Source organism: Mustela nigripes, chromosome 2, assembly GCF_022355385.1.
Source record: "Mustela nigripes isolate SB6536 chromosome 2, MUSNIG.SB6536, whole genome shotgun sequence".
In the NCBI taxonomy this organism is placed as follows: domain Eukaryota; kingdom Metazoa; phylum Chordata; class Mammalia; order Carnivora; family Mustelidae; genus Mustela; species Mustela nigripes.
The window spans coordinates 5,334,422-5,452,501 of NC_081558.1; the positions used below are offsets into that span (position 1 = coordinate 5,334,422).

A 118,080-nucleotide genomic window follows, 5' to 3' on the forward strand; every position below is an offset into this window, starting at 1 on the left:
GATGCGGGACTCGATCCCAGGACTCTGAGATCATGACCTGAGCCGAAGGCAGCGGCTTAACCCACTGAGCCACCCAGGCGCCCCTGAGGTGGGCACTCTTATCTTCTTTCGCAGGCGAGGAAACGGAGACCTTGGGTGCCGGCCCCGGGTCACACAGCGTGCGAGCACCGGAGCCCGGCGAGTCACGGGTGCCTCCGCAAAGCGAGCCGCCCTGCGTGAAGCCTGCCTGGGCTCGGTTCTGGGGAAAAGTGGGAGCCGGAGACCCGCTGGACTCAATCTCCCAAGGCCCGCGGGAGTGCTGGGAGCGGGGCTGACCTGACTCCACCTCCCCGGAACTTTCCTCGCCCCCCACCTCCCCTTCTGAACCTGCTCTAGGCTTGTGCGGGGGCGGGGCAGCGCAGAGTCTTCTGGAAATGGGGGGAGATGGGTGAGGAAATGGGGTAGGACAGGCAAAACCCAGGTAGGGGGCTGGAGACGTGGGGGCTGCTGGGAAAGAAGAGGGGTAGTGTCCATGCTCTGAACCTTTAGGGTCCCTGTCTTGTCCTTCCCCAAGGGGCGGGGCGGGGGGGAGGGCGCACAACCTTCTGGCCGAGATCTGGGCTTTCTCAGTTCTACCCAGCCCAGTGATCCCTGGGTGGCTCAGAGGGTGTGGGGGCTTTCCCTGGAGGAAAGGACCTGGAGGGGTGAGCCAGTAAGCTTTTGCATATTACTCAAAGCCTTCTCTTGTATTTTGCAAAACCCAGGGTGCTTTGGAGCCGAACCTCAGAGGGCAAGAGTGTGTCACGCCAGCCAAGCAATCCGGCAAAGAGGAAAGCAGGTGCCAAGGCCTGGAGGTTTGAAGCAGCTTATTTGGGGCTGAAGGTTAATTTGATGGTGCAAGGAGTAGTGAAGGTACGTACAATGAGAGGACAAAGCAGGACCAGCGCCAAGAAAGTCCTTAAAGACTTGGATCTAACCTTGGGGGCCATAGGGAGCCATGGAAGGGTTTAGAGCAGGGAGGGACACAGTGTCAGCCGTAGAGATCCCTTAGCTGTTCTCCGGAGGTGGCTGGGGAGAGGGGAGAGGGGAGAGGTCAGAGAAGGCACCCAGTGCAGAGCTGAACAGGGCAGAGGGTTCTAAAGCACACATACAGAAAACGTGCACAAGCACACATACAGAAAACGTGCACAAGTCACAATGTTGGGTTCATGTAGCCAGGACGCAGATCCACGACAGAATGCCGCCAGCCCCTCAAAGCCCATGCTGCGTCTCCTTCCCTTCACGCCCACCCAAGGTAACCCCTAACTTGACTTTGAATAACTGTAGGATCCCTTTGCCTGTCCTTTGGATTTCACATTCCCTTTATGCCCGGCAGTGTGCGGTTGGATTTCCCCACGTTGCTCCGGGTTGAGGTCTGTGTTCATTGTCATTGTATAGCAGAGTCTCTCAACCACCACTGACGTCTGGGGCTGAATAATTCTTTGTTGTGCCACACACGGCAGGAAGTTGAACAGCATCCGGCTTCTACCCATGAGATGATGACAACACACCTCTCCGAGCCACGACACCAGAAATGTCCCCAGACATGGCCAAATGTCAAAATCACCCCTGTAGAGAATCACTGTTTTTTGTGGTTTTTTGTTTGAGAATCGCTGTTTTATAATATTCCATTTTGTCAAGTTACCACAATTGATGGACCTATCCTTTGGCTGGACATAGAGGTGGTTTCCAGTGTGGGGTTATCATGAGCAGGAGTGTTATGAACTCGAGTTTGCATTTCTGTTGGGTTTATCCCTACCAATGACAGCGCCGGGGCTTAATCAGTTTTGTGGAGTTTTCCAAAGCAGTGTAGATACAGAGTTGGTGTTGTCTTTCTCATGTTAGCCGTTCTGGTAGATGTGGCATGACATGGTGTTTTGGGTTTAATGTACAGCTGCCTGTTGACTCATGATGTCAAGCATATTTATAACCTATTGGCCATTTGGAGATTACCTTTTGTGAAGGGCCCATTTTTTCCTTTGAAGTTTCTGCCTTCTTCTTATTGGTGTGTAAGAGCTCTTTATATATGGTGGACATATGCTGGCATAAGGGCCACCTTTATTTTTGTCCCTCTTGTCCCTCTGGACCCCTACATCACACTGATACCCCCCAGCTGTGTTGGCCATCAGGTCACACTCCACTCTGATGACCCCACCGGTCCATTTCTCTGGCCACTTCAGGGAGACACACACGAAAGACAAAATCACTGTACTCCCCATAGGGAGAGCCACTTCCATAATCTGTATCTACCTTCCTGGGAAGAGACAGTACTGTAAACAACATATAGAACGATTGTGTGTGCTTTATATGATTTATATAAATAGTATATCACACTGAATTATCATTGCACAACTTTTTTTCACTCACCAGTATGTTTGTGAGATACATTTCTGTCCAGATAGAGATGAGAGGAGAAACTATTTATTCTTTCTTCACTCCTCTGTGATATTCCATCACAGGACCATCCTCCTTTCCATTTCTCTACTCCTCCACGGGTGCACGTTCCAGCAGCTTCTAACTTTTCACTTTTCACAGCACTGCAGTAAAGTCCTCATATCTGGCTCCTTGGCACCTCTCAGAAGTCTTTTTTATTTTTTCTTTTAATTCACCATCCGCTTTTCCTGCTGCCTCTACAGTGAATGGTTCCATTTTGTTGGTCATTTGGAGATGACCTTTTGGGAAGGGCCCATTTTTCCTTTGGGGGTTCTGCCTTTTTTTCTTGTTGATGATTTGCAAGAGCTCTTTATATATGCTGGATACAAGTCATTTGCCAGATGCTTTTACAGCAAGTTATTTTGGAAGAAGTTTTGGGAGGCATTCAGGAGGTAAAGTCAATAGACCTAGGGGGCTCGGTGGAGGAGAAGGAGAGGCAGGAACAGAGAATGCTGCCCCGATCTCTGGGGCCATTGCTGAGGTGGGACCCTAGAAGGAGCCACAGATGAGGCAGGTGCTGGTGGATCGGCAGAGTCCACAGAATTTGTCCTGCAGCTCTGCAGACAATATAGGGTATGATGAAGCAGGCCCTTCCCTATGAGGTCCAGGGTCCACTGCAGACCTTAGAAATCATGTGAGAGATAGGCAGTCTTGTGCATTTTTCTTTTTTTTTTTTTAAGTTTATTTATTTATTTATTTACTTACTTACTTAAGTATTCTCTATACCCACTGTGGGGCTTGAACTCACCACCCCAAGATCAAGAGTCATAGTTCCTCTGAGCCTCCAGCTTACAAAAGGCCCAGACATACCAACTCTTGACGCGGAGCACGAAACAGGAAAGGGTCTTGTGGGCCAGCTGCGGACGGCTGAAGATCTGACATATGATTTTAAAAACAAAACAAACAAACAAACAAAAAAACCCGTTCATTTCCATTTGCACCACAGTCTTAGAAAAGCCCAGACTGTTGTGACCAAGAACAGGTCCAAGGTTGTGGGGAGGGGCTGGGGGAGACGATAAAGGGGCAGAGTGAGGGAATGTGGGAGCCATGGAACATGTTCTGTGTCCTGATCACGGTGATTACACAAATCTCTGCACAGGTTAAAATTCACAGAGCTACATAACAAAGGGGGAAAGTAAAGTTTTCTTTATAATCATTATTTTTTAAATTTTTAAAAAATATTTATTTATTTATTTGACAGGCAGAGATCACAAGTAGGCAGAGAAGCAGGCAGAGAGAGAGGAAGGGAAGCAGGCTACCTGCTGAGCAGAGAGCCCAATGCGGGGCTCGATCCCAGGACCCTGGGATCATGACCTGAGCTGAAGGCAGAGGCTTTAACCCACTGAGCCACCCAGGCACCCCAGAAATGCACGGTTTATAGCCTTTTGAGACTGGCTCCTTTCATTCAGCATAAGGCAAATGGATTTTATACTTTTTTAATAGACTTTATTTATTGGGTTCACGGCAAAACTGAGTGGAAAGTACAGGGAATTTCCATATGCCTCCTGCCCCCAGATGCGTAGACTGTCCCCCTAGCAACATGGCATAAGGGTACCTTTCTCACTGTCGTCGAAACTGCACATGCATCATTACCCCCCAAAGTCCGCGTTTGACATTGGGGTTCAGTCTTGGAGCTGGACATTCTGTGAGTTTGGACAGATGACTGATGAATGTATCTGCCATTTTAATATCATACAGAATAGTTTCACTGCCCTAAAAATCCTATGTGCTCCGTCTGCTCGCGACCCCCTCCTCGCAAGCCCCCGCCACCACTGGTGTTTTTACTCCCTGTGCTTCTGCCTTTTCCAGAATGTCACCGAGTTGGAATTCTACAGCGCATGGCCTTCTCGGACCGGCTTCTCTCACTTGATCATGTGCATTGAAGGGTCCTCCATGTCTTTCTTTTTTTTTTTTAATTTATTTTAACTTTTTATTTTAAAATATTTTTATTTATTTATTTGAAGGAGGGAGAGTGAGAGAGAGCATGAGTGGGGGGAAGGTCAGAGGGAGAAGCAGACTCCCCATGGCGCTGGGAGCCTGATGCAGGACTCGATCCTGGGACTCCGGGATCATGACCTGAGCTGAAGGCAGTTGCCTAACCAACTGAGCCACCCAGGTGCCCCCTCCATGTCTTTCTGTGGCTGGATGGCTCTTTCCTTCTTAGCGCCGAGTAATTTTCCATTGTCTGCCTGTCCCACAGTTTATCTATCCAATCCCTCCTGATGGACATCTTGGTTGCTTCCGAGTTTTGGCACTTCTGAATAAGGCTGTTACTAACATTCGTGTGCGGGTTTCTGTGTGGACATAGCTGTCAACACCTTTGGGTAAATACTGAAGAATACATTTGCTGGGTCTTATGGTAAGGATATGTTTATTTCTGGAACAAAATGCCAAAATGTCTTCCAAAGTGGTCGCACGGTTTTGCAACAGCGAATAAGACTCTTGCTGCTCCACGGGCAACAGAGTTTTTTCCGTTTTGTTTTGTTTTTTTGTAAAGATTTTTTTGTTTTTAAGTGATCTCCACACCCAACGTGGGGCTTGAACTTATGACCGTGAGATCAAGAATCATGGGCTCTTCTGACTGAGCCAGGCGGGCACCCCACCAACAGGGTTTTTAAAAAAAGACTTATTTATTTATTTGACAGAGATTGAGAGAACACAGCAAGGAGAGTGGCAGACAGAAGGAGAGGGAGAAGCAGTCTCCCTGCTGAGCAAGGAGCTGGATTCAGGACTTGATCCCAGGACCGTGGGATCATGACCTGAGCTGAAAGCAGACGCTTAACCAACTGAGCCACCCAGGCACCCTGCAACAGGATTTTTAAATCAGAGAGATCCCAGCCAAAATATTGGGTTCTAGCTACTTGCAACTTTTTCTTAAAATATTATGTGAAGGGGTGCCTGGGTGGCTCAGTGGGTTAAGCCTCTTGCCTTCAGCTTGGGCCATGATCTCTGGGTCCTGGGATCGAGCCCCACATTGGTCTCTCTGCTCAGCGGGGAGCCTCCTCCCCCCCCCAATCTCTCTGACTGTCTCTCTGCCTACTTGTGATCTCTGTCAAATAAATAAATAATAATAAAAATTATGTGAAAACACTTTGTCTTATTAAGAAAAATCTTTCTGGGGGCGCCTGGGTGGCTCAGTGGGTTAAAGACTCTGCCTTCAGCTCAGGTCATGATCTCAGGGTCCTGGGATCGAGCCCCGAATCAGGCTCTCTGCTCAGCAGGGAGCCTGCTTCCCCCCTCTCTCTCTACCTGCTTTTCTGCCTACTTGTGATCTCTGTCTGTCAAACAAGTAAATAAAATCTTTAAAAAAAAATGAAGAAGAAAAATCTTTCTGTGTTGTTAGAAAAACCTTCCCATATTGTTCTTAATTGTTCAAAACATTTTTGATGACTGCATGATAGATTTCATTGTGTTATTTTTTCCTGTCCTTGTTATTATTTATTTACTTATGTCAAAAATATTTATTTTATTATTTTTTGTATGATTTTTTTTTTTTAGACTTTATTTATTTACTTGACAGAGAGACATCGAGAGAGGGAACACAAGCAGGGGGAGTGGGAGATGGAGAAGCAGGCTCCCTGCTACGCAGAGAGCCCAATGCAGGGCTCGATCCCAGGACTCTGGGATCATGACCTGAGCCAAAGGCAGATGCTCAATGACTGAGCCACCCAGGCGCCCCAAAAATATTTATTTTAGGGAGAGAGGGAGTGCACGAGCGGACAGAGGGGGAGAGGGAGAGAATCCCAAGCGGACTCTGCATTCAGGGTAGAGCTCTATGTGGGGCTCTCATCTCACGACCCTGAGATTATGCCTGGAACTGAAACCAAGCCCTGGACGCTTAACTGACGGAGCCCACCCCCCCAACCCGGGTGCCCATTTATTTATTTATTCCCTTTATTATTATTTTTTAAAGATTTTATTCATTTACTTGACAGGCAGAGATCACAAGTAGGCAGAGAGGCAGGCAGAGAGGCAGGGGAAGCAGGCTCTCTGCCGAGCAGAGAGCCTGGTTTGGGGCTCGATCCCAGGATCCTGGGATCATCACCTGAGCCAAAGGCAGAGGCCCCAACCCACTGAGCCCCATCCCTTTATTTTTAAAGTAGGCTCAATGTCCAGCATGGAGCCCAACACGGGGCTTGAACTCACAGCCCTGAGATGGAGACCTGAGCTGAGATCGAATGTCAGAGGGTTAATGACTGAGCCGCCTAGGCACCCCTGTATTTCTTAATGAAGGTTTTATTTTAATTCCAGTCTGGCTATCCTTCAGTGTCATGTTGGTTTGAGGTGTGAACTGTCATGTTATTGTACTCTAGCTGGCTTAACTGTGTACCTCGGGCTTTGCGCTACCTGAGTCTTGAAATAATACTACCACCAGTATTGTTGTGGGTAAATATTTGCCTACTTCTCATATTTCTGCAGAGTGAATTCTCAGAAGTGGAAATACTGGCTTGAAAGAGGCAAACATTTGATGATTCTTGGTACACGTTGCCAAGTGCTCTCCAGAAGGCTGCAATTTATGCTGAAAACAGCAAGCCAAAGCGAGATTCTGTAAATAAAAAAAAAATAGTCACTATTGAAATAGACAACGAGATGTCTCATTTCCTCCCAGCAACGAGTATCTGGGAGAATTCAGGCGTTGAATGTGTTTTGCTCATGTGTCCGCACGGCTGGTCTGCCTGTTTCACCATGGTATTTGTGATTTCTCTGTTCATGGTCTTTTCCTTCTCCGGGCTGGAATATTAACATGAATCGATTCGGGTAAAGCTCTTTAAGTTTTAAAGAGAGACAACCCAGTCCCTTCCTTTCTCATCTCTCCCACTGCTCGTAAGCTTAGAATGAACTCTGAGATCTCAGAGTTTCAAAATCCATTTACTCTTATTCCCTTCTTTTTTCTTCTAGTTACACGGAACTGTGTAGTTCGATTTTTAGGTATTTAATTCTTGAGACCACCTTGTGCTTATCGCTGATTGTTGCGTAACTAATGACCCCAAAACATAGCGGCTGGATATAGCAGCAAACATTTATTTCCTTCCTAATTTTCTGCAGATCAGAAATTGAGAGGATGTCAGAGCCGGATGTCACCCTGGACTGGACTCATTTTGAAGGTGACATGCTCACAGGGCTGGCAAAGTTGGTGCCGGTTGTTGGGGGGAGGTCTCAGCCCCCCATCACCTGGGCCCTTCCACGGTGCTCCTTGAATGGATCAAGCAGTCTGAAAGACTAGAGGTGGTCAAAATACCACCTATGGGTTCAAAACTGGTCCATTGCCTGTTTTTATAAACTTCTGTTGGCATAGCCGCACGCCCATGTGTTTACATGTTGGCTGTGGGTACTTTTTTTTTTTTTGCAAGAACAATTTTAGCAGGTTGAATCGTGACGAGGATCACATGGTTCATGACGCATAAAATATTTACTATCTAGCACCTCATGGGAAAATTTGCCTGGCCCTGCTGCTGACCAAGACAGAAACTGCAACAACGTTTATGACCTGGCCCTGGAACTCATATACTGTCCTTCTAGAGAATTCCGTTGATCACACAGGGCACCCCACCTCTGATTTAATGTGGGAGGGACTCCAATATCAGGAGGTGACATTCGATCACAGGGGGCCATCTTGGGGGTTGACCACTCCATGCCTGGAATTCGTTTGAGGTTATTTTTTCAAAGATGCTTGGTTGCTTGTCTATTTATTTATTTATTAGAGATTCTTATTTATTTTATTTATTTGACAGAGAGAGAGAGAGATCACAAGTAGCAGAGAGGCAGGCAGAGGAGGAGGGGGAAGCAGGCTCCCCGCTGAGCAGAAAGCCCGATGTGGGACTCGATCCCAGGACCCTGGGATCATGACCTGAGCTGAAGGCAGAGGCTTAACCCACTGAGCCACCCAGGCGCCCCTGCTTGCCTATTTATTGTCTATTTTTCGTTACTAAAGAACACTGTTTTGGGGGCACCTGGGTGGCTCAGTGGGTTAAAGCCTCTGCCTTTGGCTCAGGTCATGATCCCAGGGTCCTGGGGTGGAGCCCCGCATCGGGCTCTTTGCTCAGCGGGGAGCCTGCTTCCTCCTCTCTCTGCCTGCCTCTCCGCCTGCTTGTGATCTCTGTCTGTCAAATAAATAAATAAAATCTTAAAAAAAAAAAAAGAACATTGATTATGTCCGGGACAGCAATCTGCTCAGTTTAAAACACAAGTCCCCAGACTCCCTTATAGCTAGAGGGGGGCCTTGACCTGTTTATGGCCAGTGAGATGCACAGGGACATAGATGCTAGGACTTCTGGAAAGCTCTTGTTTTTTATTAGAAGGGAAAACCAACCTCCTTTTTCTTTTCTTTCTTTCCTTTTCTTTCTTTCTTTCTTTCTTGGTCATGCATAGCCACATGCAATTCAAGTGGTTCTGATGTAGTATGAGACCAGGATTTTATTTATTTTTTGTCTCCCAAATACTTAACTGCAAAATCAAACACACACACACACACACACACACACACACACACACCTGTGTGCATCATGCAAGATTTTGGTCCATGAATTTGGTTTCCAATCCTATTGCTAAAGCAACATTGTTTCCATGGTTCCCACTGCCTACTGTGTTTTCATATCTGGCAAGGCTTCCTTCCTCCTTTTCATTTTGCTTTGATTATCTTTACCTCTTTATCCTCCTTGGGACTTATTTATTTATTTATTAAAAGAATTTATTTATTTATTTGAGAGAGAGAGAGTGCACAAGCTGGAGGGAGGGGCTGAGGGAGAGAGAGAGGCAGACTCTCTCTATTGAGCAGAGAGCCCAGTGCAGGGCTCCATCCCAGGACCCTGAGATCACCACTGGAGCCAAAGGCAGATGCCCAACTGACTGAGCCACTCAGGTGCCGTGGGGATTTTTTTTTTTAAGATTTTACTTTTAAGTAATTTTTAAGTAATTTTTTTTTAGTTTTTTTAATTTTAAAATTTATTTTTTTAATTTTTAAAATTTTAAGTAATTTTTAAATAATTTTAAAGTAATTTACTTTTTTTAAAAAAAGATTTTATTTATTTATTTGACAGAGACCACATGTAGGCAGAGAGACAGGCAGAGAGAGAGGAAGAAGCAGGCTCCCCTCTGAGCAGAGAGGCTGATGTGGGACTTGATCCCAGGACCCTGGGATCATGACCTGAGCCGAAGGCAGAGGCTTAACCCACTGAGCCACCCAGGCGCCCCTTAAGTAATTTACTTTTAAGTAATTTCTATACCCAAAGTTGGGGTTTGAACTCACAACCCCAAGATTAAGAGTTATGTGCTCTCCCGACTGAGCCAACCAGATGCCCCTCCTGCTTGGGAATATTTGAGCTGATCTGTCAAGGCCCCCACCAATTTCCCATAGTATTTTAATTCAGGGTCTGGTATTTAAGGACAGCTGCTCAGGTCTGAAGCAGGTCGGCTATCGCTTTGTCTCCCTAGTTTTATTTTCTAGACCATTTATGGGGGCCGCAATGGATCATGCCGGATGTGGTTCTAAGGGTTACCCACCACTATCTGGTTTAGATTACACAATTTCCACGCTGGGCATAGGTACAATTATTTCCTCCATTTCACAGCTGAGAACACAGACGTCCCTAAGCTGCCCAGTACCTTGAGGCTAATAACTTAAACACCCAACTCTGAAGACTGTTGGAGCTCCTGCACAGTCCTGCCTCTCCACTGTGGTGCTGCTGTCCCCAGAGAAGCACTGTTCTCACCTAGAGATGACTCAAGGGATGGCAGATGTCTTGAGCCAGTCTTGGGAGGCAGCCAAATGCCCAGAGAGAATAATTTCTGTGAACCCCCTGCCTGTGTGGCCCTGGCTTCCCGGAGGGAAATAGAAGCAGCTCTGGGAGGGGCCAACTCTCTTGGCTTAGCCACACAAAATGCAGAATTTTTGTTCCCCTGGAACTTTTTCCAACAGCGTGTATGACGGAGGACTCTCTGCCACCGCTATCCTCTCTTAAGCTGGCTGAGTCTCGATCATTCCACCAGTCCATCCATCAGTGGGAGCTTCAGGCGGGACTTGGGATTCCCCAAGGGTGAGACTGTTGCCAGGTTGGCTGACTGTCCATCGAGTCTGGGTCTATGCCCAGCTGTGGCACCATGTGGCTTTCAGTCACCTGGATGGCTTTGAAGGTCTGGCTCATCCTTTAGGCACTGTGCCCAGGGCCCAGGATACTATTGGGGGCTCATGAAAATGTTTTAAATTTTATATTTTTTAAGATCAGAAGAAAAAAAGCGCATAGACAATGATGAATACATAATCATGAACCTGGCCTGGAGTGCATTAATTTTTATACCCATGCAATTCTCATTATAAATGAAGGAAGGGGCCCCTGGGTAAAAGTGCTTATGACCCACAAAAGTCATTCTGAGACCCTGGTACTCTCCTCCCAGGAAAGCCCCAGCCCCACCTGCCTCCTTACCCTGTTAGGGGTTGGGTCTCATCCTATCCCTGCTCGAAATCATCATGCAGCTTCCCAGCACACTCAGAGGGACCACAGCCGACAAGGCCCCCAGAACCTCCCTCTGCTACTCACTCCTTTGCTCTCTCTACTCCAACAGCACTGGCTGCCTTGTTATTCCTCAGACACCCAATATCATTCCTACCTCTGGGCCTTTGCACTTGCTCTTCCCTCGGCCTGGAGCCCTGTTTCCTCGTTCTTATCATAGTTCACTCTTTCTCATCCATCAGGCCTCAGCTCAAAGGTCACCTCCTCTAAGAGGTCCTCCCGGATGCCCCCATCTAAAACAGCCCACTCGGTCCCATCACTCTGCTTTCATGTCCCCATATCCCTGGCTGAAACTCACTTGTTTGTCTCTTTGATAGCTGTCTCTCCTGGTTCTAGAGAATATGATAACAAAACATATTATCTCTCGCAATTTGGGGGGTTGGGTGGGTCTAGCTGGGTGGTTCTTATTTACGGTTTATGGTTCTGTTTACGGGGGACTGGAGTAATTTCCAGGCTTCCTGGCTCACCTCAGTGGCTGTGGATGCTGGCCACCGGCTGGGAACTCAGCTGGGGCTGTGGACAGCACCTGTCTGTGGCCCCTCCCCGTGGCTTGGGCTTCCTCACATCATGGCGGCTGGTTCTAAGAGGGAGCGCCCCAAGAGGGACCCGGGTAGGAGCCGCATCACCTTTTATGACTCAGTCATGGGGTCTAACGTCATTTCCACTGTACTCTAGTGGCTAAGGTAGACACAGTTCTGCCCAGCTTCAAGAGGGGATACCTAGGGGCACCTGGATGGCTCAGTGGGTTAAACCCTCTGTCTTCGACTCAGGTTATGATCCCAGGGTCCTGGGATCGAGCCCTGTATCGGGCTCTCTGCTCAGCAGGGAGCCTGCTTCCCCACCTCTCTCTGCCTGCTGCTCTGCCTACTTGTGATCTCTCTTTCTCTGTGTGTCAAACAAATAAAATCTTAAAAAAAAAAAAAAAGCGGGGGAGACCTAGATCCCCGGCTCTTGTCCAGGGGTGTCAAGTTTGTGCTGAAGAAGAGCAAGTTGCATGGTCAAGATTGTTACAGCTCTTTTTGGAGAATACAGTCTGCCCCATCCCCCACTGGAATGCCACGTGCAGGAGGGTTTGGATGGTTCGCTGTGGTGTCCTCAGCACCTAGAAAGTGTCTCACTCACAGTAGGTGCTTGACACACCAGGTACTTCTACTGAAACATCCTAATGCATTCCTGAAAAATCAGGTGTTCTGAAAACTCACATTTCAAAACTAATGGGACATTATTTATATGTTTATGTAATATACAAATAATACATTACTAATGTTAGAGCAGGATATTCATTACAATATACATTAAATATATATTAAATATTATATTTAATAAAGATAATTGGGGGAAAATGGGGTTGAGGGGAGAGCAATACAACTCATGGCACTTTGTACCCAGAGCACTAAGAAAACCAGCTGGTGTCTTGGTCAAACCCTTACTCCAGGTAACCCTTCCCTGGCATCTGTGCCGGTCCTTCTCCAGGCTCAAAACCCGGCGCCTGCCTGCCTCCTCCTTTGTGGTGATGGCATTTGCTTCTAAGGCCACTTTTAACCCAGTTTAAATCTGATCTGGCCTGTGGTTGTCTTTATTCATTTATTGTTTCAAAGTAGGACAAAATGTCTTTGCAATGTCTTCACCCTGAAAGTTCCCCAGGCAAGAGAGCAGAAGGTGTCAAAGCTACTGAAGCCCTAAGTGAGCCATGGAACCAAGTCACAGAACACAGCTGTGAAATGCAGCCACGAACTCCACAAAACCCAGCCATGTGGGGCGCCTGAGTGGCTCAGTGGGTTAAACCTCTGCCTTTGGCTCAGGTCATGATCCCAGGGTCCTGGGACCCAGGTCGTCAGGCTCTCTGCTCAGCAGGGAGCCTGCTTCCCCCTCCCTCTTTGCCTGCTTCTCTGCCTATTTGTGGTTTCTCTCTCTCTCTGTCAAATAAATAAAATCTTAAAACAAAAACAAAAACAAAAAAACCCAGCCATGAAACCTAGCCACAGAACCCAACACAAAACCCAGTCACAGAACCCCAGCCATGGAACACAGCATGGAACCCAACATGAAACCTAGCCATGGAACCCAACACAATACCCAGCCACAGAATCCGGCCATGCAACCCAACCATGAAACCCAGCCATAGAACCCAACCATGAAATCCAAGGCAAAACCCAGCCGTGAAACCTAGCCACAGAACACAACATGAAAGCCAGCCACGAAACCCAGCCATGGAACGCAACCGTGAAACCCAGCCATGCAACCCAACCATGAATCCCAGCCATGGAACCCAACTGTGAAACCCAGCCATGGAACCCAACCATGAAATCCACAGCAAAACCCAGCCGTGAAACCTAGTCATAGAACCCAACATGAAAGCCAGCCACGAAACCCAACACAAAACCCAGCCACAGAATCCAGCTGGGGAACCCAGCTGTGGAACCCAACACAAAACTCCGCCATAGAACTCAACACAGATTCAACCCCAGAATCCAGCCACGGATTGTAGCCACAAAACCGAGCCACAGAACCCAACAAAAAACTCCGCCACAAAATCCAGCCTCTACTTGCCTGGTGGGAGGGCATTTTATTATTTTTTTTATAGCTCTTCAGATTTTTTTCTTTTTAATAAAAAAGTCTTTTAAAATAATAATTTATTAATTCTCTTAAAATCAGATTTCCCATACGTTGTTCAGACTTCTCTTTAATTGTGAAAAAGCGCTAGAGGAAGAACACATGTGAACCAGCACTTCTCTGTTCTCTTCACCTCTGCCCTTTCTCCACGCATCAATTCTAAGTGTCAATTCAAATTTACAAAAACAACGCGTGCTGAAGGAGAACCAGCTGTTGGTGCTGAGCTGGCCGGTAGGGACTGGAAGCCCAGGTGGAAGTGCAGGACCTCCTTCCCACCTCTCAGAGGCGGCCCAGGTGTGCACGGATGAGACAGGTGTCAGCAGTGCTGTGGCTTCCTAGCTGGGGGCACTCAAGCACATTGTGCCCTGTTTCTATTAAAGGGAGCCCCAAGACCAGCTTCGCATGTGAGATCTGTGTGCCTGCTTAGAGAGAGGGCCCTGCACCGGCTCTGATGCAGGTGTACATAAGGTGTACAATGTGTCAATTTGATACATTGCGAAATGTTTCCCAGCATAACCACGTTAGCTACCATTCTGGTTGTGACACAGACTTACAAACCGTTCCTTTCCTTGCCGCGTGTTAGCAACATTTCAAGTGTATGATACAGTGTTGCTAGCTGTAATCGCAAGGCTGGACCTTAGATCCCCAAGCTTTTAAAATTATAACTAGAAGTTTCTATAATATCTCACCATTTCCCCCACCCCCAGTCTCTGGTTAACTACCACTCTTCCTCTGTTTTGCTTTTTTGTCCTGACTTTGTAAATACTCCATATATAATGGAGATCATACAATCTATTTGTCTTTATCTGACTTTTTCCTCTGAGCTAATGCGTCCATCTGGAAATTTTTTTTTTTTTTTAAGATTTTATTTATTTATCAGAGAGAGAGATGGGGAGAGAGCGAGCATAGGCAGACAGAATGGCAGGCAGAGGCAGAGGGAGAAGCAGGCTCCCCGCTGAACAAGGAGCCCGACGTGGGACTCGATCCCAGGACGCTGGGATCATGACCTGAGCCGAAGGCAGCTGCTTAACCAACTGAGCCACTCAGGCATCCCTGGAAATTTTTTTTTTTTAAAGGTGTATTTATTTGACAGAGAGAGACACAGTGAGAGAGGGAACACAAGCAGGGGGAATGAGAGAGAGAAGCAGGCTTCCTGCTGAGCAGGGAGCCCGAGGCGGGCCTTGATCCAAGCACCCTGGGATCACGACCTGAGCCGAAGGCAGACGCTTAATGACTGAGCCCCCCAGGCGCCCCAAGAGAGAGAATCTTAAGCAGGCTCCACTCCCAGCGTAGAGACCACTGCAGGGCTGCATATCATGACCCTGAGATCATGACCTGAGTCAGAATCAGAGGCCAGAAGGGGATGTGGGGCCCCCAGGCTGGACCTTACCAGGGTCGGTGGGAGTTCAGACGTAGTAGTCGATGATCACTGTTGGACTGGTTGTGATGTGTCTAAGCTCCCCCAGGGGAAGGGACAGGAAGCCCCCAGCTCTAACACGGGGTGCCTTTGGGGAGCCTGGCTGCCTCAGTCTGCAGAGCATGTGACTCTTGATCTTGTGGTTGGTGAGGTCGAGCCCCACGTTGGGCGTGAAGATTACTTCATAAAAATAAGTAAATAACCCTGGGTGGCTTTGTGTAGGCGGCAAAAACCTGTACTTCCTGAAAGGCAGGAGCACACAGGGGTCACAGGTGTGGGCTGTGGGGTCTGTGTGCCAGGCGGGCTGCCTTGAGTAGCTTATTCAACCTCTTTGAGCCTCAAAGTTTGCTTTTGTGCAAAGTTGGGGTGGCAGTGGTACCCGCACATTGTGTAAGGGGCTGGCTGGGAACTGGATAATGTATGTAAAGAGAAAGGCAGTGCCTGGCACAGGAAAACCATATTCTGACTCTTAACATGCCCCACTCGTATGTGACCTCAACTCCGTACGGGGACCTGGGGGCACAGATTATCATTTCCATTTTCCAGATGGGAGATCAGAGCCCAGAGAGCTTGAACCCAAGAGGCTAGAGCTATGGATCAGATGCTGATAGAGCAGAGGCATCCAGCCTGTACACCTCTCCAGACTCAAGGACCCTCTCTTCACCCCAGTTAAAGCCTCAGACACCAAAGGGAAACCAGGCATCCAGTCTATGAGTGGTGTAAGTGGAGAAGAGTTCACGGGAGCAGAGTCCCATCCATGGCTGGGCCTCCTAATTCCAGCCAGAATTCTTTGCTCTTTTTCTGGGTTCTGGGAAGATGGTTCCTTGTGTCCCGCACTGACACATGGATGACCCCAGTAGGACTGCCGCTGCTTCCCAATCCGGGCAGATCTCATCCTTCCTGCGTGGGGCCACACACAGTCTCCAGCAAAGGGCTGTGCTCCCGGCCAGCTTGTCTGCTGCTTGTAGATTGTTAATTTTTTTCCCCAGGATGGTATTTGACTTGCAAGGGGCTGTGGGGTTCACTCGCTGGAGCCCCCACTTGGCCCGTTTAGGGTTGGATGTTTCTGGAATGCAACTGACAACACGTATCCAAAAGTTTAATAAATGGCCTTTCACCCAGAAATTCTACTTTTAGGTCTTCATTCTAAGATAAAAATTAAAGAATTAGAGTTTTAGCAACATATAGAATATATAGAATATATAGTAATATATAACATATATGCATACTACCTACATATAACATATTTATGTATATATATTCTATATATACATAAAATATATATGTAATGTAGTTAAATAACTATATGTAATTATATATAATAATATGTACACAATATAGTTATATATATATAATATAGTTATATCTATTATAACAATGGTAATAAATCAGAAAGCACCTAGTGCCTAATAATAGAGTATTGGTTAAGTATATAATGGTATGGTCAAGTAGTAGAGTACTATATGATCACTAAAAAAAAAAAAAAAAAAGATGGCTGCGTATCTATTTATTGACACGGGAAAAGGTCTATTATCATGAAACAAAAAATGTAGTTGGAAAAGGAACCAGACATAGATGAGGCTAGTTAATGAGAGATGGGAACTATGGAAGGAAAAATTTTAAGGGACATGGAGGTTAAATCCAAGTATTCCAATAAAGAAGTTTCCAGAAGGAACTAGAATGGTCAGTAGAGAAGGTTCCAGAAGGAACCAGAATGGGCACACTCCTGGTGGGAGGAATGACCTGCTTTGCTCAGCGTGTACTGCCGGTGTCTCCGATGGTGCTGGTCAGTGAGTTGGCGTCCAATGAAAGACTACTGAGGAGAAGAACTAGGATTTGAAGAAATGGCAGGGAGGAAGTTGATTCTTTGGTGAAATTAGCTTCCACCTGAGAGGTAACTGGTTGTGAGGAGGCAGGTAGCGGACGTGCCATGTCGAGAACAAGGGATGCTGTGTGCGGGGGTGTCTGTGGCTCAGTCACTTACGGGTCTGACTCTTAGTTTTGGCTCAGGTGATGATCTCAGGGTCATGAGATTGAACCCCACATAGGGCTACACACTTAGTAGGAAGTCGGCTTGAGGTTCTCTCCCGCTCTGCCCCTCCCCCCATAAATAAATAAATAAATACAAAACAAAACAAGGGATGGGGTGAAACTTCTGTATTGGAGGTCTCTAGCCCCTTCCCTGCTGGGTCCCAAGAAAGCCAAGGGTGCTCCCTCCACCCCATCAGCCCAGGAGACTGGAGTCCTCTCTGGGGAAACCTAATGGTCTCAGAGAAAATCTCTAGGGACTGACCCATAAAGAGGAGGGGCTCAGCTTCAGTGAAACCCCCCACCAATATGAACCCCCGCTTCCATCACTGTCAGCCCCTGTGCCTCGCATCCAAATACAAGATTTGGAGACACTGTCAAAACGAAAGGCAGAAACCAGCGTAAACACTGGACAAACAAACAAACAAACAACGTCAGGGGGATAAAATGCAAAAAGTGACAGAAAAAGCAACAGAACCCCACCATGATTATCTTCAGAGAAAGAGCAGAAGATGTACTGATTAGATCAAGAGCGTAAGAACAGAATGCTGGTTTTTAAAATAAAAAAGAGAAACAGCCAAGTTCATTGCATCATTGTTTTTGCTTGGTGGGGGTTTGGAGGGGCTTGGGCTCCCTCGCTGAGGGAGTGGGTGGCGAAGGTGGGGTTGTACAGCCCGGGGTCCTGTGGGGAGCTGGAGGGAACAGACCAGACTCCCCAGAAGCTCTGTGAGAGGATCTTCCTAACCCAGGGCTTCGTAACAGCTAAAACATGGAAACAGTCCACATGCCTGTCAACCGATGAGTGGATGATGTAGTCACATCCTTCCACATCCTGAGTCTCATCCAGCCGTAAAGTCTCATTTCAGCGGGGGGCGAGTCTTGAGGACTGCAGTGAAAGAAGGCAGCCGTGAATCACGGTCACATACTGTAGGATTCCATGGATAGCAAACGTCCACAACCGGCAAATCCGCAGAGACAGAAAGCAGATGAGTGGTTCAGGAGTGATGGCACGGGGGAAATGAGGTTTGTTTTTTTTTCATTAGATGAGAACGTTCTGGAATTAACCATGCAAATCGAGTAAAAACCACCGAATTGTACACTTCAAAGGATAGATTTTATGGTGTGTGAATTGTATCTCAAGAAAATCCATAAATAAACACATACAGATTCTGAGTCAAACAAAAAGCAAAATGCCAATTGAGATAGGAAGAAACAAGAGCTAGAGATAATACAGAACCATGTGGGTCGAGGTAAGACTCGTGCACACAGGACGGTATACATCTGGCAGAATCAGGGACAAAGAAAAAGATACGCCCAGATTCTCTACAAAGGGTGGGATTCTCCAATGGAAGAGATAAAGCGAATGAACAGAGGGAGAAAAACCATGATCCCTGCCCCCACACTCTGGCCACCCTCCCTTCCCCAAACCTGCCCTACAGTGTCTTGAATGACACAGGAAGCCAAGGGGGGAACTTGGGCACTATTTAGTAAACAGTAAAAGGAACTTTTTTCTCCCTAAAGATTTTATTTTGGGGTAATCATTATACTCAATGTGGGGCTCAAACTCACAACCTAGAGCTCAAGAGTCATGTGCTCTTCCAACTGGGCCAGACTGGCGGGCCTGAAGAGAACATTTTATATAGAAATCCCCTGGGATACCTGGGTGGCTCAGTTGGTTAAGCATCTGCTTTCCACTCAGGTCATGATCCCAGGGCTCTGGGATCGAGTCCTGCATTGGGCTCCTTGCTCAGTGGGGAGCCTGCTGCTTCCCCTGCTTGTGCTCTCTCTCTCTCTGACCAATAAATAAATAAATCTTAAAAAGAAAAGAAAAGAAAGGAATCCCTGAAACTGATAAAACTACTCTTGGAGAAATATCCAGAGCCTTAATCACCCCTTTATTAAAGAAAGGGACCATGAAGGAAACACAGACCTGCCTTCACGAATCAGACAAAGAACGAAACAAATATAAGAAGGAGATGTAGGCCAAGTAGTAAGAACGGAATGGATTAGAGATGAAAAAAACCCAAATGAATCAAATAGAGAAAAAAAGGTGAACACATACCTAAGAAAGTAGATTCTTTTGAGGAGACCCAGGAACAGATAACCTCTTACCACCCTTGTTAATTTTAAAAACTCAGAGCAGAAATGTAAACAAGATTAGGAGCTAAGGTCTCAGTCTCCAGGTAAACATGAAATAAGAGATCGCTCCATGCAGGTCCAGGCAACATTCTGAAAAAGCGAGACGAAATGAACAATTCCTTTTTTTTTTTTTTTAAGATTTTATTTATTGATTTGACAGACAGAGATCACAAGTAGGCAGAGAGGCAGGCAGAGAGAGAGAGGGGGGAAACAGGCTCCCTGCTGAGCAGAGAGGCTGATGCAGGGCTCAATCCCAGGGCCCTGAGACCATGACCTGAGCGGAAGGCAGAGGCTTTAACCCACTGAGCCACCCAGGCACCCTGGAAATGAACGATTTCTGAGACAAATGCACATTTTGATCACTGACCCAAGGGGAACATCTGATGAGGTCAGTTGTGCTAGGGGAGAATACAGAAAACTCTTACGATGCATCTGTAACTTCATTTTATGAATTCCATTTCATGACCTCAATTCCAAAGCTTAACAATGACAGGACAGAGGAGTACAGAGCACTTGAGAATGTAGAAAAATTCTAGGGGCACCTGAGTGGCTCAGCTGGTTGACCGTCTACCTTCGGTCGGGTCACCAGGATCTGGGGATAGAGCCCTGTGTAGGGGCCCTTCTCCTGGGGAGTCTGCTTCTCCTTCTCTCTCTGCCCCAACCCCTGCTCATGCTCTCTCTCTCTCTCTCAAAATAAGTAAATAAGTAAATAAAGAAATAAAATCTTTAGAAGAAAGAAGAAGAAAAAGGATGTAAGTCCAGGAACATATCCCAGTCTATATATGAGGAAAGTGGTATTTTAATTCTCAGGAAATAGGGTGATTTATTTTATTTTACTTTATTCTATTTTTAGGGTGATTTATTTTAAAAATGGTGTTGGCCCAATTCTGAACATCCACCTGCAAAAAACAAGTAGACCCTTAGTAAAGCCTTTGTTTATTGTTGAAATGATAAGCAAAAATATAGACCAGATAGGGCCAATACTCAAATACAAAAGGATAAAAGTTCTTCTGGGAAATTTAAGTGACTATGTGTACAATCTGAGGACAAAAGAGAGTTTCCTTAGGAGCAAAGAGAATTCTGGGTGGTAAAAGATACCACAAAATTTTGAAGCAAGTAAATCAGATGACAAAGAGTATAAATTGAGAAAAAGATGATTCAAAAAAAAAAAAAAAGAAGACACAACGTGAATAAGTAGTGTACAGAGAAATGAATCCAAGTCACTCAAAATCATGAAGAAGTGCTCAGTGGGGCTGGGAGTCAGAAAATGCATATTGAGATAACCGTGAGATACTGCTTTCTCAAACTGGGAAAAACTTTTAAAAGTGCAAACCCTCATTGCTGGTGAAGCTGTGGGGAAAAGTGCACTCATACATGGTTGGTGGAAATTTGAATTCTTTACCCTGACAATATCGATTTTGGATACTAATTCTTCCCATTTATGACTTGTCAAGGGCAACTTTTGCAGAGCAAATTGATTTTTCTTTTAGATTTTATTTTATTATTTATTTATTTATTAAAGATTTTATTTATTTATTTGACAGAGAGAAATCACAAGTACACTGAGAGGCAGGCAGAGAGAGAGAGAAGGAAGCAGACTCCCTGCCGGCAGAGAGCCTGATGCGGGACTCGATCCCAGGACCCCGAGATCATGACCTGAGCCAAAGGCAGCAGCTTAACCCACTGAGCCACCCAGGCACCCCTAGATTTTATTTTTAAGTAACCTCTACACCCTGTGTGGAGCTCAAACTCATGACCCTGGAATCAAGAGTCATTTGTTCCAGGCACCCAGATGGCACAGTCACTTAAGCAGCCGACTCTTAGTTTTAGCTCAGGTAGGAATCTCAGGGTCCTGATCTCAGGGTCAGGAGATGGAGCCCCACATCAGGCCCCACATTGGGCTCCACACTGAGCACAGAGTCTGCTGACATTTCTCACTCCCTCTGCCCCTCCCCCACCCCAAGGTTGCTCTCTCACTCTCAAATAAATAAATAAATAAATAATTTTAAAGATTTTGTTTATTTATTTGACAGACAGAGATCACAAGTAGGCAGAAAAGCAGGCAGAGAGAGGAAGGGAACCAGCCTCCCCGCTGAGCAGAGAGCCCAATGTAGGGCTCAATCCCAGGACCCTGGGATCACAACCTGAGCCAAAGGCAGAGACTTTAACCCACTGAGCCACCCAGGTGCCCCAACAAATAAATCTTTAAAAAAAAAAAAAAGAAAGAGTCGTATGCTCTCCTGACTGAGCCAGCTGGCATCCCCCTCCCCCTGCAAAATTTTAATTTTATTAAAGTTCAACATTTTTTTAACTTTAATGGATTATTCTTTTAATGCTGTTATCTAAAAACCTATTGCCAAACCCAAGATCCCCTAGATTTTTTTCCCCATGTTTCCTTCTAGAAGTTTTATAGATTTTCATTTTACATCTAAATCTATGATCCCTATGTGTGTGTGTGCGATAAAATATACATAGTAAACAACTTATCATTTTAGCCATTTGTAAGTGTATAACTCAGGGGCATCCATAACATTCACAAGGCTGGGCAACCACACCACTCTTTATTTCCAGAACTTTACATCATCCCAAATAGCAACGGTGCTCGTTAAATAATAACTCTCCACTCCCCTCCCCCTCAACCCCTGGTAACCCAGATTCAACTTTTTGTCTCTGAACTTGCTAATTCAAGGTACCTCGTTATGATCCATTTTGGGTTCATTGTTGTGAATGGTGTAAGGTGTGTGTCTAGACTCATTTTTGTGCCTATGGACATCCAATTCTCCCAGCACCCTCTGTTGAAAGGGCTGCTTCTGTGTCAAAGATCAGTTGCCTTTATCTGTGTGGCTCTATTTCTGGGCTTTCTGTTCAGCTTCATTGATCTATTTGTCTGTTCTTTTGCCAACACTATAGTCCTTATTACTGAAGCTTTTATAGAAAGTCTTGACATTGGTAGTGTCAATCCTCCGACTCTGTTCTTTAGTATTGTGTTGGCTAGTCTAGGTCTTTTTTTTTTTTTTTAAAGATTTTATTTATTTGACAGAAAGAGAGAGCGAGAGAGGGAACACAAGTGCGGGGAGTGGGGGCGGGAAGAGGGAGAAGCAGGCTTCCCGTTGAGCAGGGAGCCTGATGTGGGGCTTGATCTCAGGACCCCAGGATTATGATCTGAGCAGATCTGGCAGATGTTTAACAACTGAGCCACCCAGGCGCCCCTAGTCTAGGGCTTTGCTTTTCTCTACAAGCTTTGGAATCGATTTGTTGATACCTAGGACCTGACAAAGTCTATTCAAAGTAAAAACACACAAACCCTTCGCTTAACATCTCACTCCTCGAAATCTTTCCCTTAGAATCATTAAGTGCATATAGGCATAGGTATAAAAATATCTATTGCAATGTTTTTTTTACGATTTTATTTATTCATTTGGCAGAGAGAGAGAGAGATCACAAGTAGGCAGAGAGGCAGGCAGAGAGAGAGGGGGAAGCAGGCTTCCGGCTGAGCAGAGAACCCGATGCAGGGTTCGATCCCACAACCCTGAGCCGAAGGCAGAGGCTTAACCCACTAAATCACCCAGGCACCCCTGCTTTGGTTTTTTGTTTGTTTCTTTTTCTTTTTGATCATGGAGAGAATAAAACCTATAAACTGAGTGGAGACCTGTCCATGAGGATGTGGCTGAATAAATTGTTTCATCTACACCATATAGGGAAGATCCTTAAGAAATTAAAAGGAGTGAATTCGGACCTTAGCAGAGGGTCTGAGCAGTTTCCATGGATATCTTGGGTGAAAAAGTGTATCCAGTATGATTACCTATTTATATGACCCTGTCTCTACTTTTGGTCTATGAATATGGACTTTTGCCCAGTGAGTGAGGGGTAGAGCCTGGCCAGAAACACTGTAGATGGTTAACTTGAAGGATGACCAATATAAGAGGAAATGAGAGAAAAAGAGGGTCATTTGCTCCCTTACAACAGCTGAAAATAGTAACTGCTCTCTAAAGCCGGCTTGATTTGGTAGAAACAAACACTCTTGTATTGTCTTACAAGAAATTAAAGGGGTGTCTGCCTGGCTCAGTCAGAAGAGCATGTGACTTTGATCCTGCGGTGGGGAGTTCAAACCCCATGTTAGATGCAGAGATTACTAAAAGAATAAATAAATAAACTTTTTTAAAAAAAGATACCAATGAAATTTTAATAATGTAATTTACTTAGCCCAGTGTGCCCCAAAGATCATCATCTCAACCTGTCACAGTATTTTTTAAAGGGCTTAGCGAAGCGTGTTACATTCTTTTTCTTTTACGAAGTCTTCGGACTCTGGTGTGTATTTTTATGCTTACATTTGGATTCGGACTGGCCACATTTCAAGCGCTCACCCTGTGGCCAGTAGCCACCAATCTGCGCAGAGTAGCTTTGGAGACCATCCATAGGAGGACTCGAGTGCCCCCTAGCGACAGATCCGATCAACACCACCCTCCTGGACAGTCCTCCCAACTTTGAGTGGCTCCTGCCTGAAACCATCGGTAGCTGCTTGCTGCCTTCAGGTTCTGACCTTGGGCTTCATGCCTTTGTCTGGGATTATTGGGGGAACTCAAAGTGATAATAAATGTATATCATCTGGCACACAGATGCCCAATAGGGGTTGACTGAACTAATGGCATCCAGGAAGTTTGGGGGACGGGGCAGGAAGCTGCAAGAAGAGATGCTGAGAGCAGCTGGACGTGAATGGGACACCCGGGAGACAGGCTGGCCAGATCCCAGAACCCCGGAGAGATGGGTGCAGATGGCAGGGCTAAGGGTGGGTGCCCAGGTCCCACCTCCTTAGCAGGACTAACCCACACCTGGCCCAGTGGTCCCAGGTGTTGCAGAACCCACTTGTGATCACCTTCCACAAAAAGCCCTAGATGGATCCCTGCTGACCTTGAAATAGCAAGGATGTCCCCACAGTTCCCCCCTCCCTCCTCTTTCCTTTGTTCCGTGTGCTCTAGCCACACAAACTCACCCAGGGTCTTTGCTGATGCTGTTCTCTCTTGTTAGGATGCTCTACTCTTTGCTCTCAGTTTAACTCCTTGTCTGGCCAATCTCAGAGCGAGGGTCACTGCCTTAGAGAAACCTCTCCTGATGCCCCCCCACCCCGCTTAAGGGTGGGCACTGGGCACCTTCCTTCTGTGGCAATTACCTCGACTAGAATGTTAATTCCAGGAATGTGTGCTATGTTTGATGATGCATCCCACCCCCCGCCAACCCACAGCCCCTAGAACAGTGCCTGGTATGCAGTAGGCACTCAATGAACGTCAGCTGAATGAATGTTCCCCAGGCTCTACAGGAGGTCAAGGTCTATTTCTGCTTGCCTTCCTGTCAGCAGTGCCTAGTACACAGTAAGTGGTCAATAAGTATTTGTGGCAGGAAGAAATGTTGACCCCAGGCCTGGGTCACCGATCGCCTGTGTCTTGGGTTGACCATGTGGACACTGCACATTTCCACCCGCTTGATTTCACCTGATTTTTGCAGCAAAATGAGCAAAAGAGTGATTTTCTTTCCCATTTTGAAGAGGAGGAGCCGAGGTCTGGAGGTCGAGAGGCAGGGCTTGGACACAGAGCTCGGACTCCATGTCTTGCTCATTCCTGGGACCTAGTGCTGAATGGGGAACTCACTGTGGTAGGCTAAGGAACGCACCTCCAGCATCCTGATCCCTGGGACCTGTGAATAGGTTACCTAGGACGAGAACACACTTGCTGATGGGATTCAGTTAAGGACCTGGAGAAGGGCGTACATCCTAGATTACCTGGGGGTCCAATGTCATCACAAGGGTCCTCAGAACCAGGAGGTCGGAAGATTGGAAGGTGCTACGCTGCTGGCTTTGAAGATGGCCACAATTCAAGGAGTGCAGGCAGCTTCTGGAAGGTGCAAAATGCAAGGAAAGGCATTGTTCCTTGGAGCCTTCAGAAGGATTGCATCCCTAAGGACACCTTGGTGCTAGGTAAAACTGTGACCTCCACATTTTTTTTTAAAGATTTTATTTATTTATTTGTAAGAGAGAGAGAGAAAGCGAGCGAGCACAGGCAGACAGAGTGGAAGGCAGAGTCAGAGGGAGAAGCAGGCTCCCTGCGGAGCAAGGAGCCCGATATGGGACTCGATCCGAGGACGCTGGGATCATGACCTGCTTAACCAACTGAGCCACCCAGGCGTCCTGTGACCTCCACATTTTTTAAACATCATGATGGAATAGGTAGAACCTAAAATTTACCATCTTACCCACTTTTTAAATTCTTACAATTCCCCCTGACTTTATTGAGAAAGAATTGGCAAATATAATCATATTTATTTAAAATGGGCCGTGTGATGATTTGATGTACGTATACATTGTGGAATGGTTAGTCAACACTGGGAGGCAACCATCGCCACCATCCATCTCCAGAACTTTCTCAGCTTCCCAAAACGAAGCTCTGTCCTCATGAAACACTGACCCCCCTTCCCCGCTCCCACCATCTACTTCCTGTCTCCATGGATCTGACTCCTCTAGGGACCTCATAGAAGTGGGACCCTATAGGAACTGTCCTTTTGTGTTGGGTTCACTGAGTATAATGTCCTCTAAGTTCACCCTCTAAGTTCACACATGCTATAACATGTGTCAAAATCTCCTTCCCTTTTCGTGCATCATATTCCGTTGTGTGGATGGACCATGTTTTGTTTACCCATTCACCTGGTGACGGTCACTGGGATTGCTTCAACTCTGGCTATTGTGAATCGCGGTGCCAGGACCATGGGTGTCTCCATATACGTTTGAGTCCCTGCCCTCAGTTCTCTTGGTTATAGACCCAGAAATGCAACTGCTGGCTCATGAATGATACTTCATTGCCAACACCGGTTTCCTTGGTTCTCATAACCTCGCTCTGAGTGGGGTTGAGGTAGCATCTTATTGGCATCACCCCAGCTCGCCGCTCAACAGTATGGAGTGGTTGTCCGTTGCCTTCTTCCTTCTGGCAGTTCCCGATGAGAACATTCTCCTGGGACTTCCTCTTCATCTTCCACGTCATGACATTCCAGATGTGGCAGGAGCGTGTCCCTTCTCTGGGCTGTGTCCTGGGTTGGGAGGTATCTGAGAGTCAGGAGCTTTTCCCTTTGGAGACATAGGTCTGTCTTCAGCTCAGGAAATGTTTGCCCATTATTGCTCCATGGCTCTGTCTGCTTTGTCTGTCACGGGGGTGTCGGGAAGTCCTTCCCACTTGGAGGTCCCTGCCTTGCACCTCTGAGTGTCTTTGCAGGGCGACCTTTCTTCCATTGGTCCCCTGGCCAGCGGTCTGGCACCAGCAGTGGCCATCCTTCCTTCCCCTAGGCTGAGTGATGGCTCGACCACCCGAAGGCTAAGTGCTGTCAGCAGCTCTGAGATGACTCCCAATTCTCTCTGCAGAGCTCCTCGTCATGCCCCGTGGATGTGCTATTCCCGCCCTCCCGGTCACTCTGTCTTCATAGCAGTCCCCTGGGACAGTTGTCCCAGGGGCTTCTTGGGCTTCTGCTCCCCGGTGGCTGATCCTGTTGGCAGCTGTCATCTCCCAGGCATCTCTACTCTGTCCATTGTCCCTTCAGCAGACAGGCTGGTTGGGTGGAAGGTGACGATGGTAATTATGGAAGCCGAACCATGAATCCACAGGAGTTCGCCATGCTGTCTACATACTCTCTCTAGTTTTGCATATGTTTGACATTTTCCATAGCGAAAAGATTTGTAAAAAGCCCATGGGATAGCTAGTGTGAGATGACACCTGTACCAGGCTCTTTCCTGAAATGCTGTCCTGAAATGCTGAAATTTACAAAAGGTTCAACGCCGGCAGGTGCGTCAGGAGATGAGTAACCAAATAAAGGACAGTTCAGCTCATCCATGGAGCCCCCCGTAGATGTAAAGAAGGAAGAGCAAGTTCTCTCCAAACTAACACAGAACTAGGACCAAGATGTCTTAAGAAGTGAAAAAGAGTAGGGGGCGCCCCACTGGCTCAGTAGGTGAAGCATGAGACTCTTGATCTCGGGATTGTGAGTTCAAGCCCCATGTTGGGTGTACTGATGACTTAAAAATAAAATCTTAAAAAAAAAAAAAGACATGAAAAGAGCAAGTACATTCGTTGTGGCACTAGTCGCCATTATCAAAAGGTGGAAACAACAGAGACATCTGTCTGCTGGTGAGCAGACACACAGACTAGGATCCATCCCAACAACAGAATACTGTTCAGCCATTAAGAGGAACAAAACACCCACATTTGCTGCGAGGCAGAGGAACCTTGATATCATTCTGGGAAAGAAGCCAGATCAAAAGCTGACATTTTATATGATTCCACTTATTTATTTATTTTTACTGTTTTTTTTTGTTTGTTTTTGTTTGTTTGTTTTGTTTTATGTAGGCTCCATGCCTAGCATGGAGCTCAGTGCAGAGCTTCAACCCAAGACCCTAATATCAAGACCTGAGCTGAGACCGAGTCCAACCCTTAACCCAGTGAGCCATCCAGGCACCTCTAGGATTTTATTTTTAAATCATTGCTACACCCAATGTGGGGTTCGAACCCACAACCCCGAGATCAGGGGGTTGCTCCCTGCTGAGCAGAGAGCCCGATGTGGGGCTCGATCCCAAGACCCTGAGATCATGACCTGAGCCGAAGGCAGAGGCTTTTACCCACTGAGCCACCCAGACACCCCTAAAATGTCTAATTTTATGTTATTTGAATGTTACCTTAATTTTATAAAAACAGTAAAAAAAAGAAAAAAGACAATCATCGAGAGGCACTTATTTAGTTTACGAGTAAAATAAGTTTTTCCAAAGAAGAAACGACAACCAAGGACAGAACAATGTACACAGGCGCTAACATTTGTGTTTACTGTTAAGGAAAAAAGAGTATATGCATATGTATCAGAAAGACACAGCACTCTGCTACCTCCCCTCGCCCAGCAGACTGCGGCTTGGGGCTTTGCAGCCTGGGTTCAAGTCTGCCTGGGTTCTTTACTGGCTGGGAGACTGGGGTGAGTGACTTGGGGACTCTGTGCCTCAGTTTCTCCACCGTGCAATGGGGAAGATAGCAGAGCCACCTCGGGGGTCTGTGATGAGGGTTCAGCCCACACACAGGGAGCACTCCATGAACTGGGGGGTCTTGTGGTGTCCCGAGAGCCAGATGGGGAAGCGCTCAGGGTTCGGCTGCTCTCTTTGCTCCTCCTGGCCTGCTTCTGACCTCCTCTGGGCCTTCCCCTGGCCCTCCAGGACCCACCACCTCCCAGCCTCATGCCCGGGCATCTGGCCAAACTCCCCGCCCATGTGCTCCATCCTCCGGGCTCAGCTGCTTCCTGTGCTCAGACAAAGAGAGCTCTGTCCCCAGGCCACCCGGCACAGTGCCCCACACAGCACAGACTCCAGGCACCCCCTCCTGCCATATGTGTTTGTCTCCTGTCCTGGCCCTGAGCTCCTGCGCATGCTCCGCCCACCCTGTCTCCATCCCTTCCTCAAGCCGGGGTTAATGGACATGGCGGGGGTGGGGCAGGGGGCCGACGGTGGTCTCCTAGCCCAGGACACACGTGGTGGTGTCATGTCTGCCTAAGGGGACTTGAGGACAGCACAGGGGGCGGGAGGGGTACACGTGGGAAGAAAGAGCGGAGCTGGAATGACTCAGACATTCCATCATGACCTCCACAGGGGACAGCAGTGAGGGGGGGTGCTCAGGGTAACAGGGACAGGTGACAATTAGTAGGAGCTGGGAGTGAAGGACAGACAGTGTGACAGCAACAGGTGACAATGAGGACACAGCACGACAGCAACAGGTGGCAAAGAGGACACAGGCTGACTGCGACAGAGGACATTGTAATAGAAGAGCTCCGCCCCGGGACTGGTGTACTGTTGGTGGGGAGGCTCGAATCTGGTGGTAAAGGACAATGAGACAGTGTGTGAACATGACAGGTGGCAGTGGAGAAGCAGTACGGCGATGAGAGATGACCACGTTAAGACAGTTTCTGATGGTGACGGACAGAAGGAAGACGTCGGAAGGTGTGACGGGAACAGGGCTGATGACAAGTTAGGAGCAGCACAGCCTACAGGACCTTTGCCATCGACTTGGTCATCAGGTGACTCAAGGGACCTTTCCTTGGGTCTGGGAAATGCACCCCTCATGAGACAGATCCCACGACAGGACTTCGAGACATCCATTTTCCTGGCCTCCTCACAGCAAGGTGGGGATACGCCCCCTATGTCCCTCCAGCCAGGCACCCCCCTCACCCTCATATTTGACAGATGCTGGCATTGGAAGAGGTGGGAAACCCCTGGACCCCGTTTTGCTGAGGGGGGCACTGATTTCAGGCGTCTGGGACCGTTAAGCTTCATCTGAAACCCGGGGAGCAGAGAAGGATGGAAGGTGTCTTTGTGGGACCAGATCTGTGGGCAACTGGGGAGTCACCCTGCTGGCTGCTTTTCTCCTTTGTGGAGGGATTTGTGTGCAACCAAGAGCCTTTTCTGTGGAGGGTGATTTCTGTCGTTTGTAGTTTAAAAACCCTGGCACTCTGGGGGCCGGTACAGCCATTAACAGGTGACAAAGTCACAGCAACAAGGGTAAGGCGTAAAGATGGCAACACAAATGTGACAGGCAGCAGAGTAGCCAGAGTACAGCAAGGTGTGCTCTGGGTGAAAATAAGCGGGTGACAGCGGCGAGTGACAGGTGACCTTGTATAGGGACTTGGGGATATGGCGCTAGTGAAAGGGAGACTGTGACATGCTCTGCCCTTACAACAGTCTCTGGGTGGCACTGGGATGCTGGGGAGAGTGTGGGTGAGAACCTAAATGCCCCATCAGGACAGTGTGATGTGACGGAGTGACAGCATAGGTCACAGAAAGATCCAGGTGGGGGAGCCACTGGAAAGCAGGACGGTGTGGCAGGGGAGGCGGCACAATGACCGGGTACACTTGCTCTACTGTCACTGAGAACTTCTGTTCAACTCCCCACCTCCTCCAGCTCACCAAACCCTGTGGATTCCTTGTCCTCTGCTTCCAGAGAGCGGATGGGGAGAATTCTAGAACCGAAACACTGATCCACCAAGCTTCCTGGGCTCGTCCCCAGCTTCTGCACAAGTGCTGCACTGCTTCTGGGGCCCGGGGTGCCTATCCCCGTGCCCACGTGAGACACACCTGTTAGGCGAAGCATAGACCAGGGTGGGCCCCAGCAAAGGAGCCTGGGAAGGGGGTGACAGAAGTGTCCCCAGAAGCTGGCTCATCCATGACAGCCCCTGGCTCCTTCCACACTAGAATCCTACCTATCACTGCTTTCTGGTTGATCCTGGGGTTCCTTCCCTGGCTTACCCTCCCCCGGGGAACACCAATCCAGCTGCTCCCAGACCAGCCCCCGTTCTAACCCCCACAGTGCAGCTTCTAGAGTGATTCTCCTTCCTGGGAACCCCGCCATGTAAGGGGAGCCTCCTGAGGGCTCCTGGCGTCTGCTTACCTGGCCAGACTCCTCTTCCCCTCTTTCCCTTTCTCTGCTCCCCCAAAGCTCTAGCCTCATTCGATTCCTGCATTTCCACACCCTCTTGTCTCTGGGCCTTTGTCTGACCTGTTTCTCCTGTTTGCCCTTCCCTCTCTGATCTGCTCCTTTCTACTGAACCCTCAAGCCTCCCATCCCCAAAGAGAATGCTCCTTTCCTCCGCTTCTCCAGCCCAGGAGTGTCGGAGTCCAAGTCTGTCTCCTGACACCCACACTGGGTGATTATGAGCCTCTCCCTCGTAGGGTTTTTAGTTATTTAATGAGATAATGTGTACGACACCCTCAGCACCAAGCCGGGCATATAAGCATGGAATAAATATTAGCTCAAATTATTTTTACTATTTATTTATTACATTCCTGAAGTGCTGTGATGAGGTATGATCAGCCCAATTAGCTTTGGGAATTCAATAGGATAAACCAACAATTTGGGAGTGGGGCACCCAGGGGAGGGGCTTTTAGAACTGGGTTTTGCCGGGAGCATAGGAGTTTGCTGAGCGGGATAACTAAGTTTCAGGTCCAATGAACAGCTCAAATTTGATCGCCACCCTGAGTGGTGGTGTCTGTTCTCAAAGGTAATGAAGTGGCGGGTGAAATGCAGAAATTTTCACTCAGCTTGTCCAGTACAAACTGGCAGCTACAATTCTGGCCCGTGAGAAAAACTGGGGTTCAGAAAGTCTAGACCTTTCGGATTCTTAAACTCTTCGTTTTGAGAATCAGATGAAAAATGTGGACTTTCTCCCCAGGAAAGGCATCTTTGCCCCATGTTTCGAGTACATTCTTAGGGGCCTCCGGATCTTACTCTAGTGAAGAAACCCGGGCTCCAGGAGCCGCCAGGTGAGTTCCCAGCGTCACTCCTGGAATTCTCTCGGCCCGAGGGAAGGGGAGGTGGCTTGAGAGGACGGAGGAGGAACTCCTAGGTGAGTCCCGGGACCTCCCGGCCCTGGCTTTCTTCCCGACCACCCCCAAATTGGAGTCCCACCTCAGGGCTACCTCCAGATCAATTCCTACCCGAAAACGCGGTCCCCGCAGCCCACATGCTCCCTCCGCCAAGCGCCCGGAGCCCCCCCATCCAGCGGCTCAGCCCGGGCCACAGCTCTGGGTCCCCCTCCCGTTTCTCCAGCCCCTCCGAGCCTCACCCGCAGCCCCGGGCCCTCCCCCGGCTCCAGCCCCTCCCCCAGTCCGGATCGGAGCCCCCGGCCCCCGCCCCGGGAGCTTCGAGGTGCAAACGCGCCCTCCCCCGACTCCTCCCGCCCCCAACTCCCCCCGAAGCGGCGGCTCCGGGCTGCGATCGCGGCGGGGTCGGCCTCTCGGTTCGCGTTCCCGCCCCCGGCGCCCCGCGCGGCGCGAGCTACCCCTTGAGCGCGGAGCCCCGCGTCCGCTCGCCGTGCCGGCCTCCACGCGCGCCGGCTCGCAGGTCGGGGGAGCGCCGGGCCCGCGGCGGGGCGCGAGCGGGGACGGCGGGGGCCGGGGAGGCCGGGGCGAGGGAGGGGGAGGGGATTCCTTTGTTCGCGGCGGCAGCCCCGGGCCCACCCGCTCCCCTCCCCGCGCCCGGCCGGGGCGCCCCACCCGCAGGTGAGGGCGGAGCCGAGCGTGGTCGCAGCCCGGGGGGTCCCTCGGTCCTCGGGCCCCGCCGGGTGGCGAGCGTGGTCCGCGGGCCCCTCCTCGTCCGCGGAGCCCGGGACCGCTCGCTTCCCGCCCGCGCCGCGCGCGCCCTCCCCGCTCATTCATTCGAGCACCTCCCGGGCGCGGGGCGCGGAGGCGGGGCGGGGGTGGGGGGTGCCGGGTCAGGCCGGGCCACGGGCCCCGGAGCCTGGGGGAGGCGGGGAGCGAGGCTGCGCAGGCCCTGAGGCTGCCTGGAGAAGGCGTCCTCGGGGCGCAGACTGGCGTGGAATGGCTTGGAAGCAGGAAGGGGGTGTCCCTCCGCAGCCAGGTCGGCTCCTCTCTGCCTCTCCGCCAAAGCGGACAAGGGTCTCTTCCTTCCTCAAGGACCTTGGGACCAGGTCAGGCTCTCTCTGCCCAAGGCCCAGAGAGGGGCATCCAGCTGCCCAATGGCACACAGCACAGTCCTTGCCCGTTCCCTGCCTGAGCCCAGTTCTTCTCCCTGGTCTGGAAAGGAGGGCCCGAAAGGGCTCCCCAGAAGGCCATTTGTTCTACCATCTGCCCCTCCAAATATTCAGCTTCCTTCCTCCTACCCTCCGCTGGTCCTCTCCTAACCAGGAGTGGTCCTGTCCTCATGCCCCGCCTCCCAACCTTCAGGTCCTGGAGAGAACAAGCCACCTCCTGGGAGGCGGTGGGACACCCTCCCCCCTCCACCTCTTCCCCTCCCTCCCTTCTGCCTAGGCTTCAGCACTCGCCCACAGCCAGCCCCTCACTAACTGTGCGATGGCCTTAGTTTGCTTATCCACAAAGTGGGCACAAAAGCTCTTCCTTCCCTGCTGGGTGGAGGGAGTGCCCTACCGAGAAGGTGCACCTGCCACCTCCACCCTCCCAGCCAGGTTTCTGGGAGTTTCCTCCATGTCTCCTGCCTTCTTTGGAAGCAGTCTCCACCTCCTGGTGACTCCACCTCCTCACTTTCCCTGGAATTCTGTCCTCTCCTCTCTCCTCTGAACCCCTGCCCCAGCCTCCTCCACTGCATGCTTCCTCCCAGGTTCCTGAGAGCCTTTCCACGCTCCAAACACCCGTTCTCCTGTGTTCCTCTACGTCAAGCCCTTTAAGGGCTCTCCATCACCCTGGATCTACAGGTAGAAGTTCCACGACACAGTGCACTCCTGCGACACCAGCCCGCCTGTCCCTCTCTCCCTCTGCTCTCACTGTGCACTTGGCCCCAGCACCTTTCTCTTGGCTAACTCCATCTCTGAGACATCACACCTCCTCCAAGAAGCCTGCCTGATTGTTCCCCTGCTTCTGGGTCAGGGCTCTAGTAGCTCCCCCATCACACCCGCACCCCTCACCCCCCATTTCCCATAGCCCTGCCATCATCCCAGCGCTCCTGGTTCTGAGTAGTCTGTGGCCAAGGGCTTCTGCTGGGGTTGACTCTGTTTCCTCTCGACAGCCTGTAAGGGACGACACATCATGGTTCTGAAGGGGCTGGCAAGGAGAGGGGCTGGTGCTTTCACCATGGCCTGGGGCCCCCTGGCTCGACTCCTGCTGGCCTGGATGGCCATGTTGTGCTTGGTGGGAGTCCAGGGCCGTTGGGACAAGGCCTTGGAGTCTGCAGGTTCTGGACACGTGCGGAGGAGAGGCGGCCCAGGCATCTTGCAGGGGTGCGTGGTACCGGGCATGCTGAGAGGGTGTGGGCTGGGCTGGGCTGGGCTGTCCCGTTGTGTTGGGGGGAGCAAGGCCTGGGGAACATCCCACAGGGCGGGGGCTCACCAGCTATGCCACGCTTTCCCGAAGGCCCAATGTGTGCGGCTCCCGTTTCCATGCCTACTGCTGCCCTGGCTGGAGGACATTGCCAGGCGGGAACCAGTGTGTTGTGCGTGAGTGCCACTGCCATCTGGAGGGGGGCGCGGTGCTCGGGCTGGGACGCTGGGGCAGCTCTCTGACCTGCTGGCAAGCCGAACCCCAAGTGGACTTCCAAGCGGACTTGGCCAGGGGCGTCAGGCTGAACCATGGGATTGGCCCTTGCCTGTCCTCAGGCTCCCGGGCCACCTGCCCTGTTCCTGTCCTTTGCGCTACTACCTCCCTGTCTCTCTGCCTGCCTGTCTCCGCTCTCATTCCCTGTCTCTGTCCCGTCTCTGTCTCTATCTCTCTGTCAGTCTGTACCTGCCACCTCGGGATTCTAGAATCTGACTCCAGTCCCAGGAGAGCCCTCCGGCCCAATACCACCGTCACCGACCCAGCATGTCCGGTTTCTGTCCTCGCCGCTCAGCACTTCTGGCCCAAAGAGCCCAGCTCCCGATGGCTCCAGCAGACACCCAGAAGCTGGCCTGGGCACTGATGGGGTGGGGAGGGCACAGGAGTCAGGTCCCGGTCCTGACCGTCATCTGATGCGCCCCTTCCAGCCGTCTGTAGGCACGCCTGCGGCAAGGGCTTCTGCTCCAGACCCAGCCTGTGCGCCTGTGCTGATGGGAAGCTGGCTCCCAGCTGCGGGGTGACCCGAGGTGAGCTGGGGAGAGGGGAAATGTCCCCTAGGGAACCCGAGGAGAAGGGTAGAGGCCTCCAGATGCCACTGGGGCACGGGGTGGTGGTGCTACAGGTTGGCTTTGCCGCAGGCCTGAGAGGACGAGAGCTGGGCCAGGCAAGCCTAGTGCTGCGGCTGTTCACAGGCCTTGCGGGACTTGTCGCTTTACTGTGTGTCCCTCCTCCCCATCCTTAGGGTCAGGGTGCAGCGTGAGCTGCATGAACGGGGGTAGCTGCCAAGGGGAGTCCTGCCTCTGCCAGCGGGGCTACACCGGCACTGTGTGTGCGCAGCGTGAGTATCCCCCAGGAGCACCCGGGCCTGGGATCCCGGTGAGCGGTCTCTGACGTCACCTGCCCACCGCCCATGGGTCCTTTTTCTGTGACCAGGGTTTGGAGGGAGGTGCTCACCGTCCCAGTCTTATTATTGGGTCTGGACCCAATGGTGGGGACTCCTGGGTGAAAATGGGCTTTTCTGGGCCCCGGCTCCCTCTGCCACTAGGGGACATCAGGCTACTGTCCTCTCTTCTTCCGCAGCTGTCTGTGACCATGGTTGCCACAACGGGGGCCGTTGCATCGGACCGAACCACTGCGCCTGTGTGTATGGCTTCATGGGGCCTCAGTGTGAGAGAGGTACCAAGCTGGGCATGGAGGGAGGGGCGCGGGTGGATGGAGGGGGGCTTCCTGGCAGCCTCTGAGAGGTAGCCAGGCCCTGGGAAGCTCCAGCTGGCCTCCTTTCTGGTGTGTCTGATGCTGTGAAGGGCAGAGAAACTGTTGCTCCGGAGAAGGGTGTGAAGGAGGGCTTCCTGGAGGAAGTGATAAGTCAGAGTTCATGGGGGGCGCCAGCCCCCTTTTATTGCAAACCACCCCCGACTGTCATAATCCTCGGCCATCAGTCAGTGTACTGCCAGGGCTGAGGGGGGCGGGATCACCTGTGGGGGCCTTTGGCCAAACTCAGACGATGGAAGCAACGGTGTATTGTGGAAAGTTGGTGCTGGGGAAGGTGGGAACAGCTGGATGCCAGTCCCCGGCTGCCCTATGCGTGGGCCCGAAGCTAAGCGGGGTGGTTGAGGTTCTTGCAGAAGATCCAGGAGGGCGACTCAGGGTGCAGAGAACTCACGGAGCCCATGGGAAGCTGGGAAGGAGAAAGCCAACAAGAGCGGGCAGCGTGGGACATGCCCAGGCCGGGAGGCTGGTGGGGTCTCGACTGTGCGGGCGGTCAGACCGCCCCGTGCGGAGCCCAGAGCCGGGGATGCGGGCAGGGCCTGGGACTGACCCGGGCGTTGGGAGGTGCTCCTGAGAGAGGACGCACATCGGGGGCCGAAGCCCGGGCGGAGAGGGTGTAGCCATGAGCCAGAAGCCGGGGCTGGGAGGGTTACCTCGGCACGAGGGGTGGGGTGATTTTAGAAACTGGAATTTGGGCTGGCTGAGGGGGAGGGAGGATCAGTGCGGAGAGTGAGAGAGGGGAGGCCCAAGTGGGTGGTGGATGGTGCGGGCCCCCAGAGAGGCCAGAGTGAGGGGGAGTCCTGAGTTCTGGGTGAATTAGGTGAGATTCTAGAATTGTTTTGGCTTCGGGGAGTCAGGACCATTGTGGATTTCTGTGCAGCTCCTCCTCCCCCTGGGTCTGGGGGGCTGGCTTTGGCTTCTCCTTCTGGGAGGGGCTTCCCTTGGTCCATTGCCAGCCCCTTGATTGGAACCATCTGGAGGTTGGAGCCAGGAAGCCACATCTGAGCCCGTGTCCCAAGGCGGGGGCACCGATGAGACCCCTTTGGCTGGGTTCAGGGTTCAGGGGTGGAGTGTTGTAGGCCCAGAGCCTTGGGGCAGATGCTGGGGTCCTCCTTGGGTCTGGGAGATTTGGCAGGGCAAGACGCAAGCTCGTGGATGAGACAGGCTCTCCTGCTGGGTGTCTGTGGTCTCTGCCCAGGCCAGAAGGGAGTTGGGGGGCTGGGGGAGTGGTCACATTCTTCCGGTGTGCCCTGGGATTTGCGAGCTTGGCGGTCCTGGCCTCCTTTTTGGAGGCTGGTTGGAGAAGGCTTTGGAGAGGAGGGGAATTGAAGGGTGAAGGGCTGCAGTGATGGAGAGGCTTGGGGTGCGAGGCAGCTGGGGGCCAGCTCCCCAAATCCGTTCGTCTTGCAGACTACCGCACCGGCCCCTGCTTCGGTCAAGTGGGCCCCGAGGGCTGCCAGTACCGGCTCGCAGGTCTCGTGTGCACCAAGGCGCTCTGCTGTGCTACCGTGGGCCGTGCCTGGGGCATCCCCTGTGAGCTCTGCCCTGCGCAGCCGCACCCCTGCCGCCGGGGCTTCATCCCCAATATCCACACAGGGGCCTGCCAAGGTAAGCGAGTCCGCGAGGACGGACAGCTGGAGCTGAGTGGGAGCCCTCGCGGCCTTGCTTCTTCCTTCCGATGGGCCCCTCATTCCCTTGCAGATGTGGACGAGTGCCAGGCTGTCCCTGGCCTGTGCCAGGGCGGCAGCTGCCTCAACACCGTGGGCTCCTTTGAGTGCCGCTGCCCGCCGGGACACCGGCTCAGCGAGAACAGTGCCAAGTGTGAAGGTGGGCCATGGGAGGGCGATGGGAGGGGGGTGAGGAGTAACCTCCCCTGTGCTCAGGCTCCCTGGCAAGGAGTAGGAGGGGGCGGGAGGGCTGCGGGTGGACCCTCTTCTGACAGGTGTCCGTCTACACAGATGTAGATGAGTGTCTCAGCGTGCCAGGCCTCTGCTCTGGGGGCGACTGCACCAACACCGGTGGGAGCTTCGTGTGCACCTGTCCCCGTGGGTTTGCCAGCAGCCTGGACGGCTCCCGCTGCCTGGGTGAGCGGGGGCCTGAGGGGTCTGGAGGAACAGAGCGCAGAGAGGAGAGGGGTCCTTCGCTCATCCGTCCTTGCAACCCTCTGGCCTGGGGGTTCCTCCAGCCCTCGGTTTCCCTCCCGTCTGGCATTCTGGCGCCCTACCCATCAGCCTTTGTGCTCTCTAGACCCCAGTCTGGCCCTCCGTCTCTGTGCACACTGTAGCTCTCTGGTCCTCGGTCTTGATCTCTTGGGCCCACCAGCCCACTGCCCCTCCCTTCCGCCCTTGCCACGCCCACCTCCCCTTGGCCCCGCCCCCAGCCGCGTGGTCCCTTTGTGGCTCTGACTCTAGGGCCCTCCTGCCTCCCGTGGTCCTTCCTCATGCCCTCCTGACCCTCCAACCTCCCTCCATCTCTGTGTCCTTCTTCTGCCCATTGGTTTTTCTGGCTTCCTACCTATATTCCTCTTTTCTCTCCCACACACTTTTTTTTTTTTTTTTTAAAGATTTATTTATTTGAGAGAGACTACATGCTAGTCCGGGCTGGGGGGCATCCCAGAGAGGGAGAGAAGCAGACTCCCTGCTGAGTGTGAGCCCAAGGGGGTTCCATCTCACAACCCTGAGATCATGACCTGAGCTGAAATCAAGAGCCTGACACTTAACCGACTGAGCCACCCAGGGGCCCCTCCCAGATGCTTCCTATCTTGCCCCACACCCTCTGTTTGAGATAGGGAAACAGGCCCAGAGAGGGGAGGTTTGCTTGAGCGAACTCGGTAAGTTTAGAACAGATACATGCCTGTACCCATGCCCTACCCAGACACTCCCCCACTAGCCAGGATGAGGTCCTCTGCGCCATGCCTGCCCCTGGATGCTCACCCCCCACACCCCGCCCCAGTGGCAGGGGACCCTGGGCTCTCACTCCCTGTCCTGCTGTTTGGATGAACTCATCAGTAGACTTTAGACATTGTCAATGGCTAATGGGCCAAGCCAGGATTATGGACCCTTGTGGTGGGGGATGGGCAGAGTTTAGAGAGGAGGGAAGGGGCTTGGCTGTTCCCCAGCATCACCAGGGCCCCTGGCTGGGCCTCCACCAGGCAGGGCTGGGAATATTGTGTTTGGAGTTCTGCCCATGTGTTGTGGCCAACGTTAGACCTTCTATTCCTCCCCCCTTGGGGGCTGTCATCTCCAGCATGGAAGATACCCCTGGGCAAGTTCCCTGGAATAAGGGGTCCTCTCCCAGCTACTAAACAGTGGAGCTTAGACTTGAACCAAGGTCAGGCTGCCTCTGAACATGGGCTTGGGATGCAGTCCTGGGTTCCATCTGCTACCTGAGCTGCTCACAAGCTCTGTGACCTCGGGCAAGTGTGCCCCAACTTCCTCATCTGTCAGATGGGGATCACAGAAGTACCTACCTCTTAAATACAATTTTGGAATGATTTGCCGGGGGAGCTGGGTATAGTCGACACTCAACACATGTTCACAAAGACAAAAGAACAGTGCTGCTGGGGTGCTCAGTGGGGCCTTGATCACAGCGGATGCTTTAGAATCTAAAGCAGCATCATTTTTGTTAAAATTCTTATGTTCTGTTTCTGTCTCCCCTACTTGAGAAGCAGCTGCTTGGTCAGATCCCCTGGGGTTCTGGTATCTGATTTCCTGTCCCCTTTCCCTCTTCAGTAGCCGGTGTGACCTTGAATGAATCTGTTGACCTCCCCCAACCTGGGCAGTCCTTGTCCCGTGGGGGGGCTTCCCACCCCTGTCAAGGGCGTAGGATGGTGCTGGGAGTGCAAAGCCCCAACTCCTCCATGTGCGCCTGGGGGTCCCCATGGGTTGGGGCAGGGGAGGCAGAAATGTTTGCGTGTTGGTGCGCCCGTGTGGCTCGGGTGGTTGAGCGTCCTACTCTTGATTTCTATTTGAGTGGTGGCCTCAGGGTCTTGAGATCAAACCCTGAGTGGGCTCCATGCTGAGTGTGTAGCCTACTTGGGATTTTCCCTCTCCCTCGACCCCTCACCCTGCTTGTGCATGTGCTGGTGTGCGCTCTCTCTCTCTCTCTCTCTCTCTCAAAAAAGAGAAATGTTTGCGTGTTTTCTCAGCCTGGGGCAGGGCAGGGCATGGGGCTGCTGTCAGGGGCCCTCCCAGCTGGTGGAAGAGGTTTCACTGTGGGCCACTGGCCAAGATTTGTGCATTTTTAAGCTAAAAATATACTCTTTGAGCCTGAGAAATCTGATCATGGCATAACACTGTTAGACTCCAGAGCAGAATGGGATGGGGAAGGGTGTCCGTGGTTCTCCAGTCCAGGAAGCCTTTGCCTCAGTCCCCCTGAGGCTGCAGTCGTCAATTGAGCAGTCTGCGCCTGGGCCCCTCCTCAAATTCATAGCCTCTTAGGCTATGAATTAGGTTTCCCGAAATGCCCAGGGCTATCAGGTGGGAGCACATAGCCACAGATCCCTGTGTCTGACCTTCCTGCCAGGGCAGACCCCCAATCCCAGAGGTCTTTCTCAGTGTGGTTGAATGCCTGGGGTGACAGGGAGCTTATTACCAATGCCTGCTGTAGGTGCTGGAAGGCTTTTGCTTGGAATGAGCCCAAATCCATCTCCCGGGATAATTTGGAAATCTTTGTAATAAGGTTCTCATCCAGTGAGAATCGGCTGCGTGCCAGATATGGGTACTTCACTTTTTTATCTCAGCAACACTCTTCCAAGGGGAGGTGAATGCTCTGAGCACCCCTGTTCCAGGGATGGGGAAACCGAGGCACAGAGCTGCAAGGAGTCCTGTCCTGCTGACTGTTTTGGAGCTGGGGTTTGAACCCAGGACTGGTGACCAATCCTTCCCGTCCCCGTCGCAGACTACCGGGCCGGCACCTGCTTCTCCACGCTGATTGGAGGCCGCTGTGCTGGAGACCTCGCTGGCCATTACACTCAGAGGCAGTGCTGCTGTGACAGGGGCAGGTGCTGGGCAGCTGGCCCAGCCCCTGAGCCGTGTCCTCTGCGGGGCTCTGGTGAGTGGCCTGGGGCTGCCCCTACCCTCCTCTGCCCCCAGACCTCCCTGCAGAGGAGGGGCCCTGGGACACGACAGAGGGCCTGACCTTAAACCCTGCTTCTTTGCAGATGAGTTCCAGCGACTGTGTGTGCAGGGGCTCCCACTGCTGCCCTCCTACCCTGGCCCCTTACCCGGTCTCCCTGGCTTTGGGTCCAATGGTGTGCGTCCTGGCTTTGGGCCGGGTCGCCACAGCCCCCATGGCTCCAGTGGGCATGGTGTTCCCAGCCTGGGCCTTGGCAATGCCCACATTGGTGAGGCCTGGGACTTGGGAAGAGGGATCCAAGACCTGGGGGAGTGGGTCCAGGCTTCAGAGGGTGGGTCAGCTCTTTGGGGGTTGGGGGTCCTAACCCAGGTGAAAGTACTTACAGTGGTCTGGACTGGGCCTAGATTTGGGATCTGGGTCTCAAAGGCAGGATCTGGGCCTTGGGTGAGGGTCTGAAGTTAGGGCACCACGCCAGGCCGATGTGGGCAGGGTTCCAGCCTCAGAGTGGGCGTCCCAACGCAGGGGCAAGCCCTCGACTCAGGGGCACCTGTTGTTCTCTCCCTCGGGCACAGCCACCTTGAACCGGACCATTGACATCTGCCGACACTTCACCAATCTGTGTCTCAATGGCCGCTGCCTGCCCACCCCTTCGAGCTACCGCTGCGAGTGTAACGCGGGCTACACGCAGGACGTTCGAGGGGAGTGCATCGGTGAGTCCCGGCTGGGTGGGCGGGGCCGCGCCTGCCGGTGGGCGGGGCCGCGCCTGCCGGTGGGCGGGGCCGCGCCTGCCGGTGGGCGGGGGCTCAGGGTCGTCTGCCCGCAGACGTGGACGAATGCACCAGCAACCCCTGCCACCACGGAGACTGCGTCAACACCCCGGGCTCCTACCACTGCCGGTGCCGCGAGGGCTTCCAGGCGACGCCCGCCAAGCAGGCGTGCGTGGGTATGGCTGTCCACCGGAGAGCGGGGACGCCGGGGCTGCAGGGCGCAGATCTGCGGCCTGAGTCCGGGTCTCACCGCCTGCCGCCTTCCCCCCACCGCAGACGTGGACGAGTGCCTGGTGGGCAGCAGCCTCTGCCGCCACGGCCGCTGCGTCAACACCGACGGCAGCTTCCGGTGTGTCTGCAATGCCGGCTTCGAGCTCGGCCCAGGCGGCAAGAACTGTGTGGGTGAGTTGGGGATGGGCGGGCGGGGAGGGGGCCTGAGGGCCCCGGTGGCTCCCGTGAGGGCCACTTGCGCGTCTCCCCTGCCGCATCACCCACGTCCCTCCCGAAGATGGAGGCTGTGCTCCCCCTTCGGAACCCAGACAACCTGCCTGAGATTCCATCTTGCGCTTTGTTGCCTCACTCACTCTTCATTGCCCCGCTCCCGAGTTCATGCCATGAATCCCAGCAAGGGCTGTCCGACCCGGGACCGAAGCGCGTCCTCGGACCTGCTGGGTGGCAGCGAATCTGGCTGAGAGTATGGGATCAGGACCTTGGTGGTGGTGGTGGGGAGGGGGTGTGCCTGGGTCAGGCTCCCCGCGGTGCTCCTGGTCTTACACCGGCAGGCAGCGTTGTGTTGTGTCGTCGCCTCGCCCCTGTTGGTGGCCAAGTGATGTGTCCGTGTGGGGGTGGAGGGCCACATCTCGCTTCTTCACTCCTCAGCTGACGGACATCGGGGCTGTTTCCACTTTTCACAATTACAGAGAATACTGCGGTGGACATCCATGCACAAATTTTCGTGACATTTCGTTCATATCTTTTCCTTTTCTGGTGCAATCTTTTTTGTGCAAAACTGATGCTTTCATATTTGTTCCTGCACTTACCTCTTCCTTCCCCTAGACCATGTTTTTGTCAGCTGTTTTCCCCTTTTCTTTGTTTTAAACGGAGGTGAGATAAATGCCGTCATTTAGAAGTGAACATTTCAGTGGCATTTAGTACATGCCCAGAGCCGTGCGACTGCCCCCTCATTTATTTAACTCTGAACAAATATTTATGGAGCACCTACCTGGGCCAGGAGGGAGATGCAGACTGAGGAGACAGCCCTGTCGAGCCCCAGGGGAGCTTGCATTCCAGCAGACAGACTGACGTCCAGGCAGACAGAATCACAGACAAACCACGGGGTGCCCAGTCGGGCCCCCAGCTTCTCTGGGTGGGGTCCTGGGGGCTCAGCACTCGCTCTGCTGCATCACCTAGAAGTGAGCGGGAGGTGCTGGTCTGCAGGCAGGGCTAGCCCAGCGAGGGGTCGGGTGTCCCTAGATCACAACGAGTGTGCCACCGCCACCACGTGCACCAACGGAGTGTGCATCAATGAGGACGGCAGCTTCACGTGTCTCTGCAAATCCGGCTTCCTGCTGGCGCCCAGCGGCCACGCCTGTGTGGGTGAGGCCAGGGGCTGGGTAGCATGGGATAGGACGGAAGTGACGGTGATGGGCGGGGAGGGGAGAGATTTGGGGAGGACGTGATGCAGAGCCCCCGGGCCTCCCCCACCCCCACAGACATCGATGAGTGCCAGACTCCAGGCATCTGCATGAACGGCCACTGCACCAACACCGAGGGCTCCTTTCGCTGCCACTGCCCGGGGGGACTGGCCGTGGGCGCGGACGGCCGCCTGTGCGTGGACACGCATGTGCGCAGCACCTGCTATGGAACCCTGGAGCAGGGCTCCTGTGCCCGCCCCTTCCCGGGTGCGGTCACCAAATCCGAGTGCTGCTGTGCTAGCCCAGACCACGGATTTGGGGAGCCCTGCCAGCCGTGTCCTGCCAGGAACTCTGGTGAGTGTCCTGCTGCCTGACCCTACCTGCCTTTTTCGTCCCTGTACGCCTTCTAGTTCATCACCCCGGGGGTGGGAAGGCACAGAGGTCTTGCATGGGTTTGTGGGGAGGACATCTCTCTGCCGGTGCCTCTCCCCAAGTAGAGGCAGCAGAAAATCACTCTCTCCATGAGGGGAGGCATCTTGGTCCCAGACTCTTGTGCGACGCAGCCTTGGGAGTGGCTGCGGCTCAGCACTGACCACTGGCCCCTCTTCTCCCTGTCCCTGCCACTCCAGCCGAGTTCCAGGTTCTGTGCCGCAGCGGTCTGGGCGTCACCACGGATGGTAGAGGTGTGTGGCCGCAGGTGTTGGGAGAGGGCTGGTGGGGGGGGCACCGTGTCAGTTTGCTGTGTCTGTCCTAGCCAAGGACCCCAGGCTGGGGGGCTCAGCAACAGAAACGTATTCTCCCGCAGCTCTGGAGGCTCAAAATCTGAGATCAAGGTGTAGGCCGCTTCGGTTTCTTCTAAGGCTGTGAAGAAGGAGCCCTTCCTTGCTTCTCTGCCAGTTTCTGGTGGTCAATGTCAATCTCTGGTGTTCTTGCCTTGTAGAAGTATCTCTCCGTTTTCTGCCTCCATCTTTACGTGAGGCTCTCCCTGCGTGTGTGTCTGTGTAAATTTCTCCCTTTTGTAAGTAGACAATCATCATATTGGCATGGATTGGGAATCTACCCTCATGACCTTGTTTTAATAGGATTACCTCCGTAGAGACCTGCTCTCCGTGTGAGGCCAGGTGCTGAGGTCCTGGGGGTTAGGACTTTAATGTATGAATTTGCGGAGGACACGATTCAACCCACAGAGCTGGGGATGGTGGATGTGTAAAGCTATGCTTTCTCCCACGGCTCCTTTCCCTCCTGATCTGTGTTTTCTGGCCCGCTCACTCTGCAGCCTCTGTGATTCTTTCGGTTGCCCCCACAACCGGACAGTCCCTACCCTGGGGTCCCGGGCTGATCTCCTGGGGCCGGCAGGTCTCACCCCAAAGTGCCTGATCTGTAGAGTTGAAACTTACAAGGAAAGGAAATTTCCCTTGTGTGTGTCTCTGTGTTAGTTGGCTGAACACACACACACACACACATGCAGAAACGAAAGGATTTAGGATACAGTTGATTTCTCACTGACTGCTGGGCCATCAGGGGAGGACAGATGTCTGGACCACCACGCTCTCATCCACTGAAAGGCATAGGTCTGGAGCCAGATTCCTGGGTTCGAATCCTGGCCCTGCTGTTGACGGATTGTGTAATGGGGGGGAAGCTACTTACCCTCTCTGCTTCTGTTTCCTTGTCTGCAAAGTGGGGATAGTAATAGGACCTGTTTCAGGGATGTCATGAGGGTCTCGTGAGTCAACACGCACAAAATAATACACACTCTGTAATGTCAGCAATTATGATTGCTTTAATTTTTATCACGTTGCTGCTGTACAAGTTTTTGTTCCATGGGTTCCAAACTGAGGACAACCCCCCCCCCCCGGCCCCCGCCCCCCACGGCTGCACAGGTACATTTGGCAAGGTCTGGAGAAATATCAGGAAGGCATGGGGTTGGCATGGGGTGGGTAGAGGCCAAAGCATTCTCCAATGCACAGGACGGACCCCACAGCAAAGAACAGCCCCAAAGGTCCACAGTGTCGGGAAACCGCGGGTTTAGAGGGAAACGGGGCGGAGGAGGGTTCTGGAGACTCCCGTGAGCCCGGCAGCCGCTCCGCCTCCTTCTTGCCGCAGACATCAACGAGTGCGCCCTGGACCCCGACATCTGCGCCCACGGCGCATGTGAGAACCTGCGGGGCAGCTACCGCTGCGTGTGCGGCCCAGGCTACGAGGCCGGCACCGCCGGCAAGGAGTGTGTGGGTGAGCGCGCCCAGCCGATCGCGGGCAGGTGCGCGGGCCGCCCGCGCTGCACCCCCTCACCCCGCTCTCCCACCCCACCCCGCAGACGTGGACGAGTGTGCTCGCAACAGCCTCCTGTGTGACAACGGCTGGTGCCAGAACAACCCCGGCAGCTACAGCTGTTCCTGCCCCCGGGGCTTCAGCTTCAGACGGGACACGGAGACCTGCGAAGGTATCCGGTCCCAGCGCGCTGCCTGAGGCGCGTGCGCACACACGGGTGTGCACACGGACACCTGAGTGTGGTGTGTACACACACACACATGCTGGAAGATGCATGTTTACTCATTCAAACACACTCACGGGCAAATAGTCCCACTTGGTCTCACACAGTTATACACACGCATGGGTGTCGTGCACTCGAACACTCAGACCCACATTCACACACCCACTTACTCTCACACTTGACTCGCTTGTACTCGCAGCCACACAGAGTCACATGCTTATGCGTGCATCCAGACCTTCACACGTTCACATGTGTGCGTGTGCAACCAGGCACTTGTACTGGTACTGACTCAGAACACATACACACACCCATATTCACACTCGTAGACAGGGCCACCCAGTCATGCACACTCTCTAAGAAATGTGTGTGCCCACATTCTCATGCTTTCACATTAGGCTCACGCTTAGATGTGTGTTCACACACCTGTGCCTTGTGCATGCACACGCATGTATACACACACGTGTCCAACCATGCACACACTTTGCAGCAAGGTCCTTGTTCCCCAGCATGTCCCCCAGCATGTCCACCAGCATGTCCCCCGTGTGTCCGTCCTCAGACCCCGCTCCGTTCAGCCCTTGGAGCTGCCTGCTTTCCGGCCACATCCTGGCTTTGTCCTCTCTGGGCTTTCCTCCTGCCTCTCCTCCTCTTGTGTGCTGTGACCCCCTTGAGGGTCACTGAGCCCCACTGTGTCTGTCCCTCCCCATCAGTCGCGTGTGCATGCTCACAGGACCCTCCGTGTCAGCGTGCCTGCATGGGTGTCCCGCACAGCTCAGTGCAAGCACTCGTGCGTTTCTGCGCATTCCATCCCTGGGCACCCTGCCTGCATGCACATGCCGTGTCTGTCAGGTGCACGCGCATGGATATGCATGTGGTGGCCACTGGGGAGGAGGGGGCCCTGGTCAGCTGGGGCCCCCTCTCCAACAGCTCGGGACCCAATGGGGGGCTGTCCTTGCAGACATCAACGAGTGCCTGTCCAACCCATGTGTCAATGGTGTGTGCCGGAACCTGGCCGGTTCCTATGCCTGCGAATGTGCCCCTGGCAGCCGGCTGGGACCCTCTGGCACCATGTGCCTAGGTGAGAGGGCCCCGAGTCCCATGGAGTAGCAGGGACTGCTACTGCTGCCCAGCCCTGCATCCCATCCCGGGGGAGGGTAGGTCTCTGTGGGTCAGCCTGCAGGTGCGGGCTGGCAGGTGAACGGGGTCACCGCCTGCTCCGCAGACATCACCAGGGGCACCTGCTGGCTCAAGGTCCAGGAGGGCCGCTGTGAAGCGAACCTGCGTGGAGCCTCCCTGCGGTCTGAGTGCTGTGCCACCCTCGGCGCTGCCTGGGGGAGCCCCTGCGAACGCTGCGAGCCTGGTAATGCCCTGGGAGCCCCCCACCTGAGCTCTGGGGGACCACCCAGGCATGGCCACTGCGGTTTCCTGGGTGCCCGTTCAGAGAACGGGGCTCTTGATGGAGAGAGTGACTCCTGTGCCCACTCTGGTTCTCCCAACCACAGACCCTGCCTGTGCCCATGGCTTTGCCCGTACAGCGGGGCTCACCTGTGAAGGTAACTCCCAGCCCTTCTGTAGTCCCCCCACCCCCAGGTAAGCGACACACCGACAGGTGCAGGTCATGGGGGGGTGCCTGGGGTCCTGAAGTCTTGAGATCGAGACAGAATTTTCCCCTCCTTGGTACCCAGGTCTGCCCCTGAGGTTCCCCATTCCCCAAGGCTGGCCCTGTTCCTTCCTACCTCCCAAGGGACAACCTGGCTGTCCCAAGTCCCAGGGGAGCAGCTCCAGGCCTTGCCCTCCTCCTGTTCTGTCCCCGCCCAGATGTAAATGAGTGCGAGGTCTTCCCCGGGGTCTGTCCCAACGGGCACTGCCTCAACACTGCTGGCTCCTTCCGCTGCGAGTGCCCCTACGGCTTGACGCTGGATGCCACGGGCCAGCTGTGCGTGGGTGAGTCCGTGCGGGGCCACCTGCCCTCCCTCCACTGTCCCTACCCCTGTGCTTGGAGACCCCTCCTGGGGTCAGAAGGGATTTATGGAGACCTCCGGGACCCTCTGCTCCCTGCTCATTTCTTGCTGACGTGTCTCAAGAGAGGGTCTTGTGTGTTTTGGGGGCTCACCCTTTCCCTTCGCTGCCCTTTAACAAGGCCCGCGGCACCTGCTAAGGTCTTGTGATGTAGCGTCTGCAAATGTATTCATTCTTTCTCATCACCAAAGAATTTTGATTCGGGGTGGGTCTGCTCACTGGGCACCCCTAGTGTGCCCGCAATCTCCCTCAGCATCCCGGGCTCCAACATTCCTTCTGAATGGCTCCCCCTCAGGCGCAGAGATCGGAGCTGTTTAGCGGGAGACCGCATGCCCCATGTGGTGGCAGGTGTGCTGTGGTGTGGTGGCAGGGGACGGGGGACCCGGTGACTGTTGCCCTCTGTGTAGACATGCGCCTGGAGCCGTGTTTCCTGCACTGGGACGAGGATGAGTGTGGGGCTGCCCTGCCTGGCAAACACCGGATGGACGTCTGCTGCTGCTCCGTGGGGGCTGCCTGGGGGGCTGCGTGCGAGGCATGCCCAGAGCCCGAGTCCCCAGCATTTGCCAGCCTGTGTCCCCGGGGCCCGGGCTTCGCCAGTAGGGACTTCCTGTCAGGCCAACCCTTTTATAAAGGTGTGTGCAGCACCAGGAGCCCCGAGGGCAGGGAGAGGGCACAGCCCAGGCGTAGGCCTGGAGGTGGGAAGTGCATGGCCGGGGCGGGGGTCGGGGGGCGGGCGGCACAGAGCGTCTGTGGGGAGAATCCCCACCGCAAAGCCTCTGGAGCAAACCCAGGGAGGTGTTTGACCGACCGCACGTTCTGCTCCCGGACCGCAGACGTGAACGAGTGCAAGGCGTTCCCCAGCCTCTGCGTGCACGGCGCCTGCAGGAACACCGTGGGCAGCTTCCGGTGCTCCTGTGCCGGGGGCTTCGCCCTTGATGCTCAGGGAAGGAACTGCACAGGTATGGGCCTCCCTTGGCCTCCGTGGGGAACGCCGGCCGGAATGGGGGCTTCGAAGCAGATGTGGAGTCGAGACCCCCTTCCATGGGCACCTCTAGTCCTGGCTGCCCGCCGGCGGCATGACCCAGGGCAGGTTGCTGCCCCTCTGGCCCTTAGGGACCCTGACTGTGAAAGGGGGGCTGACAGAGGGGACCTCCAGGGAGGAAACTCCCTGCAGTTGGCCGGTGGGCGCACCCCTGGGCTCAGTTCGGCAGCTCAGGCTCCCACACAGCCCCCGCCAGTGTCTACAGATGTGGAGTCTGTCCCCTGCCCCTTTCTCTGCAGACATTGACGAGTGCCACATCTCCCCTGACCTCTGTGGCCGGGGCACCTGTGTCAACACCCCGGGGAGCTTTGAGTGCGAGTGTTTCCGTGGGTACGAGAGTGGCTTGGTGCTGATGAAGAACTGCGTGGGTAGGTGGCCGCGGGGCTGTTGCGCGGGTGGCCCCGGGCAGGGTGATGTCCGAAGGGTGCTGGGGCTGAGGGGAGGGGTGGTGGGTACGCTGCCGTGATGGACGAGGCAGGGGTTGTGGGGAGAAGCTCAACCCAGCAGAGACCCGGCGAATCTGGGTGACACACGGTGGCGTCCCGAAGGCTGCTGGACCTCGGGTCTGTCATGCAGAATTGAGGCCTAGGGACCGAGGTCTGGGTGAGTTCCCCCAGGGCAGGGATCCTGTGAGAAGAGAAGGCCCTGGAGAGAGGAGCTCCTCTTCCCTTTTTTATGTATTCCGTGAACATTCCATGTGTCTCTACTGAGAAGAACCACTAAGCGCTCAGCAGCAGGCAGCCCGTCTCTCGGAGCTCATGACCTGATGGGGAGACCGATGTTCCTAAAACGAATCCCCAGATACATGCAAAATGGCCACTGTGAGAAGCCCCTGAGGGGGCCACATGGTGGGGTGGGGTCCCCAGGGATGGCCCGTTCTGGGGGGACCTGAGGTTGTGGCTGAGAGAGAGTGGGACTAAATGTGGCGATGAGGGGCTGGAAGATCGGCCTGAAGGGAGAACAGCAGGTGCCAAGGCCCTGGGGTGGGCCCGAGGGGTGGAAGGAGGGACACGAGACTGGAGCTTGAAGAGGCTGGAGCCGCAGCCCGCTCCCCACGCTGATGCCTGGAGACTGTGCTACAGGGTGGCTTCTCAGGGTCTCCTTCAGTGACTCTGGGAATGTCAGCCTCATGGCCCTGACTGTCCTGCAGATTCCAGCTTCCTTCTTGGGCTGACTTGCCCCTGCCCCTTTCAGCTTAAACTCTCTCACCTGAGCTCCAAGCCTCCGGGCTCTCCTGGGCAGGGCTAGGGTGTGTGTGGGGGGAGGAGGGGAGCAGCTTCCATGAGCCCGGCCCCGCCCTGCCCTCGTCCAGGCTTTCACAGCTCCTCTCTCTTCCACATGCCCAGACGTGGACGAGTGTGTGCGGGACCCACTGCTGTGCCGGGGCGGGAGCTGTGTCAACACGGATGGGAGCTTCACATGTCAGTGCCCCCCCGGACATGCGCTGACGGCGCAGGGCCCCGCCTGTGAGGGTGAGCGTGCCCCCAGTGTGCGGGCATCGGTGGGGTGAGTGTCGTAGTGGGAATGCATGTTTGTGCACGTCTGATGACGTACCTGCGTGTGAGTGTGCACGTGTGAGTCCATGAGTCCGTGTACAGGTGAGCGGTCGCACGTGTGAGATGGGAGAGCCTGTGTGTGTCTGGTGGAGGTGTGTATTGGTGTCTATACAAGAGTGAGTGTGTGATTTGCGTCTATTTGTGGGTCTGCATGAGCTTGCAAGAAGTGTGTGTCTCAGTATGGGTATGTGTTTGCTCCTGGGTGAGGGTGTTTGCAGGTGAAGGGGTCCGAGGGTGTGTTTGTGTGGGGGTCTGAGCGTGCAGCTGAATGTGCATTGACACAAAGGCAGTTGTGGGTGACAGGTGTTTGTGAGTCCGTGGGAGTGCACATGGTGTGAATGTGTGTGTCTGTGACTGTGAGTGTGTGTGTGTGTGAGTGTCTGTGAACCAGCACGTGGGTGCCGATGTGCGTCTACAGCGGGCGAGTCTGGACGAGTCTCCCTGTGCATATAGGGAGCGTGTGTGAGCCTTGTGAGTGGGCGGAGTGTGGGCGTGTGTTCGTTCAGGAAGAGTGTGTTCCGTGCGAGGGTGTTTGCACGTGTGTGAGAGCACTGGTGCACACGCGTGTCCGAGTGTCTCAGGGGCCTGTAGATGGCAGAAGTGTCCATGTCGGCCATCCGCTCACACCTGGCCCCACGAGCCACGCGCTCTCCCCCACAGATGTCGACGAATGTTCCCTGAGTGACGGCCTGTGTCCCCACGGCCACTGTGTCAACGTCATTGGGGCCTTCCAGTGCTCCTGCCACGCTGGCTTCCAAAGCACGCCTGACGGCCAGGGGTGCTCGGGTGAGACCACGCCCACCTGCCACGCAGAGGGGCGGGGCGGGGTGGGAGTAGCCCGCCAGCCCCAAGCCTGGCCCCGCCCCATGGCCCCGTCCCTCCACCTCTGCCCTGCCTCCGGCAGACGTAAACGAATGTCTCACTGGGAACGGTGGCTGTGAGGCGCACTGCACCAACACGGAGGGCAGCTACCGCTGTGGCTGCGGACGTGGCTACTCACTGATGCCCGACGGGAAGACGTGTGCAGGTATGTGGGAGGGGGGATCCAACAAGCCGTCCCAGGTGAAACCAGCCAGACCTGGGACAGGCCAGGCCAGAGGCTGTGGCAGGCCCCCTTGGGCTCCCCCTCCATTCCTGCCCAATTACAGCCCAGCCGCCCTCCCTGCTCCCCTAGACGTGGATGAGTGTGCGGAGATCCCGGACATCTGTGATGGGGGCCAGTGCACCAATGTGCCTGGGGGCCACCGCTGCCTGTGCTATGAAGGATTCATGGCGACTCTGGATGCAAGGACATGCGTTGGTGAGGAGCTGGGCCTGGGGGTGCAGAAGACAGCGTCTGAACTCACAGGCCAGGTCTTCCACGGGGAAGCACACAGCCGAGGCCGACGTCGGGCCCCTTCCCTGTCGCATGCCCCTTCCCTGTCACATGTGGGCAAGGGGGATGGGCCAGAGCCTGTGGGATCGGATTCAGAGCAGCAGAGCCCCGAACGCTGTGCCAACCCCTCCCCCGGTACCTGATACACACAAAGGTTCATACCCTGCTTCCCGGGCTGCATTTTAAGATCACTGCACCCTGAGGCCTCTTAGATGTAACAGTGAGCAAAATGGAAGGACACTCAGAACTGCTCCCTGAGCCCAGCTTGGGGACCCCAGGCTTCTCAGACCGTGGTCATTGTCCTGTCCGAGCTGCCAGGCTCTGGGGAACAGGTGTCTGCCCCGTCAGGGCACGGCTGGGGCCAGAGTGGGGACGCTCCAGGAAGGAAGAGTGTAACTCCCTCCCCAGGAGACGAGTCCAGCCGGGTGCAGCTGGGGGTTCTGATTGCAGGAGTCTTAGGGAGCACTTCTGCGCTTCGGGTCAAATCAAACAGGGAATTCTTTTATGGCTCCGTGGCCTTCTCGCAGATCCACATTGGCATAAAGGCTCGGACAAGGCCTGTAGCAGAAAAACCCAGCTTGCTTCATTTAGCCCCATGTGCTCCAAATGTATTCAGCCACAAAATCCTTTTGAGAACATGTGCCGGATACGTGCCACAGAATACGCCGTGTCACGTGTTGACCTTCCTAGTCGCATGGTGGTAGAACCGGAAGGAGCTCCCCAGTCCTGGAGAAGGACGGGGACAGCCTCAACACGTGGCAGGCCACGCAGCCCCGCTCACGCACCCCCCCCACCCTTACCTGCTTCCTCTCCTGTCATCCCACAGATGTGAATGAGTGTGACCTGATCCCTCACATTTGCCTCCACGGGGACTGTGAGAACACAGAAGGTTCCTTTGTCTGCCACTGCCAGCCCGGTTACATCATCAGCAAGGGAGCCACAGGCTGTTCCGGTGAGCAGGAGGCCAGGGGTCCTGGGGTCTACCCCTCCCCTCAGGGCTGAGTACAGCCAGACCTCATTCTTCTAGATTTGCACAGGTGGTGTTAAAGCAGAAACAGGACCAGGTCAGGTTCCCCCGGGGCTCCCCTTAGCACAAACCTCTGCAGTCCCAGGTGTCCCCGGCAGTGTCCCCAAAGCATGCCAGCCTGATGACTTTAAGCGACACGGGGGCACACATTCCAACATTTCAACAGTCCTTGGTTTGGGCGCCTTGCGCTGCTGTCACAGTTTCATCCCAGCCTGGTGGCTCACAAGTGCAGAAGTGTATTCTCCCTCAAAAATGGTCCCGGGGGCCAGAAATCTGCAATCAGTGTGTGCACAGGGGTGGTTCCTTCCTGGGAGTCTAAGGGGAGGATTTATCCTGTGCCTCTGCAGCCTTCTGGTGGTGGCCACCAGTCCTCCATGTTTCTTGGCTCGTAAATATGTCACTCCACTCTGTCTGTCTTCACCTGGGCTCTGTCTGCGTCTGGGTCCAAATTTCCCTCTTACAAGGATGCCGGTCATTGGATAAGGGTCCCCACAGTCCAGGAGGACCCCATCCTAACTTGCTACATTTCCGAATAAGGGTCCAGTTCATTGGTTCCAGGAGTCAGGACTTGAATGTACCTTTTTGGAGGATACAAATACAAAAACACAGTTACGCAGTTGTCTGAACGCGTGTTAGAGCCCCACATTACGAAACGGCATCACGCCCGTGACTTTGTAGAGACCGTGGTCGATGTAAAATTAGCTTTTAAAATCCATTCGCCCAAGTAACAGCGCAGAGGGTGTAAAGAAATGACCAGTACCCAGTAGCTCACGGAGGTGGTAGGGGGACGCTGCAGAGCGTAGAAGAGCGAGGCAGACTGCAGACTCGGCTGTGGATTGGAGACTGGTTTGGAGGGAAGCCTGCTCTAGAACAAGGACATGCGCGTTAGGACGGTTACTCTTAAGGTCTAGGCTAAGTCTCTCTTGTTGCTATTTCAAACTACTGCAGGGCTGTTGGGAGTCATACCTTTTAGGCTTTAGGGTTTTTCTTCTGGGCTCTGGGTGAAGGTGGAAGCTACTGGAGTGGGGGGGGGGGGCTTTCTGGGCCAGCCCTCCCCCAGGAGGGTCCTTGCTCCCCCCCCGCCCACCGCTGCACTGTCTTCCCGCTCTGCACCTGAGGCCCTAACCCTAAGCCCCGGGCCTGGTGGGGGTGCTGTGCCCTGCTGCCCTGCTTCCACTCCTGACCCTCCCGTGACCTTTTTCCTGTCCTCGCAGACGTGGACGAGTGTGAGCTTGGGGGACACAGCTGTGACAGCCACGCTTCCTGCTTCAACGTCCCTGGGAGTTTCAGCTGCAGGTGTCTGCCAGGCTGGGTGGGGGACGGCTTCGCATGTCACGGTGAGTGCCTGGGGGCAGGCGGTCTGGGCAGAGCAGCAGAGGTAGGTCGGGGGCAGGTGGGGGAAGGGTGCAGGGCAGGGGTGGCTGGACCGGGGGGGGGGGGGGTCGGGGGGGGCTGGTCAGGGCCGAGATCGGAGGGTCTGCCTCCCTGCAGCCCCCCAATGCACACACTTCGGGGCTCCGGGCTCCGGGCTCCGTGTCGTGCAGACCTGGATGAGTGTTCCTTCCGGGAGCACCGGTGCAGCCCCAGAGCCGACTGTCTGAACGCTCCGGGCTCCTACCGCTGCGTCTGCCACCGCGGCTTCAGCGGGGACGGCTTCTCCTGTGAAGGTGAGAGCGGGACGGGGGCCCGAGAGGGGTAGCCATGAGGGCTGGATTCCGAGGGGGTCACGGTGGTCAGCGGGCTTCCCGACCCACCCCGACCCACCGCCCACACCACGCTGGGGTGCTGGAGAGGACGTGCCTTCAGCCCGCGGGGCCACACACCTGGCCCAGCATCACGGGGCGCTGTCTTCTCCCCTGGACTCCGGATGCACGGAGCCTTCGGGGTGTGGGGACAGGAACACTCGCTTCCTTCCCCAGACCCCTCCACCCGGGTCCTATGTCACCACGTCCCCTGTCTCCCTGAGCCGGGGTCCGAGTTCCCAGAGTGGCTTGCCTGCTCCCAGGAGCCCTGGGTGACCACAGAGGGTTTGACTGGGGCCATCTGCCCACCCTGTGCGGGTCCCGGCCCGCTGGCCCCCAGCCCTCTGCCTCTCGGGGTCCCGCAGACAGGGACGAGTGTGCTGAGGACGTGGACCTCTGCGAGAACGGGCAGTGCCTCAATGCCCCGGGCGGGTACCGCTGCGAGTGTGAGATGGGCTTCAGCCCCACGGAGGACCACCGCGCCTGCCGGGGTGAGGCCTGGGGCTGCCGGGCTGGGGGACGCAGCAGGCGGGTCCCGGCGAGCAGGGCACCAGGAGCAGGCTGCCGGGAGAGGCGGGCTGACCTGGGGCCCCCACAGATGTGGACGAGTGCATTCTCGGGAACCTCTGCATGTTCGGGAGCTGCGAGAACCTGCCTGGAATGTTCCGCTGTGCCTGCAGTCGGGGCTATGAGCTGGACCGCAGCGGGGGCAACTGCACAGGTGTGGGGTCAACCGGGCTGCGGGTGTGCGCGGGCGCTGGGCTCACTGACCCCTGCCCTCAGACCTTCTCGAATGTCCTGTTCTGCGGGGGGCTTGTCTCACTGCCCCCACGGATTCCTGTTCCCATCGACCTGTCATCTCTCATCTCCTGGATGAATGCAGGGAAGGAACAAAGCGTGCTCCCTCCACTGCGGTCGTCGGAATGGTCTCTTACTGTTGTGCTTAAAACGGGGCTCAGCAAACTCTTCCAGCAAAGGACTAGCTAGGAAATCCGTGGTTTTCCAGCCATATAGTCCTTGTCACAGCTCCTCAGAGGCCTTGTACCTCGAAGCAGATACAGGCAGTATGTAAATGAGCGGGCATGGATGTGTGCCAATAAAACTTTATTTACATGGGGCTCAGCAAACTCTTCCAGCAAGGGACTAGCTAGGAAATCCGTGGCTTTCCAGCCATACAGTCCTTGTCACAGCTCCTCAGAGGCCTTGTACCTCGAAGCAGATACAGGCAGTATGTAAATGCGTGGGCATGGGTGTGTGCCAATAAAACTTTATTTACATGAACAGGCAGGGGGCTGGATTTGGCCCCCAGATAAGAGTCTGCCAACCCCTGGTTTGAAAACATGTTCTAAATGTTGGCTTTGTATGATAGCGGCACGGAAGCCAGGGCACAGGGAACTTTCTAGGGGCAAACCTCTATGCCAAGTGGAACAGAGCCAGGAGGAGAGGGGGTTGGACAGGGCAGAGCAGCTTCTGCAGGCTGCCGTCCCCTCGGGCTTTCTTCCGAGCGGGGGACATGCCCTCGCCCCACAGCCCCACATCTGACACTGAGGGTTTCAGCTTCCCCGGAGGGAGGCGGGAGGGACGGGCGTCAAGGGAGGGCTCCCCGCTGACGGTGCCCCCCTACTCCACAGATGTCAATGAGTGCGCAGACCCCGTGAACTGCATCAATGGCCTGTGTGTCAACACCCCTGGAAGCTACCTCTGCCACTGCCCCCAGGATTTTGAGCTGAACCCCAGCGGGGTGGGCTGTGTGGGTGAGTAAGCCTCGGCTCCGCCTGGGGCTCTCACGGCAGGTGAGCTGGGCATACCACTCGCTAACTGCCCCTTTCTGCCTGTTCAGACACCCGGGTCGGGAACTGCTTCCTGGACACGCACGACCGGGGCGACGGCGGCATCTCCTGCATGGCGGAGGTTGGGGCCGGCGTCAGTCGCGCGTCCTGCTGCTGCTCCCTGGGGTGGGCCTGGGGCAACCCCTGTGAACTGTGCCCGATGGCCAACACCAGTGAGTCCCTGGGCGGGGGGACACAGGCGAGCACGCCCCAGGACTCGGGGAGTCACCTTTGCTACGGGAGGGACCCTGAGAACCAGAGAGGGAAAGGGGCTGTCCTGGGTCACACAGCACATTCTTGACGGTTCATAGGCTGTGCCTCTCTCGATGCCATCCCTTCCTGCGAATTTTCTGTTTCCCTTCACTTGTTTCCTCCGCCCAGCAGCAAACAATGGGAGTTCCTCTCTGTCCTGTGCAAGGGGCTGGGGACCCAGGGAAGGATGAGCCACAGCCCTGCACACTGCCCCACACCCATCAACCAGTGGTCCCTGGGCTGTGGGAGTAGAGCGATTCTAAGGGTTTGTTTGAGGCTCAGTGATGGCCGTGGAGTGGAAGAGGGTAAGAAAAGCCTTCCCAGGACAAGGGGCTTAAATGAGGTTTTGAAGGATGAGTAGGAGTTTTCCAGGCAGAGCAGGGGGGAGGGTATGTGATGCAGTGGGAATAACATGTGCAAAGGCCTCGGGTTCACACGCCTGTCCACCTGTTCAGGTGTGTGTGTATGTCTCTGTGTGTGTGTCTGTGTGTCCATGATGTCCATGGTCTTTCTTTCAACGGGGAAATTTGCAGTCGCACTGGTCTGCTTTGGGGTCAGAAAACATTTCCTCTCTCCACGCTCAGCCACTAGCACACAGTTCATCGGTTCACATGTTAGATGTGAATATATTTACACACACACACACACACACGCACAGCCCATCCTCCCAGATTGACCAGGGTCTCTCGGCTGCAAAAGGCTGAGGAGGTCAGGGGTTGTAGTTGGTGTCGTAGCGGGGTGCAGGGCCCTCCAGGACCCCAAGTCCCCTGCCCCCTCTGGGCTCTGCCCCTCAGAAGCGCCTGTTTCCCTTGCAGCCGAGTACAGAACCTTGTGCCCGGGGGGCGAGGGCTTCCGGCCCAACCCCATCACCGTCATCCTGGAAGGTGAGTTCCTGGCAGACCGTCCAGCCACGTACCCACTGCTCGACCATCGTCTCACCCCAGCTTCACCCAAGTGCAGCCGTAGGGGCCCCAGCCCTTCCTGCCCGGAGGCCAGGCTGTGATACTAAACTGTTCTAGTTCGTGGTGATTTTTTTTTTAATCCACCCCTTCTTCCAGCTGTTGGTCTGTGGGCCCATCCGCCGTCCATCCGTCCACTCCTCCTTCCCCCACCATCCGTCCATCCGTCCATCCGTCCATCTTGTCATCGACCTACTTGCTTCTTCAGGCACTACTTTTTCTATGCATCCATCCATCTTCCTATCCAGTGGTCCCCTACCCAGTGACCCATCCCTCCACGCACGCAACCATTCTTTTTTTAAAGTAAGCCCGACGTCCAAAGTGGGGCTTGAACTCATGTCCCTGAGATCAAGAGTCCATGCTCTACCAACCAGCCAGCCAGGCGCCCCCCATCCCTCCAGCCTTCTATGTACAGGGGTGATAAGATTGGAGAGGAGGAACCAGGACATGGATGGATGGACGGACGGACTAGGAAATGAAGAGAAAGGGGGTGAATTCAGGGTGACACTGGCCCAAAACAGTCAAAGTGAAACCTCCAAGATCAGCCCTGGCCTGAGCCCTCCAGAGAGCCAATGGCTCTCAGGTATTCTCGAAAAAGCAGGTCGGCTCTCCTTGGGCCCCCCGGAGAGCCCAGGGCAGGGCATCGGCGTCCCCAGAGGCCTCTGCTTGGACTTCGCTTCTAAGCACGGCTCCCTCACTCCCCGACAGACATTGACGAGTGCCAGGAGCTGCCTGGGCTGTGCCAGGGGGGCGACTGTGGCAACACGTTTGGCAGCTTTGGGTGCACATGCCCCCCTGGCTACCACCTCAATGGGGATACCCGCACCTGTGAGGGTGAGTATGCGCCCCACCCCCATTCTTCCTCCCTAGCTGCACATCTGTCCTCAGGTGCTGGGTCCTGAAATGACCCTAGGCGCCAGCTCACCTGCCTTGCTGCTGATGGGGGGGGGGGGGGGGCATCGAAAGGGCAGGGAAGGCTTCCTGGGATCCTTCTAGATGCTCTCTGCTCTGCTGCCTCCCTCTGACTTCCTACCCACTCAGAAACGGCCTGGGTTTGCTATAGCAGCGATGCCCTGCCTCCTTGGGGCAAAAGCTGACGGAGGCCCAGTGCTGGGAGTGGGAAGGGACAGATGCAGAGGGAGTAGCCGCACTGTTCCTTCAAGCAGTGCCTCGCCTGCCTCCTTCCTGCTCTGCTAAGTGCATCCTAGTAACAGCCAGCAGGTACCTGGAGTCTGTGTGTGTCACCCCCACACTGAGCATCTGCCGTTGTCATCTGTTCATTCGCCACAGCAGCCCCATGAGGGCGTGTTCCTTTTATGATCCCATTTTTCAGATGCAGAAACTAAGGCTCAGGGAGATAAGTGACTTGCCCAGACGCACCAGCTAGTAAGTGAGGGAAACCCAAATATCCTGGTCCTTGAGTCTGAGCTCTTCCAATACAGTATACCAAGTCTGTCTATCCATCCACCCATCCGTCCGTCTGCCCATCTACCTGTTCACCCATCCTTCCCTCTGTGTATCTACCCATCAGTCCACCAATTCATTCTGTCTCTCCGTTTCAACAATATCGAGTGGACCCCTACATGCAGCCAGACACCAACACCAGCGCACAAGGACAGGATATGTATCTTCTTTCTCAGAGCAGTGCTCTTTAGAAACTCAAGGAAATGGGGAAGGAAGGGAGAAATCTAAGATCAACGCACCGATTTCCATTGTACATGGAGGTGGAAGCTGTCACACCTTCAAGAATCAGAACCCAGATACTTGAAATACACTTCATTCCTCTCTACCTCCCACGTCCCTTAGGATATCAAGGGAGAAAGAGAAATGCCCCGGGTAGCTTGCCTGGGTCATTCAGTCAGTTAAATGTTTGCCTTTGGCTCGGATTATGATCTCAGGGTCCTGGCATGGAGTCACGCACCAGGCTCCCTGCTCAGCAGGAAGTTTGCTTCTCCCTCTCCCTCTTCCTCTGCCCCTCCCCCTACTCATACTCTCTCTCTCAAATAAATAAATAAAATATATTTTTTTAAAAGTTCTTATCAAAAAATAACGATCACAGGGTCAGCAGACTTGACCCTGAATGTTGACCTTGGATGTGCAGCCTTGCAGGACTAGCAGTGTGCTTGAGGGCTGCAGTCCTCTCAGCCCTTCCCAGCAGTCAGACTCAAGGGATGGGACTTGTGCAGTAGCACAGGAAGCTGTTCTCTGAAGGGCCCACACTTGGCTTAATGCTTTGCTCTTACCATCTTGAAATTCTTCATGAGAATTTCTTGAGAATTCTTCATTCTATCTCCAACAAGGAAGCCCTGGTCTTCATTTTGCCTTGGGCATGTTCTGTAGCTGTAGCTGGTCCTTGTCGAATGTGGGTCTCACTCCTGGAATTGCTGGGTTGTATGGTGATTCTGTTGACTCTTCTGTTTTGGGTGAGGAATTGCCAAACTGTTTTCTGCAGTAGCTAAGCATTTTACGTGCTCACCAGCAATGTGCAAGGGTCCCAGTTTCCTCACATCCTCATCAACACCGGTATTTTCCGTTGCTCAGAGTTATACTGTCTAGGGGGTGTGAAGTGGCATCTCATTGTGGTTTTGATCTGCAGTCCCCTGATGACTAATGACTAATGAGCATCTTTTCATGTGCTTGTTAGTCATTCATATATCTTTGGAGTAGTATCTGTTCACGCCTTCTGCCCATTTTTACATAGGGTTGTTTGTCTTTTTGTTGTTGAATTGTGAGAGCTCTTTATATATTCTGGGACCTGGGTGGCTCTATCTTCAGCTCAGGTCATGATCCCAGACTGGAGGCTGGGCTCAAGTTCTGCAGTGGGCAGGGAGCCTGCTTCTCCCTCTCCCTCTAGCCTTCCCCTCTGCTCATGCTCATGCTCTCTCTCTCTCAAATAAATAAAATCTTAAAAAAAAAAAAAGATCCTTATTAGACCTCTGACTTGCAAATAGTTTCTCCCATTCTGTAGTTGGCTTTTCATTTTCTTGATGGTGTCCTTTGATGCGCAACAGGCTTTCATTATGATGAGGCCCTATTTATCTAGGTTTTTTTCTTTCTTCCACAGCTGTGCATTTGGTGTTATCTAGAATCCATTGCCAAATACAGGCAATGTCTTGCAGTTGCACCTTTTTCTAAGAGTTTTATCATTTTAGCTCTTATATTTAGGACCCCTACTTCTTGGGACTTAACTTTTGCATATGGTGTCAGGGAGGGATCCAGCTTCCTTCTTTTGCATGTGATTTCCAACTGTCCCCACACGCCTTGTGAAAGAGACTCATCTTCCCCCCATTGAATGGTCTTGGCTCTCCTGAGCTCCCCTAAATCACATGACAAATGGTTAATTTCTGAACTCTTCAGTTCTAGTCTATGGATTTATAGGTCTACCCTTGTGCCAGCGCCCCACTGTCCTGATTACAGGAGCTTTGTAAGTTTCAAAATTAGGACATGTGAACCCTCCCAACTTTATTTTTCCTTCTTCAAGATGGTTTTGGGTATCTCCTGCAATTCCATATGAATTCAGGGTAAGCTCTCCCATTTCGGCAGAAGTCATTGGGATTTCGAGGGGCTTGCATTGATACTGGAGATTGCTTCAGCAACTACTCCCCTCTCAACAGTGTCAAATCTTCTGACCCATGAACGCGGGGTCTGTCCATTTCTGTGGGTCTTTTTAAAATTTTTCTTTTCGCGGTGATCTTTTGTAGTTTTCAGTGTTCAACTCGTGCACCTCTCTGGTGAAACTTATTCCTAGGTATTTAATTTTTTGGACGCGATTAGAAGCAGAATTTTCCAGAGTTTCCTCTTCGATTTCTCACTGACAGGATACAGGAATAAGGTTGATACTTGTGTCTTGGTTTTATCTGCCGCAATTATATTGACCTCACGTGTTAATTAGCCCTAACAGGTTTTGTTCTGTGGATGTTTTTTATAAATATTTTTATTTATTTATTTGACAGAGAGAGATCACAAGTAGGCAGAGAGGCAGGCAGAGAGAGAGGAAGAGAAGCAGGCTCCCCGCTGAGCAGAGAGCCCGATGCGGGGCTCAATCCCAGGACCCTGGGATCATGACCTGAGCCGAAGGCAGAGGCTTAACCCACTGAGCCACCCAGGTGCCCCAATTCTCTGGATTTTTTTAAAGACTTTGTTGTTTTTAAGTCATCTCTACACCCCATGTGGGACTCGAACTCACAACCCCAAGATCAGGCATCACCTGCTCTACCCACGGACCCAGCCAGGCGCTCCTTTGTCTTGGGCATCCTTTAGGCTATCTTATACATCACATTCCATGGTTGTGAGTTTTCGCCTGGATTCCAGAGTTCTGCAAAAGTTGACTTCAACAGCTTTTGCCAGCTCAGTAGATTTTGTGGAGGAACGGGGGCTGGCGTTCCTCACTCTGCCCTCTTTGAGGACGCCACTCCTAGCGTGCTGGTATTTCCACCGCCTGTTTTTGCACAGCCTACCAGCTAAGAATGCTTTTTACATTTTTTAAATGGTTGGAGAAAATCAAGAGAAGAATAGTATTTTGCAGTATGTGAAAAGTACATGAAATTCACATGTCAAGTTTCAAAAATCGAGTGTTATTGGAACGCGGGCATGCTGATATCCCTCCTCCCTTTCTTTCCTTTTTTCTTTCGATTTTATTTCTTTATTTGAGAGAGCGCTAGCAGGGGGTCGGAGGGGAAAGCAGGCTCCTCAGTGAGCAGAGAGCCCCATGCAGGGCTCGATTCCAGGACCCTGGATCAGAACCTGAGTCGAGGCAGACATTCAACCAACTGAGCCACCCAGGCACCCCGCCATGCTGATTTCTTTACCTATTATCTGTGCCTCTTCTCATACCGCAGGTGTAGAGTGAATGGGTGTCAGAGACCGCTGTTTGGCTTGCAAAACAAAAAAGTTTACTCTCTGCTTTTTGAAAAATCTGCTGCTCCTGGATTAGAAAACTGATCAGACTGAGAGTCCTTTTTTTCCAAAAACACTTGATGCATGCATGGGGTGCTTGTTTCCTGTCACCTCTCATTAGGAAGCACACGGCTGCCCCATTCTTGGTGATCGTGTAATTGACTCATGGGCTCAGGTGTTATTATTTTCATACTAGCTTAATTGAAGTGAGAGCACAGTAATTTCCCCCTCCTCCACTTACTGCCATATTGGGTCTCCCCTTATCACTAAGATACCTGCACCATTTAAGCTAATCTTGAAACCAAGTTCAAGCCCATGATGAAGTGGCTCCATCAGATCCAGATCCGGGGTGGGGTTATATAAACAGCTCCCAGATGCTCCCCCTCCCTCCCCTGCAGACATCGACGAATGCTCTGAACACTCGGACATCTGTGGCCCCGGTACCTGCTACAACACCCTGGGGAACTATACCTGTGTCTGCCCCGTGGAGTACCTGCAAGTCAATGGTGGCAACAACTGCATGGGTATAAAATGTGATGACTGGGGAGACTAGATAGTTGTGGGAGAAGCACTTGGGTGTGGGAGGGACTTCTTGGAGTCTCCATGCTTTGAAAGAGTGCACAGAGGTGTGTTTAGGGGAATAGAGAGATGGAAGGTGAGTGTATGAGTGGCTGGTCAGCAGCAGAGAAGAAGATGCAGGACTTGGGGGCTCAGGGCTGCCATGTATGGTTGTTCAGGTTGTGCTCTGCCCCCCAAAAACTAGACTATAAATGGCACCTCATGTGTCTTGGGGGAGAGACATCAAGCCAGTTATTTTCAAATGGATCCATGAATGAGTTCTCAGCTCTCTGGCTCTCTCTTCCTCTGGCTTGGTTATCTTTCATCCACACCCCTCTTCCTAACCCAACTGCAGACATGAGGAAGAGCATCTGCTTCCGGCACTATAATGGCACGTGTGGAAATGAGCTGGCCTTTAACGTTACCCGGAAGATGTGCTGCTGCTCGTACAACATTGGCCGGGCCTGGAACAGACCCTGCGAGGCCTGCCCCACTCCTGCCAGCTGTGAGTACCCTCCCCCACCTTCCTTCCAGCTTGGTCCTTGTTAGTGCAATATTTAAGGGGGCACACCCTGCTTAGGGTGCCCAGATTAGCCCTCATCCTACATTACTCTGATGAGGGCTGAAGAGTTTCAGTTATGTCCTAGTTGGTGTATGGATATCCTCACTCTTAGGGTGAGCAAAGCATCCTTCCTTCTGTTTTGCACATTTGGGGAATTCAAAATGGGTCAGTGAAGCCTATATTTGTGGTAAAGATCCTTGAGCAGGGGAAGGGGCAGACTCAGGGAAGCTCTGGTGAGGACTGCTAAAATGTTGGTTGCAATGAAGAAGGGGGTTCCGCGCGGGGAACAGCATGAGCAAAGGCCCGGAGCCCCCGACCACACGAGCAGCTGGAGCGAGAGCTAACAGAATGATCTGGCAGCTGGCCCAGGTATCAGAAAGAGCCGAAAGAGGAGGGCAGTGAAAGTGAGCAATGAGGAGGTTAAAGCATTAGTTCTGGGGGCTGAATGTGTCCCCCAGATTCATATGTTCCAGCCCAGATCTCCAGTCGGTGGTGTTAGGAGGTGAGGCCTGGGGGAGGGGATTAGGTCCTGCAGGGGGAGTCCTCCTGAATGGGGTGAGCAGACAGGGAAAGCAGATGATCTCCACCACATGAGGACAGAGTGGGAAAACAGCCAGTGTGAACCAGGAGGTGGCTCTCACCAGACTCCGAATTCTTGGACTCCCGGCCTCCGGAACTGTCCGAAATACATGTCTGCTGCTTTGGCAAACCCCCACCCCCAACCGCCGCCACCAGCACCACGCAGCCCACGCTGGCTAAGACAGGTGGTTTCCTAGGGCTGCAGCAACCAATGACCACAGACTTTGTGGCTTAAAAAACCCAGAAATTCATTTTCTCCCAGTTCTGAAGACTGGAAGTCAGAAGCCAAGGTGTCAGGTGTCGGAGGCGGCCATGTCCCCTCCAGACGCCCTAGGTTCGAATCTGTCTTTGCTTCTTCCAGCTTCTGGGGGGCTCTGGGCATCCTTCGTGTCTGTCCCCAATCTCTGCTTTCACCCTCACATGGCTTCTTAGCTCCGAGGCTCTGCGTGTCTCTTCTTATAAGGCCACCAGGCTTTGCATTCTGGGCCCACTGTGATCCAGGATGACGACATATTTTTAAATTAAATTAAATTTATTTATTTGACAGAGAGAGAGAGAGATCATAAGCAGGCAGAGAGAGAAAGGGGGAAGCAGGCTCCCCACTGAGCAGAGAGCCTGATGCGGGCCTCGATCCCAGGACCTTGAGATCATGACCTGAGCCGAAGGCAGAGGCTTAACCACTGAGCCACCCCCAGGATAGCCTCACCTTATCTTGATTCCATCTGCAAGGACCCTGTTTCCCAAACAGTCACACTCAGGGGTTCTGGGTGGACACGAACTTGGGGGACAGTGAGTGTCCGTCCAGGGCAGGGCGATGGAGAGGGATGGTTACAGGGCACTTCTGGGAAGATGCACATGTTCCGGGTTCTAGGAAACAAGATTGGGCAGACCCAGGCTTGTGCAGGCTTTGGGGGAAGAAGCTGCAAATTGCCAGCTCTGGTCAGGAGATTGTCAAGACAGATCAAAAGTCACCCTTAAGTTGGATGCTGGGATCTCACGCACCTGAAACTGAGCTGCAGGTAGATTCTGACAAGGCAGGAGTCCACGCCAGCCAGGGGTCCATTCTTATCACGATGCAGATGGAAGAGTGAGTGGGAGCCAGGGTAGGCCCCCGGCGAAAGGTGACAAGGGGACACGGCGCTGCCCCGGTGGGGGCGGGGGGAGGGGAACCCAAGGACAGTGCCATCAGCTGTCCGGTGCCAGCATGGTGGGTGAGCAGGGAGACCCAGGGAGCCTTCCCTGTGGGCTGCCCTGAGTCCTCAAGGCTTTGCTAGGGAACAGCAAAGGGAACAGCATGTGCGAAGTTCTGATGGCACGGCAGAGTAGGGCATCTCCTGGTGTGTGATGAAAGCAGTGTGATAGGAGGGCAGGAGTTACTGCTGGAGTCGTAGGGCCAGAGGGGAAGGTCTTGAGGTCCAAACTGAAGAGTCTACCTATTCTGGGGAGGACAGCGGGGCATGGGTGGCGGCCCTCGTGCAGGGAAGAGATGAGCGAGGCCACATTCTCTGCGTCTCTGTGTTGGAAGATCACACTGCCAGGTCGACGGCTGCCCGTTGTGCCAGTCAAAGCACAGGGAGGAAGAGGGACTAGTTATCGGGAGGCCAGCTGTGGGCTGGGCTGCAGGGGTTGGAGGAGGCAATGCAGGGGATCAGGAAGAGGAGGTGTCCTCCCTGGGAACCCGCAGCTCCAGCATCCTCTGCCCCGTTCTCCTTTGCCCAGTGGACTACCAGCTCCTGTGCGGACACCAGGCCCCCGGCTTCGTCATTGACATCCACACAGGGAAGCCCCTCGGTGAGTGACGGTGGCTCCCCGCCCAGAGCCCCAGTTTCCTCTGTCCCCAGAGCCCCGACCTCTCCCTTCCACGCACGCTCACCCCATGCTCCCGCACTTCCAACTCCCCAGACCAGGCCAGGAGTCCTGTCGCCAAACACCACCCTTTATTTGAGAGGGGAAAAAAAAGTATTTTTATCAAGTTGTTACTCATTTTTTAAAATTCTGATAAAACACAACACGATATTTACCATCTTAACCATTGTTTAGTGCACAGCTCAGGGATGTGAAGCACACATTGTCATGAAACCACCCCCACTCTGTGTCTCCAGAACTTTCCATTTGCCCAAACAGAGACTCTGTCCCCATGAAGCACGGACTCCCCAGCCCCTGCCCCAGCCCCAGCTCCCACCATCTCCTCTCTGTCTCTGGGGACAGGACGACTCCGGGGACTTCCTGGGAGTGGAGTCCTACAGGATGCGTCCTTCTGGGTCTGGCTTCTGTCCCTAAGGTTCCACAATGTCCCTAAGGTTCATCCATGTTGTCACAGGGTCAGAACACTTCTGTTCTGACTACACAAGGTTCTGTACAGTCTAATCCCCATGTGCGACATTTTAGCCGTGCAGAGTCGAACCCCATGGAGGTATCCTCCTTATCTGAAACAATCAGAACACGGCAGGTGCAGTGACTGTTGTCAAACCAAAGTCCCCTTCACACTCCCACAGTTCCCATGCCGTATAGCCCCCGGGGGTTTCTAGATCCTTCTTCTTGCTTTTCAGTATACATAGTGGTCCCCACTGAAAACGTATGGCAATGTTTCCTGGGGAGTGAGAGATGTTATAATTCTAGAATGCCCTACATAGTGGTCAGCCACTCACCTTTTGTCAGCCAGCCACGAGTAGTGGAGCCCTGGGCAGGTTACTGCCTGCTGTGCGGCTCCTCTGGACCTGCTTCACGAGCCCGTACCCCTGGATGGGCACTGGGTTCCCTTTTCCTACAGTTGACCCTTGAGCAGCACGAGGGGGAGGGGCATCAAAGCCAGTGCAGTCAAAACTCCATATGTAACGCTTGACTCCCCCATCACCCAGCTAATAGTCTGCCTGACCGGAAGCCTTTCCAATAGGGTAAATAGCAGATTAATGCTTATTTCGCACGTTGTGTGTTTAATACGCTGCATTTCTATAATAAAGTAAGCCAGGGTCCAGAAAACCTTATTAAGAAAAGCAGGAGGAAAGTACTGCGTTTCTATAAAAACTAAACACTCCTGCATCAGTGGCCCCTTGTGGTTTGAACCTGCACTGTTTAAGCGACAACTGTATACGTAACAGCTTCAGTGGGATTTAACTCACATATCTCACACTTGGCCCAGCTCAAGTACAGTTCTGGGGTTCCCCGTGTCTTCACAGAGGGGTGCAGCCAGCACCAGGATCTAGGTTCAAGTATCTTCATCATGCCAAAACAAACAAACAAACAAAAAACCCTCCCCATGAGTGGTCACTCCCCGTTCTGTCCTCCCCCAGCCCCTGGCATCCGCGGTTCTCTCTGTGCCTGTGGATTCCCTCTTGTGGGCATTTCACAGCCCTGGGGTTGTATGGTACAGGTTCTCGCATCAGCTTCCCTCACTGAGCTGCGTGCCCTCGAGGCATGCCATGTTGTGATCCCCCAGGAGGGACAGGCAGCCTTGCTGGGCCACAGCAGGTGGGTTTTCAGTCGGGAGACACACGCACCTCCTGCTCTTGGTCCCGCATCCTGCTCTCTCTCTGGTGGCAGAGGGATTTTGGCCACTGCAGAATCCTTGGTTCCGGGCTGAGGGGTGGGAGGAGGTGGCCAGACTGTGCGGGGTAGGGGGTGGGGGGCGCGAGCGGGGAGGGGCCTGGCTCAGGGCCCCTCCGGATGCTCCCGGGGGCTGGGCTGCCCCTGACAGCTGGCGCCCTCCCCAGACATCGACGAGTGTGGGGAGATCCCCGCCCTCTGCGCCGGGGGCATCTGCATCAACCAGATCGGGAGCTTCCGGTGCGAGTGCCCCGCCGGCTTCCGCTACAACGGCGTGCTGCTGGTCTGCGAAGGTGCCACCTGCCAGACCTCCCCGGCCCTGGGTGGGAGGCTGCTTCCCCACCGCGTGCGCTCCGGACGTGTCATTTAAGTGCCATAAGCCTCAGTTTCCCTTTCTGTAGAATGGGGCTCGTGCCTGTCCAGGGGCCTCCATCCCACATCACCGCTCTCCTTCGGGTTCCTGCCCCTCCCAGAGGGAGTCCCCGCTCTGAAGCCTGGGGCAGGGTGCGGGGCTGGATTCCAGCAGGCAGGCCTCCTCCTGCACTCCTCCCCGTTGGCTGTGTTCCGCAGACAGGAACGAGTGTGCCGTCGGGGCGGGCCCCTGCCAGCAGAACGCCGACTGCGTCAATATCCCCGGCAGCTACCGCTGCGTGTGTGCCCGAGGGTACAAGCTGTCACCCGGCGGGGCTTGCGTGGGTGAGCGGGGACCCCAGCAGGGTGCAGGATGTGGGCTGAGGGTATAGGGTATGGGACAAAGTGACCTGAGTAGGGCATGGTTCTACAGGCTGTGCCACGGGGTGGCAGGGATGCCGAGCACCTGTTAATGGGGTGGGGGGTGGGAGGTGGAACCGGAACCTGGTGCTGGCAGCAGCTTGAATGGGGGCTTCCCCGTCATGGTGCATGAGGGCTCAGCAAACTCTGTGTGTGTGTGTGTGTGTGTGTGTGTGTGTACACATGCACGCATGCAGAGGAGGGGTTCTGGGGACCCCACACTGCCTGCCCTCCCCCAGGACGGAACGAGTGTCAGGAGATCCCAGACGTCTGTAGCCATGGTGACTGCATAGACACAGAGGGCAGCTACATGTGCCTCTGCCACCGCGGCTTCCGGGCCTCGGCGGACCAGACCCTGTGCACAGGTGAGAGTCCGTTCCCACTTCCTCCTGGAGAGCGAGGCTGCCAGGTGAGGCTGGGGTGGCGGCCACAAGTCTGCACCTCCCCTGGGGTGAGGTCGGCACCATCATCCACCTGGTTCACAGACAAACCCAGCTTTGAGTCCCGGCACCTGAGAGCTTGGGTAAATGACTTATTCATGCCCTTGGGCCTCAGTCTGCAAAACGAGATTGATAAATAGGTCCAGGGGCACCTTTGGCCATTACCCTCCAGGTGTCCCTTGCCCATCCACCTGGACGGGACTGGGTGCAGGGGAGGCGGGCTGGGTCCGGCCAGGCCCTCCCTCCCTGCGCTGCCCGATGCTGTGGTGAGCTGGATAGGGCTTGGGGGCTTTGCTCCGGCAGACGTCGACGAGTGTGACCGGCAGCCATGTGGAAACGGGACCTGCAAGAACATCGTCGGCTCCTACAGCTGCCTCTGTTTCCCTGGCTTCGTGGCAACACACAGCGGAGATTGCGTGGGTGAGCCACCTGGGCTGGGGGGCAGCCCTCATTGCTCCCCCCCCCCCGAAAAGTGGGTCCTTGGCTTCAGGGTCCCCCTCCGAAATAAAGGATCTGGCCCCAGGGATCCCGCCAGGAAAACTACAAAATTTCCTCACAACTTCAAGATTTCCCGCACCTCTTCAACCATCGGGTCAGGGGGTCTCCCGCTATAGTGTACACTCAGCTTCGTGGAGGCAGGTAGACAGGACAGGGAGAACAGCGAAGACCCGGGTGATGGCTTATGGCTGAGTGCAGTGGTTAAAAGCATGCATTCCAGGGCCAAGCAGCATGAATCCAAATCCCAGCTTTGCTACCTGCCTGCTGTGTGACCCCAGACAAGTCAACTACCTTTCTGGGCTCCTGTTTCCTCCTATGCAAAAAGGAGATTAATAGTAGTCCCTACCTATATTAATTGTAGACCAAATGGACTGTAATAACAACTATTACCAGAAATGAAGAGAGAACTCATATATCTGGGGGCAATTCTCTGAGAAGACATGACAACCGTAAAATCATATGCATCTAACAATAGAGCTTTAAAACATATGATGTAAAAATGGACAGAACCGAAAAAGAAATAGGTAAGCCCACAGTTATAGTTGTAGACTTCAACACTCCTCCCTGAGGAAGATGGGGGGACAAGGAAAAAAATCAGTAAGGTTAGGGAAGATCTGAACAACAATGTGAATCACCTAGACCTGCTCAGTATTTATAGAAAATTCCAGAACACACATCCTTCTAAGTGCACATGGACATTTACCAGGACAGCCCATATTCTGGGCCATAAAACAAACCTTAACTAATTTAAAAGAATTAGGGTGCCTGAGTGGCTCAGTTGGTTAAGTGTTGGACACTCGTTTTTGGCTCAGGTCATAATCTCAGAGTCTTGAGATCGAGCCCTACATTAGGCTCCCCACTCCATGGGAAGTCTGCTTCTCTCCCTCTGCCCCTCCCCCAAACTCGTGTTCTATGCCTATCTTTCTCTCTCTCAGAATTAATAAATAAATTTTTTTTAAACACTCAAATTTAAAAGAATTGAAGTCATACAAAGTAGGTCCTCAGAATATAAGTGAATTAAAGTAGAAATCAGTCACAGAAAGACATCCAGAGAAATCCCCAACTATTTGGAAATGAAACAGCATACTGCTAAAGGATCCTGAGATCAAGGGAGAAAGCATAAGGGGAATCAAAAAATATTTTGAATTAAATGAAAATGGAAACAAACAAAATTTGTGGGGTTCAGCTACTGGAGTACCCAGAGGCAAATTCATAGCATAGTGCTACGATATTGGTATCTGCTTCACCGGCTAGTGGGAGACTAATATACAGAGCCTCACACATAAGTACAGGATCAACTAAAGTCACTACCCTCCATGTAACTGCCGTGTGGACAAAAGCACAAGGGAAGCTCAGGGTCCCTAGACTGTGGGTGACCCCTGCCTGCCCGTACCCCTTCTGCAGACACGGATGAGTGCACCACTCTGGTGGGGCAGGTGTGCCGATCTGGCCAGTGTGTTAACACAGCCGGCTCCTTCCACTGCCTCTGCCAGGATGGCTTCGAGCTCACAGCCGACGGGAGGAATTGCATGGGTGAGTCTGTCAGCCCCCCGCTCCCAGCTTACCTGCAGTTGGTACTTCCAAGCGATCATGGTTCCATTTCGTAATCAGGCATTTATCTCAAGTTATAAGAAGAGGGGTGCCTGGGTGGCTCAGTTGGTTAGGCGACTGCCTTCGGCTCACGTCATGATCCCAGGGTTCTGGGATTGAACCCTACATGGGGCTCTCTGCTCGGTTTACAGTGAGGCTGACTTAAACAAGGTTCTAGATGGGCGCCACAGAAATCACAAAAGGGTCTGTATGTAGCTTAAGATCAGGACTTGCTTCTCCTTCCCCTGGATGCCATGTGGCTTCATGGGTATATAACCCTCACTTGAGGGCCGGGAGGGTCCTTCCCTGGCTGTGCCTGTCTTCCTGAGTCTTAGCCCTTCCCCTGGATCCAGAACTTGTTCTGGGGCCCTTGGCCATCATGCAGTGACCGTAGGAGCTGCTCCCTGTCCCCTGTCATGGGCTGGTGCTGGGACCCCTCCTCTTCCTCTCCACAGACACCAATGAGTGTTTCAGCCTCTCGGGAACCTGCCTGCCAGGCACTTGCCAGAACCTTGAGGGCTCGTTCCGCTGCATCTGTCCACCTGGCTTCCAGGTGCAGAGTGACCGCTGTGTTGGTGAGTCCAGCCCCGCCTTCCACTCTGGGGCCAAGGAGGCATGTCCGGGCCTCTGTTTTGCCATCTGTAAAATGGGAATGCCAGCTGGGGTCATGGTGAGGGTGGAGGTGTACTTAGCACAGCACCCAACAGAGCTCCATACACAATTACTGTTACTAGGATCATTTGGCCGCTTGGTCTAGGTTCTCTATCTGGGGCCCATAGGCTTCCTCATGAATCCTGTCAAACAGGCATGGGTGTGGGGTCACACTGCACATAGAACACCTTACTCGATGAGTGATGGTTGGTCTGGCCTGTCTGACCTGAGCTCCCCTGGTGTAATTGGCCAACTGGGTGAGTTTGTGCCACATTGGCTAATCTGGACCAGTCTAGCCTAAGCAGATGGGCTAGCCTGGCACAGGGTGGGCTAACCTCGATCGGGCTACCCTAGCAGTTACCCTGAGCAAACTTCCTCCAGTGTAAGTTAAGTTTATCCAACCTTGATTAGCTTTGTGCAGAGTTAGTCTCTAAAGACGAACTTCTCCTGACTGTGATTCCTATCCTGGAGACACCTTCTAGGAAAGACACCCACCCCCACCCCAAAACAGCCCAGCTGGTGTTCTGGCTCATGCTGAGTTCTGAGGGCCCCTGGCCTGCATTGGTCCCTGGACCCTCCCCAGCTGGGCCCCCACTCTGTCTGCCCCTTCTGGCAGCCAAGGCTGTCCTATGCTGGCAGAAGTCCTGCCTGCCCCCACTCAGCTTGTGTCCCGCCCCTCTAGACATTGACGAGTGCTTGGAGGAGCCCAACCTCTGCCTCTTTGGCACCTGTACCAACAGCCCCGGGAGCTTCCAGTGCCTCTGCCCACCTGGCTTTGTCCTCTCTGACAATGGGCATCGTTGCTTTGGTGAGTCTGTGGCCTGAAAAGCATGCAGGGCTTGGAGAAGAGCTGGAAAGGAGGGAGAGAGGGGCCGGTCAGCCAGAAAAGGGGGCTGCAGTTTCTGTGTGGATTTCGGATCTCCCGGAGCCCTACCTGGACAGAGGTGCTCTCTGTATGGGTGAGGTTATTCGAGTCCAGACAACCTGTTGGCCAGACAAGTCGCTTCTGCGAACGGCTATCCTGGTGCAGGCTGGGCTAACCTGGTCTCCTGGGGTTTGGTCGTCCTGTGGTGGCTGCGGTTGCCCTACCTGGGAGGGCTTCATCTCAGCTAGCCCAGCCCTGTCCCATGGGGGCTAGCCTCAGCCAGTCCGAGCCAGCCTCTTCTTCTCTCCCAGGTTAGGGGCAACAAGGGGGTGGGCCGGGCAACTCGACCCGTGTTTGTTGTTCAGAGCCCAACGTGGCCTGGAGGATTCTCGAGTTGAGGAGAATCTAGGGCTGAGGACTGGGGGGAGGGGCGGTCCACGACAAGGATTTGGGGTCTCCAGTCCCAGGTCCTCTGGCTCGCCAGAATCACTTTGTCTCTCCAAGAAGGGGCCTCTGAGCCAAGAACAAGTGTGGCTGAGTTTGCTCTCCTTGGCAAGGGGGCACCCCTACAGCTGTGGAGGTGGGGTGTGCCTGGAAGGAATCCCCAGTGGTCCAGGGTCCGGCCCTCATTGGCCCAGGGTGGGTCACGTGTCCATCTCCGAGCCACTCACCACGGTCAGGGGTCTGTGGGGTCCTGATTGGCCGCTGGCAGGGTCCGGTAGGCGGTTCTCTGGATCCGGCTCCGAGCCGGGCATCGCCGATGACCCTTCCAATGCTTGCCTGGGCATCACCCCACAGACACGCGGCGGAGCTTCTGCTTCACCCATTTTGAGGCTGGGACGTGTTCTGTGGCCAAAGCTTTCAACACCACCAAGGCCCGGTGCTGTTGCAGCCAGAGGCCTGGCGAGGGCTGGAACGACCCCTGCGAGCTGTGTCCTCAGGAGGGCAGCGGTGAGCGCCCCGCCCTGTCCAGTGTCCCCGCGGCTCCGTCTGCCTGCCCACCCGCAGCCGCTCAGGGGGCTCCTGGGGGCGGCACCGGCCCCCGACCCTCACCCCCTTCCCCTCTTGGTGTCCAGCTGCCTTTCAGGAGCTCTGCCCCTTTGGCCACGGGGCGGTCCCAGGCCCGGATGACTCTCGGGAAGGTGAGCCCCTCGCCCACGTGCTAAGGGCCCCTCCTCCGCCGCCCGCCTCTGTCTGAGCTCTGCCCCTGTTCCCAAGTCTCAGGCTCCCTCCTCGACCAGTGGGTGGCCCCGGGGGCGAGGGAGAGCGCTGGGAAGTGACAGACGCCGTGCGGGCACCCCCTGCCGCCCGCAGACGTGAACGAGTGTGCGGAGAGCCCCGGAGTCTGCACCAACGGCGTCTGCGTCAACACCGACGGCTCGTTCCGCTGCGAGTGCCCCTTTGGCTACAGCCTGGACTTCACAGGCATCCGCTGTGTGGGTGCGTGACCAGCCCCCAACCCCTGGGAGGAAGGAATAGGGTGGGCAGGGCAGGCGCCACCCAAGGCAGGATCCTGTCCCTCAACCCCTGTCACTCTCTCCACCCGCTGGACCCTCCTCCCTGTGGTTCACTCCCTCATCCCCTCACGCACTCTGGCCAGCACCCTGCGCTTGCCTGACCTGCATCCCGCCCAGAGACCAAACCTGGCCCTGTGTAGCCTGCAGAGGTCGGTTGCGGGGGGATGGGCCCTGACCGCCCCCTTCCGCACCCCCAGACACAGACGAGTGCTCCGTGGGGTACCCCTGTGGTGAAGGCACCTGCACTAACGTCATCGGAGGCTTTGAATGTGCCTGCGCTGAGGGCTTTGAGCCTGGCCCCATGATGACCTGCGAGGGTACGACCCTGTCAGTCCAGGAGCTGGGCTGTGTGACGGAGGGCGCCCCTGGGGGCGGGGGCGTGGACTCCACAAGCCTACCCTGCCCAGCCGGCACCTGCACTGGCCTCCGCAGACGTGGACGAGTGCTCCCTGAACCCCCTGCTCTGCGCCTTCCGCTGCCGCAACACCGAGGGCTCCTACGTGTGCACCTGCCCGGCTGGCTACGCCCTGCGGGAGGACGGAGCCATGTGCCGAGGTGGAACCGGCTGGGGTGGTGGTGGGGGCTCGCTGGGTCACGGTCCTGGAGAAGACAGGGAGTTGAGAGCTTGGGCCTCCCCAAGGTGACACGAAGAGAGGGGAGCCCTGGGGCACGTGGGGTGCTATGGGGGCTCTTCTGTGAGTGGCACCTCTGTTGTGGAAATGGGGTCCCGAGTCCCACAGGTCAGTGGCTGTGGTGGTCTGTCTAGAGCTGAGTAGGACAGTGAGGACAGCAGCTGTGCCCCCCAGGGAAGGCGTGGCAATGTTTGGAGACAGTTTCTGTTGTCCCAGTTGGGTGTTGGGCAACAGGCATGGAGTGGCCAGGGACACTGGTCAGTAGACCACAGACCTTGGAATGGCTGTCCATCACAAGGGGCTCTCCTGTCCCCAGTGTCCTCAGTGTCAGAGCCGAGAAGCTCTGGGCTGGGACTTGGGGCCTCCAGGCCTCCTTCAGGGTTAGGGCTCCACGGGCTGTGGTGAAGGCCAGAGAGACTCCCAGACTCAGATATGGGCATGGGGTGCAGGCAGGGGTCCGCTCTTGACCCCTCGGCTTCTCCAGAGGCCTGGGCACAGGGCAGTGCTGCATGAACTTCACTCTTGCCCTGCCTGGGGCTCCCAGAGCGCGGTGGGATCCAGGCCCCCACAGCCTGGGGCCAGGCCACGGTGCACCTGACCTTGGCCGCTCTCTGTCCCTGGTTACTGGCAGATGTGGACGAGTGTGCGGATGGCCAGCAGGCCTGCCACGAGCGGGGCATGCTGTGTAAAAACCTCATTGGCACCTTCACCTGCGTCTGCCCCCCAGGTCTGCGGCCTCAGCCCAGCTCCGGGGAGGGCTGCACAGGTATGGGGGCGCTTTGGGGGTGCAGGGACACCCCTGGGGGGAGAGAAATCAAAGCAAGAGAATGTGGCAGGAGGAGACTCTCCAGGGTGAGGGGAGGCTGGCCTGGGGGGCTCTGGCCTCCCCGGAGGCCTGCCTCATGCCCCCCACCGCAGATGAGGACGAATGTCGTGCTCAGCCCAGCCTGTGCGCCAATGGCCGCTGTGTCAACACCGAGGGCAGCTTCCGGTGTGACTGCGACCAGGGTTTCCGCCTCAGCCCTGCTGGCACCGAATGTCATGGTGAGTGTGGTCCGGCACAATGGACATGGCCACCCCCACGTGGCGCTGCTGCCTGGGGTCTCCCCAAGCCTATGCCCTCAACACAGATCACCCCAGAGCCAGCTCGGCCCTCTTGCCTCCCAGACTCCAACTCAGAGATGCTCTGGCACCGGGCTGGGCCGCACGCCAGGTGCGTCAACACATTGTGCAGTCACCAGCAGCCTCCTCTTCCTCACCCACTCCAGTCCCCAGTCTGTCCCTTCCACGTCATTCATCTGCTCTGTCCCCACTGTCTGTCCCGCATACTTATGCAGGCCTCCTCCCCAGTGTTCCCTGGCCTCCGGGCCGCCCTTGACCATCCATGCTCTCCGCGGCTGGGAGATGCCACCCTCTGACCTTGGGAAGCCGCCCTCTCTGCAGCCGCAGGCATCTCTCTGGCCCTGTGGGTCTGCTGCTTCTGCTGTGGTCCTGGCCCACAGAGGGCATCTAATGGGGCTGGAATACGGTGGTTTGAAGGGTTTCACCCTGTGCCCACACACAGCATGCCAGACACATCTGGGATCCTTGCTAGACTCTCAGGGCTGCCGGACGCCCCAGGGAAGGGGCCCCCCGGTGGGCACGGTTCTCCTGCTCACCACCTCCACCTGTTTTCCGCAGACGTCCGGCAGGGGCCCTGCTTCTCCGAGGTGCTGCAGGCCGTGTGCCAGGCTCCATCAAGCAGCGGTGAGGCCGTCACGAGGGCCCAGTGCTGCTGCGGGGGCGGCCGGGGATGGGGGCCCCACTGTGAGCTCTGTCCCCTGCCGGGCACCTCTGCCCACAGGACCCTGTGTCCCCACGGCTCCGGCTACACCGCTGAAGGCCAAGGTGGGTGGCGAGTTTGTTCATGGTCAGGTCTGTGTCCTAGAGGAAGCTGGGGTGTGTGAGTCAGTGTGTACCAGGGCCCGTTCTCACCGTGTGCCTCTCTGTGCTGGCTGGTGTGCAAGCCAGTGTGAACCGGGGCCTGTTCTCACCGTGTGCATCTCTGTGCTGGCTGGTGTACGAGCCAGTGTGCACTGGGGCTTGTTCGTTGCTGTGTGCGTGTGTGAACTGAGGTGAGAGGGTGAGCAGGTGTGTGTTCTTTGTTCTCTGTGGACTCGTGAATGAGCCTGCAGAAGTGTGAGCTGGTGTGCCTTCCCCTTATGAGCAAGCTCGGTCATGAGGGTGTCTCTGTGTGTTCTTGAGTGTGTGAGCGTGTTAATGAGCAGGTAAGTGTGCCAGTGAGGGGAGGAACTGGGTGTGTCTTGTGTGTGCTGGCTGCCTGAGGAGAAGGTACCAGAAGGTGGCTGAGTGGGACCGAGCCCATCCATGTGGTTTGGAGACTAGCAAGCGTCCGCAAGGGTAGGTGCGTGTGTGAGTGTGAGTGTGTCTCTGCACGAGTGTGTCCCTTCCAGTGTGTCAGTGAGGGTGAGACTAGTCATCCCAAGGAAGCAGCCGTGACACCAGGGGCTGAGGAGGAAGTGCCTTTGTGAGGGTATGTCTGGGGGGACAGGGGAGCCCCTGAGGGTGTAGCCTTGTGAGTCTGCAGGAGCGTCAGTGTGTGGCTGGTGTGCAGTGTGTGCGCGTCTGTGCTTCCGTGTTCGCGTGTGGGTGCCCTGGTGAGGCGGTGGGGAGAGTGTGTCCCCGCCAGGTGTTCTCAGTGTGTGGAGGGAGCTTCGTGAGTGTGTCCTGCTGGCAGAGGTACCACTCACAGCCCAAGGGTGGGGTCTCCGGGGTAAGAGAGGGGACACAGAGGCTGGCATGGCCCCAGGGAGAGGGCTGGCGGACACAAGGGCGGAGCTGTGCCCCAGTGACCCCAGACGGCCAGTGCAGCGGAGCCCTGCGTGTCCCCCAGATGTGGACGAGTGCCGCATGCTCGCTCACCTGTGCCCCCACGGCGAGTGCATCAACAGCCTTGGCTCCTTCCGCTGTCGCTGCCAGACTGGCTATGTGCCCGATGCTGCTGCCACGGCCTGTCTGGGTGAGCCTCCCCACCCCCACCCCCACCCCGGCCCCGCCTCCCCACCCCCACCCCGGCCCCGCCCCCTTTGCGCAGCACGTAGCCGGTGCTTCTGGCCTGAACCGGAAGCAGTTCCCTGCCCTGATCACTTTCCTTGTGGTGGTTTGTGCATCCTGAGATTTTAGCAGATGTTCACCTAAGTCAAGGATCAGCAAACTCCAGCTCAAGGGACTAGTCCGGCCCTCCACTTGATTTGTTAATAAATTTTTATTGGCACCCAGCCGCGCCTATTTGTTTTCTTTCGCTCTGTGGCTGCTTTCCCACCGCAAGGGCAGAGTTGAGTAGCTGGAACTGAAACCATGTGGTTTGCAAAGCCAAACATGTCTATTTTCTGGCTTTTTGTGGAAAAAGGGCCAATTCCTTATGTAAGCCCATACAGTCTGGTTGGTTAGAGCCTGAGTGGAGACCCCGGGACCCTGAGTCTCTGGGAACATCTGTCTGACCCCCTGCCGACCCTCTAGATATAGATGAGTGTGGCCAGGCCCCCACACCGTGTGCCTTCCTCTGCAAAAACACGGAGGGCAGCTTCCTGTGCGCCTGCCCCCGCGGCTACCAGCTGGAGGAGGACGGCAGGACCTGCAGAGGTGACGTCCCCCCCCAGGCCCTGTGGGGCTCCATCCCCAGTCCCCCTGGGATGTCCTGGGTGTGTCCCCAGCCACTCATCCCCTCCCCACTGCGTGGCATTGGATGCCAACCCTGGGGTCTTTCCCCTGGGAAGCCCCCAGCCCCAGGGGTCCCTGCTCTGAGCTTGCGGGGACCGTCTGTGCCGCAGACCTGGACGAGTGCTCCTCCAGGCAACACAACTGCCAGTTCTTCTGCGCCAACACTGTCGGCTCCTTCACCTGCCGCTGTCCCCCTGGCTTCACCCAGCACCACCAGGCCTGCCTTGGTGAGTCGTGCCCCCCCCACACCCCCGGCTGATGCAAGGCACCAACCTTCGCTCATTTCCGAAATACATAGCGAGCGCTGAGTGTGTGCCAGACATCACGGACACAGGTGATCGGAACAAAGTCGGCACTCTGCGGGTGCTCAGACCCCGGTGGCAGTCCCCTTCCTCACCCTAGGGACGTGGGAGGCCTGCTCTGAGGAATCCCTCTGACTTTGACCCAGCACACTTACCTTTGCCCTGACCAGTCCCTGCTGGGTCTCTCTCCTAGAGCTCCCCAGGGTGCTCCCAAAACCCAGGGGCTCATGGGACCCAGAGGGGAAGTCGGTTCACAGCTTTGGCTGCGGGGGGGCATCAGCCACTCCCATCACTTTTGAGTGTCTTGTGGCTTGAAAGAATGAGACCCCCTCTGAGCGCCAAGGTCAGCCGTGGGTGGCCCTATTCAGGCTCCCACTAATGCATTCAGCCAGCACCTACTGAGATCTCCCGTGTACCAGGCAGTGGTCTAGCCCAGAGGGATGCCCACTCCAATCCCCTCCGTCAGGCCCAGCCCCCTACTTGATTTTGTTAACAAAGTTTTATGGGCACACAGCCACACCCTTCCATTTACATATGGCTGCTTTGGAGGTCCAACAGCAGAGCCCAAGCCAAGAGGTTGCAACAAAGTCACACAGATTTTTCCCAGCTGTCCCTTTGCAGAAGGGATTTGCCTAGCCCTGGCCTAAACCCTGGGGGCACAGCAGTGAACCCAAGAGACCAGCCCACTGTTGTCACCGACTGTCCCAGCCCTTCAAAAGGGACATTTGTACAAGGGGCTGAAGGAGGTACCAGAGTGAGTCGTGCGCCCACCTGGGGCCGAGCCTTCTGAGACTGGAAACATTCGTTTCTCGTTCTCTGCACAGTTATTTTCCCCGTCTCTGAAGAGCACGTCCAACGTGGCGTTTGTATGTGGGGAGCTCTAGGCAGGTCCGCACGCGGGGACCCCTGGGCCAACACACACGCCCATACACCGGGCAAGCTCATGTGGGACTCCTCTCCCACGGATTGAGGGCTCCAGACCATTCCTCTCCCACACCTGTGTAGCCTGCACTCCTCGTGGGAGGTCTTAGGCTAGCTAGGTCAGGGATTGCCACACTTTTTATTTTCTTTTTTTTAAGATTTTATTTATTTATTTGACAGACAGAGATCACAAGTAAGCAGAAAGGCAGGCGGGTAGGTGGGGGAAGCAGGCTCCCCGCCTAGCAGAGAGCCCGATGCGGGGCTTGATTCCAGGACCCTGGGATCATGACCTGAGCCAAAGGCAGAGGCTTTAACCCACTGAGCCAACCAGGCGCCCCATGCCACACTTTTTCTATCAAAGGCCCAATAGGAGATGTTTTCAGCTCTGTGTTCTATATGGCCTTAGTAGAAAACACTCAGCCTTGCCCTTGTAGATCAAAAGCAGCCACAGACAGTGCATCACAAATGAATGGGTGTGGCCATGTGCGGGTGAAATTCATTTATAAAAACGTTGTGGGGGGCCAGCCTCTGTTTGCTGATGCCTGAACTAGAGGATCAAACTTACATGACCAGGTAAGGTCCCCGGCCCTTGGTTTGCTTTGCTGGATGCAAGGGAGAGAAACTGCCCTAGTGCTGGATGCTTCTCTCTGGTGGGTCCTGGCAGGAATCCTGGGCTGATCTCTGTGGCCCCTCAAGGGGTAGCTCAGATAGGGGTGTGTCCACGAGCAGATACAGGGGCCCCCCGGCTTAGAAGTGCCATGTCCCCTGTGTCCCTTGCACCCAAGAGAGATTCCACATCCCCAGCAGGAAGTGTCTAGGATCAAGGATCTTCAAACTCTAGGAAGCCAAAACCAGGGTTCCCCACCAGAAATGTGTTATTCCCCAAACCCCAGCGTGGGCCATTACCACCATCACCAGCCTTATCTCTGCTGCGCTGCTGTCACAAAAACACCCTAGACCGCAATGAGGGGCGGAGCTTAAACAGTAGACCGGGGCTGCTCACAGCTCTGGAAGCTGGAAGTCCAAGGTCAGGGTGCCGGGAAGGTCGGTTTCTGGTAAGGGCTCTCCTCTCAGCTTGCAGACAGCTGTCTTCTCTCCCGTGCTCACAAGGCAGAAGAGAGCAAGCTCTCCGGTGTCTCTTCTCACCCCATCCTTGGGGTCCCACCCGTGGCCCATGGAGGGCAAGTCAGCCACCCCGGGTCGCATAGCTTTGGAGGCAATGCTGATGAGGGGGGTGGAGTGAAGTCCTATACGTGCGTGATCTCGAATATTCGGGGCACTTCTGGGAGATGGGGACAAATCCAGATCTCTTCACAGAATGAGAAACGGAGGCACAGAGAGGGTCAGTGACTCACCCTGAAGCCACACTGTCGATCAGGCAGTGGGTCCAGCATGGTGGTCTCTGACCCGAATCCCCTAACCGCTAGGCTGTCCCCCCACCACCACCCCGTTCTCTGTCCCCTGCAGACAATGACGAGTGCTTGGCTCAGCCTGGCCCGTGTGGCACCCATGGGCACTGTCACAACACACCCGGCAGCTTTCGCTGTGAGTGCCACCAAGGCTTTGCCCTGGACAGCTCGGGCCGTGGCTGTGAAGGTAGAGCTGGGCTTTGGGTGGGGTGCGGGCCCAGGCTGCGGTCCAGAGGGCCTCCAGGTAAACCATCTGGCCCTGTCCATGTCTCGCAGATGTGAACGAGTGTGACGGGCCCCACCGCTGCCAGCACGGCTGTCAGAACGAGCTGGGGGGCTACCGCTGCGCCTGCCCTCGGGGCTTCACCCCGCACTCGCAGTGGAGCCAGTGTGTGGGTGAGTGTCCAGGGCTGGGAGAGAGCAGACAACCAGGAGCCACCCCCCAACCAAGGATGCTGGGACAAGCACAATAAGCCACCCCCCATCCAGGATGCTGGGACAATCCTAAAGGACAGATGGTCCAGCCTGGGAGGTTGGGCACTGCCCCCACCTCCATGGCTGGGGAGGCTGGGGAGTCCGGGGGCCACAGAGCAAGCTTGGCAAAGCTCAAGTCCACTTCTTAGGGAGTAGTGGCCTGGGTGGGACTCAGTGGAGAAGGATTCTGAGTCAGTACCTGTGATCCCTGGGAAAGAGTGTTGGGATTGATTAGTGATGCCTGCCACGGTGTGGCAATAGGGAATAGGAGCGCGCGTGCTGCATCTTCTCCATAGCTGCTGCAGAGGCCCTCTGTCTGGGGACTAGCCTTCGGCACCCCGACCTTCTCCATCCCATGCTTTTCTTTGTGCTCAAAGCCCTCCTCATGACAGCCTCATCCTTATCACCTCTCTCCGCTCCTCCCCTACAGTCTGGCTTTCACTCTCTACCCTCTCCGCTCTGCTCTCTGTAGGCCCCTCCAGCTCCCCGGCTCTGGGCACCATTGTCTGCACCTCCTGGACACTCTCCTCCCTCAGCCTCTCTGATGCAGCTGTCCCTGCCCTCCTGCCACCTCTCTGACACTGCCTTCTCTCTGGTTCTCCTCCTGCCCCCGATGGTGGGTTCTGGGCTACATTCTCTGTCTTTGTCCTGCCCCGTAGTGGTTGGCCCCTGGGGACTGCGCAGACCTTCCCCTCCGCTGCCAGTCCCTCCCGGTCGGCCCGCCTCCCCCTCTGAGCACGCATTCTCTCACTCCTCCCGCTGTGGTGTGCCCGGGACCCACCTTGCCTCAGGTCCTGGGATACAGAAGTGGGCCAAGTAGCAGACTCCATCCCTGCTCTCTGGCTCTGGCTCTCTAGTGGAGGGGACCAGGAGTAATTAGGCCAGTGGTTCCCAACTGGGACTGGTTCTGCGCCCTTGGGGACATTTGGAAATGTCTTAGAGACCTTCCACTCATCACGACTGAGAGGTGGGCCCCCCTGGCATCTCGTGCGTGAAGGCCGTGGGTGCTGCTCAGTGTCGAGTGGTGCACAGGACAGCCCCCACCATAGGGAATGATCCGGTCCCCAGTGTCAGGAGTGCCATGTACGAAACCTCATTCTAGATTGTTCCACGATTTGGGATTTCTGGGAAATTTTGAGAACTGCTTTGAAGGACTACAGGGCTGGGGCAGCTGAGGAGTGTAGGGGTGAGGCAGACCTAGCCCAGGGCCTACGCAGAGCCTGATGAAGGGTGACGCTGACCCAGGGCTTTGAGGGAGGAGGGGCCTGAATTAACTGCGCGGGGACTGGCAGTGCCGTGGGCAGGGGCTCTGGGGGTGCAAAGAGCCCCCCGCCCCCCATGTTCTCTCTCTTGCTTTCCCCACTCACAGACGAAAATGAGTGCATGCTGTCCCCTGCGGCCTGCGGCAGTGCCTCCTGCCACAACACACTGGGCGGCTTCCGCTGCGTCTGCCCCTCTGGCTTTGACTTTGACCAGGCCCTGGGGGGCTGCCAGGACATAGATGAGTGTACAGGCGGGCCCTGTAGCTACAGCTGCACCAACACCCCTGGAGGCTTCTTGTGCGGCTGTCCCCAAGGCTACTTCCGGGCTGGGCAAGGGTGAGGGGCTGGAGGGGGGTGGGCCGAGGTTCCCCAACCCCACAAGAGCATCTGTGCGCACATGTATGCGTGCACACGCGAGCTCACACCCCAGTCTGGTGCAGTTGCCTGTGCAGACGCGAGCTCACACCCCACTCTGGTGTAGTTGCCTGCGTGGTGCACCTGCGTATTTGCACATAAACACCTGTAGGTGCACACTTCCCTGTAGTGCCCTTGAGCATATGCACGACTCACACCTATGCCAGCACCGTGGTCACCCTTATGCATTCGTAGATCTTAGCGTGCACATGTGCACACATAATACACACCAGCGTTATGGGGTGCCTGCAGGTCCACATCTCTGCCCGCGGGGAGCCAAGGGATGTACGCACACATGCGCATGTGTAGGCACACACACGAGGCACTCCTGCACATTGACACACCAGCACCCGTCCCCACGAGCAACATGGCTCCGAATGGAGAGTGGGAGCTGGAGGGGGTGGCGGGGGCAGAACCCCACAGCCTTCCCCTGAAGACCCATCACCCCCTTGTCCTGGCCCAGGCACTGTGTCTCTGGCCTGGGCTTCAGCCCTGGACCCCAGGAGACCCCAGACGAGGAGGAGCTGCTCTCATCTGAAGCCTGCTATGAGTGCAAGGTCCATGGCCTCCCCCCTCATGACAGGCCACGGCGCAGCACCTACGGCGGTCACCAGGTGGGGAGAAGGAAGGCAGAAGTGAGATAGGAATGTTGGGTCTGAGGGGCTTTCAGTATTAGATTTAACCAAATATGCATTACTTTGCCCTATTTCCCCCTCGCTTCTATCCCTTTCCTATTGTTGCCATTGTTTTCCATAAGCTTCACAAGGGTAGGGCCCTGCGTCTGTAAGAGTGAGTGCAGGTTGTTGGGGCTCCTGGGATGGGCACCCACGGATCTGGGTTGGGGGGGCTGCCCCCCACCTCTTGCCCTGCCCCCAGGCCCCCTCCCTGGGCTTTGCCGGCAATACCAAAGACAGCCAGCAGGTGTCAGCAAGAGCACATGTCTGAGCAAGACGGGTTGGGGGCGGGTGCTCAAGTCTGCAGACCAGAAGGGCGGGGAAACAGGACTAGCATTAACACAACCACAAAGCACCCCTCAACATGTAAATGAGGAGGAACAAACACAGCAGTGCCCAGAGCCAAGAGGAAGAAAACACAGATCACCTCCTTTAGGCCTGGCTGCGTCACCCAGCCCGGGTTAGCCTGCCAGTGAGGCCGCTGGCTTATTCAGGGCCCTGTCCGACTGCCAGGACCAGGAGCGCACTCAGAGCAGCTCACATAAAGAGGGGTTTGTCATCTGCACACAGGGGGCTCTCAAAGAGCCCAGATGCAGGAAGCGTAGCAACCACCCCTACCCCGGGGAACCGGAAAGCTCTCAGGCAGCTCCTCTCTGCGGCCCCTACCCACTGCATTCTGATTCTCCCCGCCTCTGACAAGCACCTGCCTGGTCTTTGTCCACAGGTGAGCCTGGCCAGCCTCGACTCGGAAGCCCCGCTGACCTTGGGCCTGAACCTCTCCCGCCTGGGCCGGGCTGAGCACATCCTGGAGCTGCGGCCAGCTCTGGAGAGCCTGGGGGGACGGGTCCGCTATGTCATTGCCCGTGGCAACGGACCAGGGTTCTTCCGCATGCATCACCTCCCGGGCCTCAGCTCCCTGCAGCTGGGGCGTCGGAGGCCTGGGCCTGGTACCTACCAGCTGGAGGTAGTAAGCGTGGCAGGGCCCTGGAGCCCCTGGCCGGAGGGGCTGCTGACGCCAGGGGGCGGGGCCTTGCGGCTGAAGGTGCACCTGCTGCTGCTGTAGTCCAGAGGAGCCCGCCTCTCCTGCCTGACCCCAGGCCCCTCCCGCAGCCCCCATCTCTGGACTCCCTGCGTGGGCACTGCCCCGTCCTTGCCTCTTCTGGCAGGATTTGGGGGAAACTGATGTCACTCAGCTCACCACACACCGCAGAGAGACCCTGGTGACCCCAGTGAAGCCTTGGCCTTGGGGGCTACTGATCCCACCAGCAATAGGATCACTGACCAGGTGGAACCCCAAAACTCAGGAAGAGTAAAATGCAATTCTCTGACCTCAGGCGAACCCAGCCTCTGCCCAGGGGGACCCCCAACAGTCTGTCCTCCCCGGAAGCCAGCTGGAAGCCATGGCATGCACCGTCCTCCTCCAACAACCAGGGTCAAGGAGGGGCCTGTGATTCTCTATAGCTGGTCGATCTCAGGCTTATGCTGCTGCACTGCACCGTGGGTCACCCCTGGGAGGCGGTGGGACATGGGAACGGACGGCTGGTGTGGGCCTGGGGCTTGACTCTCCGAGCCAAAGAGCCTGTGGGCCCCAGCCAGAGTTGGTGACTCACAGCCAGGCTCAAGCCCCCGGTGGGGTAGGCTAGGGTTCCAGGCCGCTATTATAGCAGAAGCAGAGATGACAATAAAGTTATTTTGGGTTAAGTCTGCCTCTCTGCCATGTTCTGGAAGTCAGGAGATGCTGTGCTCAGCAAGGCCAGGTCAGGCTCACAGGTCAGGGAGCAGGAGGTCCCGGAGGGTAGGATAGACTTCAGCCCAGGGCTTGGAGGAGAAAGCGTGCAGGTGAGACATAGGTGAAAGCTACCTTCCGCCCCGGGGTTGGGAGACAGAGTCCCAGGGTGAACTTCAGACTCATGACTGACACAAAGCCAGGCTGCCGGTGGCCACCACTGGAAGCCCTGGTGGGGTTCACCGGTCCAGATGACAACGGCTCACGCTTCCTGACCATGTGCGACGTGCCGGGCCCCGTTCTAAGTAATCTCCAGCATTGACCCATGTCGTTGTCCTTGGAACTGCCTGGAATAGACACTGTTGGGCTCATCCCCAGTTTACAGATTGGAAAACAGGCTACAGAACAGAAGGTGACCCTAAGTGGCAGGTAGCAGAACCAGGGTTCAAAATGGGGCATCTGGGCCCGCCTCTCTGCCGTCACCAACCGGGCCATCATGCCTGGTTCCCGGGCGGGCCACATCTACGCACCATGATGGCCCAGCTCCGTACCAGGAGACCGTGGACGCGTGGTCAACGTGAGTGTATGCCATGCCTGTCGCAGACAGTACATTCTTTTTTTAAAGTTTACTTATTTATTTTTTTAGCTATTGCTATACCCAATGTGGGGCTGGAGCTCACGACCCCAGGGTCCTGACCGCCAGGCAGGCAGCCCACCACCCCCCCCCGGGGAGTAATGCATTTAGTCCCTGTTGACTTGTCTGAGAAAAGCAGTGATCTCACCCATTCTACGAGACAAGGGGGGACCAAGGCTCACCGAGTTTGTAAAATCTGCCCGAGTTGCCTCCATAGCCTAGTGGGGCCTGGGTGCAACCCACTGGCCCACAAACTGCCTCTTGTCCTCTAGAGAGGGAGCATTTGGTTTTCATCTGGAATGTTCTCTGTCATGCTGGAAACACACTGCCAGAGAACAGGGCAGTTGGATGGCTTGAGTCTGGCCGAGTGACCAGAGTATGGCCCTGCCTCTCCCTGCAGGATGGTCACTGATGCCTGGGCTGTATTCTTGGCCCGGTTTTGGTCCCCTTGGCCTACGAGGAGCTTCTCTGGACCCCTGTCAGAGCTTGCAGAGGACTCCTCCGCATTAGCTGGGGATCTGAGCCCAGGGATCTGAGCAGAACAAGCACAGTGAGCCCCGTTTTAGAGGCGAGGAAAGAGGTGCCAAGAGAACGAGTAGTTTGCCCAAGGTCACCAGCTGGACTCGCACCCGAGCCTGCAGCCAGCATGTCCCCCAGGAGCCGTCCGCCGTGAGGACTGCCAGCACAGATCTGGGGGTGGGACAGTCACGTGGGATTCCACACAGGCGGGGGCCGCGATGCACAGCCTATAATGAAACGTGACCGACAGGAACGGCATTCTGTCAAAGGTTTATTTAAAAACTGTAGAAAAGCACGGTCTGGGAGAAGCATCCAGGGATGGGTGCTTTGCAAGGACTCAGAGGGACCCAGGCAGGCGTGGCCCAGGACGGGTGGCAAGAGGCTCTGGTAGGCGAGGTATTCCAACCATCCTCTACAAACCCACTGCTTAGCGCTGACTCTGGCTCCTGGAGCAGGCAAGGGGGCTCGAAATAAGGTCAGCCCCCTCCTTCCAGCTGCCTGAGGAGCAGGATGTGGCAGGGGCGATAGGAGGTAGCCAGCCGCAGGCTCAGGCACAGGCACAGGCACAGAGATTCGGCCCAAATGACAGGGAGGCTGGGGCACCCGGAGCCGCAGGGGGCCATTGTGGTGAAGAAAGGTCCAGCCCATCTCGTGCTGGGCTAATCCTGGAGATGCTCGGGCTCATGGTCCTGCAGGGGGGATTGGAGAGGCCGGCAGGTGACCGGGACTGGAGTGGAGCTGGGGGCCCTGCCACCCTTGGTCCTTTCCTTGCAGTACTTGCTGAAGCCCCCTAGGCTGGGTTAGGGCAGTAAATGGCCACCTGAGTGTCAGCCTGCAGGGCTGACACAGGGCCAGCCTCCTTGGTCCAGGAAGGGAGTCCCCTCACCCAATCTGCTGCTCAGGAGCCCTCATCCTGTGGCAGTGGTGATGGGTGGAGAGACAACCACATCATCAGAATCCTTACCTGCATTAGCTTTTGTCCGGAAGGAAGTTTCCCTCTTATTGATTCTGCCGGGCCTCCTAAACTTGGCTGGTGGGAGTTTGGAGTTTCCAGGGCCTGTCTTCCTACATCTAAAGGGGGGGCCTGTACCAGAGAGAAAGGAATAGATAAGAGTTCCGTCAGTGCTCTCTGAGCACCTGGATCCAGCCGAGCCTGAAACTGTTGGCTAGTCACTTGAGCTGATGAGCTTCCCATTTGCTTGAGTTTGCCATCTCTAGCAATGGAAAAGTCTGGGCTGAAAGAGTTGTTCATTCACTCAGTCTCCACTCACCAGCAATCTGCCCTCTTTGGGGTGGTGACAGCTGTCAGCATGCTGGACTTTGATCCCCTCCTTTGGGGGTTCAGAAGCCAGGGGCCCACAGCAGGGAGGGGGAGGCCCCAGATGCTAGGCTTGGGTTTCACGCACCGTGAAAGTGTCTCTGGAGGTGTTTTGGGAAGGTCTTGTTCCCAGCATCCAGGAAGTCTGTCATCTTCTGCACCCAGGTGTCCCTCGGGTTCGCACACAGCACCTTGTTTTTCGGTAATAAGAATCTGTGGGGGTGGGAAAGCGGGTCCCCAGGTTAGGGTGGGAGCAGGGAGCAAAGTTGTGAATGAGCACCGCCCCCCCGCCGCCCCAGCCTCCTGTGAGCCCACGCACATCACGGCAGGCAGGTTGCAGCTCCCGCTCACTTCCTGGCGCCGGTAGCCCTGGGCAAGCTGGAGCCGTTGGGACCGCACACAGCGGTTGTAGTGCAGGCAGCAGTCCTCCGAGACACCTGCAAACACGGCCGGAGGCTCAGGTCGCTGTGCGCACGCACACTGGGCAAGCACTGCCCCAGACGCACGCACCCCGAAACAGACCACAGCCCTCCCAGCCCCGGTGATAAGGAGGCTGGCTCGGCTCACCTTTGACCCCTGATATGGGGAGTTGGTAGGAGTTGGAGGGGGTCCACAGTCCAGGGCTGGGATGGGCCCAGGACCACACAATGGGTAAGGGATCAAAGCTGTCTCTACTCCTGCTCTGGGGTAGAGGGCAAGGGGTGCAAATGGTATGCTCCAAGGGGGGGCCAGGGACCCCCATGCCCAGCCCAGTCCCTTCTAAAACGAAGGGTCTGGCCAGCTGCTCCTGATGTCCCAGCTCCTGCTCCAGGCTGGCCCTCCCGCCTAGAGCTCTCTCAAATGCCTCTGCCTCTGTCCCCATCAGAGTGACCACTCATTCAGCGGGCCAGAAACCAGGACGTCTCTGTTCGTTTACTGGTAGGTTGAAAAAAAGGCATCTCGAGTTCCTACTAGGTGCCGGATGTGTACAGAGCGGAATTGGACATGGGGATCTCCCAGCCTGGGGACAGGGGGAGCCCAGAGGTCAGTTGTGCTGGGAGGTGGAGGAGCAGGGACCCAGAGCAGGGCGGGCTTGGGAGAGGAGGTGCTGGTGCCTGCAGGGCCGGGGAGGATGAGCAGGGGGACCTGATGAGACGGACAAGGAGAGGCCTTCAAAGCCCTGTGGGATCCATCCCTCCGCTGACCCCCGCCTCCAGGTGCCACACCTGGGTTCTGGCCACGTGCAGTAGTTGGGATGGGGGAGGAGGACTTGAGTGGTCTCCCGCATCTCCAAACCGTGGCCCCAGAGGGCAACGGGCAGGGGTGCTGGAAGGACCCTGGCTTGGAGTACCAGGCAAGCCGGGGGCCATTCTGTCCCCAAAATCAAAGGGCCCCAGGATGGGCCTCTGATAGCAGGACAAGGAGAACGAAGCCCAGCCCCAACCTGGGCAAAGGTAAGGTCTCCTGGAAGCAGGGCTAGGGCCTCTCAGGCCCAGTGAGGGGCAGGCGGGGCAGGGCGGGCAGGGACGGTGGGGGTGGCTCTGGGGCTTTGACCAAGCCGGGGTCCCTGCTTAGCCAGTTACTGGGGCTCAGCTGCCTCCCTTGGGGCCCTGTCCTATGTCCTAGGGACGCAGGACACAGTGGCCGGGCTCTTGGTGGACTCTGTATGTACCAAACCCTCAGATGCCTAATAGGGGAAGCAATGGGAAGGGACTCCCCATTAAGAGCAGTAATGGCTGGCTGTGTTGCCACCGGGCACTGAAGAATTTTGCAAACATCAGCCCATTGGATTCTGGTGTCCTGTCTCTGCAGCGGGAATTCAGAGCCCCACTTTGCAGATGAGGAAACTGAGGCTCATGAAGACTGAGTAGTAACTCTCAGCCAGACTGCACAGGTCGCCTGTGGGGGAAGGGGGACACTCACTCCTGTAGGGTCCCATCGCTGCAGTGTGCCCCTGGCTATGCCACCCCTGCTCCTCACAGTCCCTGGGCTAGCTAGAGTCCCGGCAGGGAGGCCTTGGGTCACGACCCCCTTTGGATGCATCACAGGGGCTCTGGAAGGAGGGGCTGGGGGGCCTGCATGCCCTGGGGAGGTTCACAAATGCCAGGAGTTCCTACATCCCTGGGGGCCAGGAGTTGTCCGGCAGAATTCAGGGCAGAGATGGAACAGGGAGGCTTCTGGAGGAGGGGAGGGGCAAAGGGGGGAGGGCAGGAAGGAGGGGTAGGGAGAGGAGGGCTTCCCAGGAGGCAGGGTGGGCATGGCCCAAGACATTACCTTGAGCGTGGATGGTAGACCAGGCACCCACCAAGCTGGCCACGAGGCAGAGCAGGAGCCGCGGGTTCATGGTGCAGACTGGGCTTCCTCCTCGGCTGTGTTGAGGAGTAAGGGGAGGGGTAGGGGTAATGAGGACCCAAGATGGACAGCAGCGGGCCCTGGGAGCACCCCCATCTCAAGTCCGACCCCCAGAGCCCTCTGCACAGGGGAGGGACCAGGAGTGCTGGTAGGGCCCCTGCGCTGGTCTCAGCCAAGATGGGGGGGGGGGGCCCAGGGTGCGGAGAGGGGTCGGGACTCACCAACACCTGCAGGGACCCAGGAGCTGTGCCTGCAGGAGTGTCTCCACGCTCTCCTGCCTGGCAGGCTATTGGGTATCAGCCTTTATAGACGGGAGCCCCACCCTGCTGCCAAAGGCCCTCCCCCCCCCCCCCGGCCCCCCTCCTCCTCTCTCACTCAGCCTCCGCCTCCACCTTGGGTTTCTCCCAGTTTCTCTTCCTAGCTCCTCTCTCCCATGTCAGGGTGCGCCTGGAGGGAGTTGGCTGTAGATACCTGGGGACACGAGGACCTACTTCAAAGAGCTGGCAGGAAACACTGCCTTTCTCAACTATGAGGATGTGAGACAGACAAGGGTTGGCTCCCTTGGGGGCTGGAGGCTGGACCACACAGATGGACAGACACAGCCTGCCCAGGCCCCTTGCAGGCTGGCTGCCTCGGGAGCCCCCGTGACTTCCTCCCCCATCTCAGCCAGCCCCTGCTTTCTCCCCCAAGGGACCCTTTCTTCTCCTCGCATTCCCTCTCCTGCTGGACCCCAGGGCGTACCTCGGCTTCCCACAGACCGGCCTCAGGCTGCCTAGAGCCTCTGCCTTGTTCCCTGCTCCCAAGCCACCTGTTCCCATGGGGCCCTGACTTCACCCCACTTTTTTCTCCTTCCCCACAATGGGGAGCCTTACAGTTCTGCAGAAATGCCCTGGTTTTGAGAGCAGGAAAATCCATAGAAGCAGAAAATAAAATCCGTCATTGCCATGAGCTGGGAGGGAAGAACAGGGGTTTGGTACTACGAGTACAGTAAGCCCATGAACCTTATGCTTTCTCTTTTTAAAGATTTTATTTGATCTGTTTTAAAGTTTTATTTATGTGAGAGAGAGCAGGCACACGCTCAGCAGGGAGAGGGGCAGAGAGAGAGGGAGAAAGACTCCCCAAGCAGATTCCGGGCTGAGCCCAGAGCCCTGGCCAGTTGGAGCTGATTCCAAGACCCTGAGACGGTGACCAGAGCTGAAATCAAAAGTCAGACGCTTAGCTGACGGAGCCAGCCAGGCGCCCCTGCGACCTTCCCTTCCAGCGGTATATGAATTTTCTCGAATATTATCTGGGGAAAATGTTATTAACAACCACCAGAACAAAGACATGCTCTAGTTTGGGAAGAAATGCCCGGATTCCTAGGTAACCACGGCGACACGAAGCAAAGCAAAAACCCATGCAGAAGGCCTCTTTTGCCTTGCCCTGGCTCTGCATGGCTCACCCGGTCAGAGGTGCCGCCGGTGGGAGTGGGCGGTTGCCGCGGGAGGGGGCCTCTGCAGAGACCTCACAGCTGATCGCTTGAAACTTTTAAGTTTTTAATCCCCCGCATCCTTAACTGGAGACCACCCCAGGAATTTATCACTGTCGTACCCATTTCTCATCTCCCCGTCCCCCACCCCCAGCCCACGGGAGCCCCTTGGCAGGGACCCTTCAGGGGGGCTCCCCTGGATGGTAGCGAATTGCTTTGGGGGCGGAGCTTTGGCGCGGGGCGGGGCCTAGGCGTGGGGTGGAGCTTATGAGCCATGCCCCGCCCCGCTCTGGCGGGTGAGCCACAGTGGGGCCCCGCGCCTAGCAGTCCCAAGGCAGTGGCTGTGGCCGCCCCCAGGGCCCGTGAGACTGCAGTTCCTCGACCTCCTGCTCTGGGTGGGGGAGGGGGGCGGGACGCGGCTCCGCGTGGCTGGGGGCGTAGGGACGCGGCGTGGCGGGCCGGCTAGCTTCTCTGCTCCAGTCTACTGCACCTGCTCGTCCCGCCAGCGGCAGCCGCCAAGACGTGGTGTGACCCCGACTTGGCCGAGATCCCCCGCGAACTAGCCCACCACCCCTCCCTCCCCCGCACGGTTTGTCCCACCCGCAGTCTTAACGGGGAGGAGACTGTCTGAGGCACACGGGCGCAGGTGCTCCCTTTGGAGTGAGTTCCTCTGGGGGCCTGGCTAACTCTCATTTCTCTGCTGGAGAACCCTCCCAGGTGTTCAGTGTTGGACAACTTTGCAGAGGAAGAGACAGAGGGTCAGGGAGGCTCTGAGAGTCATCAGAAAGGCACAGGGGCCCTGGGGAAGTGCCACCAGCTGAAGTGGGGGTCCTTCTGAAGTTGCTGCTGCACATTAGATCCCCCCCCCCCCCCCTTCCCAGTGCTGTGGACAGCTCTCCTGAACCTCTGGTGTCCCCAGCTCCCTGCTCAGGTGGGCTGGGAAAGCAGCAGCTAGGGGCCCTCCCCCTACGCCTCCTTGTTGCGCATGTCAGGAGGAGCACACCAACCCTTCTGGGGGCCTGGACTCCCGTTGTGCCTAGCTGCCTCCTGCTCTGGCCCAGATGCACAGTGGTTACCAGGCAACTGGAGGAAGGGAGGAAAAAAGGTTTTTCTAGGATGCCTTGCAAGCCTCTGGCCTGACTTTCAGCGACTTAATTTATAGACTGTCCCTGTGTGACCCCTTTCACTGTGCTCCTGATGTGGCTGACCTTGACACCTCCTAGAAAGCTGGCTTTGGGGGCTTCCCTCCGCGGGCTGACCAGTGGTCTCTGTGTTCCATGGGGTAGCTGCGGTGACTGTCTGTCTAGGTGGGGGCCAGGCCGTCCAGAGGGACTTGGGCCACTGGCCCTGGTTGCATGCAGCCTTGGCCTCAGTCCTGGTGCTTCCCCTGCTCTCATAGGACGTGTGGGGGACAGGCCAGCTGGACTGCCCCAGGTAGGAAGGGGGCCTCCTACCAGGCCTGCCAGGCTGGGGCACAGGCAGGGCTGTTGTGGGGAGGAAGGGCAGTGGGCTCTGAGGTGACGTGCCCATGGGGCCCTCCAGGAGACCCTCTGTGAAGTTGCTGAGCTCTAGTCACCCCTTCTACACAGGTTTCCTGGGCGCCTCTCCCATGCCGGCCATTTGCTAGGCCCCGGGGTGATGGCCGATGTGTCCCAGCCACGGAAGATGACAGTGATGTCACCGATCCTTACCAAACATGTGCTGGGGGCGATTCGTTACCTTGTTCATTCAGCGAACACTTAGCGAGTGCCGACTGTATGCCAGGCACCGGGCTGGGTGCCAGGGGAACCAGTGAAGGAGACAGACGGTCCCAGGGTAGAGCACACAAGACACGCGGCAAATGTGAAGCAAGATGCTTCGAGATTAGGATCACGGCTATAGTCCTGGTGTGACGGGAAGACGCTGGGGATGGCCTGGGCTCCTCCAAAGAGACTGGCTGGAGGGGATCACAACTCTGTAGGATTAACATTCATCCCCATTTCACTGGGAAAAACTCAGTCAACTAAAGCACAAGAGGTTATATTGTCTGCCCAAGTAAGTGGCGGCGGGTTCGAAGCTCGGCTCTGAGCCGGTCGGTTAAGCGGCTGCCTTCAGCTGGGGTCACGACCCCAGAGTCCTGGGATCGAGTCCTGCATTGGGCTCCCTGCTCACCTGGGAGCCCTCGTCTCCCTATCCCTCTGCAACTCCCCACCCTGCACGTGCTCCCTAATAAATAAATAAATAAATAAAATCTTTATTTTTTAATTTTTTTAAATTTTTAAAAAAGATTTTATTTATATATTTGACAGAGATCACAAGTAGGCAGAGAGGCAGGCAGAGAGAGGAGGAAGCAGACTCCCCACTGAGCAGAGAGCCCGATGTAGGGCTCAATCCCAGGACGCTGAGATCATGACCTGAGCCGAAGGCAGAGGCTTTAACCCAAGGAGCCACCCAGGCGCCCCAAATCTTTATTTTTTTAAAGAAAAGCATGTCTTCAAAAAAATTTTAATACTGTATTTTATTTAATCCTATCTATAAAAATATTATCATTTCCACATATAATCAAATAAGAACAACTCATGAGATATGCGCCCCCTTTTTTGGCATAATAGAACTTGGCTATAGGTTCACAGGGCGTTTCAAGAGTCGTTCGAACAGCCCGGTGGGGCGGCTAGCGGCTACCTTAGTGGGCAGGGCGGCTCTAGCCTCAGATAATTGTTATTCATAATTTCATACTGATTCTTTTTTCATTTCTGTTCTTTATTAAGACTTTTTTTAAGGGGCGCCTGGGTGGCTCAGTGGGTTAAGGCCTCTGCCTTCGGCTCAGGTCAGGATCCCGGGGTGCTGGGATGGAGCCCCGCATCAGGCTCTCTGCTCGGCAGGGAGCCTGCTTCCCTTCCTTTCTCTCTGCCTGCCTCTCTGCCTAATTGTGATCTTTCTCTCTGTCAAATAAATAAAGTCTTTTAAAAAAAGAAAAGACATTTTTTTTTTTAAAGAGCAGCTTAATTTTCGCTGTGATACCGAGGGGAAGGTGCAGAGATTTCCCACATACCCTTTGCCCCACGCATGGACAGTCTTCTTATCAATCCATCCCGCCCTGGAGCCCCGGACAGCACGTCGCTATCATCCAAAGTCCATAGTTTATATCAGGGTCCACTCTGGGGCCCTGTGTTCCATGCGTTTGTACAAACGTATAATGAGACGCATCCATCTTTATGGCATCAGGGTACTTTACTGCCCTAAAAATCCTCTGTGTTCCAAGCATGTCTTTTTTATGATGTTTCAAAAGCCAGGACCTCCCTGATCATGGAAGGACTGCCCGTCCTAAGGTGAGCAGATTCCTAGAGATCATAAATGCCTCCCAAGCGAACCTCCCATCTGCAAACGAGCCGATCCAGAGCCCACACCAGAGCCCCCTCCTTTCTGGCTCTCACACTCAGGGACACTGTCCCGTGCCCTGATCACCCCAGAGCCTGGTGCCAGACAACTAAGACACAGCCCCTACGCCCCAGAGCCCGCTGGAATCATGCAAACCAGCCAGTGAGCCTGCAGGGGCTGCCTCACCCATTCCCTCGCACGGAAACTGGAGTACAGGCTCTTACCCCCCTTTTTCCTCACTCCCTCTGCCTCCTGACCAACTCTCGTGCTTCCCCCTGCAGCCCAGTGTGGCAGGGTGTGCCCCCTACTCTTGAGATCTGTGAATAGCAATTTTTTTTCTTTTTAATGATTTATTTTGAGAGAGAGAGAGAGAGAGCGCATGTGTGCATGAACGGGGGAGGGGCAAAGGGAGAGAGAGAGTCTCAAGCAGACTCCACATTGAGCAGGGAGCCCAAGGCAGGACTTGATTCCTCTACCCTGAGATCATGACCTGAGCCAAAACCAAAAGTCGGACACCAGATGCCGACCCAGATGCCCCAGCAATCTGTCTTTTCAATGGCCATTGTCTCCTGATCTGTTGGCCTCACCACATCTGAAAAAGAACAAAACCTATCTTTGAAAACAGGTGCCAAGTAATGTGCAGAAAGCTGGAGACAGAGGGCAGCTAACAACATACCACTCCCCGCATAAGCCCCCAGCCGATGCGGGATCATAGTCCACATTCTGGAGGACCGTCCACGTGCAGACTGTGGGGATGCAGAGGGCAGCCCCCCAGGTCTCCAGGGAGAATGGCTACTGAATGGAGACCTGCAGGGGAAGCAGGTGTCAGAGGTCAGACAGAGCAGGACACCTGAGGGACATGCCAAGTGTAGGACAGCTGGGGCGGCAGATGGGGTAGGTAGTGGAAGATGAGGTGGGAGGGGCAGTCTATTCAGGGCCTCCCACACTGAGCCAAGAAGGGTGACCTTCATCGAAAGGACACCGGGGAGCTGCTGAGGGATTTAGCCAGGGGAGGGTTGTGGTCAGCCCCGTGTCTGAGCTCTGCCAAGGTCATGCAGAAGATACAGTGTGGGGACATCAGCCCAGGCAAGAGAAGACTCAAGAGTAGCAGCCTGTCTTTTGTTAGGGCTTGAGCAAGGCCCTTTCTAGTCCCTTCCGTGCTCTACACCAGCAAGAACTAATTCAGGAAATATTTACCGAGAATATTTACATGCCGGGTTTGGTAGTTACAACATGTGACAAGACAGATTTAGTCCCTACTATGACAAAGATTTTTTTTAATTTTACCTTTATAACAATGGGTTTAGAAAGGCATCTGAGGAATGCTGACATGACATTAAACAGGGAACCGGAAAAGAGAAAAAAAAAAATAACTAAAATCAGAATGAAAATGGGGCAGGGGCAACTGGCTGGCTCAGTCCATACAGTATGCAACTCTTAATCTCAGTTCCATGAGTTCAAGTCCCATATGGGGCTAGAGAGCACTAATAAATAAACAAACAAACAAATAATTTTTAAATGGGAAGGCATGAACTACTGCCCTCGCAAAATTTTTTTAAAGGATTAGAAGAGAATATTATGAACAGTTGTACACCAACTAATTAGATAATCTAAATGAAACTCACAAATTGCTGGAAACAAGGTACCCAAACTGATTCAGGAAGAAACAGAAAACCCGGAAAGGGTTACTACAGGTGAGGTGACTGTATGTGCAATCAAAACCCCCCAACATATTACTCTTAAGTCAATCGGAGAAAGACAACTATCATATGATCTCCCTGATATGAGGAAGTGGAGATGCAACGTGGGGGGTTTGGGGGTAGGAAAAGAATAAATGAAACAAGATGGGATTGGGAGGGAGACAAACCATAAGTGACTCTTAATCTCACAGAACAAACTGAGGGTTGCTGGGGGGGGGGGGGGGGGGGGGGGGGGGTTATGGACATTGGGGAGGGTATGTGCTATGGTGAGTGCTGTGAAGTGTGTAAACCTGACGATTCACAGAGCTGTACCCCTGGGGATAAAAATACATTATATGTTTATTAAAAAAATAAATAAATTTAATTTAAAAAAAACCAACAAAGAAAATGCAGGCCCAGATGGCTTCCTTGGTGAATCCTACCAAACATCAAAAGAAGAATTAACACCAATCCTTCTCAAACGCTTCCCCAAAAACAGAAGAGGAGGGAACACCTTCTACCTTATTTTATTCTATGAGGTCAGCATTACCCTGATACCACAGCCAGGCAAAGCCATTGCAGGGACCCATGTCCCTGATGAAGACAGATGCAAATTCCTCAACACATATCCCCGAAACTAATAATACAGTATATGTTAATTAAGTTGAGTTTAAATAAAACAATTTTTCAAAATCCTCAACACCAGGGGCACTTGGGTGGTTCAGTCGGTTAAGTGTCAGCCTTTCGCTCATGTCATGATCCCTGGGTCCCAGGATTGAGCCCTGTGTTGGGCTTTCTGCTCAGTGGGGAACCTGCTTCTCCCTCTTCCTCTGCAACTCTCCCTGCTCATGCTGACATTCTCTCTCAAATAAAAAAATAAAATCTTAAAAAAAAAAAAAAAAAAAGTCCTCAACACCAGAGTAGCAAACTAAATCCAGGAGCGTATTAAAAGGATCATGGACCATGAGCAAGTAGATATATCTTGGGAATGCAAGGATAGTTCAACACTTGAAAATCAACTTAATATAACACATTAATAGAATGAAGGAAAAACTACACAATCATCTCAACAGATGCAGTGAAAAGCATTTGACAAAATCCAACACTTTTTCACAATAAAAGCACTCACCAAACTAGGAATGGAAAGAAACTTCCTCAACATCAAATGATAAATGGCATTTACAAAATACCAGTGCTGAACATTATACTCTGCAGTTGAGAGATTGAAAGCTGTCCCCCTTAGATCAGAAACAAGAAAATGGTGCCCACTTTCATCACTTCCAATCAACAGTGTGCTCAGTGCTAGAGTTGGAGCAGTTAGGCAAGAAAAGGAAATTAAAAAGGCAATCAAACTGGGAAGAAATAGACTATCTTCACCAATGACATGATCATATAGAGAGAAAAATCCTAAAGAACACACACACAATTAGAGCTAATAAAGCCAGCAGAGTTGCAGAACACAAGCTCAACACATAAAAAAATCAGTTACATTTCTATACAATAGCAATGAACAATTGACTAGGAAATTTAAAAGACAATTACATTTACAATAGCATCAACAAAAAATAAAATACATAAGAATAAATTTAACTAAGGAAGCACAAGACTTATGACTAAAAACTACAAACCATGCTTAAAGAAATTAAGGAAAATCTAAGTACATGGAAAGACATCTCCATGTTTATGGAAGGCTTGACATGGTTATGATGACAGTACTACCCAATGTAGCCTATACATTCAGTGCAATTCCTATCAGAATACCAATGAACATTTTTGCAGAAATGGAAAAAGGGAGTCTAAAATTCATAAGGAATTGCAGGGGACACTGAACAGCCAATCAAACAGGAGACAAGGGCTACCATGAGGGGAGTGGGACCAGCCAGGCAGGACTTGTCAGAACCTGCAGCTCCCTCGGGCTGCTATGGCTGTACACATCCTTCCTCTGAGCAGCCCCAGCCTGGTACTGCCCCTTGCTTGGCTACAGAGCTCTGACACCTCCACCTGGCCAGATTTCCTTCTTCTTCACAGGGTTTGCTAGGTCAAATCCACAGGGCCTGACTCTCTAAGAAATGCTCTGCAGACCCCTTCACCCACCAAGAACAGAACAGATGAAAATAGAACTGTGTGGTTCAACCAGGGGTTGGGGTGCCTAAGAGCACCCCCAACCCCATTCACTCTAGGTATGTGGGAACCCTTAGGCCTCTGAAAAGAGTTTGAAAAACCACTGACTTAGCGGGGGTTGGGAGGAGTCAAATCCTTAGGGTAGCACATTGAACTGGTCAAATTTTCTATTTCTTCTTGTGTCAGTTTTAGTAGTGTATTTCTGTGAATTTGTTCATTACTCTCAGGCTATCTAATTTGTCGGCATTTAATTGTTCATAGCATTGTCTTACAAACTTTTACTTCTCTGAGGTCCAGAGTTTTGTCCCCACTTTCATTTCTGATTTTAGTTATTTCCTCTTTTTTCTTTAGTCTAGGTAGTTTGTCAGTTTATCATAAAACCAACTGTTGGTTTTGTTGACGTTCTTTGTTGTTTTGTATTCTCTATTCCACTTATCTCCTCTATAATCTTTATTATTTCCTTCTTTCTGCGAGTTTTGGGGGTTAATTTACTCTACTTTGTCTAATTCCTTAAGGTATAAAGTGAAGTTGTTGGTTTGAGATCTTTCTTCTCTCTCTCTCTCTTTTAAGATTTTATTTATCTGACAGAGATAGAGAGAGCACAAGCATGGGGAGCAGTAAGCAGAAGGAGAAGCAGGCTCCCTGCTGAGCAGGAAACCTGATGCAGGACTCAATCTCAGATTCCTAGGATCATGATCTGAGCCAAAAGCAACTGAGCCACCCAGGTGCCCCCACGATCTTTCTTCTTTTTTAACGCAGGCACTTATACCTTTACACTTCTCTGAGCAGTTTTTGCTGCATTCTGTAAGTTTTGGCATGTTGTGTTTTTGTTTTCATTCATCTCAAAATAGGTTTTAATTTCCCTTGTAATTTCTTTTTTGGCTCATTGGTGTTTAAGAGTGTGTTGCTTAAGAATTCCAGATGGCCAACAGACACATGAAAAGATGCTCAACATCACTCATCATCAGGGAAATACAATCAAAACCACAATGAGATATCACCTCACACCTGTCAGAATGACTAGAACCAAAAACACAAGAAACAACAGGTGTTGGTGAGGATGTAGAGAAAAAGGAACCCTCGTGCTCTGTTGGTGGGAACGCAAACTGGTGCAGCCACTAAAGAAAACAGTATGGGGGATCCTCAAAAAATTAAAAATAGAGCTACCATGTGATGCAGTAATTCTACTAATGGGTATTTACCCAAAGAACACAAAAACACTAATTTGAAAAGATATATGCACCCCTATGTTTACTGCAGCATTACTTAGAATGGCCAAATTATGGAAAGAATCCAAGTGTCCATCGACAGATGAATGGATAAAGGCAACATAGCACGTATGCAACAGAATATTTCTCAGCCATAAAAGAAAATGAAACCTTGCCATTTGCGATAACATGGATAGAGCTGGAGAGTATAATGCTAAGTGAAATGAGTCAGAGAAAGACAAATACCATATGATTTCACTTGTATGTAGCACTTAAGCACCAAGATAAATGAACAGAGGAAAAAAGAGACAAGCCAAGAAACAGAGTGCTAGCCATGGAGAACGATGAGATGGTTACCAGAGGGGATGGAGTAGGGGATGGGTGCAATACATAAAGGGGATTAAGATTATGGTTATGCAATGAGCACTGAGTAGTGTATAGAAGTGTTTAATCACTGGATTGCACACCTGAAACTAACAGAACACTGTATGTTAACTGGAGTTTTTTTTTTTTTAAGTGGTGTTTAAATTCCAAATACTGAAGAATTTTCCAATTTTCCTTCCATCATTCATTTCTAGCTTCATTCTGTTGTGGTCAGAGAGGATAGTTTGTGTGATTTCAATCTTTCAAAATTCACTGGACTTGCGTGGCCTGACTTATGGCCTATACAGGAGGATGTATGACACGCCTTTGAGAAGAATGTGTGTTCTGCTGTTGTTTGCTGGAGCATCCTCAGCATATCGAGTAGGTCTGGTTATAACTATTGTTGAAAATGGGGATTTTCTTTATCAGGTAGGAAGGATGTTAGGTTTGAGGTTGGTGTTGAGGGGAATAAGTACCATGACTTCCAATGCTTTGACGAAACCTCATGCGAGGCCTTCTGGCCAAGCATCTGCGATTTCATGTTGTTGGAGCCTTCATTGTATCCCTGGGGGTTGCAGCTTTCTTTAAGTTTGCTGTGGCTGAACCCAGAAAGAAGGCATATGCAGATTTCTACAGAAATTATGATTCCATGAAAGATTCTGAGGCGATGAAGAGGGCTGGTATCTTTCAGAGTGCCAAGTGATTTTGGAATGTACAGAATTTCTTTGGGTTGAGTTCAATTGAAGTTTGTCACTGACATGTGTTCCTGAACTCTGAAGCACGAATATTGGTTTATGGAATCATTTGTCTTGATAAATAAACAACTAACAAATTAAAAAAAAAAAAAACCTGTTGTTGAAAATGGGAGTACTGCAGTCACCAGCTACTACTGTAAAAGGGTCTATTTCTTCCTTCAGTTCCACCAATGTTTGATCCATATTTTCTGGGGCTCTGTAGTTTTGTATGTATACGTTTATTTTTTTTAATTTTTAATGATTTTTTAAAAATTTTAAGCAATCTGTACACCCCATATGGGGCTTGAACCCACAGCCCTGAGATCAAGAGTCCCACGGTCCACCTGCTGCACTGACCAGGCACCCTGGTAGGTGTAGGTTTATAATGTTCACATCTTTTTGGTAGATTGACCCTTTTATCAGTTGGTAATGTTCTTCTTTGTTTCTCATAGTTTTTTTTTTTAAGATTTTATTTATTTATTTGACAGACGGAGATCACAAGTAGGCAGAGAAGTAGGCAGAGAGAGAGAGAGAGGAGGAAGCTGAGCAGAGAGCCCCAATGCGGGGCTTGATCCCAAGGGAAGCACGATTGGAAGGCAGAGGCTTTAACCCACTGAGCCACTATCCCAGCTCTCTTTCAATTACTATTTTCGTGGACTTTCTTTTCCCCTCTCTTTCATTTCAATCTATTTGTATCTGTGGATCTAAAATGAGTCTCTTGTGGAAAGCATGCAGCTGGATCCTGTCTCTTATCTCTTCTGTCACTGCCTGCCTTCTCTTGGGAGAGTTTAATCTACTTATCTTTAAAGTAATTACTGATAAGAAAGGACTTACTTCTGGGGTGCCTGGGTGGCTCAGTTGGTGGAGTGTCTTGCCTTCACCTGGGATCATAATCCCAGAGCTCTGGGATCAAGCCCCACATTGGGCTCCCTGCTCAGCAGGGAGTCTGCTTTTCCCTCTCCCGCTCCCCCTGCTTGTGCTCTCTCTCTCACTCAATCTGTCAAATAAATAAATAAAATCTTTTAAAGAAAATAGAAAGGACTTACTTCTGCTATTTTATTATTTGTTTTACAAGTGTGTCTTATACTTATTTTGTTCCTTAATTTGTTTATTACAATTTTCTTCTGTGTTTCATTGATTTTTTTTTTACAGTGTGCCACTTTGATTCCCTTATTTTGTTTTCTGTATATGCTCCATTATTTTCTTCTTATTTACCTAGGGCGACAGTTAGTGTCCTCAACTTGTGACAATCCAGTTCCAATTAGTACAACTTATCGTCAACAGTGTAAAAACTCTGCTCATCTGCATCCCTTCCCCTTTGTATTGTTACTATCACAAATTATATCTTGATACATTGTATTCCCATTAACATACCTTTATAATTCTTGCTTTATGGACTTGTTTCCTAAATCATATATGTAGGGAGGGGTTACCAACCAAGAATACAGTAAATCTGGATTTTATATTCACTTACGTGGTTACCTTCCTAGTGTTATTTTTTCCTGGGTCTTCTAATTGCTAGCGAGTGTTCATTTCAGTCAGAAGGACTCTTTTTAGTAATTTTTTGTAGGCCAAGTATACTAGCTTCAAAGTCTCTGAACTTTTGTTTATCTGGGAGTATCTTAGTTTCTCTTTCTTTTCTGAAGGATAGTTTTACCAGATACAGAATGCTTGGTTGACAGGTTTTTTCCTTTCATCACTTTAAATGACTTTCGCTGTTTACTGGACTCTATGATATCTGATGAGAAATCAGCTGTTATTCTCACTGGCAATCCCTTGTATGTAATGAGTCACTTCTCTCTTGCTGCTTTAAAGGTTGTCTTGGTCCTTCTTTTTCTTTGTAAAGATTTATTTATTTGTTTATTTTAGTGGGGCAGAGGGAGAGAGAACGTCAAGCAGATTCTGTGCTGAGTGTGATCTCATGACCCTGAGATCATGACCTGAGCCAAAACCAAGTCAGCTGCTTCACTGACTGTACCACCCAGGCACCCCTCTTGGTTTTATTTTTCAATAACTTAATTATAATGTCTGGTGTGGATCTCTGGTTTATTTTCTGCTTGGAATTTGTCAAATTTCTTGCACGTACAGATTCATGATTGTTACTAAACAAGCAGTCAGCCACTGTTTCTTTGAAAGTTTTTCTCATTTTTTCCCTGCCTCTGGGATGCCCATTATACCCTCGCTTATACTCTTGCTGGTGTCCCAAAGGGGTCTCAGGTCCTACTCATTTTTCTTCATTCTTTCTTCTTTTGGCTCCCCAAGCTGGATAATTTCAATTGACCAATTTTCAAGTTCAGTGGTTCTTTCTTTTGCCCACTGAAATCTTCTGTTGAAACTGTCCAGGGAAATTTTCATCTTGTCTTATTTTATGGCTCCAGAATTTCTATTTGTTTCTTTTATATAAGTTCTCTTTTTTATTGATAGTCTCTATTTGATGAGACATTATTCTCCTGATTTCCCCTAGTTCTTTGTCTATGGTTGCCCTTAGCTTTTTGAGTATACTTAACACAGTTGATTTAAAGTCTTCAAGTCTAATGTATGTGTCCTCAAGGGATCACTTGTTAGTTTCTCATTTTCCTGCAAATGGGCCATGCTCTTGTTTCTCAACATGCTTCATTTTTGTTGTTGTTGAAAAGTAGGTAATTTGAATACTACAATGTAGTAATTCTGTAAATCAGGTTTGTCCCCCTCTGGGTTTGTTATTTGCTGTGGGTTGCAGTTGTCTGAATGACTTTCCTAGAATTTTTTAAAAGATTTTTATTTATTTATTTGACAGACAGAGATCACAAGTAGACAGAGAGGGAGGCGGTGAGGGGGGAGTAGGCTCCCGACTGAGCAGAGAGCCCAATACGGGGCTCGATCTCAGGACCCTGAGATCATAACCTGAGCCGAAGGCAGAGGCTTTAACTCACTGAGCCACCCAGGCGCCCCTCCTAGAATATTTTTAAAACTGTATTTCTTGCTGTGTGTGGTCAGTTCCTTTAGCTTCTGATTAGCAGCTGTTGGACATTTCTTAAAGGCCTGAAGGAAGGACACAAGGAGGAGGAGGAGGGGGAGGAGATGGAGAAAGGTGGAAAAGGAGAGAGGAAGAGGGCAGGGTGGAAGGGAGGAAAGAGGAGAGGAGACAAAGTACTTTCTTGGTGTTTGCAGACTGACTCTGCGTTGGGGCACTCCTGTAACTCCAAGCCAGGTCGCTTACAACTCTGCCTTAGCCTTCACTTCCTGCTTGGGGTGAGACTAAAGATCACCAGAGGTGAACACTTAGGGGCTTCTAAAATCTTTTCTGAGCACACATCCTGCCCCGGGGATGCGAGGATTTTCAAAGCCATTATTCCCCCAAGTAGCTCCTCCCCAAAGTAGCTCCTCCCCCAGCTTTTCCTCTCAGGCTTTCAGCACTTCTATTGTTTGTCCCAACTGTCATCTTTTCCCGCATATGCAGCACTTTGTTCATTTGCCTGTCAGCTGTACTCAGGGAATGCCCTCTGCATAGTCCCTCTCTGCTTTGAGAGCTACAACGTGGGAAAAACAGAAGCCAGGGCCTTGCATCATTCCTTCAAGGAACCCCCAGACAGGTCAAAATAGGCACACACAATTCCTAAGGAGATAACGAATTGCTCTATTTGAAGGAATGGTACAAGTGTACGAAGTGGACACCACTGAGCGAAAAGGGCATGGAACACACGGCGCACGTTCACTCCCTGCCGTGGACGTCACTCATGGCTGCAGGGAAGCCTGTCGAAGGCTCAGTCATTATCACCCTCCTGGGGTGCCCTTGTCAAAAAGAAACTGCCATGCAGGGGTTCTGGGGTCCTTTTTTGTGCAGGCTGGTTAGGTGATTGCCCAAGTCTTTGATGGATGTCACCCTCACTGGATGAAGTTACAGGGATGACTTGGCCATTTTTGTTGATGGCTGCTTTGTGCAGTGCTGGTGGTGACTGAATCACATTTTGCACCAAGAGTAACCTATGCTCCGAGGTCTCCAGCTTGCTCTCCCAGTCGCCACAGTCTGCTTTCTTGCCATCCTGACGAAAACTTGGCCACCTTGTGGGTCCCACAGTGCCATCATTTTCTCAGCACGGTCCCTCTCCTCAAGAGCTTGGTGAGGAAAATCAGTGGCAACATTCCTCAAAGCCAAACTCATCATGGTCAGAATAGAAAGATGGGGACAGGCAGATGCAGGAGGTACAGAGTTCAAAGGGGATCCGGTGGCTGACGGTGGCCTCCAGGTCCTGGTGGTGGTCCGAGCCCACCTGTAAGGGGGATACCATTGTCATGGTTGTCACCATGGCAGGTGGCTTAGGAGGCTGGTGGCCGAGGGGCATTGGAGTGGCAACTGGTGCTTTGGAAGGGTCCAAGGGTGCTGGGAGCAGGTGTTAGCACTCGTGGCTTGGGACAGCGTGAGTACCATGGATGCTTCTGAGAGCCTACTCTCTGCCAGGCCATGTTCCAGAATAGGAGGCTACACAGTGAGTGATAGGAACTAAACCCCTGGCCTCTCACAGCTCACATTCAAGGGTAGGGCTTCTCAGTCCCGGCACTGTGGATACTAGGGGCTAGACACTTCTGTGTTGCCGAGGGTCATGCTGTGTGTCACAGGATGCTGGGCCGCATCCCTGGCCTCTCCACCCACTAGCTGCCACGGGCATGGCTCCCTGGTTGTGACAGCCCCAACTGTCCCCGGACAAAAATCCCTGGCTCCCCCAGCTGTAGCAACAAAGAATGCAACCGCCACTGTCATCTACTTGCAACACGCCAGGTCCCCTCCCCAGGAATTTTATATCCACTGATGCGACAACTGAGGCTGGGGCCAGTCAGTGCTGTGCGCGGGGACTCAGGGCCGAGCAGCTCGGCCAGGCCTGCTTGACTGCAGAAGTCTGGCACCTCCTAACTGCTGGGCTGAGCGGTGCCTCCATTAAAAAAGGAAGGGACGGGTAAGCTGAGGGGCCCGAAAGCCCCACAGGGCCCCAGGCTGTACCCAAGCTGACAGCAACAGGGGGTCGGGGCTGGGGGACTGGGGGGCATGGTGCTCGGCCCGTGGGCGGCTCTCCCCCAGCTGACTCTGGCTGCAGGGCCAAGGATGCGGGTGTTTTGGTGCTGCGGGGCGAGTGGCAGCTTCGTCCTGGGCTGCTGCGGCCAGCCAGTGCCAGCCAGGAGGGGGGCAAGGCCAGCTACCTCACGGGGATCATGGGGTGGGACCCGCAGAGGGTGAGGGCGTGGCGGCTCCGGTGCACAGCCCACGGGGAGCCCTGAGACTGCTGAGAGCGGATGACAGCACAGGACGGGTCACCTCCCACACACGTCAGCTCCCGCGGGCTTCGAGCTGAGCAAGCAGTCCCCCCTCCTCCAGTGTCACCCAGACAAGGGGGCCCGTGTGTCCACTCCCTCTACCTCCTTTGGACACCATTTTCTCCTTTCTGGCCCTCCCCAGGGACAGGTGGGTCCCCCAGGGTTTTAAAATGTAGGTTTTATTATTATTATTATTATTTTTTAAGTTACATTTTTAAAAAGATTTTATTTATTTATTTGACAAACAGCAATCACAAGTAGACAGAGAGGCAGGCAGAGAGAGGAAGGGAAGCAGGCTCCCTGCTGAGCAGAGAGCCTGATGTGGGGCTCGATCCCAGAACTCTGGGATCATGACCTGAGCTAAAGGCAGAGGCTTTAACCCACTGAGCCACCCAGGTGCCATATGGTGAGGCTAACAGAGCAGGAGACAGTCCGTTACTCACAGACCCCAGGAGGAGGGGGCATCACACCCCGTGCGGCCACGCAAGGGAGCAAGCAAGCCAGAGACGCGGGCAGGAGCCTTCACAGTGGTTTCTACAGGACGGAAGGCAGGGTCAGTTGGCTTAGGACCGGCTGGTTTGAACAAGGTCTTCGGGCTCTGGGGGACAGTGGCCGGCCTAGTCATCTGGTCCTGGGCCCTGGGGACATCAGGGCAAGGGGACACTGCCTTCTGGAGCGTGGCAGCCTGCTGATGGGTCGGAGGAGGAGCGGAGGCAGGCGAGGCATGTGCTCTCTCTAGGATCAGCGAGCCCTGGGAGGGGCAGTTCCTCCCACAGCAGCGAGGCCCCCGGAACTCAAAGCATCAGAGCAGAGAAAATAAAAACCACAGCGGACACTTTCCCCACCTCTGCTCCCACCACCGGTTCTCCCGTCTTGCCTGTTTGTGCGGCCACCCCGTCTGCTGGGGATGAAGGCCAAGGATGCCTCTCCAGTCTCCCCGACCCCAAGAAACCTGGCATCCCCGACCCCTCCTGCCGACTGTCCCTGTCACCCCTGCTCCGGCTCCACGGGTCCCTGACAGCTGCTTGTGTGGCCCGCAGACCCCTGGTGGCTCCTCTAGGGCTCCCGCCTGCCTTGGCTTTGAAGATCCACCCGCTCTGGGTCCTTCTCCCCTCCTCTCCGTCACCTCTGAGACAAGAGCATTTTCTCATGGTTCAGTCCCTGGTCCCTTTCTCTGGGGTCAGGCTGAGGCCACACTACGAGCCCCACTTGGTATTTTTGCTGCTGATAAAGGGGCTGGAGGTGCCTCCTGGGCTAGGTGTCTAATTGCAAACTTCTGAACGCAAAATTCACTTTCCCTTTTATGTTGGCTAAAAAAAATCCAAGAGGCGTCTTCCTGGGGATGGGGGCGAAAGGCACGGGGCCCATGATGCCATGAAGAACGCGAGACTTTCCAAGTCTGCAACGTGAAGCAAAGACAGGAGCTTTCTGGTCTTTTTATGTGTGATTCTTGGGTGCGTGGAGTGGGGAGAAAAGGGGCCCCCCCGGTCTGCTTCATTGCGGTGTCCTCAGCCTGAGAATGTCTGGTCCACCCAAAGCCCGACCCCCAACCTTCATACGCGGAGTCCTCGGCACAAGCAGGAGAGACAGCAGGCCTGTGGTAGAGCACAGCTCGTGCCCCAAGAAGGACAGAGGCCAGCTTGACCGCCCAGCACCCCCATCCCCGACTCGGGCTCCAGAGGGAAGCATGCCTGTCCCGAGCTCCCGTGGCCACCATCATAAACTACCCCCAAGCAGAGTACCTAAAAACAACATGAATTTCTGATCTTTTGGTTCTGGAGGGCAGAAGTCCTCAAATCAAGCTACTGGCCGGGCCAAGATCCTTCTGGAGGCTCTGTGGGCCATGTGTGTCTTCGCCCCTCCAGCTTTCAGAGTGGCCCATGCTCCCTGGCGCATGGCCTTCCTCCTCCTGCAAAGCCAGCAGTTGGAGCTCAGTCTGGTCTCTCTCTGTGTCCTACTTCTGTTGTCTCTTTCTCTCTCTGGCTCGGACCCTCCTGCCTCCCTGTCCTAAGGACCCTTGTATGACATGTTGCCCTCGGCATCACCCAGGATCATCTTCCCTCTCCAGAGCCTTGCCTCAACCCCATCTGCCAAGTCCCTTCCACTGTGGAAGGTGACAGCGTCAGGTTCCGGGGATGAGGACATGGACACCTGGGGCCGGGGACGATTCTGCCTGCCACAGCACCCACGGAACACTTCTTGGGGGAAGTGGTATGTGGACCCCGTTCTGGAAAAGGGCGGGTGGGGATGGGGAGAATTCCAGGCCCCCGAACAGGGCACATCAAACAGCAGGCTCCCCGAATAGCTGCCCCGGATGTGATCTGAAGGCCCCTGATATCAGCCTCCGAACCCCAGGCAAAGGAGGCCTCTTTCCAGGCTTGGTTCTCTCAGGTGGGGGATTCTCACCTGGGCCGATTTTGCTCGCAGGGGACACCTGGCAATGACTGGACAGAGAACTGGTTGGCACAGCAGGGGAGGAGGGACGGCTGGAGCTGCACTGCCCCCGCCCCCCGCAGGAAGACCCCTCCAGCTCAAAGGTCAATGGGACAGAGAGAGAGAAAGAGAGAGAGAGAGAGAGAGAGGCCCCGTTTACAGCACAGAGACTATCAGCTGCTTCCTGGCTCTGTCTCTCCAAACTTGGAGGGGCTCCCCCCACCCCCTAGAGGGATTCTGCTCAGAGACCTTTGGCCTTTCACAATAGTCCTGCCTTTCTTGGGAAAAGCAGTTTTCAGTTCCTCCTGACCCTTGGCCTGCCCTGGGTGCACTCGGATGGGTTAAACACTCCTCCCCCAGGAATGCAAGACCCAGACCCAGGACAGTGGCCTGAAGAGCTGGAAGAGCCGAGGTGCTTCTCCTCACCCCAACCAACCCCGCTTCACCTTGCCCCGCCCCACTCCAGGCTGTCACTCTGGCCTCTGGGTCCCCGCACGCACTAAGGACACAGGACACTGGTCACTGGGCGGGCACTAAGCTAGCTCATTCACAAAGCATGGGGCAGCAGGGGACAGAACGGGTGACGGGTGGAGGGGTTAGCTGTGTGGTCCCTGGGCTGGGGCAGGAGTGGGGAGACCTTGCTCACCAGCCATGGAAGGGACCCTGGCGTGAGTGGCCTAATTCACCACCGGGGGCAACAGGGGCGGGCCAAGCCAGAATGGGACAAACCCAGGCTGGGGTCTTAAGTGTGGCTGGCCTCCCAGGAAGGGCCTGTTTCTAGCCCCTTCGGCCAACAAACCTGACATCTTCTGGCTGTCAGGCCCTGTGCTGGGCACTGGTGGGGACGAGACCAGCCGGTCCCGTAGGGAGCCATAGCGACGGGGGAGAGCAGGGCTCGTGCTGGCGGCTGCTGGGGGCTCTCAGCTCTGTTCTCATCACAGCGCCTGTGGAAACACGCTGGCTGCACTGCTACTGCAAGGGTCGGGGCTGGTGGCCAGGGGAAAGGAGGGAGGCAGGGGTATGAGCAAAACCGGGCCTGGTGCGGAGGCACGGAGGGCTCCTGTGGGGCTTCCCTCTCGGTGTGAGCCCAGTGGGACCCCTGCTCCTAGGGGCAGGACTGTCTGGGAAGATGGCCAGTGTCCCCTCCCCGGCAGCTGCTCCATGGATCCCCTTTCCTGCTCCTGTGCCAGCTGTAGCTCATCTGGCCAGCCTCTGGGGACATCCATGGGGCCCATCACCAGGCCTGAGCCCCTGACGGATGCCCCCCCCCCCATCCTCCCACCGGGGCTCTGGGCCAGCCCCATCCACCAGAGAATCCCGCATCCCTAACTGCAGAGGCTGGCAGTGCCCATGGGAGATAAGGGCCACCTGAGCTGAAACCCAGCAGGCCTACCTAGGGGGACGGACCGAACTGTGTGCCCCCTCCAACACTCATGTGTCGCAGCCCTAACCCTCAGGGCCTTGGGATGTGACTGTATTTGGAGGGAGGGCCACTGAAGTGGTGATCAAGTTAAAATGAGGCCATTAGGGTGGGCCTGAATCCAGTGACTGGTGACCTTACAGAAAGGGGAAAAATAGGACACAGAAGGAAGACCGTGTGAGGCCACAGGGAGAAGGCGGCCATCTGCAAGCCAAGGAGGGACACCTCAGAAAAACCAGCCCTGCCAACACCTTGAGCTTGGGCTCCTGGCCTCCAGAACGAACCGTGAGGAAAAAACTTTGTTTACTAATAAAACGATTTTACTTCAAATGGACCTTCACATACATATGATAATATCAAACATCTCTTTAGGGGCGCCAGCCGGCTCAGTCTGTGGAGTGGGCGACTCGAGGTCTTGGGGTTGTGGGTTTGAGCTCCACGTCAGGTGAAGAGATTACTCAAAAATAAAATCTTTTTTTTTTTTTTTTTTAAGATTTATTTATTTGACAGACAGAGATCACAAGTAGGCAGAGAAGCAGGAAGGAAGAGAGAGAGAGGAGGAAGCAGGCTCCCTGCTGAGCAGAGAGCCCGATGTGGGGCTCAATCCCAGGACCCCAGGATCACAACCTGAGCTGAAGGCAGAGGATTTAACCCACTGAGCCACCCAGGCACCCCCCAAAATTAAGTTTTTTAAAAAGGAAAGGCATCCACACAGTGACCAACCTAGAGGCCGGGAGCCACTCTAACTCCATATGGTCGCAGGCCTCTACCCATTTTTTCTAGTGAATGGGCAATTCATTAAGCCAGCCTCATCTCTGGGCATTTGGACCAGTGCCAAGCCGAAGGTCTAGAATGCCAAATGTCCTTCGGCCTACAGCCCTTCCATGGGTGGCTCAGGAGAATGGTCAGCACTTCAGCGACAGAGGCAGAAAGTGAACCTCTTTCTATGCTGGGCAGGTATCTTCCAATGGGTGTCTTTCTGGCATCACATGGCTGCCAGCCCTGGGGAAAGCCAGTGTGGGGGTTCTGGCAATGCTGGAATGATCTACACCTTGGGTCCTACCCTTGGGCCCCCTGGTTGACTTGCTCTCAGGTTTGTGGACTCTGCCTGCAAACTGTTTCTGACCTTTGCTCCCTTGGTTCTTATCAATTTGCGTGAGCTCTTAATAGACTGATAACACATGGCTTGTTCCTACCGCACACCTTGCTCTCCACGGCACACCGGCAAGCATGGGGCGCTCTGAGAAACGTGTGCTTTTGGAAACAATGTCTGGGGAGCTGAGAGGTTTGAAGATTTTGTGATACGGGGAGTGTGGGTATTGCTGGGGGGTGGATGGGGGGAGGACCCAGAAACAGAAACACCTGTCCTCAGTGTTCCTGTGCCGGCACATCAGGGGCCGGTGGGAGGCACCTTGCACGCAGACCACAGCACACGCATGAGCCCCCCGGTCTGCTTGCTGTGAGTCGCCATGAAGAATGAGGCTGGAGACACGTCTCAGCCAGCGACAGCCTGCCTGTGACAGCAAGCACGGAGCGTCCACCTCATTTATAAACAAAGGATTGAGGAAAACGGTCTCTCAAAACATTAAACATAGAGTGATCAAAGGACCCCGCCATCCCACTCCTAGGAATCGACCCAAGAGAACAGAGAACATATGTTCGTATAAAAACTCGTCCGTGAAGGCTCACAGCAGCGTTATTCCCAAGAGCCAAGGGGTGGGAAAAGCCCCCTGTTCATCACGTGATGACTGGATCAAGAAAATATGGTGTCGCCACAGTGGAATGTTACTCAGCCACGAGGTACCAGTTCACACTCCAGCGTGGATGGACCTTGCTGAAGGATGCTCAAACACAAAAGGCCACATGGGACGTGATTCCAGCTCCATGAAGTGACCAGAACAGGCGAATCCCTGGGGTCAGGAAATAGACTCGTGGTCGACAGAGGCTGGAGAGTGACTGCTAACGGGCATGGGTTTCTTTCACTCTGGGGTAAAGAAATGATCTGGAACGACACAGTGGTGAAGTTTGCACCACTTTGTGAATACATTAGAAACGCCTGAATTTTCACTAAAAAAAAACCAAAAAACAAAAACTGAATTAAAAAGCACTGCAGAAAGCCCCACAAATACACAGGAAACATTACCCCAGCAAGGAAGAGAACTTATATGCCATTAAAAGGAAACATCAGAAACCTTAAAAACGGAAACTAAAAGTGATAATGGCTGCTACACTGTCAGCGTGGGACCGAGGGCGACCGGGTGAGGACACCTGGAGGTGAAAGTGATGGCTATCGACAACCCCAGGACAGCAGGGAAAGCCAGGCCATGCTGTGACCCTTGGGAACCAGACCTGCAGGGCCTTTCCTAACCTTTGACCTCAGGAGAGATAAAACGCCCAGTGCTGTTCTTGCCAGAAAGATACTCACGGGAATGGTTATGGGTCAGTTGCAGAAAGATCATTCTGGAAAGCAAAATGTGCCGCGGTTGTCCAGGTCAGTGACCCACGTTATCTCAGGGGTGGCATTCCAGGAGCTGCGGTTTTCAGACAAAAAGCAGATTGGGTGCCTGGGTGGCTCAGTCGGTGAAGTGACCGACCCTTGATCTTAGCTCAGGTCTCGATCTCAGGGTCGTGAGTTCGAACCTCGCACTGGGCTCCACACTGGGCATGGAGCCGACTTAAAAAAAATAAAATAAAATAAGAGCAGACCCTTCCTGCTCTCTGCGGTGTCAGTCGCGTTAGACGCTCAGCTCGGTGCCTGCTTCACGCCTGTCCCTGAGGCGGTGGTGCCACCTGCCTTTCACAGATAAGCAAACGGAGGTGCAGGGACATAGGAGCACAGCAGCGCCGGAAAGCAAGCCCTGCATTCCTGCGCCTCCTCCACGGCCGGGTTTTTCGGGGCAGAAATGTGCACACGCAGGAACCAAGGTGACCCACACGTGGAAGGGGCCGGTGTCCTTGGCACAAGGCCATGACCTCCAAACTGTGGCTAACCTGAAAATACATGCTGTTGCCTAAGGAAAAATAAAGAAAGTTTCCTGTTTCTTGACACAACTGACCTATTGGGCATTTGAGATGGAATTGGATGGCAGCAGTAAAGCGTGCTGAGTTCCAGAAGGCTCTCTGGGCTTGTCCAGGCCCGTCCAGCCTCTGTCCTCCTGAGCAGTGTCTGCTCCAATGCCTCAGCTCTGCTTGGGAGGCCAGTAACTGCCTGACAGTGAAACCCGTTTCTTGTGTCCCCAAAATAGCCCCCACCTATGTTCGCAGCCCTGGAAATGGTTCAGACGTCACGGCTTTCCCTCACATCACTGGGTCTAATAAATCAGGACACCTCCTTCTCCACTTTTGACTGGGCACTGACCAGTTTCCGGATCCCACCTCGTCAACATCTGGAACCCTCCTGTCCATATCCAGCCCCCCGGTCCCTGCCCTGGCTGTCTACCCCCTGCCTCCAGTTTGTTTTCCTCGTATAAATAAGCAAAGGCAGTCTCTCATCTAAGATTCTCTTTAGCTACAAAACAAATTCTTGTCCATGCTCGTTGCCTGGGACAGGTGCATCAGTGCCCTGTGGCCGCTGTGACAAACGGCCGCCCTGCATTCCTACAGGAGTGCAGGCTAACTCATCTTTGTGTCTCCTGAACACACGCTTACTCTTATGACCCCCCGAGGTCAGAAGCGTGAAAGCAGTCTTACGAGGCTAAAATTAAGGTGTCAGCCACGCTGTGGGCCCTTCTGGGAGTGCTAGGAGTAAATCTGTTTCCAAGCCTTTGCCAGTTTCCAGAAGCTGCCTGCACCCTGTGGCTCAAGGCCCCTCCCCACAGGCACAGCCGGCAACGGGCACGCCGGCCGCTGCTTCCGGCATCACTTCTTTGCTCTGATCCTCCCGATTCCCTCCCATGGGATCCCTGTGATTACACGTGCCGTGTGGATCATCCATGATAATCTCTCCCTCTGCAGATCCTTGGCCGGGTTCCCTCTGCCAGGTAAGGTCACGCAGCTGTAGGTGCCAGAGATGAGGTCACAGCCGTCTTGGAGGGGCTGCGATTCTGAACAGGATTCATGTACTTCTGAGAAGGGCCCGACAGTAAATACTGTAGGCCTGGCGGGCCATTCGGTCTCTGTCACTAGGCCTGGCTATGTAATTTTCAGGACCTGATGCAAGACAGAAACGAGGGGCCCCTCGTGCACAGATAACTAAGAATTTCGACATGGTGACAGAGGAGCAGGGTCCGGTGAGACCCCACAGCATGTCCAGCCAGGACGCGGCTCTGCCTCTGCAGCTGTGGCTGGAAAGCCACCACGGGCCATGTGCAGACGACAGGTGACGCTGTGACACTACCCAACCTAATGGGACACCTAAATTATAATTTTCTTACGTCATGAGATGCTATTCTGCTTCTGCTTTTCCTTTCATTTTTGTTATAAGTAGGCTCCATGCACAGTGTGCGGTTTGAACTCAGGACCCTAAGATCAAAAGTCATGTGCTCCACCCACTGAACCAGCCAGACGCTCCTCTTCTGTTATTTTTCTCAACCCCTTAAAAACGTAAACATCAAAGGGGCCCGGATGGCTCAGTTGGTTAAGCTTCTGACTCTTCGGCTCAGGTCATGATCTCAGAATCGGGAGATCGAACCCCACCACGGGCTCCACGCTGGACATGAAGCCTGTTTGGGACTCTCTCTCCCTCTCCCTCTGCCCTTCCCCACCTCCTCGTGCACTCGCGCTCTCTCTCTTTAAGAAAAAAAAAGAGCAGCCCTCACTGTTAGTCAAAGACAGTACAAATACGGTGTGGGCCGAGTCAAGCTGTAATTTGCTGGCTCCTGGTCTACAGGATAAAATCCCTGCTTCTGTCTGACTCTCCAGGGCCCTTTGAGGCTGGAGACAGATGTCTCCCCAGTGCGACCTCACAAGCTGCATCCAGTGCTTCTGATGGCTCCCGTTTCCTACCAGATCCCCTGGGACAAATCCGTGCCTGCGCTCCTCCGGGGCCCCTCTGTCCAGAAGCCCTACCTCCCACCTGCTCCACTGTATTCCAGCTTGGACACTGAGCTCCATGGGAGGTGGTGCTCTGTGCCTATCCCTTGTCACCCTGGCTGGATTTCTGTGTCTTTGTGTCCTCCTCTCCCTTGGGTGGTGAGGTGCCCAAGGGCGGGAAGGTGGGCTAAGTCATCTTTGTGTCTCCTGACCTCACCAGCCCTCAGAGCTGGTTCTCAGAGGGATGACAAGAACAACCCAGAATCTGGGTGGCTGGAGCCCTAAGAACAAAAACTGCTTTTTACCAAAAACAAACCAAAATAAGCCCCCCACCAACCAAGAACTTCCTCTCTCAAATTCAGACCAAGAAAATAAAGATCTCTGAGACTAAACAGAACTGGGTTCCAATCCTGACTGTCCTTACTAGACATGTGCCCTTGATAAAGTCACCTCCCTTGCTCTTAAGACTGAGTCTCAATTCGCCACGGCCCACCAGGTGCTGTGTGACTTGCCCCTTCCAATCCCATGAGTCTCCTCTCCCGTTCGTCTCCACCACGGGCCTCTTCTCAGTCCCTAAGTGTGCCCGACTGCTGCCTGAATCAGGGTCTTTGCACTTCCTGTTCTTTCTGTCAGAAACATTCCGCCCTCCCCTTTGTCTGCTGACTTACCCTTCTTGCCACAGCTGCAACCCCTCTGACGTGGGAAGCTTTCCTGGCCACCCCCAAAATGAGGTTCTTCTGCCTCATGCTTTTCTGGCATTCTGAACCTCTGCAGATTGTAATTATTTTGTAATGATCGTAATTGTGCAATTTCTGATCACTATAAACAAGAATCAGATTTAATAAACACGTCACACCAAAGGTTCTAAGAGTGGGGAGATCATTTAATTTTCCCAGTGCCCTCCTGGAGTCTTATAATCACCCGCACTTCACGGATGGGGAGGCTGAAGCTCAGAGAGATTAAGAAAACTCACCCAAGGTTGCACACCTTGTCAGTGCTGGAGTTGCCCGCCTTCAGCCCATTCCCACAGGCTGACTGTGACCTCCGTGTGGCATGGCTACTGTGGTATCCCCGGGACGGAGAACCTGCAGGGCACACTGGGGCCAAGTAAAAAGTACTGAGGATCTAAAAGAAACAACACCCCAGTGGCAACGAGCACTCCAAGTGCCCAGATCTTGATTTCTAAAGCTAATCTCTAATAAAAGGAACCAGGCGGGGAGAAGTGGCTGATTCTAGGACTGGGGCAGGAAATATATGAGATGAGCCCGGAACATCTTGTAGTACCAGGAAGTAAGGAAGTGTTCCCAGGAAAACAAAAACACCCCAAGCCAAACACACTGATGGGAGTGTGTTAAGGGGTCACAGGAGCCAGCTGGAAAAGTTCCCGATGGCCAAAGCTGGAAGAATTCGAACAACAGAATACAGTCGTGTTGGATTGTAACCCAGAGTAGGAAATAAATATCCAGCAGCCACACTGTTCTAATGAAATGATGGGTAAGCTAATAAGTCAGGGAGAGAACGCTCCCATGCAGAATTCCACATAATTCACATAGACCTCTCACGTAAGGAAGATTTCTCACTCTTTAGGCGTGTGCTGCATATAATGATTTCCTTTCGAAGTACACACTACAGAAAGGTGGAGGTCAGCAAATAATTGTCCGGTGGAGAACCCTGACCAATGCTACCTCGGCCTGCAGTCAAGGTCAACATCAAGGGGTACAGATAATGCTGGCTGTAGGTACCCTTACAGGAGGTGATGAGAGTCACGCTTTACCTCTGGGGTTCTTCCTCCCCCCAAACCCATCATCCCAGTCTTATCACAAGAAAAACACCAGACAGATTCCAATAGAAGCACATTCTACAAAATACCTGATCATTTCTTCTCAAAACCGTCAAGGTCATCAAAAACAAGGAGAATCTGAGAACTCACCACAGCCACGAAGTGCCTAAAGAAACAGCACAGCCCGGTGAGTGGGTCTTAAAAGTTCTCATCACAACAACAACAAAATATTTATAATTATGGGTGGTGATAGGTATTAACGGAACTTATTGTACTAATTAGCTTACAACATATACATATGTTAAATCATTATGCCGTACATCAAAAACTGGCATGTGTTACATGTCAGTTCTAGCTCAAGAAAGAAAAGAGAGAAAGAGGCAGAGAGTGAAAACCAGGACAACTTTTAGTAATGTGGCACCCTTCATGGGACTCTAGAAGGGAAGAAGGACATTAAGTAAAAACAAAGGAAATTTAAATAAACCATGAACTTCGATTCATAATGTATCAAGATTGATTCATTAATTATAACAAATGTATCATGCTAATGAACCGTGTTACTGAGAGGAGAAACTGGGTGTGTTGAAAATGGTAACTCTGTACTTTCTTTCAAGTATTTCTGTAAATCTCAAGCTGCTCCAAAAGACAATGTCTACTAATGAGAACAAAGACAAAATATAAATACATGAAGGACTTCGTTCTTCCCCACGGTGACGACGAACGCACACGAAGTATTCAGCGTGAAGAACGGCCATCCTCTATGTGACTACATTTAAATTAAGTAAAAATTAAGGACGTTAAAAATTCAGTTCTTCCACGGCACCAGCCACATGTCAAGTGCCCAGAAGCCACGTGGAGCGAGTGGCTGCTAAATGAGGCACTGATGGTGGAAAACATGCCCATCATTGCAGGAAGTCCTAAAAGACAAACAGTGCATTAAACAATGAAAGACAATAATTACTTGCTCGGTTCCTTCAGCAAATGCCATCTTCTCAACCTTCCCCACCTTCCCCATACCTTTCTCCAATTTACTTTTCTTCTTACCCCTGCCCACCTACCGGATGGGAAATCCACTTGGTGTCTCTTCCACGACCCCATCTAGCACTGCAGGGTCAGCGCCGTAGCCACGTGGTTGCTCCGCTGTGGAAATGCAGCCAGTCCGATCTGAGATGCACTGTGTAAGACCAGATTTCAGAGGTGTGG

General features: G+C 53.9%; 2 protein-coding genes across 6 annotated transcripts; one reads left to right on the top strand and one right to left on the bottom strand.

Annotated features, from left to right (window-relative positions):
- The first annotated feature begins 31,413 nt into the window (after positions 1–31,413).
- Positions 31,414–85,198, top strand: FBN3 (fibrillin 3). 5 transcript variants are annotated; one of them, XM_059388851.1, is made up of 65 exons: positions 31,418–31,557; positions 33,693–33,903; positions 34,037–34,119; positions 34,645–34,743; positions 34,959–35,054; positions 35,297–35,392; positions 36,896–37,093; positions 37,187–37,312; positions 37,444–37,569; positions 40,385–40,537; positions 40,647–40,829; positions 41,134–41,271; positions 41,385–41,504; positions 41,605–41,730; positions 42,802–42,924; positions 43,041–43,316; positions 43,592–43,645; positions 45,066–45,191; positions 45,277–45,402; positions 46,409–46,528; positions 46,673–46,810; positions 46,953–47,003; positions 47,269–47,394; positions 47,877–48,101; positions 48,303–48,428; positions 48,751–48,879; positions 49,858–49,983; positions 50,728–50,853; positions 50,972–51,094; positions 51,242–51,367; positions 52,269–52,394; positions 53,684–53,806; positions 54,014–54,136; positions 54,577–54,702; positions 54,810–54,932; positions 55,843–55,965; positions 56,052–56,213; positions 57,108–57,176; positions 57,960–58,085; positions 62,546–62,671; positions 63,061–63,210; positions 65,566–65,637; positions 67,557–67,682; positions 67,960–68,085; positions 68,400–68,525; positions 68,904–69,020; positions 70,503–70,631; positions 71,144–71,263; positions 72,022–72,147; positions 73,003–73,155; positions 73,281–73,346; positions 73,519–73,644; positions 73,919–74,038; positions 74,154–74,276; positions 75,081–75,119; positions 75,272–75,397; positions 76,034–76,240; positions 77,247–77,372; positions 77,873–77,995; positions 78,184–78,300; positions 80,764–80,892; positions 80,982–81,101; positions 82,549–82,777; positions 83,319–83,469; positions 84,254–85,198. In XM_059388851.1, exons 2-65 carry the CDS (start codon positions 33,713–33,715, stop codon positions 84,590–84,592), a joined length of 8,469 nt encoding a protein of 2,822 aa, XP_059244834.1. In that variant the 5' UTR covers positions 31,418–31,557; positions 33,693–33,712; the 3' UTR covers positions 84,593–85,198. The 5 variants fall into 5 exon arrangements, with proteins under 5 accessions (XP_059244836.1, XP_059244834.1, XP_059244835.1 ...); XM_059388849.1 differs by having other exon boundaries at positions 31,419–31,557; positions 74,985–75,119; XM_059388850.1 differs by having other exon boundaries at positions 31,419–31,557; positions 74,985–75,119; positions 80,764–80,841.
- Positions 85,199–86,955: 1,757 nt separating this feature from the next.
- On the bottom strand, positions 86,956–90,061 carry CCL25 (C-C motif chemokine ligand 25). Its single transcript, XM_059387697.1, has 5 exons — positions 89,980–90,061; positions 88,046–88,163; positions 87,815–87,939; positions 87,373–87,492; positions 86,956–87,097 (listed from the first exon to the last, which is right to left on the bottom strand). The coding sequence occupies exons 1-5, from the start codon at positions 90,047–90,049 to the stop codon at positions 87,090–87,092; spliced, it is 441 nt and encodes a 146-aa protein (XP_059243680.1). The 5' UTR covers positions 90,050–90,061; the 3' UTR covers positions 86,956–87,089.
- Positions 90,062–118,080: the final 28,019 nt, after the last annotated feature.

Coding starts and splice junctions, on each gene's coding strand:
- CCL25 (XM_059387697.1), bottom strand. CDS start 90,049: ATGAACCCGCGGCTCCTGCTCTGCCTCGTGGCCAGCTTGGTGGGTGCC. Junction 88,164..89,979: donor GTCTACCATCCACGCTCAAG/GTAATGTCTTGG, acceptor CCGTGTTTGCAG/GTGTCTCGGAGGACTGCTGC. Junction 87,940..88,045: donor TGCAACCTGCCTGCCGTGAT/GTGCGTGGGCTC, acceptor CCACCCCCACAG/ATTCTTATTACCGAAAAACA.
- FBN3 (XM_059388849.1), top strand. CDS start 33,713: ATGGTTCTGAAGGGGCTGGCAAGGAGAGGGGCTGGTGCTTTCACCATG. Junction 41,731..42,801: donor AGGCGGCAAGAACTGTGTGG/GTGAGTTGGGGA, acceptor GGGTGTCCCTAG/ATCACAACGAGTGTGCCACC. Junction 56,214..57,107: donor GTGCCCGATGGCCAACACCA/GTGAGTCCCTGG, acceptor TTTCCCTTGCAG/CCGAGTACAGAACCTTGTGC.